Source organism: Pelecanus crispus, chromosome 3 (genome assembly GCF_030463565.1).
Source record: "Pelecanus crispus isolate bPelCri1 chromosome 3, bPelCri1.pri, whole genome shotgun sequence".
Lineage (NCBI taxonomy): Eukaryota > Metazoa > Chordata > Aves > Pelecaniformes > Pelecanidae > Pelecanus > Pelecanus crispus.
Window position 1 is genome coordinate 102,591,230 of NC_134645.1, and position 144,179 is coordinate 102,735,408.

The 144,179-nt window shown below is 38.1% G+C and overlaps 1 protein-coding gene across 3 annotated transcripts; it reads left to right on the forward strand.

Moving 5' to 3' along the window:
* The first annotated feature begins 653 nt into the window (after window positions 1-653).
* On the forward strand, window positions 654-66,136 carry LGSN (lengsin, lens protein with glutamine synthetase domain). 3 transcript variants are annotated; one of them, XM_075708418.1, is made up of 5 exons: window positions 44,031-44,060; window positions 50,800-50,862; window positions 51,984-52,980; window positions 62,537-62,715; window positions 64,937-66,136. In XM_075708418.1, the coding sequence occupies exons 1-5, from the start codon at window positions 44,031-44,033 to the stop codon at window positions 66,134-66,136; spliced, it is 2,469 nt and encodes an 822-aa protein (XP_075564533.1). The 3 variants fall into 3 exon arrangements, with proteins under 3 accessions (XP_075564532.1, XP_075564533.1, XP_009490294.1); XM_075708417.1 differs by lacking the exons at window positions 44,031-44,060; window positions 50,800-50,862 and adding an exon at window positions 654-766 and having other exon boundaries at window positions 51,983-52,980; XM_009492019.1 differs by lacking the exon at window positions 50,800-50,862.
* The last annotated feature ends 78,043 nt before the right edge of the window (window positions 66,137-144,179 follow it).

The following is a 144,179-nucleotide window of genomic DNA, read 5'->3' on the forward strand; positions in this document are numbered from 1 at the left end:
TTTCAGAACAAAGGAGAAGTTTCGAGGCAGGAACATGATAAAAAGTGATGTGTTCATACCCTGAGACAGAGAATGAGAAACAGGATATAAACAAATTATTTTCAATTTAATAGCTGTATCAGCCTCCCACAAAATTTGCAGAACAGAATAGATCCCTTCCTTTTGCAGATGCACTTTAGTTCTAAGTCACAAGTAAAACCAAAACCAGAAAAATAAGTGAATTCAGCAAATATGATCATGTGTGGGCATGCTGTTTTTGCCACTTAGTGCTAAGTTAGCAGTTATCTCATGAGAGGGCAGAAATGCACAGCCGGAGTGAAACCTCTTGCAAGATTCCAGCTAAATCAGTCCTTTTCAGTTTGGGTGCAGTATTGTAAGGTGCCGTTTGAATGAATCTACACCTCAGCAATCCATCAATGTGTAAACACTACAAATGATGATCGTAGCTTTGAAAGAGCAAATTAAAACATTATTTTCTCTGATTTATTTGCTTTTGTAGTGAGAAAGCTGTAATTTAAAAATAATTATTTTATGGTCTGTCTGATTGTGTAGCAGGCGTATTGAAATTAAATATCATTGGGTTAGAATTTGCCCTGCTGAACTGGTAAATACAGTAAATTACAGACAATTAGCTGCTTGCTGATGTCTTTCAGATGCTGATCACCATGGAACATATCCCCAGTGCCATGTCTGCGCAAGCAGTTCCTGCCATCCTCCCACTGCTGCCTACCCATCTGGACTTCAGATTTCATAGGCTCATTTCAGCAGGAAGTAAAGATTTGACATTGATGTCAAATTTACAACTACCTGGTGCCTGAATTACAATGATGCTGTGTGGTAATCTGACTAAAGAAAACTGGCAGAAAGCATGTAGTCACATCTCAGACCATCTAGAATTTTGCAGCTATCAAGAGATTGTCTACTCCCAATACATTTAGCAACTAAAACATGTTAAACAATTAGAAAACAGGCTTGTTTGCTCTGTTCTCATTGAACCTCATGGCTGTGGATTTGTCAGTGTTGTAATCATCTGAACTTGATCTACGTCTTTCCTTGGCAGGGATCTAAAATCCGTTGCTTGTCTGTATCTGGTTTATCATCTGTGCTATCTGAACCACTAGTGGTTGTTTCTACGGAGCTTAATATGCCTCAGAGTCCACATGTCCAGTAATCTGCCTGGCTTCCAAGCAACATTATTTAATAACACTGATGAAAACCAGGGATATTCCACAAAATAATGACTACACTGTTTAAATTCTTCGTAGTAGTCAAGGAGGAAGTACATTCACATACAAAATATGCAGAGAAATTAAAAAGAGCTATACAGCTTAAAAAAAAAAAAAGGAAACAGTTTATTATCAGCATGAAACCTCCGTAGTATTGTTTTTTTTCTGAACTAATTATTAGTTTTCAGTGGTTTCTAAATCTTCCACTACATTCAGGGGGCATCATATAAACAAAAGCATTAGTAATAAAGACGTGAAAGGATCTCTGCTTCTGTTTTTCCCTTTTCCTGCCTACCCCATCACTTCCCTTGGCTATTGAACAGTACAGCACATCCTTATCCATTAGGAAAACACATATTAAATGAATAGGCAAAACTCCAGTTCAGCCTCATCTCTGGAAGTAATCAAGTCCACTAACATGGGGTCCATTGATACTCCCAACACTAACACCTGTCACGTCACTTGTTATTGTCTAGACTGAAGCTCTTCCATGGACTCTAAAAGGAGAAATGGTCTCTGAAATTTTCATTCCCTAGGCTGCTTAAAATTAGACAAGGGCCCTGGTCCTGAAAACTGGTAGATGCCAGGAATAAGTATGATAGTATCAATAATTTTCAGAAAATTACTCTCCAATTAGATTACTGAGGGTTTACAGAAGCACATCCTAAAACCTTGCACACAATGAATGTTTGTCAGTGCAAGCATTGTGATGTACCCCAGTCAACATGACTTGCTAATCAGAGAATCATAGAATTATTTAGGTTGGAAAAAACCTTTGAGATCATCGAGTCCAACCACAAACCTAACACTGTCAAGACCACCACTGCACCCTAAATTCCACATCTACACGTCTTTTAAATACCTCCAAGGATGGTGACTCAACCACTTCCCTGGGTAGCTTGTTCCAATGCTTTCAGTGAAGAAGAGGGCTGCAGTATATTGAGCCAAGGTCCTTTTCATTTAGAGTTTTAATTGTGAATATGGCTTTAGGATGCAATCATCTCATCTCTGGAAATCAGACTGACCCCATCAATTCTAACATATAAAACAACCATCAAATGGCAAGAGCTTCTACACATTGCCAGAGTTGGGACAGCATCAAACAAGTAATTTCATCACTAGCCTGCAACCACTATCCAACCATTGATAAAAAGTCCAGCCATAACTTTTGTTTTAAGATATGCTCACTTTAGAATAGGAGTGAAATTCATACTTCTAATGAAAAAACCAGTTCGATTCTTGTGTCAAAGTATAAGAACAACTCTGTTAGATCAGGACAAGCATCTGTCTAGCTCACTGATCTCTCTCCAACAATGGCTACTAGTAGATACTTTGGGAAAGACAATAAAACAGGGCAGAATGATTCTTCCCATGGTTATACACTTATAACTTTCAGCAATCTGAGACTTGGGTACTTTCAGAATGGAAGTCTTCCATGAATTCTTCCATTAATTTTGTCTAATTGCTTTTTGAGCCCATTTATACTTTTGGCATCCACAACATCCTATGGCAGTAAGTGCTACAATTTCATTATGTGTCACATGAAAAATACTTGCTTTTATTTGTTCTAAACCAGTTGCCTGGTAATTTAATTTTGTTCCACCTTGTCTTTGTGTTATGGGAAATAGTGAATAGTTATTCCCTATTCACCCTCTTTATGCCTTTCACAGTTTCTACATACTTCTTTACAATTTCCCCATATTTATTTATTTTCCATACTGAAGGATCTTAGTTTCTGTGATCTCTCCCCATGTGGAAACATTCCAAATCCCCATTTATCCTTATTTTCCCATTTTGCTGTGTTTCTTTGAGGTAGAATCAGAGTACATTATTTCCATTTGACTCTTTACTGTTTTTGTAATAGTTCTTGTTATTCTATTTTCTGTTTTGATCTCTTTGGAACATTGAAAAGATGTTTTCAGAGAACTTTCCATAAAATCTACTTCCAGGATCACCTCTCTCATGATCATTTGAAATCCAGCATTATGTTTGTCAACTTATGGTTTGTTTGCCTTCACCATGATAGGTATGAATTTGCATTCATGAAGGATGAATTTTGTTTGCCACTCTATCATGCAGATATTCTGTATCATAAGACCTTTCTACAACTTTTCCTTGTCAGTTCCAGTGCTGACTCTTGTAACTCATTTTGTACTGCTTGGAGACTTTTTTTGCCTCCTTAACCAGATCATTTAAGAACATGTTTAACACCATATATCTAAACACAGATACCTGAGGGACTCTGCTGGTACCTTCCTTCTTTGTGAAAAATCTACCATTTCCTAATCTTTATTGATTGTTCTTTGACCAGTTACTAATCCATGAGAGGACTTTCCTTCTTCCTCCCTTGACATTTAACTCTTTTAAAAGAGCCTTTGTCAATGAATCTTTTAAAAAACTTCCTGAAATTCTAAATTCATTGAGGAATTTCAATACTAATTCCTTAAGGTAATTATTGAGCATGATAATAGAAATAATTTATAGTTCTCAATCAGGGGTTAGGATTCAGCCACACTTATGCTGCTGAAAAATCCAGACTTGGCACCTGTCACTGTCTAATCTGTCATGAAGAAAAGCTCAGGGAAGTAGCAGGAGGCTGGTTTTTGAGTCTCTCCAGGCAATGTTTTCAGTTGATCACCTTTCTGTGGTTCCAGTGGAGGACAGTGGGCTAAGCAATACTCCAAGATCCATGTTGGTGATTGACATGGGAGGATGAAAGCTGGAAACTATATTTTTTAAAATCAGGATTCAGGAAGCTAGTGTCTAGAGATCCATAGTAAATACCAGTTTAGAGGACTTGGATATCACTGTAACCAGAGATAAAAGTCAGTATGCATTTCACTGCAAATCTTCACTAATGTCTTGATTGTGAAGACAGAAACAATTTCCTAAGATTGAATAACTTCATGGAAAAGTACCCTATAAAAGGGCTTGGCAAACTGATGAGAAGCTAGGCTGTAATGAGATTTTGATGAATCTCTTCCCATTTTCTTGGACACCAAGACTACAGTTTCTATATTTTATAGTCTTGGCTCCACAAGGTATTTCATTTCCCTAACAGAGACATTTTTCTCTGTAGCCCTCTTTTGGCCTCTTTTTTGCTCCTTAACCTTATAGGGCTAGATATACCAGTGTACATTGATAAGAGTGATCCATTTGGGCTCATGGGATAACAGAGAAGCAGAGATGTCACAAAATGTAAATGTGTATAGTCTTAACTGCAGGAAATAGGAACCAAGTGTATCTCATCTTCAGTGTGTGAAACTTGACAAGTCAAAGAATACCTACATTTAATCAAAGAGGCCGATACAATCTTGCCAAACCTTCTAGTATTTTTCTTTGCAATTTTACTGGCTGATAGCCATTCTTAATTGGAAATAAGACAGAATGTAATCTCTGAGCAACAGACAAAATTTACTATGACCCATCTTTAGAGTAATTGTGGAGACTGAATATTCTTTGTCTGGGAAAAGTTGTCAGAATATTGTGCATGGTATCTGTCAAATATCAGCTGGTTATGAGTAGAAATTTTTATGCTTGGGTGAAAAATACCAAACTGAGGGAAGGTTTATATGGGGAATGGGAATTGGAGATTGCTTCATAAGAGCTGACATCTTAGAAGGACAAAACAGTTTTAAATACCTGTAACTGGCATGTTCTTAAAGGTGTAGTCTGCTAAAACATACATAAATAAAAAATGAGGGTTTCAAGGGGCTGAAATTTGATGTGATTTATAGAAGAAAATACATATGAATAGAAATGTGTAATAAAGCTGCACTGCTTCTTAATCTACCATCCAACATAAAAGAAACATAAATAAGTCTAGATATTTATTCTTCATTAACTCTATTGAGCCTCCAGAGCCTCATTATGGCTGTGTTTTGCCTCTTGGACTTCAGTTATGCACCTAAACTTGGACATATTTGTCATACACACATGATTCAAAGTCTTGTTATGCAAGACAGAAATTCATTACAGGAATAGAGCGGAATTGTTGATTTCAAGTCAACACTGACTTTTGAGATTAGAATAATAAAATAAAAATTCATGAGACACATTCATTAGCTTTTTCCACAGATAAGGGCTTGCTGACAGAGTAGCTTCCTTGTTAAATAAGCTCTCTGACAAATGTAGTCTGTTTCTGTTACCAGAGTAATCCTAATTTATCCAAACTTATTTAATGTTCAGATATTTCACAAATAATGGCAACAAATAATTGGTAAGCTAAAGTGCTTTCTTTGATGCTGCATCCAGTATTTTTCTAGTCACTGTGTTTGGCAACCACAAAATTACTGTTTGGATTTCCTACCAGTTTGCTATTCAACCAGTATTTGGGGCAATTCCCAATTCTGCCCATTCCTTATTCCCTAAACATTTCTGGCCAATATGCACAGAATCTTATTTTTCATATCAGTATAGATGAGAGTGTGCAGATGTTACAGTCACAAGGTATTGTTTCAGCTGCCTGGCTGGAAGACAGACTTACTTATGAAGACTATAGTGAAAGGGGAAGATTAAATTTTATGCTTTCAGTAAAATTTTAATTGAATCAGAATTCACCTAAAATTTATTAAACTTTCAAAATTCACAGCCTTTTGATTTATCAATCTGTAGTCATTTGCATATGTGTGAAGAGCAAGACAGACTCATGAAAACCTAAAGAATCCATGTTATTAAACATTGCATATACATATGGCTTTTCCTGAAATGAGAGTAAAGAAAGAAGAGGGGAAAAAAGGAAGTAAGAGTATAAAGAAACACTAGGAAACAATATAATTTGCTGAAAGCTTCATGCTATCTCAGATGCAGATTCCTGAGCTCACATGTAAAATCCCACATTTAGAAAACCAGCTGAGCCTCCAATTAAAAGCAATTATTGTATCTTGCAGCTACCCCTTGTATTATTATTTTCATGAGGATTATAAAGAAGGGTTATTTCTTTGTGAAAATCTAGACCAAGGGGTAATAACTCAGTTTCATTTCTTAACTTTCAGTGCAGTTTCTGAAAGGATTAGCTGATATAAAAGAACTCACCCAAGATATGTTCTTCCCTTGAGACAACCCATGTTCATTTAAAAAAGGCTTAAGTCCCCAGCCATGCACTACGGAGTGTTGTTTGCCTTTCATTTAGCACAGGCTGCCAGGCTACCTTGCACAGCCTTTGGAGAGGCAGAAAATAGGTATGTATACTGCATTCGGAAGCAAAACAGGAAAAAAAAAATGCTTGATTCATACCAGGGAACAATTTTGGAGACCTGTAAGTATTTACATATATTTTTCCCTCAGAAAAGCATACAGAATTCCCAAAGTTTATACAGAGGAATGTTTTCTAACCCAATTACATGCCCAAGCAGCTCAGCAGTTCACTGTCTGCAGTAATTTGAATCTAAAACTAAGTAACTTTTGCCCTTGTTCTGGTTACTGGTATTTTTGGAGGATGCAAGCTGACCTTAGGGACTCCTAGTTTCCTTAATGTCATCTGACATGCATGATTGTGCTGGCCTGGACTCTAGAGCTACTCCTTTGACCTGCTTATATGTATTTGTGGGACTGATGTCCAGTCACGAGATTTAAACTGTACTTGATTGTCCTCCTGCCAAAAGTAACTATAATAGAGCCTAAGGTGTTAAGGTTCCAAAAGCCTTGCTTTTGACTGGGATTTTCCTCCTGCTGTGAGGAGCAGTGCAGTAAGCTCCCTGCCCTGCAGTAAGATACAGCTGCTATGGATAGATCAGACCCACTTAACATGCGGATGATGTGTAAGGCCAACACATATAGAACACAAGACCATAAAGTAAGTAGAGGTCCCAACAAAAGTAGTCAGAATTACTTTATTTCAGATTTCAGGGCATTTATTATTATTAATATTATCTTATAAGTTGTTACAGGGCTGATGCTATTTAGACTATGTCTAAAAGATGTGCAAATCCCAGAAAAGGGTAATTCCTATCTATTCTGCTGCAGCCTGCTTTTAGCCAAGTGTGGACAGTGGTATGAGTGACAAATCATTCTGGTCATGCCCTTTGTGGAAATAAAGCATTTGGGGAAGGAAAGCAGACCATTTCACTGGGCTGTGAAGACAGAGCACAAGAGAGATCTTCACCCCGTAGTGTAGTAATTAGAGCATGCACTGGGAGGACAGTGACCTGGATTTTGAAATGTTTCAGTGATGAATGTTGATATTGGAGCATCATAAGTAAAATATGTAAAACACCTCTGGATAAGGATCAGTGCTTAGAGTTCTGTTTACTCTCTTGCTCACGCAAAAGACTGTTTTTGCCTACTTCGTCATGTCCCCTCTTGCATTTGTGCTGTGTGGCCAAATTACTTTTATGTTCTTCTGTGTACAATGACAGTTCCAGCAAAAATGATGGCGAGTGTGATTTTTATCCATTTAGTCCCTTGTCCGGTGCTTAAGGTACAAGCCAAAATTATTTGGGCTTAAATTTCCTCAGGTAGTGGAGAGTGCTGAGGTTGCACATCCACCTCACTAAAGGAGATGTGACATCAAACCAATGTTCATGTGTAAAATTTAAAGGACAGCTCTGTGTCCTCAGCCTTAGTTTGTATTTTAAATATAGTCCTCACTGCTGAATTCTTCAAAATGTGGCTTTAAAAACAAATCCTCCAAAGATACGTCTGAGTTTTTGATCTGTGGGGATAGGTGAACTTAACTGCAGGTTTAAGAAAAGCACCAAATCTCCAAAAGAGAGACCAGCCCCCCTTTTTTTTAAGTGATTCCTTTTGGCTGACTTCAGAAAACTTTGTTTTAACACATACGTTGCGGGGGGTGATTCCATTATCTGTATTCCTACCTCTTTCTGTAGGCTATTTTCAAAATCAGGGTATCTAACAGAAGGTTGTGTGGTGACCAGATACTTAAAATAGACATTGTAGTGTTAATTTTTAATAAGTAATTTCTGTACATGTTAAAGTTTTGTGACTAATATATATTTCATCCACAAAATTCACAGATCTGTAGAATTTAAGGGAGTATCTCAGAGATATCTGTCCCCCCAGCTCATCTCAGAAGAGCAGAATATCTACTGTACATGTCACATTCCTTGGCTGCTTCTCTTCAGAAATAGCAGATCTGTATACATTTCCTATTATTACAAGACACTGCCTTAGCCAGTAAGCAGAGGGGACATTGGGTAATGCTAGGTCAGATCCTAGGGCAATTAAGAAAAACATTTTTGTTTTAAGTTCAGTGACAGGAATTCTTATTACGAGAAAATGTTTGATGGCAAAGAAATAAAACAATAATTATATGGGTTGAATTCTACACTGAGCTAAAACAGTATTCCAGAAATATTACTGGAGATAAACAGCCAAAGGGGTTTTCTGATAATTAGGTGTGATTTCCAACTGAAGAATTAAACTAAAATGATGCAGATGCATTTTATGCCTTTTGTTAACATACAGTCTAACTTCTTTTTCTTTTTCCATTTGCTTCTACTACTTATTATATTTATTGTAGTGCCTTGAGCTAAGCTTACTGTGGGCAGAAACTAACTTCTGCTGGGGTAGAAACTGGCTTTCTATTTTGTACTTGTACAGCACCCGCAACATAGAGCTTAAGTGAAACACCTCTAAGGGATAAATAATAATAGTTTAATACAAGGCAAGATAAGAAATTAAGTCCAGTGTTGGAATATATCTAGTACTAAGACATGTAATAGTCTTTCAGAAGGTTTTCAAGATAGATAAAAGAAATGTAACATCAGATAAAACTTTCTAATGTCAGACTTGTACAAAATGTTTTTCATACCACTTATACTGGTATAAACATTGGACTGAAAATGTTTTTTCTTGTAGGAAAGCTGCAATAAAGAAGGACTTGTAATGTGCATTACAGCTGCTTCATGGCAAGATGTGTCAGGGCCCTGAGAGCACCAATTGGCCTTAATGGCCTTGACCAACCTCACCTGGGACCCCCACCCTCTACCCCAGGGCTCCCTGTCCTTCATTCTGTCCTGAAGCCTGAGCTGTGGTGTCTCTGGGATGTGCCTGTCTCTGGGATGGACCTCAGACCTATGCTGTAGGTGGCTGGTCTCCTGGATGGACCTGTCAGGTGTATGTCTGAGCCTGTTTCCAGTCCTATTTCCTTTGCTCCTGACTGAGCTCCCTGGATGGACCCTCAACCTGGATTATCTCTTGCTATGTCTATGGCTGTTGAGGGACCCTGCTACCAGTCCCTGTGGGACTGTGTCCCGCTGACGAGGTGCTGCCTATGCTGGGGTCACCCTTGGCTCCTGGTTTGCCTTCCCATGGTAGTTACCTCCCACTGTGCCTAAGCATGTGTTTCATCTCTGTTTGTAGCTAGAACTGATAATTTCAAGGGGAAATTTTTGCCAGAATTGCAAAATGAAAAAGCAGCTTTGCAGAGAGATAGTAGTCTTCTGCTGGTTTAAAAAAAAAAAAAAAAAAGAAAGAGGGGGCTAGCAAAATAAAAAGGCATTTTTTTACTCACAGAATGCTTAAGCACAACTTTTTATTGACTAATTGTTTGCTTTACATAACTTAATACTGTCATAGTGAAACATTAGATTAAAAAAAAAAAACATGTTTCCAGCTGAAAGGAAATAGAAATAGTAATAAAATGAGCTGAGAGTAGTGTTTGCTGCAGTGTTCAGTATATGCTGTCCAAGGATGTGGCTATGGCAGAAGCATTTATGAACAACTCAATATTCAGGTCTGGATGATGAGGAAAGCTGCTCTAAAGTAATTTCTTTGACCTCCAGAACCAGTGGTGTTTCTTCAGCATCTTGTTTTGCTTTTTGCTAATCAGTTTCTGTATCAATAATGCTGGCTGCTTTGTTCTACTATAAACCCTGGAGTTTCTGGAGTGCACTGTGTCTTTGTGCCTGGCTGTGGGCATGTGTCTGCAGGTGACTTAGAAAATGAACCCCAGCTTTGCACCACTCTTTAATGCCTGGAAGCGAAGCTCCTTTTATCATGTCCTGTCACAGCCCATGAGTATGACCACATGTGCTCCTATTTGCCTTAATAAAAGAAGAAAAAAATCTTTAGAAAGCTTACAGCAAAGGGGGGTGACAGTTTAGCAAAAAAGTATATTCTCTACTGACCTCAGAAAGGTACTCAAAAGACATTCCGATACAAATCTTTTGTCTGCAGAAAACTCAGACTCTGGATGAGGAATGTAAATTAAATAAAAAGCATCAATCAGGCTATGGGGAAACATCCCTTCTGAATCTACCTGTCTCAGCTGAAGCCATTAATGGCCCCAAATGTACCACCTAGTTGTTTATGACTTGGCAGCCAAAAGGCTTGTGCATTTGTTTTCTAAACTACTTTCAGGCAATATCAATGAGATAGTCAGTGACGTGGTGATACAAGACTGCATACCAGCCCAGACACCTTTGCCTGAAGTAAATTGGGGATTGCTCACAGGATTCCTCCAACAGGCAAATGGGAACAACCAACCTGGGACTGCCAATGATTTCAACCACCTACATGAAAGTTCACTGCTGCCTAATTTGTTAGCTTTATAATGCTACCTTTTAGCTTTTGTGTACTTTGTGACCTGAGCTACATTATGTGTGTTTCAGATGTGGTGTAAATATAGTGGAATATGAATGTACTTGATTGTGGGCATTAGCAAATTAGGTGGTGATGAGTAATCTGTACTTTCAGATTCTCACTGAGAACAGTTCTGAAACGCTTACAGCTTAACAGATGTGTCAAGTAGAAAATAAGCTATATCAAAGTGGAATATTAAACAATAATTATCTTACAATTTGATTAAAATAAATTTCAACTGCCACTTGCTCATCCTCCAGGTTTCTCAAAATCACCTCTGAGGTGAAATCTGTGACTCTGTCTACTAATTTAAGATGGCTAAACTGGGAGAACTGGCATTTTTTTACCTCCTTTTTCCTTATGTGTATCTGAATATTTGATATGTATAAATACATATCAGATACACTCTTTTATATACAAAAGTGGACTATTTACTTGCCTCTGTTGTGTGCTACTCATGTTTATAAAGAATAAATTATCAAGACAGATATCAAATCTTCCATACATTTCACTGAAATACCAATGAAAATTTAATCTCATTTATCATCTCTTAAAAATTCTTCCTTCAGTTAAGTTGCATTAATACTTTCTGTTCATGGAAGATATACAACAGTTTAGTGTGCGATCCTACTGATGTCAAAGATGGCATGTGCCGCCATGGGTAGGCAGTATTTGTGATGATGCAGTTGTATTATTTTTAATGACTTTAGAAGCTCCAAGATAATTACGCAGAGAAAAAGAAATTCAGTAAGTTAGCTAAATGCAGTGAATTAGCAAAAATATCAAGTGTAAGGGTCTATCTTTGACTCGATTATTGGATTTGTTTGGCATTTCACATAGAAAGGAAAGATCACATCAGAGCTAAGTAAGTCAGATGGCACTCTTACAAGATGCCATATGCATTCCTGCCAAGGTCAGCAACCTACACAAATTAAGCCCCAAAAAACAAGCTACAAAACTCTAATCAATGTGAAATGACCCTAACAAAAAGACAAATTTTTTGTAAGTTTTTTTTCTGTAGTCTAGCTGAGGATTGATTTGTGTTATAGAATATTTTCCAATGGACAGAAAAAAACACTCTATTGATTTGTTACCACATGCTACTGTTTCCAAATATCTTGGGTGGGTGGTTGTTACTTTGCCGCTACAGCAGGCCTGTCACTGAGCAGCCAATCTCTGGCAATTTTCCATTGTGTTATGTGAGCCAGAGTTGCTTTTGACCTCTGAATAAAAGGTAGAGGTTTCCAAAGATTTAGAAAAGTATTTTCAGCAAGATGGACACTGGGCACAGCTTGGTCACCAACTCTATGCTTTGTTCAATGGCTGAAACTCAGGCATGGAGGGACTCAGAGCAGGTAAGTACATCCCCTTGGGGTTTCCCAGTCCTTAGTTCCCTTTGAAGGAATACCTATCTTTGCTCAGCAGCCTGGCAATTCGAGCACTTGCTCAGGAAATGCAAGACCTTGGCCATCACCCTTGTTCTGGGAGATGCTGAAACCACACCTTCCTTGTCACAGAGTCTGGGGAGCACCTGGTTGCTAGATAATCTACAGTGCAGGTAAAGCTGGACCTCTGTGCAGAAAAGACTGCAAAAAATTCATGGAGCCAGGAAGAGAAAAACTCATGGGGAATGGGGAAATGTCTATTCCCAATACTGTTTGTGCTTTTTATCCCATGTCTCTTAAATGCACAGTATTGCACAGGCAGAGCTCAGATTGGGAACCAGAATGAGAAACACTGTCTCAGAAAGGCTGTAGACATACGTGCCCTCTTGTTTGCCCTCTCAGGCTAGTGCACAGTATAAGGCACCAAATGTGATGTATAGACAAAGGCCTGAGAGTCCTGTTCCAGCTGAGCAGCTGTAACAGTGGTTGCAGGTGAGGGAATCTCAGCAACATGAGAGATCCATTCTGGTCCAGGCATATTCAGTCCCCAAATCCAGACTGTAGGTAGATGGGATTGATTTCAGCCACTACGACTCTAGTCTACTTGAATTTGTCCATGAACTGTTGTATTTCACAAACTATGTGTAATATTGTTGGACCTCATTGAAGCCCATGGGGAAAATGTTGTGAAAACAGATGTTAGAAATGCACTTTATTACAGATATGGGCCTATTAAATTGAAGGACATTAAGTGGTGAAATAAATTATTAAGAAAAATAAAAACTAACAGACAGTTGCAGGCATTCTCTTGGGGACAAATCTATTTTCTGCTCAGCCACAAGCTCAGTAATGGTGAGATATAATCCATTTAATACAGTCTGAAATGTAAAAGCACTCGTACTAGATCATGTTGTATGAACAGTATGCTCTAACACTGCATTCAAAAATAAATATTGCAGTGTTGTACAAGAACCACATACACAAACTTTTCTTCTCTGGGAAAGTTCAGCACCTCTTTGTATAAAGAACTGATTTTATCACCTCAGAAAATTCTTCTAAAGCCAGCCACTGTTGTTAGGATTTTGCAAAAACAGTTATGTTGTGTTTGTCCTCATTAGCAAGCTAAGCGGTGCTCCTCCTTAGCATTCAGAACCAACTCTAACACTTCAGTGAATAGATTAATAATGAAGAGAAAATGGGAGAAGGAAGCTTTCCATGTTTCAGAGATTATTTAGATATGAAAAGATTAATAGCAGTCACTGGGGGATCTGAATGAAGAATCTATCTTCAAAAACTTCCCAGGTGATAATGGCACAAAGAAGTCAAAGCCAGATTTAAATAAAAATTTTGTGGAGTCCTATGGGCAGCTCCAGGTCCTAAGATCCAAGAACCCTCACATTTTAAATTCAGATCTGAATCTTTTACAGTGCAGATGCAGGTTAATGTAGCAACCTTCAGTTTAATGCAGTCAAACCAATCTTGGGAACCATGTTTTTAATATTTTTTTTTAGGTTTTTTTTTTTTTTTTGTCAAACAGAAATTAAGTTTATGCAATTGTATGTTCTGAGGTTACTCTGCATATATGGTGGTTTTCTGATTCCTTCCTAATAACTGGAAAGTCCTGTCTGATTTCTATTACATTTGGCAAAGTGGTAGACATCTCAAAAATAATTAAGCTCCAAGTTTTATGCAAATAAATGAACAGTTAGAGGAGGGGAAGTCTGTTAATTAAAGCCTGGAGCAGAAATTTATACTCTATTAGAATGTGCATGAAAAAGAAGCCTGGAGCCTGGAATGAAAAACTTCATTCGGACAGCACAGTTTATGAAAATCAGCACTTTGAGTCGTCACATCTGGCCAAAGTCAATCAAGTACAAGGCATAAATTTACAGGAAACCAAACTTTATTAGCTTCAGTGTTCAGGGAGAGATTTGTTTTACTTAATAAATAATTTATTCCTTCATTTTTTGCAGTCTGCTATGCCTCTGCTTTTGGCTGGGTTTGGGAGCAGAAATACAGTAACACTGTGAGAAAGGCCAAGGCATTTCTGAGCCAGTCTAAAGTCTGGGCTGTCATGTGAAAAAAAAAAATTGTTATGAGATTTGCAGCCCAGCTCCTAAATCAAATAGGTTTTGATGATAAACATCCGTTATAATGTGTCTTGTTCCAGTCCTTCTTTGGGTTGTTTCTAGATGGCTGTCAGCTTAGTATTCGATATATTAATTCTAATTATCTTGTCTAAGACTCTTCTCTTTCCTTGATCCATTATTTACAAAGAAATCCCTCATTGCTAGGGCTTAAACCACTTTGTTCCTTCTTCACATCTCTGATTGAGAAAAAGCTTTTTCCTGATTGCTATATCAGAATCTCTGCTAACTGTGCAACCATGTGTGAGAGTGTCTATAGGGAAACTATAGATGTGCATATACATTTAGGCTTCATGAAGCAAAATCTATGAAATTATGGAGCTCTTTCCAAATGCCTATGTCCAAGGAAGCCAACATCACTGAAGCCCAACCACAAGATTGATCAAAGTGTAGTTTATGACTGTGTCAGTATTGCAAATGTATGACTGGGTCAGACAAATTTTTTTCTCCTTTCTCCTCTGTTTTTCTGCAATGTACAGTAAATCAAATTTAATGTTTCTAGCATGCAAATGGTAGCCTCAGTAGCTACCATTTAAGCTTATTTGCAGTGGGATTTCCTAAAAGGCTTCCTAGAAAAAAAGGCTCATTGTTTGAAGCCCAATTCATCTTTTGGTTAAGACTGATCAAAATAGTTTATACAGATTTTCATAAGCTTTTTGCTCACACTGTGTATTATTTGGCTTTAGTGATCACAGCTGAAAAGCATGATTTTAATAAAGAAGTTGAATAAGTAGATTAAAGTAAGTTGCAGGGGCTGCCTCATTCCAATGGTAAACAAAGTAAACTAGTTTAATCATGGCAAGCTAGGTTATATATAGCATGTGTTTTATCATTTCATTTGCTTATGGCTTTACATTCATATTTGAAGTAGCCAACATATCACAGATGATAAGGAAGATTACTTTTTAATTACCAGCTGAGCTCCTTGATACGTTTTTACAATTTCTTCTGATGTAGTAAGGAGAGCTGTTGCTGTAAACTGTAATTCTAATTAGCATCCCCCAAACACCCAGGAATCAATAATTTCTTCACAAGCCCCTATAACGAATAACTGAGCTAATCACTTTGGGTATACCCCTTGTGCAAGGACACATCCATGCTCCTGTGAACGCCTGTGCTAACTCCAGATTAATTTTGTTAACTCAACTATTTAGCATCAAGTAAAAGAAGTGGTAGGAAACAGACTGGTAATACTCGTGTCTCAGGCAGTGTGCAATGAGACACATAAGTGCAAGGCTGAACAAGTTCCCAGGCTTGGAACTGGGAGGGAATTTTGCTCAGGGGTGTAGTGGCCATGGACTGCCAAGGATTTGGGAGTTTTTCTAGCTTTGTTAAAATCATGAGGGTGTATTCCACACAATTGCATTCCTGCAAGTGCTGGAGGGAAGGTGCTGGTGACCCTGGCTGCTCTTTGTCCCTGTTGCTGTGGCTTGACTCAGGCCTCCAGCACATTGCTCTCTTTGAGCCACCTTTGCTTCTTGGAAACCTCCAGCACATATAAGATGACAAATGTGAGAGCATTGGTGTGGGCACTGGCAACTTTGATACTGATCAACAATCATACATACCAACTGAACGCCAATGCCATCTTTCTGGGGAAGGAACAGTCAATCTCACTGGCAATTTATACGTAAAGGAACTCTACTGCTTTTCCTGTAGCATTTAAAGCTTCTCCAGGGTATTTCCCTAAAGAAGAGTTTAAAAACATTTGACCCCTGCCCAAAGGTCTGCTTGTGCCACTATTTCTGCAGCCCCAAACGTTTGAAAGCGAGTGACCTCACCTCTCCGAGTCTGAGGTGGAGCAAACAGGTCCCAGTAAAGTAAGATCTGTTTAATTTCACCTCATCATTACAACAACATTTATGCAGAGACAGTGTTGTACTGTGGTACATTCATTTTTTTTTTTTTTTTTAAAAGTGTTTTTCCAGATAAATGACTAATCTCGGAAATCCGCGGGTCGCTTGGGATGCAGGTAACCATGGTTACTTTGTTGCCTAGCGACAGCTGCCTTATGCTGCTGAGCGTGCTCCTGCGCAGGCCACTTCTGCGCAGCACAGCCCCGTTCAGCTGCCACCCCAGACCAGCTCCCTTGACACAGAACAAGTTGTTTTGGGCTTATCCTGCAGTCCAGGAGATTAGAACTGGAGTTGGTGTGTTTATCTGAAAAAAAAAGAAAGAGGGAGGGGGCCAAACTCTGGTCTCTCTTGTAGCAACATAAACCCAGTTGTGGTTTAAGGCACGATCTGACTCAGTGTGTTGCTGTAAATCCTCAGTTGTGCTGTAAGACACAAGTTTGCACAGAAGTTCATTTGGGGCAAAATTTAAGGGTGTTGATTAGTTTCTCAGCCCAGACACGGAACAAGTACTAACAAACTATGGTCTGGCTCCTTTACTGGGTGAAATGCAGCATTACTTCATTTAGAAACAAGTAATGCTCATTTACGTCATTTCAGAAACAGAAAATGCATTTATTTTACAAATAAGGTTTAAAAATACACTTATAAAAAGGTGACAAGTCAGATTCTCCCCATTACATCAATTTAATCTGAGTTAATTGCAAATTAATTAATTTTACTGGACTTAGTGATGAAGGGCTTCTCAAACGCTGCTGTTTTATGCATGCCATGACTCACCAGCATCCAGTCTTAGTAGGCAGAGGCCTGTGGTTGATGTCACAGCCTTGGGCTCTGCGTTTCAGAGCATTTTCTCAGAGCAATGACTTGCAACCACTTTTCACCTGAGCACTTGGGATGGTATTTGTGGTCTAGCTGGATTGCTTACACAAACAGGAGGACAAATTGCTTATGTAAGTCAGGCACTTTTGGTGCAATCTTGTCTGTCTGTAAATAGGGATGCCCTTGTCTTCCTCTTCAGCCTTCCTTCCCCTCTGCAGCACTCAACAAACCCACTGCCTTGCAGTAGGAACGGGCAAAAAAAAAATAGTTTCTATGCTTACAGTCCTCAGTTTGCCCTTCCAAGCAGGTATCTGCTGAATAAGAGCTTTCAGGAGCTTGCTTTCTGGAGTATCGATATGTTTTCTGCCTCTGGTACACACAGATGTGCAGTCCAGTTAATGTGCTTTTGCAGTAAGTTCTTGAAAGCACCATTGTTGTCCTTCGGTTATTTCTTGCTCATGACTTCCTTGAGGTTAGTGCCATGGGTGGTGTCTCGCACTAAATCTTCTGGAGTAATAAACTCAGTCATCTGTAGTGCTAGATCATTAACGTGTTCCTGGGTTTGGGCTGGATCAGCTGAGACTCCTCCCAGAAGTTCTTGGGCACTACTTGGGAGTTAGTACAGAATAGAAGTTATTCCCTCTAGGCAGTTTGAAAGCAGCTACCATGCTTTGGAAAGAAAGAGTGGTCAGCAGTACGGTCATAGGACATTCTGGTCTAGCCAGTTTCAGTATCAGAGAGAAGTTCTGTGCATGTTTAATCTTCTGTAAAGTAGTGTAGTGCTTTAACTGGTTTATTCCAGCAAGTTGCTTACTTGCCACCTCTTGAGCAGGTTCAGCCTGATCACTTTTTGCAGAGATACAGACAAGAATGGAGCTCTCATTCTGCTACATTTCCTGACACCCATTCAGAAAATCAGAAACCTGCAAAAACTGTCGGCAGTTAGGGTGCAGATGTTGGCAGTTAGGGTGCAGATGTTCTTCGACCAATGTCTGTGACGGTGAACAATAATGTTTCAGGGTGCTTTCCCATTTCTACGGGGATGCTAGACTAGAAAGGACCACCTAGATCCACTGAGTGATGTTCATCTGCGTTTATCTGTTAATTCTTGTGCTGTAATTAGATTATTAGCAGCAGGGGGCTTGTAAAGCGCATAGCAAATAGGGTTATGATTCAAGACTGCAAATAAGATCTACATCGAGTTCAGTAAGTAAAGAAATAGCAATGGCCTTAGCCAAGCAAGGGGCTCGTATTGCCCACTGTGGTGCTGGTCTCCTTGAACAATGAGAAAAGAAGGGACTTCTTGCTCACTCGGAATGCTGTCCAGAATCATAGAATCATAGAATGCTTTGGGTAATAGAATAGAATCTTTGTAAGAAGTGCATTTCTCCTTTATTTCTGTGCCTTTTTCAGAGCCTATTGAAACTTTAATTGTTTTTCTTCTTCTTTTTATTTTCCATTGTAATTGCATGTCAGAACTACTCTCAAATTACACCCTTCCTTTCTGTCTGTCTGTATATCCTGTGTCCTATGCTTAGTATTAGAGTTGTATTTTTTCTTTCTACATGCTGTTCCTTGTAAAAGGCTTCCTGGTTGAATATAATTTTTTTTTTTTCTGTGTTAATTTAGGATAGTAGTTCCTCTTGCCCCATTTGCAGCGCACATACTGATGCAACTTCCCCTTGTTTTGTTCCCAGATAAGTATTGCCACAGTACTTTAATAAAATGATGTAGGACTCTGTTTACAAAAGAGTGCTTCTGTGGTATCTTATTGCTTTCACAGGAAGCTTAACAGCTTGCAGAACAGTAAGTGGGAAATGTTTAGTGCAACATTATGCCAACTTGAGGACAAACTGTTCCTCTCAGGAATGTTTTCAGGCTTAAATGAGAGGAAAATCCCCCTTGCAGAATGTGAATTCTTGGAGGGGGCGGGGAGTGACTGCCACTTCTTTGCCTTGCCAGCAGCTCCAGTTCTCAAGCACCTTTCAAGGCTTTTTTAGATCAGCTGTAGCGTACACTCAGCAGCAAGGAGTGACAAAGCTGTGACTGGCTTTTCCAGAGGAGCGAGGATTCCTCTTTCGTGGATGAGGCAGTAAATCTTCCAGCCTGCCTCAGACCACAAACATTGGCTTGTGCCCACAGATGCTGGGAGGATACTGGGGAGATAGACATGAGGCCATGGCAAAGCTATTAATGTGAGTAAGCAAAGACTAACAGCGTAGCGGAAAACAATGTGAGACAGGACAATTCAGAACTTAAGCAGTGATGAGTCAGACTGAAATATGTGGCACTTCAGCCATGGCTGAAGTCACCCATCAGGAAGATAAGTGAATATTATTGAATTAATGATTAGTTTGACTAAACAGTGAAAGGAGCTGAATTTAATACCATTCTCTCTGCTAATCCTCCTAAGTGGTAAAAAATCATTGGCAAGTGGGCTCTGCCCATCAGTGATGTTCTTCATCTCTGGACCTCAACCTCACGTTAAAATATTCTGCTGGCTTTCTGTGGCTGTCAGGTCCTGGATTCATTAAAGGGGAACTGCATGGCCGTTAGCTGTAAGTGGATCCAGGACTTCCAGATGGGTGGCTGAGCTGTACAGTGTGCTAGAGCCTGAAAGCACAAGAAAATTCATTGTGTGCTTTCTATTTTATACCCAATCTTTGGGGCAAGGCAGCACTTGGGTGCTCTAAAGCTGACAGGGTGCTCAGCTGATGCTGTGAATTTACCATGGGGAAAGTACAACGAGCTGCAACTCATGGCTCTCAAAGTCCCAATAGTGCCTGAAGACTTTGTAAAGTCTGAATGAGCGGCAGGCCTGGATGTCCTAGTCTTCCACCTCAGAAATATGGTCTAATAAGGGTGGAAAAGAGGAACAGAAGGAAAAACTCACCAGATGAAACCTGTGATCTGATAAAGAAATAACCATTCTTCACTCTAGTAAGGGATGTCTCCAGTAAATCATAGGAAATACAGTCTGGCCAGGAAGCTTCACAGGAGGTAGAGTAGGGTAACAGCTTCTAGATCACAAGGGCCCTGAATCCACAGAGTTCAGTATGTAGCAAAGACCACTTTTATTTTCATGATAAAGTTCATGATTGTGTTTCAGTGTTTTTCATTAAAAAATAATTTTTCTATGGAACATCCAGATTTTGCAGAAATTGTGTTTGCTATGAAAAACTGTTTTAACAAAATTCCTCCTTCATATATACGCATAGGCTTCAGCTATGTCTGACCAAGGAGCGTTCCCTGGGAGGACCTACAGCCCAGGTTGGGGTGCTGCTGGCGTGCAGAGGGACCATGTTCTGGCCCCAGTGCCCAAGTTGCCTTCAGGTGCAGGCTGGGGGGAGCTGAGGCATTCCCAGGTTTCAACTGGGTAAGGATTTAGATAGGGTCAGCACATGCTTTTAGACCTGCTTGCTGGAAAGTGTCCCACAGCTTAAACAGCCAGAAAGCACCAGTTGGTGACTTGGCCATGAATTGCAAACTTGATAGGCAAATTACCTTTGCAAACCAGCAACAACAGAAGACTTGCTAGAGAAGGTACACTGGCCAGAGATAGGCTGAGAAGATCAATTTACATGACAATAAGAAAGTTCAGAAACAGATATTTCAGTGTTCCAAAAGTTTTACCTTCATGTAGAACTAAATATGTTTATTTTTTCCCATGAAAAAGAACCATTTTTCTGCAGAACACATTAGTCATTCTAGGCTTCAAAACTGACAGGCAAAATTGTTAGGCAGGTGAATTTCAGAGGGCCAGTACGTGAAGAAGTAGTAGGTTTACACAGAAAGGATTTTAGTTTTTCAAACACATAGAAGCATTTTGGGGAAGGAAGAACTAACTAGAAGATCCTCCTTGATACCTCTGGAACTAGACTATGGACATGGCATTTGGCAAGCTTTTGAGGCATTATTTCAAAAGTCCAAAAGATCCTTTAAATCATGTGGAAATCCTTCTTCAAATGGAAATCCTGCCTTAGTAAAGAAAAAGGAAAGAGCATGGATGATATTTGCTGTATATGTAAGAAGATGTACTGAGAAATGTGAAGAAAACATTACATTATGACATACGATCCATTTTTCATGTGGATTTCCAGCATCAATAACTGATTAAAGCTGTTTTTTTTTTTTCCTCAGGTAATTAAATTATGCTGGTATTGAGTGATAGGAAACATCATAATGAGGACAGATGATATGGCCTGTACTTCCCCCTTACATCCTTGGCAGCAGTTACTCTGTATTCATAAAAAGAAAAAGACTGGACTTGAAAATTAAAAACCAGGTTCAAGACCTTCAATACGAGAAAGTAAAGATTAAAAGGACAGTAGCTTTGATTACAGTATTATGCCTCTGTAAGTTGTTAAGTGTCTGAAGCTTTATTAGGCACAAAAATTTCAAAGATGGAGGCATTTCATAATGTTATTTTACTCACTAAAAACTAACAATATGTTTTATTCTCATAGAAAATTAATTTCTAACAATGCTTCTTTCTTTGTGGCAGTTTTGCAATGGCTGCACCAAGTCATGCAACAAAATGAGAACAGGTATGTTAGTAAAATAAAATTTTTTGGTTTGTGTTTTTTTCTTTAGTATCATCTACAAGCAGTATCCATGTTCCTGTGTCCTAGATTCGTTTACACATGACATTAAGACTCCAAAGCAGGACTGCAGGAAGCAACAGGAGTCTGAGAGCAGCAGTAAGTTTTTGTGCTGTGCTGCTTTTTCCTCATTTTTATTAGAAACATTTGTGTGAAAGTTCTACTCCTGGCACTTATTTATCTCCCATGTAGAATTATCATAAACATGTGTGTGAAAATAGTATTTTTCATTACGGTCTACTGCAGTGTCACATACACCTTTATGATGTTCATGGAAAAAGAATTCATTTATGCTGTAGTATTATGGTAGATAGTAACTAGTTAGCAGTAACTAACAGATGTTTTATTGCTCTTCAAAGATGAAAATCATTAAATGAATGCAAAAAAGTGGTGGTGTTATGAATAATTCTCAAAGAATAAAAATCCTGTTTTCATGCAAATGTTTATTTTTATAATAATAAAAATGAGAGCCATAATAAAAGAACCCATTGTAACTACACCATAAAAAGAGAATGCTTTTCTCAAGAAATATTTCCACAAAGCAACACAGGTTCTCCGAAAGAGCTATATTCAGTGCACAGTACTGGATTTGATTCAGGTATAATCAAAACCAGTTACTAATTGTCATTTCTTGAACAGATTAGTTAGAGGTGCCTTTTGTGTGCAGTGGGTTCCCTGTCCCATAAACTAATACAGCAATAAGATAGTATTGGCAATCTGCATCAAGCCACTTCTGATAAAATTCCTGTTTTTAGTGGGGTAAAGGCATTTCAGTAGCATGAAGGGGCTTTTGGACAGGGGGAGTCCCACAGGAATCCACAGCATTGCCTTTTAAATTTTGATATTGCAGCTATTTATTAGCTCCAGGCACAGGATGTGTGGTGAAAGCCATAACAAAGTCTCAGGGCTGTACAGTGAAAAACCTGTTTTCCTAAATATTCATAAAAATTTAATACAAAACCCCATCAACCGAAAGTTTGTATCATAATAAAACTTTGTAAGTCTCAAATATTTCCCATGTTCCATGGTAGCATCAAATCTCCTTGACTGATTAAATAGGTTCACAGGTTAATGACCTCTAAGAAAGCTTTGGTTTTTATCATGTTCCTGGAGTATTTGGTTTCTTTTATGTTCTCACTTTAGGCTTAGTTATGAGACTGGAAAGAGGAGCCGAAATGACTAACATCTGCCTGAAGGCAGCCAAGCACAAACAGCAGGCAAACCGAGAAAAACAGGCTGAAGACATGGACAGACCAGAATAGAAGTAGCCATGACAGATGAGTCACCTAGTTCAATAAAAAGCAAACCTGAGATCAAGACCTTATTAGCTATCCATAGATTAAAACAGAATGAGTAAGCCCCTTCAGAACAATTCAAATCTTTCAGATCTGGTCAGTGGTGTGTTGGAAAAGATGCTTTTAAACAGGCATTAAATGTAAACAGCAAATATCAAAGCTTCTTAAATTGCCAAAAAGAAAACACGATGTTGTGTTTTCAATCCTTGGAGCAATTGACTGGCAGGGAAAGAAACAGTGTTCTTCGAGGGGGTTCATCCTGCCCCTAGAACTTCATTAAAACTATAAACAGAAGAGCTGAAACAGGCTAAGTAAACAAAACTAGAAACAGTTTCTTCTCTTAAAATCCAAATGCAAGTCAGAGTACATTGAGGAAAGAGCTTTGTTTCATTTGTTCTCTGCCGTCCTGCCATTGCCTAGTAACATTTTCAAACAGTGCTGGCTACCACTTGGAATCAGAATTAGTAGGAGGGCTGACTTTCTTCCCTCAAAGAAAATATTGGCTTTTTGGTGAAAAATTGGATGCTGAAGGTCTGAGCCTGACCTCATCAATTTTCAACCTCAAACTTTTATGTTAAAAACTATGTGCTTTTTTATGTGAAATGCTACTTCCATGCCTTGTGGGAACTGCAGCTCAATTGCTCATATCCCATTTTCTTTCATGATTTTCAGTGAAAATGCAACATCTCACATGAAAAATGATCACATTTAGTGTTTAGTAGAAACAATTTTCTTCTGGAAACAAACCAACCAAACACTGAAACTTCCACAAGGCAATGCATGTTGGAGCTCAAGCTTGTGGTGCATGAAAAGAAAAGACTGCCTCTGCTAGCCACTTGCAAAGCTGTGGTAAAGGACACTCAAATTTCACCTCACTTTGATGTTATCAGTTCATATAAACTCACATATATATATAAAAAAAAAAACAATGCCAAAAATATATTTTTGGATGAAGGGTCAAGCTGCACAGAAGCTAGGGATTGCCACACCTACAGTTGCCCCCGAAACCTTAATTTAGCTACAATGGGAATCCATTTTCTACATTAAATGTAAGAGGCAAAAAAAGGGGAAGAATAGGATGTGATTACATAATTAAAGACTGTATTGAAATGTAATTGCACGGGGTTAACAGAATAAAGGTTGCCAGGAAATCATTTATCTGATGTTTCCTAACTTCCAGTGTCAGATCTCCGTTGCTCAGCCTGCATTCCCTGCCAGATGGTCACACACCAGCTGTGGCCCCACAGTTTATGGCTGTGTTAAGGTAGTGTGGTGCCAAGCCAACATATTCAAGCACTCATCTGTGCTTTTTAAGTTGAGCAGACTAAAGCGACTAAAGCAGCTGCTTAGAGTGACTGCTAAAGTGACGCTCCAGCATCTGGACTGAAGCTGCCCAATATCTATGTTGCTAACAGCACAAGCAGAGATTGCTTAGGAGCAGCAGCACCTAAGAAAGTAAATGACAGCGAAAGAACTTGCAACCTGAGTAATATTCTTTTTGTGTATTAGTTTTGAAGTTAATTCCTTAGCTGTTTGTTTGAAAAGATGACGGAAACAACTTCTGTTACGTGACAGTATAAGAATCTCCATCATCAGATTTGAACCCTCAAGCTGTTTTTCACATCACTGATGTCAAAACTTGACAGATCTGACTTTTGGACAATAGGAGTCTGTTACTCGTTCTGGGAATATGAATCCATGTGCTAGTGCTTAGATGCCCTCATGAAGGAGAAAAACAGTGATTCTTCTGTGGAGTGATGGGTAGCTGTGGCCTCCTTTCAAAGCATGGGTGAAGGCATCTTGCTCATTTTAACATATGTTTCCCATTCTGTCGTGTTTTAACCCCAGCCGGCAACTAAGCACCATACAACCACTCACTCACCCTCCCCCCCGCAGTGGGAAGAGGGAGAGAATCAGAAGGGTAAAAGTAAGAAAACTTATGGGTTGAGATAAGAACAGTTTAATGATTGAAATAAAATAAAATATAATAGTAATTATAATTATAATAACAACAATAAAATGAAATGAAAAGGAAAACAACAGAAGGAGAGAAACAAAACCCAGCAAAAACAAGTGATGCTTCTCATTCTTAGGCATGAAAAATGCCCAAGCCTGTAAGATGTGGCTCAGCTCCTTTTCACCAGCATTCAGTGATGACCCCTACCTTACAATATTTATGTGTTTAGTTATTTTAGTATTGCCAAATATCAAAGATTTGGTAGAAAAGATGGTGTGATAAGAACTTCTCAGAGAAGGAGATGCAATACTGTTTTGTAAGACTTGTGGAGCCACAACCAGCAGTGTCTCATTGTTGAAACAACCACAGGAAGGTTACTGCAATAACTAAAAAAGTTATAAGAAAAAGGAGACCTTGAAAACTACAGCTATTTCTCCTAAATTCTTTTACAGATGCTCTGGTGCAGCTGTGCAAAGGACTCCTCGACTCTGTATGGATGCTGAGTCATTCTGATGTCAAATGCCTGAAGCCTGCAGGAAATTGCAGGTTTGCTGTTGCTGAGTCATAGTGGCACGTACATCTTGTTAACTTCAGCTGGCATACAGGAAGGACTAATACAGATCTCTAACTCCTTGCATCTCTCCTTGTCTCTCACAGGTTGGGAGGACTGCAGTCTGCTTTCAGGTGTCCTAGAGAATAATGCTAGGAATACCCTCAGATAATGTTTGTTTCCTGGTTGCTTCCTGAGATCCTAATTAAAATGGAATTCTAGGTGGAGGAGAAATGAATATTATGTAGAATGGGTCATTAATGACCTTTGAAGCTTCTGGTATTTCTATTAAAAGATGCCCTTCCCTGCTTCAATAATGGAAAGAGAAGAAGCAGGGTCAGAACTCTGTGTGTCTGTTACACGTGGTGCTAGCAGCACCACTTATTATGCACCACTGCAGGCACCAGTGAAGACAGCCTTCATTCCCATTATACAATACTGGTTTTAGTTGTTTATACCTTTTAGAAGCACTGAGTTTAAGCCAAAACTTTTCATGCCCTGCCTGTGCCCCTGGCTGGATTCCCTAATATTTCAGCCAAATAAATCTGCTCCTTCAGTGAATGAGCTGAGGAACAAAAGTGCCACTTTGCTCATGTTAGTACTGTGTGATCCTTACTTTGAAATGTTCCAGCACCATCCTACTTTGAAGCAGGGATTTTAAGTTTGGCAGAGGGATAGCTCTCATGTCAAAAATAAGCCTTCCATCATGCCTGTGAAAATCCTCCCAATTTTTTTCAAAGTCTTAATTATTATGTCAATTGCAATTCATACAGGTTCGGGAAAGTTGTGAGAAAGCTGTTACTTCAGGATTTTTAGGTATCTCCTACAGAAACGAGGGATTGTGGCAAATTTCTTTTTTACTTTAAGTTGTTACTTTACCCTTAGCTGACCAGGTGTGTTATGTGTACTTTCCCCACAGAGTAATTATGCTTTAATCAATGACTTTGGGGGAACTCGGAAAAACTTTTCGTGTTCTGGGCCACGCCCACCCCTATACTGGCTTTCTGTATGTAGAAGGGGAAGCGAGATAGAATAGTGCTTGGCTGAGAAAAGAATGAATTGCAGAAAAGGAGTTTGGTGAGATGGGTACTGCAGGGAAGAAAGAGAAGAATAAGGCACAGCAGCGTAACAGAGCCTAAAGACCTCCTGGAGACTGACTGTGGAAAGGGCGGGACCCTATGTGTTACGGTCAGAAATGAGCCTGGGAGAAGAGAACAGGGATGACTGGGTAAAGAGACTAGAACAAACATGCTGGAAATATAGGCTAGGACTAGGAAAAGAAGGAAAGGAGCATAGTACCTTGAAATACGGAAGGAGAGAGAGGTGATGGAAAGAGAGAGGTTACAAGGTTCCTCTTAAATAAGGAATAGCAGGAAAGTTGTTGGATAGTATTTGTCTCTGGAGGTTGGAACTCAAGATGCTGGAGATTCTCCTTTCTCTTGGTATGAACAAATACCTGTGGAAACCTAAAGGGAAAAGTTAGGATTTTTATCTGTAAGTGCAAAGAATCTATTATACCACCTATACACCAGGATATTGAATTAAGTCCACATAGAAAACTTTCATTCTAGCGTAATTTGACTTCTGATTTCCTAACTTTGAAAGTTTTAAAATGGTCATCCTGTATCTTTATAGTGGTTTTGTCTTCTGTGTAGCTTAATAAATTTTTTTTTCTATTACTCCAGCACTGCAATAAGGATCCCAAAGTCAAGCAATTCAGCCAGCATGCTTACATCCTTTGCAAGTAGTTAATTCTTTTTTTACTTTCTTGTCAAGGAGTGATTTGTATATTTTGAATGGTGATTTGTTTTGGTAGGCCTTCCTTATTTGTGTGTTTACACTGGAGAAGGCAAGGCAATGGACACTCATCTTGCATAGTGAAGTTTGCAATGATCCTTAGTTTCTGTATGATATATCTAAAAAAATTCTCTTTTTTCACGAAAAAACATTGATGTATACTGCATGAAGGTATGAATTAATTGTACTGTCATTGTGTTTATTCTGGAGCTTTACCTGATATATTTGCATCATTCCATATACAGTACCCGGTTAGTACTTTCATGTGAAAAGCATCAGGAAAATATGCTGATTGGCATTATTTGTATATTAGTATGTTTTGGGAGGGAGTCAAAGCGGAAGATTTGGTTAGCATGGAGGATAAATAGTGAGATGGAGAGTTTTCTACCTGAAATTCATAGTTATAAATCTAGGCCACATAGGTAGTGACCAATGTTTTTGATGACTAGCAACAATGCTTTTACCTAGCTTCTAAGAAATAATTTATAAATACTACTCTAATTTATAAAAGCAATTGCTGCCCTGACACAAAGTATCATTGACACTCATTTTACCCTATTCTTTCTCTCCTAGAACCAGTAAGGCAGCAACATTCACTCTCCATAGCCCTCCCAACAAGTACCTCCTTGAACCTGCAGATCTTGGGGCAGTGTGTGGTGAGGAGTATTAGGCTCTGGTGCTCCTCTGTGAGCAGGAGCAGGGTTTTTAATGAGAACAGACCTGTCCGGCTTTGGGAACAGTTGTTAGTCTTGAGCAGAAGTTTCTTCTTTCTCTCCTGCATCTCAGAGAATGAGAATGGTCACACTGCAAACACTCATCACACAAATGAGCTGCTTAAGCACCTGTTCCACTCTTTGTGTTAATCCTGTTTCTAGACAGGTGTAGCCCGGCAGCAGCACAGGCACTGTCTCATTATTACAAAGTCAGGTTCCTCTTTGCTGTTTTTGTAATGACTTTTACCTTGGGCTCCTACACCTCGCATCCTTACGCTTGACTAGATCAGCCTGCTATGTGGATCACTGGAAAAAACCTGTCTTCTAGATTACATTGAATCAATAGCAAAGAGGCTGAAGAGCCATAGGAGGCTAGAACATTTTATAGCCTTCTATGTGCTATACCATCTCTACCTTCTTTTCCCCCATTGGACTGCCAACCTAAATGTAAACCAGTATATGAATACGGCCAAGAACAGCTCTTGAATCCTGAGGTTAACTGGGACTGCATGACTCATGCCCTTATGTCTAATTTCTTGTGCCTTCCAAAAATGGGTTTGGCGTATCTAAGCCACTTATTAGCAATGGTCCCTGGCCTGTGCTAAGCCCTGAACTGTGCCAAGGCATTGCTCAATGGAATGCCACCTGGTATGTGGGCATGTACCAAACCCATGTCAGGCTCGCTGGTGGGAGGAAGTGTTGTAATAGTCCACTATTGGCAAGGAAGAGTGATGGGACACAAGTACGCTATTAGAGGGCCTCCCAAACTGATTTCATTATGTGCCTTCAGTCCATTCACCTGTTGTGTGCATGCATGTTTCCATACCATTGGCTGGAGGTCTATCAGGGTATGAATCATCCTCATAGGCTTGATTAAAAGAACAGTAATGACAATATATAAATATATTTGCGTACCCTTGACCCAGTGGTATTTCAATGGATAGGGTAAAAACGCTATGTATGTGTATTATAAGGCATCAGAGACAGCACAATTAACTTCACTCTGTCCAGTTCCTTTCTTATTATAGATAATGGGTATTTAATCAGTGGTTCAACCTTGAGGATGTTTGCTTCAAGTATGACAAGTGATAAATGGCATTTGTGGAATCCACTGATTTTACCTGATTCATGTAGATGTGCAAAACTGCAGCATAATGATGATAAACATCCACTATATTCTCTGCTGAAGTATGTGCTGCTGTATATATTAATTGCTTTTAACTCATATGGTTGTTTTTTATAGCCAAGCCTCTTTTCTACAGTTGCAAATACAGTTCCAGTAACAGTACACTACAGAAAAAGGCTCTGATTCTTTCCTTCTCCTAGGTATGGACAGCATTATTACCTCGGTAAGTGTGTAACATATGCGCAGGTGTGTGGGAGTAAATCTGCTTTCCAGGACTAATGTTGTTTGCTCTATTGAAAACATATCCAGAGCACTTGTAACTTTTATAAATGTCATATATTAGGCAGCTATGTGTTTCCATTCTCCAATTGACTTATTAGGTACTGAAAATCCCATTACATCTGCTCCGTAAAGACACTTACAGACTGTAGGAAGGAACTCAGAAAGGCACTTTAAAGTGACCCGGTAACCCTTGCTGTCTAAAAGTATTTTCAGCAAGATTTTGCTGCAGTTCTTTGAACACTCTTTAACATTGATACCAAAGCTGTTTCCCTGAGAGCAATAGAAAAAGTATACTCTGTTCTTTTGCAATATTTTCTAACTCAGTTGCTGTTGTTTGAGGCAAGCTTTTTTTTAAATAAATAGACTGGTCATCTTTAATTCAGCTCTGAAGTAGCAACATGAGCAAGAAAACAGAGCGACCGTGTCTCGTAATCAGTCCAGTCTTACCTGGGACTGAAATACTACGAAGCATTTAATAACAATTGCATGGCCATTACATGATGTCTTCCCAAGACACAGTTAAGGCTAGGTATTTAAGGTCTTCCATACCTTAACAGGCTTTTTACCTAAATCACCTACCCTGAACCATAACTTCAAACTGTCATAGCTTTTTTTACCTGGACATAAACAGAGTGGGTCATTACTGGGTCAAATCTTAAAGCTTATGAAAAGCCCTCCCACTAGCACCAGCTGTAATAGGATTCAGAGGCTGTTTTTACCTGGTATCTAAAATTGCATATTGGTTCCTCCAGAAATTTTCAAAAAAACTTCATCATCTAACTCTCATTTAAGTCACAGGCTGTTTGGGTCACCTGTCTCTGTGATCACTGATAAATGGCATGAGCTTGCACTGAGGGGAGATTTGGTATTAGAGGATCATGACCAATAAGATGTGTGGATTAAAATTTCAAATAGCATCTACTTGCCTTTAGAAAGTTGACCCTTACTCCTTAGGCCATGCAAAAGAGGTTACTTAAACTGATTGCATAAGCTGTTAGGGTGTTAAACTACAGCTGGAGCAAGGAAATAGAAAGTCACATCCCTTATGGTTCCCGAAATATTTAGACAGTTCCCATCCATCTGTTCCTATCTGTTTGACTGTATTTATTTTTCCAAGTTTGGCAAAACTAAACCCAGAGCTTTCAAGTACAGCTCTTCCAAAAGTTTTCCTCAAGACCGGGAACACTAGTGTCATGAGCCTTGTAAGAATTTCTTTCTAATGAGATTGTTCAGCTGTGGTGGAAGACTAATGGCATGGAAACAGTTGGGACTACAGCCAGCTGGAACACTGTTACCTAAGCATTGAAGTACATCAGAGTGAAAACATTTTGCAGAAATGTGTTTAAGAATATACAAAGTTTTCATTTCTTCAGAGGCAGGGAACCTTTTTATATATTACCACTGGTTTTGGGGTACCACCTAGAGGCACAGGATATCCATGCCCAAGTCCATGCCTTGACATTTAGTGATTTGAGAAGAGGCTCATTTTAATTGAATTTGAAGTTGGTTGCTGTCGCCACTTACCCCCTCCTTCATTCTTTTTCTAAAAGTGTTTTCAAAGTTCTGACTTCATTTTATCACAGAGAGAACCACACTGTGAAATAGTGAGGAATGTTACAAAATGGAATTGGCAACCTCGGTCAACTTTTTTGAGAAATTCTTCCATTAGTAACTGAAGAAGGTAAGGGTCCTGGTAAATTGTCATAACCCAACTAAATAAGTTGAATCATAAGTGGGTTTTAGTTATTCTTCTGGGAACAGAACCTGTTTAGAGATGGAGAGTGCACTGCAGGTTTAATAATAAGCCTAATACAAAGCAAGGTTTACTAGCAAATCCCTCAGCATTTCTGCTTTCCTGCTAGCTATTCCTTGCAGCTTTTCTTCAGTAATGGAGATTTCTTTTATGCTGAAACTAAGTACTTTTTCTTGTCTAAATAATGTAAGATGTTCCTATTGGTTGCAAATCAAGTACCTACTGTATCAAGATATTACATACTCGATTTCAGAATGATTCTTTTCCAGCTTTTTGACATAAACCATAAATCTGTGAGGATGGTGCCACCTAATGTAAATAGAGAACATGACAACAATTTTCTGTTTATTTGACATAGTTAAATTACAAATTGGGACTGAAAGGTTAGGAATTTAGTATTCTTTAATCCCTTCTGCCTAATTATCTGGAAGGCTGTTCTGCCAGAGATTTCTATGGAATGACTGAAAAGGTCTCATTCCTACAAGATTCACTGCTATTCTGGTCTTTTTTCATCAACATGTTTTGAACTATTTTAAGTTCTTAAAACATAAAATACAGAAAATGTTTGACTAAAAATCTCTTAGAGCTGCATGCAGTGCTATGATTCTTCTGGCTTCAACTGGATTCATCTATCACCTGAGAACATTTTCAAACACTGCTGGAGGAGGAGACAGAATAATTTAGTAGATACTCTGCCTGCCGAGAAGAAACAAGGGGAAATGACTCAGAGAAAACCTAATAGAGTAGAAGCTCTCTTGTGTCCTCTGTAACTATGCTCTTTCTACTGGTATTGCTGCAGACTTAGCCATGCCCAGTCATTGGTGTACACCTTTGTGTGCACATAGTGCTGCTGTCATTTGCACCAATGGAGTTGATTCAGATTTTGAGAGTGTGTATTCTGGTTTGCAGCAATTTACCTCTTCTTCTTCATTGTAACTTCAGGTATGGAGTCTCAGCTCTGGCTGAACATGATCACAAATGTGTTTTAAAGAACCTTTTCCATAAGAGGAAAAGGGATTTTAACGTTGTATAAAGGCAAGGAGAGATTAGGTACCTACCTTGAAGAAAGACATTATGGAGACCTACTTTCAAATGTTCTATTTCTTAGGCTATTTTTGGATAATCAGTATGGAAAGTGTGGATCTGATGTAAGCTGAGCTGTTTGATACAGTGCTTTACAAGACACAATGCACTTGTCTTTTAACTTGTGTAAATGCTATATAATTCTTCACCTTTTTCCATGTAATCAAGCAAGCTCATTCAATCATAGTGATTTGGGTAAAGCTGAGTGTCTGTTAACACTTAAGGTGTTTTTTGAACTTGTTTCTAAAATTATGGTAAGGACTCCTGATTAAAAAATATCCCAAGCATAGTTAAGAATAAATAAAGAATAAACATTGTGACTGTGGATGCAGTTTTAATTAACTAGAAAGTCACATCTGCTTTTCACTGATCCTCTTCCTTTTTCTCTCCCCAGGCTCATGTGTGGTGATTGTAGAGAGCTGAATGATGTTTTATTCACACAACCCTCATTAAAGCTATCAAAAACATGCACTTAATTCCCTGAGTTCAACCTTGAAAACACAAAGGTTACTGTTTATCCCTGTATCTAAGAGCATGAGCACTTTTAACTGGCTTAGGAACAACCATTGCTTCATGTGGTAAAAATCCCCTTTACATGAGTAGAATTATACTAAATGTTCAAAATTCTTTGGGTCTTTTGAGCACTTCTTTATAGAAACATGAAGATGGATGAAAAAGCACAATATTTGGACAACTGGAAACAGGACTTACAAGCATCAAAAAATCATTCATTACACAGCTAGCAGATAAAATAGGTGCAGTATCATCTATACATGCAAGTCATTAGATGAAAGGGGTTTTGAGACAACTATGACATTTTTATGTTATTCATTGACCCCACTAATATGCATTGTAAGTAGCTTTTCCCTTCACACAGAAAGAACTAGCATTTTTAATGCTAAACCAGACAATTGGACTGGGGTTTATATTTTCCTTAACATACTCATATCATTCCATAGTTCAGCTGACCCCAGTACAGCAGAGACAGCTGTTGTACCAGACTGTATAATCTAACATAAGGATTTCTTTCCACATACTACACAGAGCATGTCTTCTTCTAGGTCTCTGTCACATTGATTGGTTTGGGACAGAAAACTTCACTTGCATTTGAAGAGTATAACACCCAATAGATTCCCAATTCAGTATAGTTTTTTTTTCCTCTCTTCTGCCTAAGTCATCTTTTTAGACCGATTAATACTCCACACTCCTTTTAGTCTTTAAGAGGCTAAAAATGCTCCTTTTTGGGTATATCTAACTGTGGGACAAGAATGCCTTGCAGACTGCTCATAGTCCTCATTGCTGGGTGTCTCCCGGCTGTGTCGTGACTCCATGTCAGGACAAGAAATGGGTGTATGTCACCATCCAATTTGACCTTGCTTCTCTTGAAAGGAAACTCAGGTGTGTGGGTAGCAAAGGAGCTAAAGCAATGGTGCAGTAAGTAGTTGGGTTCACACTATCTAGGCCAGATCAGGCCAGAGTAGGCTCGTGTCAACTGAGCCACTGAAATCAGTGAGGCAGACCCATTAATATCAGTGGCAAGCTGTGCACGACTGAATCTGGACACCATAAAATAAAAGTCATCACTAAGGCTAGCTTAGCACAGGTTAAGCAAGAAAAAACAAAAAATCAAGACCAAAAAAACCTCCCCTTAAACCACCAAACTCTGAAAGAAACTGTTTCCTCTGGCACTGGCTTGTTTTCAAGGCTTCCTTGAAAACATGAGATAGAAATACACTTTTTAAATGAAAGCGGAGATTCTCAGATTGTCTTGCCCAGGGGCACTGGGGCTCCAAGAAAATGCAAAACCTATTGTGACACTTGTCATAATATTATTGAGTGCTGTTAATAATGTATCTTTACACTGTTCCCTATGGGAATTCAGGAAAACATGACAATTGCTTGATACCATTGATTCTCTATAAGCAAATCAGAACCATATTCTGATTTCAGTGATACCTAGAATAAACTAGATTTTGGAGGTTAATTTTGGTTAAACTCATATAACTAGGCTTACATTTTTGGAGCTGTGGTCAGTTTGCCCCTGTACTCTTATGGCTGGTTTAGTTTTCTTGTCCTAATTAGGAAAGCATTTGAAGACTATATATGTCCAAGTGTGACTAAACCTAGAATGATTTCTTGATTTTTCCCTTGCTTCTCTCAGACCAGAGCTTATGCAGACTAGAAGAGAAAGGCCATTGATGCATGTTTTTCATATTACCATTTAAAATACTGAACTGTTTGGTTTGGAGTGTAGTTACTAGTATCATCCCAACCATTTCAGGGCAATCCTGTAGATATCACTGGGTTCCCATTGGTGCGACTAAGATCACAGTGTAATCCCCTTGGATTGAAAGAATAGCATCCAAAGGGAAGGGACCCCACACCATCTATTCTATTCTAATAGAACTCAAAACCTGCCTGGCAGAAAAGCTAGATAGAAAACAACTTCAACATAAAATATGTCATCTTTGTCAAGGCAGAGATGAAGCCTGGTGCTCCCTCTGTCTAGAAAAGTCTCTCACTAGTTGTCACAATCCGAACTGGACTGTCCGGAGAGGATCGTGGAGGTTCTGTGATTCCCTTGGGCTAAAATAAGGTGAAATGACACCAAACAATCAATTAAACACTTTATTGATGATAAACACCAACCTGAACTTGGAAAGCACAACAATAGGAAACCCAAACCAGGAAAGCACAACAATAAACAATGTGGGTTCTAATCCAAATGCTTATAAGAGGAAAAGGAAGAAAGAGGGGAGAGAGAGAGATATCGCCATCCTTGGATCCTACGATGTCGCTGATAAACGCGGCAGTCCTCTGGCGGTGGGCGCGCCGGCTCCCGGGGTGCGGGGCCTCCGGCTGCACTGGCAGTGGGTGGGGGAGGCCGGTCCAGAGCAGGGGCTGCAGCAGCATGGGGTTCTCCAATGGCAGGGGTGCACGTGTCACTCCTCCAAGTTGTGTCTTTTATAGGCCAGTCCCCGCCTCTAGTCTTGCCCCCTTTGAAGCTTGTTCCAGAATGTTCTACTTCTTCTGCGCAGGCATCACTGTGGGGGGAGGTGGTCACGAGGGGTCTTTTGGGTGGTTGTGAACTCCTTCCTCAAATGAGCTCTGCATGACCTTTGGCCATCAGAGGGCAGAACTGCACATCCTCCTACACACCTCTGTGACAATCGCTATGCAGACCCCAATTTATTATTATGGTGATCTTTATTATTATTTATTATTATGGTGATCTTAACTTGTCTCTTTGCAGATCTTAACTTGACCCACCACAATGTTTGAGATGTTAACTCTTTCAGTCCCTGACACTAGTGATATATAGAATGAAGCTTATATTTCTTCTCTTTATCCGACCCAATGATTTTGTAATCAGTTTACATCAAGTGGAACAATTTTAACAAGGAAGATTAAACACCTTTGTCACCTATTCCTTTAGCAACAGCAGCTGTTGGCCTGATTTAGAACAGGCCAGAACGGAACAGACTAGACTAGACTAGACTGTGTCAGTTGGAAGGGACCTACAATGATTATCTAGTCCAACTGCCTGACCAATTCAGGGCTGACCAAAAGTTAAAGCAAATTATTAAGGGCATTGTCCAAATGCCTCTTAAACACTGACAGGCTTGGGGCATCGACTACCTCTCTAGGAAGCCTGTTCCAGTGTCTGACCACCCTCTCAGTAAAGAAATGCTTCCTGATGTCCAGTCTGAACCTCCCCTGACGCAGCTTTGAAGCGTTTGAACATGATTGTTAAGGGAATTGGTACGGAGGGTGGAACTATGTATTTAAATCCATTCAGGCATGAGTTGAGTTGAAACCATACCTACTCTACCCTAGATAAGTATATTTTATTGAACAAATGAAAAGTACATGCTCCTTTCTGTCTGAACAACACAAATGATCTATTAGGGAAAAGGGAACACATATGAATACAACAAACAAACCAGAGTGTTCTGTGTATGCAAATAGCATAAAGGAGAATTTATTTTCTTAGTGCACAGATTTACTGAGGAGATAGGTAAAAATAAAGAATACTGCAGTTATGGTGCAATAGCAGAAACACATCAAAAGATCTAGGTAATTAAGCTGAAGCTGGGGTCAAGTTTTAATCAGCAGAACTATAAAAGTTTAAAGTAAGTGTAATCACCCAGTACAGAATTTCTTTCCATCTATAAAATGCTAAAAATTGTTCTAGAGGTAATCTTAAAGATAATTTCCCTTAGGTTTGTTTTAAGATTCCAGATATTACCTGAGAAAAACCCTAAAGTCAGCAGATATAAAGATTTTTTTTTAAAAGCAAGTGCATAATGTGGGCAAATATGTACTCCTTTTTTTTGTTTGCCAATTTACAAGTACAAATTAAAGTAGCAGACAATTTCTCCCTATTGATCATATATATATGCACTTTTTGGACAGGCAATTAGAAAATTCAGAACTGGAGAATGACTTGCAGGAATATTGTTAATGGTCTCAGATTACATGCTGAATTTCCTAATCTTCCTATGGTATATGTCATTACTTTAAGCGATTGGCATAATTGCGTACTATGAAACCACTGCTAGTTCCTCAGCAAAAATACTTGATAAGTCGTCTGTCAGGCAGGCTGAAATATTTGCGCACTGCAAGGAGGTTGGATCAGTCTGTTCCTGGTGTACTTGAAGGATGTTTCTCCTTTTACCGCTGTATTGCCATGGAGCAACTCTCGTTGTAATTTTAATGCATTTCAATGGCAGCTTGCAGTCTGCTGTTTGGCTTAATGTGGGAGAATTTGGAAGCTGTACTGGGAGCACATCTAAACTCCCTTCGTAAGTTTAAGTGGAAGGCCAAGGCTGTTAAGCGTCATTTTGCTCCTCTTTCTGCCGCAGGCAAGGCCATACACGTAAGGGTGATCCTGGAAAAATTGAAATGATTGAGGCATGATAGGCATCTTGCTGTGTTTACCTGGAGGGCATGGAAGACATATGAACAAAGGCAAGGGCCATAAGAGGTTGGAGGCCATAGAGGCCATAAGAGGACAATGACTTTTTCCCATCCTTCTGCTAAAATGGGGTTGGTAGGCAAAACATGAAAAGGCTTTTGAAGACCAACTGGATAGGCTTTTGAAGACTGACCCTCCACCTATGGAGGGTGGTAGCAAGTAACAAGAGGTAACAAGAATCAAATCATGATGCAGTGGTCATGGTCCATGCTGACAGCAGAGAGTAACCATCTAGCCTTCTTCCAGCATGGGTTCATGGTCTCCTGTATTAGCATGGTTCTGGAATGAATTATCAAGATTTTACGCAGGATGCAAAGATCTGTAGTTACAGCACCTCGGCCTGTGATATTGCCGTGTTGATAAGCCAAGTAAAACATGTTACTTCTGCCAGGAATTTTCATGGTAAATTATTGTAGAAAATCCCAGCTGCTGCAGAAGATGGTGTGGGTTCTTCTGTTGTGCAGTTTCTGTTGTGCAGCTTCTTCCAGTTCACCTCAGAGAGTGCATCATAGCTAGACAGCATTACAGGGATAGCTGTAAAACTGGAATACTGTTACTAATGCTCACATGATATATTTTGCAGTATTAGGTATTCAAGCATTACCTGGATTTAATTTAATCCAGATTAATTGCTAATTATAGTCTACAGGGCCAGGTGCAACCATAAGGTTCACTGGAAGGAGTATCCTGTGCCTTCCTTGCTGGCCTCTCTCCCCAGACCTCATCACAGGTCTGCCCCAGCATGGGGTAGGTGTGATGAGCTGTGAGGCAGCCTTCCTGCCTGGTGCCATGCTGGAAGAGGCATGGAAAACCATGGACACAATTTTCTAGCTGCTGCACAGCTCTACAGACGTTCACCCACTGCAACATCTGCCTTGTGGCAGAGTGCAACTGCCAGGGAACTGAGCATATATTGCCACTGTGGTGGTGAAGGAGGAGGAGGACGAAGGTGTATTGGGCAGAGCTAGGGAACAAGAATTCTTGTTCTAGCTATGGTCTTATTTTGGTTCTGATTTAATATTCTTCATCATCTGTCTAAAACCCTTAATATTATTCTGTAACTTGTTTTTTTAAAATTCTATTACAGTGGCAGCTGTATGCAGGAGCAAGTGAAGTAGCATATGCTTTGCAAGTAAAAGCTGGCCTATGAGGAAAGACTTTTGGCGCAAGACTCTATTTAATATATGAGGAACAGACTGGCTTCCAGACTGGAAGAGAAATTCTATTTTTGGCGGAGAATGAAAGCAAAAAATAAAGCAATAGGCAAAAGAAACAGTCACTTAATAAGACAGAGGAAGCAATGGAAAGGATGAAAAAGTATTTGATTCCTCTTATTCGGAATGATGCAAACTCACAAGGGCTTGTCTGTTTGTTTGACTCATATATTGACAGATTCTTCATGATCTCCTAATCAGTGGTTCTTTATAATTTGAAAAGGGATTTTAAAATGTCAGTCTAGAAAATAAATCAAATGTGTTGACAAGGGTAAAATAGATAAAAGGTCCCTGCATTTTGTTTGCACATTTGATATATAAAAGACCAAGAACTGGGAAAGGTGTAATAAGGTCTGGCATTTCATTTTAATGCTGAAATTATGGAAAGCATATATTAAGGCATCATTTGAAGCACAAATAGTGCTACAGTTTCAAATAATCAACCTTTTTGACAACTGTAGTTATTATAAAATAGCTGCTTATTACCTGTTCAGAAGATTTCTAATACATGCCATTGATATAAAAATTAACTTCATTAGCTTCTGATACATCTTAAGCCAATTTTTCCGTCCTGTCCTTGTCTGTGAGTACCATTTGTGCCTACATTTTAGCTTAGACGAGTGAGCAGTGCTTCATTGTGGCATGCCTAGCTGCCTAACTGGAGTATAAATCACTGGGCAATAAACAGGGGATACTGAATAAATGCAGTTACACATAGTGAAGGCATACTTGTGAGAATGCTGAAAGAGGAAACTATATGAAGAAATCCTAAAAGAAGACCTAACAGTAAGGACCTACAATAACTGAGTAAGGATCAGTACAACTCCAAGCTCTAATCATTTTTCTATTTTTATATTTTACTAGGTGGCAATATAAACTGGAATTTAACTATCTGAAGTCTTCTGCAAATCTTGGTGCTCAATAATATTTTATGTCAGCTGTGAAGAAATGGTGAAGAAAAAGACACTTTGTGCAAGACAGACTGTTTGTTTAATAATGATGGCAAGGCACAGGGTTAGAGGTAAAACTAGAAATACATCCTGTTGGTGAAAGAACGCATTAGGTTAGATTTTCCTGAAGGGATTTTGATGTTCGAATTTCTCCTTTGGGTTTGTAATGCAGCCTTTAGGTATTAGTACAGAATTTTATAGATTTATGGTAGTGAGGGAGAGACTTAGTGACTATCTCCTTTTGCTGGGCATGTAATTGCTAGCCTTAGAACTGGGGAGCTTAAGGGTCTTTGTTCTCAAAAGCTCCTGAGATAGGTCTGTAAAAAATCCATCTTAGCTTGTATATCCTTACAGAACTGTGTAGTATGGATGTTAGTTGGCACTAGCCAGCTGGCACCAGTTCGGAAATCTCCATGTGTTATACGAATACTGTAAGTCTTTAAAAGGCTTTTTATTTTTAAGGCTTCTGAAATTGGAGGAAACAATTTTCGATTTGAACTGTTTTCTCTATTAACCTTTAGTTACCTACTTTAGCTGTCTTTAAGGAGAGGACTACTTTTGAAGCCAGTCAAGGTGGATAGGTGTCTTTTAGCATGCCTGACAGGATCAGAAACAGGAGTGGCCACATCCCATAAAATTTAGGTGATAAAAAAAAAGTGAAAAAATTATTCTGATAAATTTTCCATGCCTATGAGCAGATGACAGGATGCAATCCTTCCTTCCTCCAACCTAAGAAGCATTAGGCACTACCCAAGACCTATCCCAGATACAAAATCTGTATCCTCTAAAGTTTCTTTTGAACAATTTAGGCATTTCAGGGGACCCACAGAAATTAACAGCTGAAGGTAACCTACACTAGTGAGGAGAAAAAAAAGTTTCCTGGTGGACGCCCTGAGGCCTCATTCTTTGCTGCTTAAAATGATGTTAATTCAGAGTATATAGAAATTTCCCCTTCTGGAAGACCAATTTGAATGGGAGGAGATTACAACCAGTGATAATTTGAAGTTCTTTTTTGGCAAATACATGAAAAAAAAAAACAAACCAACATCAGTAGCTAGAATCAAAAGTAGTTCTAAGCCGCAGCGATGGTGAAATCGTATGTATGGCAGCTCGCCAGCAGAGAGCTCCCCTGAATCGGCAGTTATTTGCTGCACTAGCTGTCATCAGAGAAGCTGTATCTCTTTTTTAGCTGCTGAAGAGCCGCTAATGGGATAATGAGCAGTTTGCACTTTCTCTTTATCACTTATTCATCATAGACAGTGCATACAAAGTATCTGTAGTTAAAGTATTAAGTGATCATTTTTGTGATGTTTGGTCTGTGTCCTATTTCCAAAGTGAAATAGATTTTAGATAGGTTTTTAGATTAGTATTTGATAAACTGTGGCTGAAGCCCAGCATATTTCAATTAAATAATTACGCAAATTCATGAAATCAGTTCAACATTCTGAAAGAAAGGGATCATTTTGTGCAAATCTCTGGAGAACTCCAGAAAACACTCTTATGGGCTGTTCTTCTGAGGCTCCCTTTCCAGTGATGCTACATAGAACATATAGCTGTCAAAATATTAGACTACATAATGCACACCCTTGAGGAACTGGGTTTACTAATAATGATGTTAAATATGTTTTTATAGCCAGTATAAGATGGAAAAAACATTTTTAGCACATTTTAGTTATGCTAATGTTAAGATTGAAACCATCTCAAGGCTTCTTAGCAAGGAAAATGAACTGAATTTTGCTACACCTACCTGATTAAAGACTGGAAAAGGTGCTTCTGTTATCAAGTGGAAAAGGAGGAGGTGAGGGAAGATGGGACAAGCAGCTAAAAGAGGAAGAACCTGAGAGGTAGGTCTGTTCCAGCCCATCTATCTGCCAGGAACAGAGGTCAATGGGATGGGGGTGGTGGTGGTGTGGATGTTTCTTGCAGGTGCTTCCCTGATCAAGCAGTAGCCATTACTCCATACTCTTTGACCCTTTCTTTAGTGGCCAACAGCAAAATCTTCTGCCCACCCTAATTTCCTAGGCCAATTAACTTTGCATCTTGATGCTGGAAGCTGTGGTCTCATTTAACAATGGCCATTCACTCTGGGCACAGGTAAGTATAGTTACAAAAGACTTCTGTACAATTATAAACTTTTCTGTACTTTGTAATACACTTACCTTTAACAGAAATGCCTCTTAAGTGGAATTCAATGATAAATGTAAAACAAACATGGTCTCATTCATTTTATCTTCCCTTCTCTCTGTTGGATACTAACAGAATACTTCCCTCTTTTAGGATGCCTTCCTCTCTGGGCCTTTTTTTTGAGAAAGACTGTATAGAGGTTTATTTTTATGAAGCAATAGTCCCACAGCCATGTGAAAGCAGGTTTTTGCAAAAGCTTATTGACAGAAAATGTCTTTCTGAATCCATATATAAAAGCCAGTTTCTTTATAAAAATCTGGACGTTTCTCATGCAGATACAGCAGATTGGCCTGATTTATCTTATTTGCCAAAGGTGGGAAGATGATGAGTATTACTGAACAAACCATGCTCTTTGCAGTAGTCCGTGTATTGTGGTAGATGTGAAATGGGCTTCCACCAGTTTCTGGATCAGATTCTCAGCTTCCCTGATCAGCGCAGTTCTACTGAAACCAGCAGCCTTTCACAGGCGCATGTTGGCAGAGAACCCTCTCCCTCTCCTATTTCACTCTGTCCAGAAAACAAAACAAAACAACATTGGTTTTAGGAGGTTCTAATAGGCACTTGAGATGGAAATAGCTGATCCTTCCAGTGCTAATGAAAAGATTATTCATTACTAATGGTGTTTGCCAGACAGATGCCTCAAAAACTACACTTTAAAAAGTGCACAAGTTGTTTCTTGTCTTTATGTTCTGTTTAGCAGAACAGAGTAGAATAGAACACAAAGTATGGTAGAGATGTTTTGTACTTGCAAAGATGTAATGAAGTTCATTAAAAATACGTATAAATGAGTCAGATGTGCAATCATAGAATAATTTAGACTGGATAGCATCTGTGGTAGTCACCAGGTTTGATCCGCTACTTAAATCAGGGCCAACTTTGAAGTCATATCAGGTTACTCAGGGCCTTTTACAGTCAAGTTCTGAGTATCTCCAAGAATGTAGATCCCACAGCCTCTCTGGGCAACCTGTGCCAGTGGTTGACCACCCCTGTTGTGAATAATATTTTTCTTGCTCTGACGAATGAGATTTTTAACCTGAAGTATGTCTTTTTCAAAATATGAGCTGGGGTTGTTCAAGCTTGCATTCAAAATGGAAAAAATGGAGAGCCAGAAGGCCTGTTTCTGCCTTGCCTCTGCTTCTCAGACTCTTTGGTCAGAGTAGCCCTGCTCACAATTATTCTCCTCTTGGCACAGCTCGTCACAACATAGACTGACAAGCAATTTTGCCATGGCAAGCTATAGGTCTGTAACACTTGTATGTTCCCTAAAAAAGGGATCTGTGCAATTGTTCTAACTGTTGTGTGACGACAGTCTGAGGGCAACTTTTTTGGAAAAAGTATTCTGCAAGCAAAATCCTGACTTCCATCCTATCTGTCTTGCAGGAGCCCAGTCCTACAGAGTGTGCTGGGTGTTGATTTTTTTAATGTCTGCTTGACAAAATATCAAGTCTTGTAAGTAAGCTTACTTCTTGAACACTAATAAACTTTCAGTTGCCTGCTCTGCTCTGTGACAAGTGGGGCAGTTCAGAACAGGGGCAGTTACAGAAATTGTGCAGATGGAGTCACAAAGTTAGGAGCTGTGGCCTTTCAGTGCCTCCAATATGAGAAAGGATTTTCAGAATCATAGTTTGGGACGTAGGCACCTGTATTTATGAATTTCACTGGAGATGTCTAAGATTTTTGTGAAGTATAGGTCCTAACCCATAGTCATTATTTTGATGGGGTAATTTTAACAAACTCTTTTTTTTTTTCCTTCTTTTAAAAAAAAAGAAGGCTAAATGTAATTCTTAACCTGATGCTTGCTTGAGTTTATTGAGTGACGAGTTGTTGGGAAGGGCTGCTATAAGCACACACGATATGTTCATCCTGTAATGTTATGTCAGCTAAAGGAACTTGAATGAATGAAGTGTCAGGTAAACACAGTCCTTTGAATTCATGTTAAACCTGATAAATAAAAAAGCATAAGAAAGACAAGCTTAACTGTCTAATCTTTGAAATATTTTTACAGTTCTAATACAAAAAAAAGACCCCAATTCTTATACAGCCAGATTCACTGATATTAACAACTTACAACTTACAACACCTAGAATAACAGGCTAGTACTGCATATTGTTCTTGCAGTGTGCTGTGCCTTTCAAATCCCTTCCATGTGCCTCAATAACATACTGTTGTTATAATGCGCAGTATAGATTTTAACTCTAAGGAGCCTAACAATAGCTTCTATTCCAGAACTGAAATGGCTTGTTACAGTACAAAAGCCTTTTGTGGGGAGAAAAGTTGAGCAAAACAGTTTTATACTCAGTTGTCTTTGTTTTCAGGCAGGCAGGCAGCTAGTAATGTGGATTTGTCAGTTTACTACTTTAACACTGTTCCAGAAAGTGGTGCTCTTGGCCATGACACATTGAGGTTGCTCTTTACGGTTCATCATCTGCTTGGCCTTCTGGGAAAAGAACTTTACAGCAATTCTGTTTTAACTAACCTTTATTGTACCTGTTCCTATAAATACGGGATGTCTTGCTATTAGATTTCTACTAGGCCATTTCTAATGGTGACCTGAACTAGAATGAAGTGGACATGAACAAAAAGGAAGATCTTACTCAGCAGGTAAGAGACTGTGAATGATTTCTGAGCAGATACACTGATATAACATACATTTTGCATCCACTTCAAGATTTCAAGTGAGTGAATTGTGGATTGTGTTTAAGGCTCTTCATGCACATATGTTGAGCATGGTCTAATTCTGAAGCAAATGCAGGTCACAGAAAGGCTTCTTGTTTAAGCCGAAAAAACCCATTAGCTTTAGGAAGCAAATCTAACACATTTTAACTTCCTATGTCTTTCATTTATAACTCTATTAAAAGGAACAGAAATAGAGGTCTAAAATATGATCCCATTAATATTTGTGGGGAAACAGATTGGCTTCATTAATGCGAATGAAAGCACTATGATTTGTGGAGCAGAGTCTGATCTGAATTAGAAAGTGACACTCTTGAGTCAGGCTAGTGACCTAAGTGGAGCTGCTCAGTTTCTATATGAGTGCATTTTAAAACAGATTCTGGTCCTGAAGTTATAATATATACTTTCAATAAAGTAAAAAAAAAAAATAATAAAGGTACCTATTATTTTGAGTAGTGTCCAGATGATCTCATTGTGAAAACGTGACATTAAAACATTTCATTAAAAATATTGAGAAAGTTGTAATGTGTCTTGGGAGTGATGCTGCAGGCAGACTTCCTGAGGCTACTAGACGTTTTTACCAAGGTGAACAAATGGATACTTCATATGCCAGAGACGCACCTACTCTGAGTCACTGACTGCCTCCTAGACCATCTTTGTATATGAAATGAGTCATAGAAATTAGACATAAAAGTCTTGTAGATCATTAAGTCCATTCCCTTGCAAATGTCTTCCTGAAGATTAGTCAACTGTTAAATCGATCCTGCTTTTAGATCTCATTTACACTGCTGCAAATTGGAGATGACACCACCAGTGTACTTTTGTGGTCCCAAATCACTGTGAAGTCAGGATCAGCTTCTTCATTTTGAGACTCTATATTACTTTAGGGATTTTTTTTTTTTTTTTTTTTTTTACATAGAGGGGTTGGCATAATCCAAGGGAAAGTATTTGCAAATAACCTTGCCACAAGGACAACTCTGCTGCTTTGAGGCAGCAAGAGAATCAATGACCTTGAGGAGCTCATCTAATAATTGCGTATATAGTATGAAGGCTTTGGATTGGAGTATCGGATAAAGGCAGATGTCAGATGTGAAAATAAGTGATGCAATACTGTGAGCTAAACTCACGTTCATTTTTACATGAAGTATGTTAATAATCTTGAGTATATTTAAAAGTTTCAAAGAAGGAAGGGGACTTTGCTTCCGCTCCTAACATTACCACACATCTTCCTGTGACCTATGGTAAGTTTGTGCTTCAGCTTCTCTAACTGCAAAATAATCACGTACCTAATATTTATGCCACTTGTAGGTCCTTCACTGGGAGGTTTTTGTAGCAGTAAATTACTCTCAAAGAACCACTTCATCAAACAAAGTCACTGAGGGAGAAATTAGTCACAGCAGTATCTTGACAATGTGCTGTGATCTTCATGTCTCTAGCTTACAAGCCACCAGTGTCTGTTTATTGTAGCACACATTGTTCCATCACTGTGCGCAAAAGCCAAAACCCCCCTCTGTGCCTGGAGTTACTCCCTGGAAATGTCTGTGTTGTCCTCTCTACAACTCCATGGGCCAGATTCCCTCCTCGTACAAATCTGTGTAGCTCCAGTGACTCCAGTGAAGCTGCATTAATTCCCAGCAGTAGAAAATTTGTTCCTGTGTCCTCTGCTCCTTCGCTGCCTGGTTACAGGGGGAGCAGCTGGGCTATGCTTTCCATCTGTCAGGGAAAGGGGTAGAGAAAGCACTTGGGCACAGGCATACTTGCTTTATGGGCACTGTTGTCTACAGTCTTAAGTAGCATCCCTTGTTAAGACCTGACTTCTAGTTTTTGAGATTCATTACCACACAAAAAGATTAATTAAACTTGACTGTACCAACCTAGGGGACATATAAAGGGTAACCTGGTAACAGCCAAAGTGTGTCAGAGGAAGTTCCTCAGCATCTACGGTTCCATAGCAATTGAAATTATTTGAGAAACTGTGCTACTTTTGAAAGTAACAATGTGAATAATATCACATGTCAACATAATTTGAACAATATTTTTAGACTGGAAACATTTAATTTCAGTTTTTCAACATTGTTTTATATGATAGAAAAAACCAAAGTCAAACCTAAGTGAAGCAGTTTAATTTTTCATAAATAAAAAAAAAATCAGCCAACCAAACCATACATATTTTTGAGTTTTCTGTTTAGGAGGATTTTTTTGAGTTTCCCATGTTTTTCTAACTCTTAGTTATACCAGATTTTTATGTTCTTTGCAAAACTTATCTTTCATTCTTGAAGAATCTTCAGCAAAGACTCAGGGAGATCATTACAATTTGATCTCTTAACAATCAGTTAAAATAATGGCTAAAATTAGTTAATGATCTGAAACAAAAGAGAAAATGAGAATGTGACTGAGACTCCAGTGCATTTTGCTGCGTGACTGCATCACTTTTTTGGGTAGGCAGTAGCAGGAACATTGGGTTGTCTTGTTGATTAGATAGACAAAAGCACCTGCTAGAGATGCACCTTGCCTCTTTCACCTTTTTTCTGTGATAGAAATCCTTCTGCAGCTATTCATTTACAGTTACTCAGAGCACCTTCTAAACTAACTCCCTTTCTCCCTTTTTTCCTTTCAAATGCTACAGTGTAAGTTTCTTTTTCTCATTTCTCTGTCTCTGTCAATACATTTTTGAGAGAGGTTTATAAAGCCCAGCAGTGTTTGCAGTCTTGTCTGAGGTCATGAAGCGAATAAAAATGGAGAAAAGCAGGAGAAAAATAGAAGGTCCCCTCTGCAGCTCTGAATTTGTTTCATAGAACATTACAGATATATTTTGTCACTTGTAAAATCCTTTTAAGGCAAAAGATCAACAACTACCTTGGATTTTCACCTATGTTTCACACACCAGAAATCTCAGCACTTATTATTCCTCCCAAATGTAACACTACATTTCTAAATGTTCTCAGCTTGCCGATTGACACATTTGCAGAACAACTGCCTTTTCACAGTGTTGTATTTTATGATACAGTTAATGTTCCAATTCAGAGCTTATACAAAGCCTAAAAGTGAACACAAACTGATTAGGAAAAATTGCTTTAGATGTATGTTTTCTGTGTTATCACAAGATACAAAATGGCTATCAGCTGTAGAAGCCTGATGGCATGCCAGAAGAGGCATGTAATTGCGTTAAGTAGAGCGAGCAATTTCACCTGCACTGTGCTCAAATATTTGCTTGCTGATACTCTCTTCTGTTCACTCCTCTTCCTGCCTGCATGGTGCTCTAATATGATGCTGTAATGCACAAGTGTAGCCCTTATGCTCTGTTGATAGTCACAGACATCCAGATTCCTGTGTACCTGAAGTGATACAGTAGGTATCTAGTGAAGACAAGCAAAGCTGTTATTTGTATGAGTTGAGATTGTCCATAATGGGAAATGAAGTCTGATCCATGCCTACTGTTCCTGCCTGTTGTAGGACTTGCACTGGTCTACCTCTACTGAAGCCTTACCAGGTAGAAACTCATGGGCTCAAGTTACGCCAGGGGAGGTTTAGGTTGGATATTAGGAAAAATTTCTTCATGGAAAGAGTGGTCAAGCATTGGAACAGGCTGCCCAGAGAGGTGGTGGAGTCACCATCCCTGGAAGTGTTCAAAAAACGGGTAGACGTGGCACTTCGGGACATGGTTTAGTCTAGTCTACCCTTAATTGGTTTAGTGTGGACTTGGTAATGTTAGGTTAATGGTTGGACTGGATGATCTGAAAGGTCTTTTCCAACCTAAATGATTCTAAATCATTTTGCCTTTACAGGTCTCCTGGGCAAAAACATAGTAAAGGCTAAATAGTTCGTAGCAGCTTAGGGAAATAACATGTAAAAAGAGTAGGAAGCATCCTCTGGACAGCACAAGCTACAAGGGAATTTTACTTCTCCCAAATGCAATCACCTGGCCTGGATGTTAGAGGTCTGTAAAGGATGCCTCAGGGTAATTACTGCGCTCTGTCATGATCTGTGATCTCACCAGTAACTCAGAGCTGAGACGCAGAGCTGTTGAATCATAGAAAGAGAAAACCCCCAATGCAGAGGGGATCAGTGTACCAGCATGAGTTGCAGCTTTGGGGCAAGTCCTGATGGAAATCAGAACTTGGGGAAGTACCAATACCTATCAATGAGGGTTAACGTTAGATACATCTTTTAGAAAGAAAACTGAAATCTCAGATTTGTTGCATAATGTGGGCCACACTGTTTATATTTTGGACCTAATCTTTCTGGCAAGAATATTTGACTCGCCACCCAAGTATTCGCTTGCTAGGAAAGAGAAGCACATTTAGAAATTTTCAAGACCTCTGACTTAGGGTGCCAGTAAATATTTGAAAACAAGCAAACAAAAATTGAATGACACTGAAAGAAATGTTGGCTAAAAGAACTTTCAAGTAGCTCTAGTAGCTCCTGTTACTGTTGCCACACAGCAACAAAAATATAGGAACATTCAGCAATGAAATAAAAAATAATTAGAACTTTTGCCATATTAATGTCATGACTGTTTTGCTTTCCTTTTGGCACAGCAGGACACATGGTTCCATGAGATCAAGTTATGATCTGTATCCAGCTCACTTGCACTGTAACTCTTTAAAGCTGTTATTTTACCCAGTCATCCCTGTCTTCTGTGAACAAAACTTGGGAGAAATAAAAGGTTAAAGAGATAATTCTTAAGTCCTGTCTCCTGAGTGCTCTCCCCTCTGTGCCCAAGTACTAGGCCTTTTCTGATGGTAGACATCACGTGAACTAATAGACAGTAGGGCTGTGTCATAACTCATGCGTGTGACTGTCTTTATTATGAAGGGATGCTGTATTTGTACCTTGCAACAAATCTAGCACTGTTTAATTCACTGCAGAAAATACTGTGAATGATTTCTAAATAAAAGTCCATAAATGTCTGAGTCTATTTAGAAATGAAGAGTCATTCTCATGCACAAAGTCACAGTGTGTCTTGTGCTGAGGATCTTAAGTAATGCATAGGTTGCGGTCTGTAAGAGATTTTTTTTTTATTTGAAGGTAAAAATGATCACTGTTTCTGTTTAAGATCATTGGGTGCAGTATCTCTTTCAGGTCTCTGATCAAAATGCAGTACCAAAGTCCCAATTTCTTTATGGAAAATAAACACTTTGCAGAGTACTATAGCCATATTAATTATTACAGTTCTATTGCAAATGAATGTTTCCATTAACAAATTTACAAGTGGTCAGTCCTTATCCTGCTCATGTCTGTCCAGAAGGAATTTGTTTTAGTAAGGATTATAATGTGGGGATGGTACCTTGTGTTCTTGAAACCATTTAGAATGGCTAATTATGAGAATGGGCAGTTTTCTGATATTTTGCTTTTGATACACAAACTACTCTTTGTCTGATTTCAGTATATAAGTGTTATATGAAAGGATATGTTCATCTTTCCTTCAGTCATTATGCTGAACACTTTTCAGAGATCTACAATAGGGACAACAGGCAAGAATTTAGTCTAACATTAAAATTTGCAATGGTTGTCTTTGAGCACAGAGTGTGGGAATACTTTATAAAGCAGAATTGCAGAAGGTGTTATGATAATGTCATATGGCTTTAAGTTATTCAAAGGAAACAAAAGAATTCTGAAAACTTCATAAAGTAGAAATCAGGATATTTCAATGATGGCAACCTCTGCCACAAAAGATATTTAAGTAAACATTTCTCATAAATTCATTAAAAAATACAATCTTTTTACGATTATAGTTTTCATAGCTGGAACTCACCTTTCTTTCAGAAAAAAAAAAATCTAGAAATTTAACTTGATACCTCTTTTATTTCAAAATTACATGGGTTTTTCCATTTGGTAAACATTGGTTCCTCTACCCATACTGTTTCTCCCCCAGCTCCATTCACTTTCTTTTATTACTAATGGAGATGTTAAAATTCTCTGTTATAATTCTGCACTATAAGTTGGTTTTGCCTGCTTCATTATTCAGGAATGTTCCTTCATTCCATTTACATTTGATAATGATGCAGACCTATAGGAATTAGGCCTTTTCTGCATGGGTGAATGTATAGAGGTATCAGCAATACACCCAGAATTATTTTATGGGGTATTATAGGGCATATTATGAGAATAAACCAAAGCCTCTTGATGAACAAATGTGTTAATTAAAAACGGAGTGCTAAAACTGAGGTAAACAAGGACTTCTGTTGTGAATGAGCCAGTAACTGTATTTGATTGCAAGTGGGCATCACAAGCATGTCACTGTCGCGATATGTGCATGGGAGGTACAGGCAGAGAGTGGCTTGTCCTCCCTATAGAGCTGGCAGCCAGCTGCCTTCCACGCTAACAGCAATGCCCTGTCGAGCTCCCAAAGTCCCTGTAAGTACAGCACGTTGCAGAAATGTAGAGCAAGGGGGAGAGAGGAAGGAAATATTTCTGATCTCTGTGTTAGGAGAGAAGTCATAAGCCTTTTTTGACTAGATAATGATGGAAAATAGCATAATGAGAAAATAGGGAAAATAGGGAGGAATAGAAAAAGGGAGGTGTTAATGACCTTAATGGAGGCCATATAACTGTTTCCTTCCATATGCACATCAGATGCTGCTGCCTTTTCTTCTACGTTCTTTTGTCTGCCAACAGGAATCTCTTTTGCCTTATCCAGACTGGCATTCACTTTGCTTTTGTGCAGATCCCCACTTCTTCTGGAAATTCAGAAATTGGAGAGAGTGCAGATTATTCCTTTGTGGAAAAGGTAAAGAACAGTCTCATTCAGAGCATATCTGTTGGTTTCTCAGTGTTTTTACAGGTGTTAATTCCAGCCCAACCCAAGCAAACCAAGGACTGTTGGTTAAGCTACTGAGTGTTAAATATTTGCTTGAGTAGGTATTCATAAGTAATATAACAATTTGTGATTGGCTATGGAGTGATTTAAATTTTGGTTAAACTGTGTTACGGAGTCTTTTTTAAGACATTATGAGATGGAGAATTCAATACCTACCCTGATAGTTTGTGAAATAATTAATCACTTACAATATTAAACTCTCTGCTATTTTTTAATGTGAATGTATCTGGGTTTGATTTTCTGTCCTTTTCCCTGTCACCATCGGATTAATCACACTTGTAGTAGGATCAAGATACTTAGGAGGGATGAGCTCCAGACACTTCTTGATATTCTTTGGGATAATGCAAACAGATTGATTTTTGTAGCTCCTTTTTGCACCTTCTCCACATGTTTACATCTATTTTAAAATCTGCTCCCAGCACTACAATAATAATGTATATTAGTGTCATATATAAACATAATCTTCTGGTTCTTTCCTGTTTACACATCCAAATATGTGTTTGTCATCTTGACCACTGCCCTGGAAGTTTAGTTATTTGGCCAAATTAGATCTTGGAATTCATTTAAAAGCTGTTTATTTTCAGCTTTCACTCCCCATACGTATAAGGATTGCCAGTGTTCTGTGTTTCAGGCCAATAAATTTCCTTTATAAATACAAATTATTTTAATATGAGCAAGAATATACTTAAATGTAATTATTAAAATACTTTTTTTTTCACTTTTAAAGGGCACATGTTTGACTAAAGATGTCAGTGTAGTTCTTATATTTTAATCTACTAAATCTGCCTAAAAACTATATTATGAAGGCATTTTCACCAATTTTGTTCTAAAACATAAGAAAAAGAATTCTGTGAGAATGTTTTAAATCAAAATAGCAGAATTTGAGGGTCAGTAAGTGTCTACAGAGACCTCCATCAGAAAGAAGTAATGGAAGTGCTACAAAGTAAATGCAGCTGGTGGTAGTACTCCATTGCCGTGTTCTGTTTCATTCATGCATGTTATTTGGTTGTATATTTTATTGCTGGTTACAGAACACATCTGAAAGTGACAATGATGAAGTTGATGGCAACAATATATGTGGTTTCAGAAAGAAAAAGGGAGTCAAAGGTCCTACAAAGCACATTCCTCCTTTAGCAAATGAGAAGATGGAACTGTCCTGCACCTCAAAAATCCCAGACCTTTGTCCCCTTCAAGCAACCACTGGTTGCTCAGAACCACCGTCAGACCAGCCTCTTCAAAACCCAACTAGCTTTCCTACAGTACAAAAGGACAGAGGCGGTCATGACAGTTCCCATACTGGCAGCGACGTGAAAGAAGACATGTCTGGAGAAACACGAGAAATCCAGGAAAATGCTGACACTGGGAAAAGACTAATAAGAAAAATGCACAAGGAAATAGATACGCCAGCTAAAACAGAGCTGCCCATGGGCATGCAACCGGAGAGGAGTGCAGGGAAAGCCGGGTGTGCAGAGGCAGTGCGCAGGGGAGATGGCAGTAAGAAGGCAAAGAGTAAGCAAGAAGAACAGAGTGAGATGGAAGAAAAAGATGTCAAGTTTCATGTGACAAAGGTGGGCTCCCTGGGCGGTACTGTAACCACACAAGGAAGCACTACTCCAGAGTCCTTCACAGGGGCACCTGACATTTCTAAACAAAGTTTGCAAGAATTCAAAAACCTGCTGAGTGAAGGCCCTCTGCCTGATTATGGGCCCCATTACAGTGGCAAAGTGGGTGGCACTTTTTCTCAGAAAAATTTGAAACCCCGGGAGAAAACAGCTGACAAGCAGAGCCGACCCTTTGAGACTTTTAGTCCCCATTTTGGAGAGGAGAATCGAAAGTACCACAGCTTCCACAAGGAAGGAGTGGGGCAGCAGAACAAACCTCTCCTGGTCCTCAGCTCTGCTGGGTCTGATCAGCAACAACCAGCGGGAAGTGACGTGGATCAACTTATTCTGAGACTACCAGCAGCTTCTACTCATGCAGAAAGCACAGCTCCTGAGATTCAGTTTGAATCCTCCACAGGCCATGCTGGTAAGGATATTTAAACATCACCTGCTGTCATGTTAAAGAAAATGTTACTGTTGTTTTGTGGGGTTTTGTTAAGCTGAGAACTTTAGTCAGGCCGAGAGCATGAGAGAATTGACTCCTGTGGTTTCCATGTGATTGGGACAGATCAGAAGTTGTACTCTACACCCATGCTGCTTTTTTTTTTTTTTTTTTAAGGAAGGCATTTATGAAGCCCAGCTGCCTGCCAAAAACTGCCACGCACAAGTGGTCATGTCTTTTTTCTCTAAAACTGAAATATTTTCTCATTTAAACTGAGCTCTGACAACATTTCCCAAAGGTCTGCTAGACACTGCAAAGCTCTGATGGTGTCTGGGCTTCTTAAAATTTCCTTTTTGTTAACATTTCCAGCAGTGGAAATTGCTCCCATGTAGGGATGATGTTTTCAATTATCTGTCCTGTGAGAGGACTGGAATGCAAAAACATCTGATATAAACTATAAAGGAAGAAAAGCAAATGAGGCAGAGAACTTCCACTTATCTTCATGCTGTTCAATAAGTCCATTTTGGAAGTGTTTATAGAGCCAATTAATTGCTACTAATAGGCTGTGGTTTCTTTGAAATTGTAAAGGCTGTACTTCTGGGCTAGCTGGATCAGCAAACTGAAAGCTACTAATAGCTATAATAATGTAATGGACTTGAGCAGTTCATTGTTTTGGTCTATTCCAGGAAGCACACAAACAACAATTTGTTGAATAGATATCAGATTAATAAATTTCCAGGAGCATGAAGCTCAGAACATATTATCAGCTTTTCACGATAGATATCCGACCCTCTGATTTATCTCACTGATACAAGAAATACAAATCTTATCTCTTCATTGATAAAATACCTTGTCCGACATTAACTACGTAATAAAATATAATGGTAGCAATTAAATTTGTACAACAATATTAAGTTATCCTGCTGCTTTTATAGTCCCCTTTCAGATGGGTAGAAATATTGCTATACATACTCTGAAAACAGACAATCTGAATAGATCAGATGTTGTTAGCTACAGCAGGATTTCTCAGTAGACATATTGTGTTACCCAGTTTGAACAAGTCTGAACAAGACATCCATGAACATTATCAGTGCTAACTCAGGGCACTGCATCAGAAATATAAAGCTTTGAAAACATATTTCATGCTCAAACCACCCTCTATTCATGTCTATTAGAATAAAGAGGTTAGAGGATTATTTCTCAGCCTGCGCTGGATGCTGTTCCCTTTCCACATTACATTTTTTTTTTTTTCACATTGCTGAAAGGCTAGTGAAATGCATTGTCAAATTTAGATTACTACTCTTTTCTCATTGTCTGCAAAACCAGCAAATACATTTTAAAATATAGGAATAACTATTCTTTGTCATAACACCATTTACAAGGTACAGAAAACTGATGAGATTAATTGTAGATTCCACAGGGAGATTTCAACCTGATTTTAGCCACTTAAAGTGAAGTGGTTAATCCAAGCTTATTACCCAGTCAGTAGAGAAAGACAGGTATTTTGTCTTCAAAGAGGTATTAGGGGTTGATGAAAAATTGGCCTCTGGAGATGGGCATCCCTTTCCCCTCAATGGGAAAGAAGTCCCAAGGTGATCAGTTTAGATTAATCGCCTAACTCTGAAATGCCTAAAGCTATGTGGGGTTAATCTTACTCCGTATCACTGGCAATAATAATGACTGTAAGAGAACTATAGATGAAAACTAACTTTGAATGGAAGTGGGGGAAAACTATTTTGTCTCATCAGAAACATATCCACAACCAAAACTTTTGGAATCTTATGAGGTTTGGATTCCATTTGGCTTTGGCCAAACACACTATAAGGTTCAGTGTGTGTTTGTACTAGTAAATGGAATGCACAGGAATAGTTTCTACTTAATTAGAAATGTATGTGTTTGAAATTTACTTTTCATTGAATAGATTTAGTAACTTAAGAGAAGAAAGTTTTAGACAACATTCTACAGTCTTTAATGAGACTTTGCATAAACAATATTTCATTGCTGCCAGTGATAATTCATTAAGATTGATAATATAAAAACCTAAATATTTTATTTTTATGACTAAAAAATTATCTTAAATATTTTAGTTACCAAAGCACCTGAACAGAAGTCTTGAATCTAAACATATCTTGACAGAGTAGATCTGAAATACAGCCTCTTGTATTTTGCAATTTTCAAATATTTGACCTTGTTCAAATCAGAAATCTTGATCCAATATTTTTCCAAACATTTGATTTAAAAAAATACATATGAAGAAGGAAATTGTTCTCTTCCTCTCTTTGTTTCTTTAATATGGAATAGAAAATATGGAATTGAAATTATATGACTATACATACATGCATACATATATAATTATCACATAAACAGTGCCCGGTGTATTTACTTAGTCGCTATGTTGAGCACTATGCCTGTTTGGATGCCATGACCAAAGCAGGAATATACCTTATTGTTCTAAAAGTACACAGTTAAGAGACAATCTCTAGAGGTCAGCGGTAGAAAGGCTAAGACATGTAGCTGATCTCTAGTGATTCACTGTGATGCAGAGGATTGAAATTCAGTCATGTTAGTTACGCAATTAACATCTCTCTAAAATAATAAATCCATATATTTTTTCAAAAATTCTGACTGGAAACTGTGGAAATATTACTGCATATGCATTTTGTCCATTGTTTGTCAGCTCTTTTGTAAAATAAGTGCTTGGACATGGGAAAAAAAAAATAATAGAAAAGAGACAGACATGCAAGACTATTTTGGTCAATATGAAAAATACTACTTGTACAGTGTCAGTGAAACTGGAGCTGAAGCTAAAGCTAAAGCTCTTTTAATTTGGTTCATCACCATGGAAAGATAGAAACTGACCCATGTAGCTAAGTAGGCAAATATACTGACTGCACTAACATGAATTTATGAATTTTGTTTACAAAAGTATCTACGTACGATGATGTGCACTTCTGCAAATTAGTATGTAGTCATTAACAGTCAGGTGCTTCTTAAGCTGTTCAGTGCCTGCATTCTTGGGAGACCAAGAGAGAGGCTTCCAAGCAGTAAAAATTCAGATGAAATTTCATGTATATAGCATTATATAACACCTCATAGTATGTACATACACACACACTTGAATGCATGCACCTACTATGTGTATAGTATATATAGCACGTAACATAAGTGTATATTGACCTCTCTGAACTCAGATCTTATCACATGCTGCTCTGCATGCTACTAAGTTAGAGTATATACGCTATGGTAGCCAGAGAGGAAGCCAAAGAAAATACCTTTATTCAAGCAACGTGAAGTTCCCAAGGATCATGATCACCACACTGCTGGGACTCTCTTTGTCACAGGGGGCTGCCAGAGTCAGAGGCTGGAGGTGGCTTCAGCAGCCACCCGCACTGTGTATGGTCAGAGGGACCTGCAGAGCCTGATGCAACCACACAGGCTTAGGAGAAATCTCTCTTCTAGACCTTATGAGACAACAGCCCCTCCAGGTAGGTGCCCTGTAGGTGGGCAACACGCTGGAATCAGGCTGTCAAATTCCCTTTATACATCCTGGTCTGTAGCTGGGGACAAAAAAGTTTGTTCAAATCTTCTTGAGTGCAGACTTGCTGGGCCCCCAGAAACCTGAGCAGCTCCAGGAGCAGGTCCTCTCAACAGGGCTCATCTTCTTGAGCATACATCAAGTGAGACCTTGTAAATATGACCAGGACAAGATCAGGAACTGTAGGAGGGAGAAGGAAATTTCTGAAGAAAGAAAATATGACTTAGCTATAGCTGCCGGCATCAGTAGCTACCTAGTGACTGTTGAAATTTTAAGTGTGCAGAATAAGGAGCTTTGAACGCTCCAAGAATCACACGAAATGTCATGCAGGTGCTGATCCTAAACACGAAGTTCATTTGCTTTGATAAGTTTCTGGTATGCTTACATATTTATTCCCCAGTTAGGGGTCTTGTAGGGGAGCAAAAATAAGAGGTAGGAAACACTTTTTTATGTACTTTACTGTAGAAATCAAATACTTTATTGACCTATCAATAAATTTTTTTGGTGAAAATATTTTTGGGTGAAAAAGAAATGTAAATTATATAAAGTTTTCAATGAAAATGTTTCTGATCACTATTCACATCAATAGTACTATTCAAATGTAACCCAGTACTCATTTCTATTTACCATGTTAAAAATCAGATGGGAATAGAAAAGAGAGGCTTCAAATACGAGCAATAAGGATGATATCTAGCATAGGAAAAGCTGTGCTATGAGGTTTGAGAAATAGAGACTGTTAATGTTTGAAGACAAACGTGAGAACAGTAAGTAACATGTTGTACAAATGAAGTGAAATGGCTGTTCTTAAATGCACAAACCAGAATCCTGTGAAGATGAGCAGACATATTTGAATTAGTATTGACAGGAATTTCCATAGGATTTAAATGGGTGTAGGTGTGTGATTACCCTGTGGGACTCATTGCCAGTGGATATCTTCAGCACAAGGTATCCATTCTTATAAAGGGGGTCAATATTCACATAGATCTTCAGAGCACCCTGTGTTAGATTTCTAAGGATGAAAAAGAAATGAAGACAAATTTGGATATTAACCCTTCTGCTCCTAACCACAAGACCACCTTTTTAGTGAGCAACTGCAAAACCCATTCTCTTTAGACAGATTATTTTGCAAAGAACGCCTTGTCTTTCTTGTTAATAGCTGATACCAAAGACAGCTCTAGCGTGATGAAACACTGCCTTGACTGGCATAGCAATTCCTACGCTTGCAAGGGGTTTTGTTTCCCTATTGCTCTGAGACAGTAACAGGTGCCACAACATGCCACAGAGCACAGAGACGTGTGCTCTGACCCTGCCTGGGACTCAGGTGTGACCAGACCCTGTCTCATGGGGCAGGAGGAGAGTGCGCAGCAGCTGCGTGCCTGCAGGGAGCACATCTGGCACAGCTGAAGACAGAGTGGGAGGAAGAAACTGGAGAAGGACTGACGGAAACACGTCTCCCTCTCCAGTGCATGATTTGTTTGTGGGGTCTACCTGCTGGTGTCTGCTGTTATTGCCTTACGTTACACTGGTAGTCATGTTTCTCAGTAGAGGAGTTTCCAATATTACTACATTTATTAGGTCAGCCTGTTCTTGTCATTGTCAAGTCCCCTGGCTGCATGCAGCACGTTCTTTTCGTTTCATCAGTTTGACTCAGTCACCTCTTATAGAGCTGAGAAATTGTTTGCTTTAGATGCGGTGTGATTTAATAAGGGACCATGGGAAAGGATTTCTTTGAACAAGCAGATAATGACAGATTGATCTGGGATGTGTGCACTTTCTTCTGTCGTGGCACTTTACTGTTGCTGAGAAGATAAAGCTGATGTTAACTATTTGCCCTAACCCAATGTCAGCTGCCCTCAGCAATCTGAATGATTTCAATTTCAATATTAATAATCTAAGAATGGCAGCACTCTTCCACTAGAAATAATAATAATAATGTAATTTGTAGGGTTTTTGGTAATATTTTTAGTTTTGTGTTATTAATCTTTTTTAAATGTGTGAAGATAATTTGTTTATATTTGTAGATATTTTGTACTAATTACAAAAGATACATGAGTAATACTAATCGTTTCTCAGTGGTAACTTAAATGCGAAGTACAGATAGAACCATAGCAAACCAAACATTAAGTGCTTTTCTGTGTACTGCTGACTTGATATAGGTATCCAAGGATCTGTATGTACCCTTCTGCTTTAAGAAAGATGCCCAGTCTGGATTTATATTTGATTTCTAAAATGAAAATCTGAACCAAAATCTGAGCATCTTGTGAAATTTACATACATGTTTCCATAAGTAGATTTTCTGAAATGAAAACAAAGATACCATTACTTCTAGAGGCCCAGGGAGCTAGGGGAACGGTTGTACTCATGAACACAATCCTCCCTCATAAGAATGTAAGACTTTGTAAGATGTAAATCAGCTAGACCTGTCTGACACTTATTTATTAGCTACCTGATCTCCAGTAACTAATATTCTGGATAATGACTGTATGAACTGGGGAAAGACAGAGTACTCGGTTCCCTGCTACACCTTTCCAAACTTTAGTCATCATTGGCTTCATGGGCTTAGTTTGCCAGTGATTTATTTAGCAGCTACTGAGAAAATACATTTTGGGACCTGTACTGGAGAAAAGTAAGTATTGTCAGTAGTTATTCACTAAATATTATTTAAGAAACAAATGCCCTTTTGTATTTCCAAAATCAGTCAGAGATATTGTCATGATGATATTTTTTATCTATCATACAATTTACAGAAACTCATTGTTCCAATGGAAAAGATAATCTGCAAATGATATAAATGATGAACTGCCTCTAAAAAGTGTATGAAAGCTGTGGGACTGTTTCTATTGATTCTAACAGATTCTGGATAAAAGCTATTGTAAATGAATAAATATCTGTCTTTTGACTGGTGGGCTGTCTAGACTGGTATATAGCCTAATTTTAGACTAATACTAGACCAATATATAAGTTTTAGTCTCATCATTTAGAAAGATCTATCATTAATCATAACAAGTCCAACTGGACTTTTTTTAGCCTGGAGAAGAGGAGGCTGAGGGGAGACCTTATCGCTCTCTACAACTACCTGAAAGGAGGTTGTACTGAGGTGGGTGTTGGTCTCTTCTCCCAAGTAGCTAGCGATAGGACGAGAGGAAATGGGCTCAAGCTGCGCCAGGGGAGGTTTAGGCTGGAAATTAGGAAAAATTTCTTTATGGAAAGGGTGGTCAAGCATTGGAACAGGCTGCCCAGAGAGGTGGTGGAGTCACCATCCCTGGAAGTGTTCAAAAAACGGGTAGATGTGGCACTTTGGGACATGGTTTAGTCTAGTCTACCCTTGATTGGTTTAGGTGGGCTTGGTAGTGTAGGTTAATGGTTGGACTGGATGATCTTAAAGGTCTTTTCCAACCTAGACGATTCTATGATTCTATGATTCTATGATTCTATGGAGAAGATAAATTCTTGCTTCTTCAGTTAATAATTTTTGCTTGCTTAATGTTCTTTAAAAACATTACTTTATAGGAATTTTCTGTTAATTTATATTTTTTATATAATCTAATTATGTATTTATGCATTTATTCAAATAACTTTAGCTTGAAGACAACAGATATATATAAAAGTTTGAAAATTACCCACCATTGGTAGATGTTTAAATTAAGTATATTTCTAGCTTTACTTTTTAAATGAATACATACATCTTTAATATGAACGCATATCACATTTGTGTTTTTCTTAGATACTGATTTTATATTATTTATATCTCTTAGAAATACTAATTTAAAGAATTACTTGGGTCAGAGTTAAAGTTGTTCTTTTTCATGAATTATATGTTTTTACCTGAAAAATGTTTGTTCAGTAGATGCAAATTTAACAGGCAACATTTCAGAACTTGTAAGAAATACTTGAAAACTTACATCAAAAGTTGACAATATACTGATGTCAAGGGTTGCCAGTCAAACTTTACTTTGAATAATATGAAGATATAAAAATCTCCATGTGACAGGTGGTAGACAGGAAATGTCTACTGTTTTTGCACAGGAAATTAAACATGTGTAGAATAAGGGATTAAGCACTGCTTTTACAAAGGCAAAAACCTCAGGCTTCTGTCCCTGGAGTTGAAGAAAATGTTACTCGCTGTAATCTGTAGGAAGATTTTCAGAATAAATAGCCACAGCTCATTAGCTGTTAATAAACTTCTAATTTAAGGTCACATTCATAAAGAGGTCAAATCTGCTAAACATCAGTAAACGCTTATGTTGTAAAACAACCTTACGGGATGACTGAAGTGGTATTCAAACAACTATTACTTGGATGACATATGCAAGACAAGGCCAGTTTACATATCCTCCATCCTCACTATTGTGTTTTGTCAGCATCTGTAACAGAGTGAGTGTTACACAAAATATTTAAACAGGACTTCCTTATTTAATGCACATCTTTTAAAGGACGTAGTGCTTTAGTGTTTATAGAAGACAGAGGAAAAAAGCTGTTTTCGTAAGCAGCTTACAGCTGAAGCAGACCAAAGGGAAAGATGTCATGAGGAGAACTGGATGTGACAAAATTTTTTTTTCTTGCTTCTACCTTTTTGATTTTTACTCTGTTTTCCCATAGACTTTTATATTTGCTTACAATTTTGTCCTATGCTTTCACCTGTCATTCCTCAGGGAGCACTGTTAATACTTACCTTCTTCTTATTTCACTGACCTAATGTGTCCTTGTCACCTCCTTGCCATCTGAAGTTGGAGGGTGCTCCAGTAATATTCAAAGGCTCTGAGAAGTCTATGACTGTGGATAAGTTTGCTGCCTTCTCAGGGAATAATCAGGCAGCCTTGTGCTGGGCTAGCTGGAGAGCCTCCTTACAGCCTTGCAGCTGGCAGTCCTACTTGCCCCAAAGGAGAGGTCAAAAAAGATGTGTTTGTGCCTGCTGGCTACTGCTAAAGTAGATATATTCCAGTTTAGGTAGGTTGGTACTGGAGAGATTGGGAGTGCTCCCACCAACCTTTGTAGTGCCTCAGCATGAAGCTTTTAACTTCCACTTGAAGGGTAGTGATGAATGCTTGCTGTTGGTGACCTTCCACACCGTGGATCTGAAAGATCTGCAAAAATTCATCTGATATGATTCTCAGCCTCCTTGGAAGAATGGAGGACTTTCACCCCAGAAATGCAGAAATAAATATTTTTTTTCACATTTTTTCATATCTTAATATCAGCTTTTACCCTTGGTCTAGTTAGTTTATTTTACTAAATGGAAATTAATGCCTTATGTAGTTTAACTTGAATAATAACACTACATAGACACTCAAAATAAAGGCAGGCTGAGAGATCGAGAGGTTTGTGAAAGGAAGTTACTGTGCCCAGCTATCTTCTCCATTACAGAAGTTATACGCAGATGTTACCACTTCCATGTCAAGAATTGTATACAGTTCTACAGCTTCTGTAATACAGTTAAGACAACTCCATTACAGCAAGCACATAAATGCATAAACTTCTCCTAAAAGTCTGCTGCTTGTGGTAGAGAAGACTGCAGAAGATAGAAGACAAGTGCCCTTTTTATCATGTTTCTGTATCCATGCACCTTTCAAAGGCATTGAAGAAATATAGTGCCTGAATTCTATCAGCTTTCAGTGCAAAATAGGTATCCAGTTGTTATCTGTGCTCCTAAACCCACCCAACAAAACAGCTGAGGTATCCCTCAGAAATTCCTGGCTTTACCACATTTCCCTAGTGTTCTCTTACCAACATGAAAAAACATTGAAGTTATAGACCACTCCAAAAAATAAGGGATTTTATACAGGTCCTCAGGGAAAAAAAAGTGTGTTTATTTACAAAAATGTTTTGTGATCCATATCTTTGTTTTTACACTCCATGTCATAGTTTCCCACTATTGCTCTTTTTAGGAAAACAACCTATATTCCAGTGTTCATTATCATATAACATATATTATATATATGTTATATATATATCATACATATAACAAAAAAAATTATGTTTGACGTGAACATTCCTCTTCACTTACAGCGTCCAGCAGAGAGCCTGATGTAAACGGCCTCAGAAGTCCAACTCTCCTTCAGCTGTTCTCTCATATTGAGTTTATTAAGCAGCAGATGGCCAGGGACAACGTACAGTTTGTCAGATTTGAATCAATAGACCTCCATGGTGTGTCAAGATCAAAGAATGTTCCTTCTCGCTTTTTTCATGTAAGTTTTTTTGGTTTCTAGCTGTACCTTTAAGTGTTTTCATGGCCCTGTCCTTAATTTTTTTGTTTCTTCATAGTGCAGAAAAGTCCAACTTAGAACAAATTATCTGTTCCCTCCACTTGTTAATGTTCTTAAAGGATCTGGACTTTTTTCATCACTGCAATCATCTATTCCTCTGTACCCCCAAGTAGTAATCTAATTAAATAAACCTAGTAATTTCTGTTCTTTGAACTTCTAATAAACTCTTTCCTCAGAATTATCTTTTCAGGTTCAATGCATTATAAAGATTTTGTTTTCCTGAACACCTGTAAATTGCAAAAAGAAAAGAGTAAACACTAAAAGAAAGATGACTGAATGAAAATCACTTTAGCTGTAAGAAATTTTATAGTCATCAATCATACAAGAAAAACCATTGGGTTGCATGATGACTTAATAGCAATATTTACCATATTGATGATTCAGGAAATAAGAACCAAATCAGGAAGCAATCCTCATCCTGTTTATCCTTGACCGATCAGCCTTTTCAGTACATTGCTTCTGTGATACTTCATGTGTATAACTACATTATATTTTTGCTCACATATCACCATGAACATTTAAAGCTTTACTAAGTGATCACAAAAAAAGATATGAGCATGGAAAGATGTAGAGCACTTTTGTTTCAAGTTCCTTCTAAAGCATAAACCATGTTTTCGTTACTTCCCTTTTAGATACTGCTAAACTGCAACTGTATCATCTAGATACAATTTGCTGTCTCTGATTGTCATTTGGATTTGATCAAAATAAACTTCCTCTCAGTCATTTTAATTCTTGTGAGGGGTGGTAGGTTAATTGCAACTTCTCTTTCAGTCACTGTGTCAAATTGCAAATATCTAGATCAGCTTGTTCAAAGACGACAGCTTTTGTGTGTACCTTACCATGAACAAATTGGAGATTTGGATGACAGTCTAAACTTCTGGACACTAGAAAAATGTGTATGTGTACACACACGCTTTTTTTTTTTTTTTTTTTTTTTTTTTTTTACTTTTTTTTTGGTGGGGGGTTGGAGGAGGGAGAGGTAGTCCTATAGGGTAATCACCTTCAACACCTTTTCAGTCTCAAATGGACAGCTTAGACATCTTGGAGCAGTATTCGCCATACTGTGCAGTTTTGGTTATGAGTGTCACACAGGGAGAATTGCTACCACTGGACTGCCACCTATTTAAGAGAAGGCAGACTTTATTTGTTTATTTATTTTAAGAGAAGCCACCATAAGTAGTTTGAAGTATTTCAACAATTTTCCATCTGGATAGGCAAAATTTTGTTTTTCCAGCTCTGAGCTTGCTCCTTTTTAGGTTTGTTCTGTTTCCTCTGCTCATTTATATGGTAATCCTTTCCCTTAGAAAAAAAAAAGGTAAGACGCAAACTTGAACCAAATTTTACTTTATAGAACTTGGCATAATGGCAGTTTTCATCAGCTAAAGGTTTGAATGTAAGGTAAGTTGTAAAGGTACTTGTCTGAAGGTAGGTGATCCTTCCTTGGGGTCCTTTCTATATTTCCTTTGTGTAAGCTGAAGCTCTCTGTTCAAATGGAGAAGAAACTGTAATTATAAGTTTATCATGTTTGCTACCTAGAAGGGGAGTACTGAAACACTAGAATAATTTCTCACTTGGAAGTGCTTCCCTGCATTTTACCCCCAAACCTATTAAGTCCAGAAAGTGAGAAAATTCAGTTAAACTTTGCATATGAAAAATGGTGAGGTATGTGTTATGGCATTTAAAAAGAAGTCACAGCCTGAATTCATATCACCATGAGTCTTGTGTGGTCACTTGGATCTGTGTAAAGGAAATGCTCAGAGGATATGAAAGCCTTGTAGAGTAACTGTAGATAGAAGTTTGACTTGCAAAGTTTACAGCTGACTGGTGATGCCCATAATTGTATAAAGACCATGCAAGATAGGTGTTGAACATTTTTTCAGTTCTTTTTGGAAATTTAAAAAATGGTCTTTGGGATACTTGATGCCAGGGTTTTCATACCGATCTTGTAGAATGCTGTTCTGCTTCATAATGACACAGTAACTGGCTGTTGCCCTCCACTTTAGTGATCACTGTATTTTAGTGTTCTTTTAGGAAAAATACTATTGTTCTTACTGAGAATCTGAGTTTTATGTATTTCACATACATAAAAATACTGTTCAGTTCTTTTCTCATTTGGTATTCTGTCATTCTGCTCTGTGTTTAGGAGAAAGCAATCCATGGTGTTGCCATGCCCAGAAGTTATCTTGAGCTGACCCTGAATCCTAAAGATAATGAATTAGATTACATAAATGCAACCAATTTTAATTGTGACATAATCCTGAACCCTGATTTATCAACGTTTCGAATTCTGCCCTGGACTGAACAGACTGCAAGAGTGATATGTGATTCCTTCACCGTGCTGGGCAACCCGCTAATGACCTCACCGAGGCACATTGCCAAGAAACAGCTGAGCCAGCTTCAGGACAATGGCTTTTCTCTACACTCGGCCTTCACTTATGAATTTTGTATTTATGGCATTACTGAGGTTGTAAATTCAAAGACAATATCCTTTCCTGCAGCCACGATACTAAATAACCATGACCAGACTTTCATTCAGGAGCTCATTGAAGGAATGTATTATGCTGGTGCCAATATTGAAAGCTTTTCTTCTTCCAGTGGGCCTGGGCAAATGGAGATCACTTTTCATCCAGCGTTTGGCTTAGATGCTGCTGACAGTGCCTTCACATTTAGAACAGGCATTAAAGAGGTGGCTAAGAAGTATAACTACGTGGTTAGCTTTTTCTCAGAATCGGGATTCTACAATTCAGGGGCTCTGTCACATAGCCTATGGGATTTGAATGGCCAGAAGAATTTGTTTTCTGCTGGTTATGGAGTTGAGGAGCTCTCAGATATTGGAAAAAACTGGTTATCAGGTCTCTTGGCACACACAGCAGCTATCAGCTGCTTGATGGCTCCTACCACCAGCTGCCGTAAGCCTTATTCTAAATACAGTAAAGGATCAAAAGAGACTGTAAACGCAAAATGGGCATATAATGATAACAGCTGTGCCTTTAATGTCAAATGCCATGGTGGAAAAGGCACTCACATAGAGAATAAATTAAGTTCTGCTACAGCAAACCCCTACCTAGTGCTTGCTGCTACTATTGCTGCAGGTCTAGATGGAGTAAAGAGAGGACTTAGGTATGATGATATGCTCCAAGAAGAAAATCACACTGCTGATCTGAAACATTCGTCAGTCCCTCTGAAACTAGAAGATGCTCTTGTTGCACTCGAGAAAGATTCATGCATTAAGGAAGCATTAGGTGAAACTTTTATCCGGTATTTTGTTGCCATGAAACGTTATGAGTTAGAAACTGAAGAAATGGATAGCGAAAGGAATAAATGCCTGGGGTATTTTATTTAGAAGGAGCACTCTTCTGTAGTGATGCTGTGTCAATGCATACTGTGAATGGCTAAGAATCTTGAAATTAGTAAATATATTTTAAAATGTTTTTAATGCTTTGGGATTTTTTTTTTCCTCCTTTGTATAGTACATGGTGATTGCATTTTATTGTCTGTGTACATTCAGGACAGTGCAAAGCTGATATTCATGAAATAACATTAACAGGCTTTTAAAAACCAGTATTTTTTTTCAATTTAAGTGAACAGAACTACTGGTGAAAAGAAGAAAAGACAAGGTGCAATGAAGAAGAGCAACTGTGCAACTGTAATAGGACTGTATAATGTGCAGAAAAGTAGGAATAATGGGGATGGTGCAGGGGACAAGAGAACTGAGGAAGGAGGGGAATTTCCTGTTCAGCATGGTTATGGGATTTCTCCCAGCCTGTACAGTAGCTGAAGGGCTGCTAAACCAGAAGAATCTGAGTTTGATTTAAAACTTAGTCTACAATGATGAACATTGTAGAAAGTGGAGCAAAGGACTGAGGCTGTAGAACCTGAGAGTCAGGAATCAGTATCTTAATGGGCATAAATAAAAAGACAGGAGGGATTATAAAATAACCTATACATCAGGAATTCTGCTGTTGAGTAAAGTTTGCAAGAATTATAGTGGATAAAGATACAAGAAGAAATAAAATGGTGACTTGAAGAGGGAATGGTTCATAGAAAGCCAGGAGTGTCAGGTAAGGGAGAGAAGCAAATCCACCCACCACCCACAGACTGAGACAAGGGAATGCATTTATCATGTTTCCTTAGATTATTTATTTCCTCTTGCTACCTGAGGATAAAGTGATTTCTTCTTTGGAATCACACAAAGTTTTCATAGAATCATAGAATGCTTTGGGTTGGAAGGGACCTTTAGAGGTCATCTAGCCCAACCCCCCTGCAGTGAGCAGGGACAGCTTTAACCAGATCGGGTTGCTCAGAGCCCCAGCCAACCTGACCTTGAATGTTGCCAGGGATGGGGCCTCCACTGCCTCTCTGGGCAACCTGTTCCAGTGCTTCATCACCCTCATTGTAAAAAATTTCTTCCTTATGTCTATTCTTCTTTAGTTTAAATCCATTATTCCTTGTCCTGCTACAACAGGCCTTGCTAAAAAGATTCTCCCCATCCTTCCTGTAGGCCCCCTTTAAGTACTGAAAGGCTGAAATAAGGTCTCCTTGCAGCCTTCTCTTCTCCAGGCTGAACAACCCCAACTCTCTCAGCCTGGCCTCATAGGAGAGGTGCTCCAGCCCTCGGATAATTGTTGTGGCCCTCTTCTGGACCCGCTCTAGCAGGTCCATGTCCTTCTTGTGCTGAGGGCTCCAGAGCTGGATGCAGTACTCCAGGTGGGGTCTCACCAGAGCAGAGTAGAGGGGCAGAATCACCTCCCTCGACCTGCTGGCCACGCTTCTTTTGATGCAGCCCAGGATACGGTTGGCTTTCTGGGCTGCAAGCGCACATTGCTGGCTCATATCCAGCTTTTCATCTACCAGTACCCCCAAGTCCTTCTCCGCAGGGCTGCTCTCAATCCCGTCATGCCCCAGCCTGTATTGGCATTGGGGCTTGCCCCATCCCAGGTGCAGGATCTTGCACTTGGCCTTGATGAACCTCATGAGGTTCACACAAGCCCAACTCTCCAGCTTGTCCAGGTCTCTTTGGATGACATCTCGTCCTTCTGGCGTGTCAATGGCACCACTCAGCTTGGTGTCATTTGCAAACTTGCTGAGGGTGCCCTCAATCCCACTGTCTATGTCATTGATGAGGATGTTAAACAGCACTGGTCCCAGTACGGACCCCTGAGGGTCTCCACTTGTCACTGTTCTCCATGTGGACATTGAGCCGTTGACCATGACCCTCTGGATGCGACCATCCAGCCAATTCCTTATGTTTTAGCATATTGCAATAAAAAAAGGAGATGGTATTATGTCTGTTTTGATAGTTAATGGGTTAATTCAGAGTTGAATGATGTCAAATGAGGAAAAAAAGGGGGGAAAAGCCAAAGAATTAAGAGCTTAAACTGGACTTTATTGGGAAACCTGATGTTATCAAGGATGAGAGGACTGTGAAGGGAGGAACAGAAAGAGTAAGTTAAAACCAGAAAGAACGAGTGAAGATGTGAATTCAGAGACAGGCAAACCATGGCTAAAACAGGGGAATAGAAGAGCCATCCTAAAATCAGAAATAGCAGCTGGTGTAAAGAAAAATAAATTTTTTGGAATGGCAGGGGATGGGTTTTAGATTTGCTCTCTGGTTTTGTTACTGTTGCCACTGTCACCCTTTATTATTAAAGACAACCCTCATTTCATACCCCACCTCCACATTAACAGGGATTTCTAACATTCTTTATCTTGTCACAATATTTTGATCTATGCATAGGAATTTGTGAGTGAAAGTGTTTGGTCATCAGTGGAGTGAAAACAAGATTCAGTCAATGCCTCTGTTAACTTGCAGAACTAGAAGGTGTGAACAGAAATGTGCTAGTTGCCTACTGATGGATCTTCCACTCTTCCCATACGCAGTATTCTACTTGAAATTTAGCACCTGATATGCTAAAACTTTGTGTGATTCCAAAGAAGAAATCACTTTATCCTCAGGTAGCAAGAGGAAATAAATAATCTAAGGAAACATGATAAATGCATTCCCTTGTCTCAGTCTGTGGGTGGTGGGTGGATTTGCTTCTCTCCCTTCCTCACCTGACACATTTTTTTGGGTGACCTAGGTCATGGGACTACTTTCTTCTACTCCAGGCTGATTTGCTTTGGCAGGTCTAGTCTTGTATTTAAGCAGAACTTCCCATTCTGAAAAAAATGCTTCTCTTTTGCTGCCTTAACACTTCTTCAGGGGCTCTGGAAACCTGTCTGCCTTCTCACTTGCCTCCTGTCTTCTTTTTCTGGTTATTTCCCACTCATCTTCATGAGCTCTTGGCAGAAAACACCCATAAAAATACTTTCCTTGCTCAGACAGCTTACTTACCTTACTGATTATTTAGTCCCAACAGTCACACAGGTTAACAGCTATTCCTTGTTCTTCATCTGGCAAAAATTTAATAAAGCACAACACTGCATATACGATGTGTGTTAATGTGATAGGATTTTTGTATGGTAGTAAATACCCCAGCTAAGCAGAACTGTACCATACTGTGTACTATGGAACATGTCTTAAGCTTCTACAAGCATAATGATCTTCGTTTTAAAGTTTATCTAGAAGTTGATCTTGTAATAGAAACAAATTCCCACACTGGACTTTCTAAAATCCATTTTCAGATCTGGTATCTGTTTTTCACAAATTATTCTTTAAAAATAAAGCATATTAAACAAAACATAAGTAAACTCAACCTTCTCAATGAAATACCTCACAAAATGGAGTTACGTTGCTCTATCATTTCTTTTGGGACTTGGAAAGCTACCCTGGCATAACACTGAGCACATTTTAAAGTTTAAATCTCAGAAGATATTTGGGTTCACTTTCTATATTGTACTTCATCTGGACCTGATTATAGGGATGGTAAAATGAATGAAAGTATCAGATAAAAACATGCATTTTTCTCTTCATTTTTTATATATGTTAGTAGGATGCCAAGCTACTTACTATGCCAGTTTTCAAACAAATTTTTGTGTAGGTTTATAAAACCCTTTATGGTTTGTCTTGGATTTATAATTATGTGTCACTGTATACAGTCAGTTTTTAAGAGGTAATATATAATGATCTCCTATAACTGAATTTAATGAGCAGGAAGTTAATTATATATATTATATGTATTCTCCATATTGTTTTCATATCACTACATTGAAGAAATAAAAACATCAGACCTAAACCTTTTGTCATATGCGACCAACTATCTGATTAAATTCAGTTATAGAAAGCCATTATTTACAAACAAAAATCAAATTACTAGAACTGATGTTCTACAGGTTATCTTATAACAAGATAAGATAAATCCACATGTATTTTCTAAGTAGTCCTCAGTGACGTAGGCTCTGAAAAGACAGTGACTATATGATTATATAAAAACATTTCATGTTTCTGGCAAACTAATGCCTTTTTTTTAAAAAAAAAAAAAAAAAAAAAAGAAGGTACAAAACCAGAGCTTGAAGCTAGTGTGTCCTAAATGTTGGTCAATATTTTATTCAACACTGTTCCCTAAATATATTTTAGATAATAAAAATAAAATAATTCCAACTCTGTGGAAAAACACCAAAAATATTTATTTCAAAATAAGCAGTTATGAATTTTTAAAGTTGTGTGCATCCCCAAACAAGTTTTCATTCATATTCTTTAGAAAGGCAACAAGAAAAAGGTAACTACTTCATACTGCTCAATTGAAATCAATTACTATTGACTGCTGTATTGCTAACATTTCATCTTGAAGTGTTGTCTGAAAATACTCTTCACTGTTCTACAGGTCCAAGATCAATGTCTTGAGCATCACTAGTTTGATAATTTAAACTTGTGCAGTGTTATAAATTTAAAAAAAAAAAAAAAAAAAAGAGACATTTGAAATCTGTAGTCTTGCATAAGGTGCTGCTGATTTTCCAGGATACCACGGTCAGATGTTGCAAAGCTTTGTGTAAGAAATTTCTGATATTAATAAAGCATCTTTTAATCTTTTCAGCTTTAAGCAGACTATATATTTATACCTTTGCTGACAAAGTGGTACTACTTTTGACAATGTGCTATGTCATGAATTCTTTTTCTACGCTTGTCCATGCCACGCCTTGGTTCCATAACATGCAGAATTAAGAGGAGCATTGCTATAAACTCCTAAGCCTTTTAACCTACAGTTGCAATGCCAGCATGGTAAAGGCATTATGGTAGTTTTTAATTCAATATATGCAGGTAAACAAACAGTTGCTAGGCTAGCTATGCTTTTTGACCAATACCATTAAAAATCATTAAATAAACATTCCCTCAAAATAGTGAAAGGATTTTTTTTTTACCAGAAAAGTTAGAAAAGCTTTTTATCATTAACAGCAGGGGGTATAGACTTTTATGGAAGAATATTCCATATTGCATAAGTTGTATAGCACATTTAGAATTTGCTTCATTACTGTATACCAACAAATCTTTTTAATGAAAATAGAATATAGATGAGTGCTATGAGTTATTATTCATCAAAACACTGGGATACACTTTCTGTGGGAAAACTCCCACTTCATATTATAAACAAGACTATAAGTTTGATGAGAGAAGGATCGTGAATTTAGGTGATATTTTTCAAAAATAATTTATTAAAAAAAACAACAGTAGATCTGAAACTAGTAGCAAATATGAAGAGAATTCAGTGTATAATTTTAGTGGAACAGCAAATGAAGTAAATTTTACAGAAAGATCTAAAAGGAGAAATGGATAATTATAAATTATTTGCCTGTCAAAATGGAAGAATGTATAGAATGTATAGAATAGGATTTGACAGGGTTCTGTCCTGGAGTCCAGTGGTCATTGTTTTCCCTAATCACCTGGCTAATGAAACAGAGAACAGGCTTACTGTATTCAAAACCACCAAACTTGGGTTTTTTCCCCCACTTATGTTAGAGGACAAGATAAAAATGAAAAATAGGGTTAATAAATCAGAGAAATGTTCTGGAAAAAAAAAAATTGACTTGATCAAGGGTAAGTGCAAGCCACTACTTTGAGATAAGGATGTAAACTGCCTAAGTAAGTGTTTGTTCAGAGAGGAGTCTGGGTTATGTTCCATTTCACTAGCTCAGCAATTTTAAATAAGAAGCAGATCAGGAAATATAAACAAGAGTATAACTTGCAAGAACCAGAAAATTATCCTTTTGCCTAATTAAATTCATCTCAGGATTTGATAATTTGATAATTAAGGTGCCACACATGTAGAATATCTGGAGAAAATCCAGAGGGGATCAGAGCAAACAGTCATAAATCTAGGACCTATTTACTAGGAAGAACTGAATAACTGTATTTAGTTTAGAAAGAGGATATAGGTTATAGGGGTTAATAATCGTTTTCAAACATGTAAAACATGCTGCTAAGTAGAAGAATATAATCTTTTCTTCCTGTCCATTGCAGTTAGAACAGATTAGCAGGCTTGTATCAAGGAATATTTAGACTAGGCAATCTGGAAAACTTCGCAGTGTTAAGGAGAATGAAGCAATGGAATTGTCATTTAGGAAAACTGCGAAGTCTCCAGTACTGGTGATCTTCATTTAATCAAAACGCTTTTAACGGGTACCAGGTGGATGGCTGTGGAAAATGGCAGAGTTTTCATAAAGGACACCAAAGTGTAATTTATTATGTACCAAGATCCTTAGATGCATGGTGTTTATAGGTATAATAAGCTGGTTAATTTTCCTTGTTTGCTGGGATCTCATGTTGCTGTGTGATTGGGGAACAGACTGCTAGACTGTGCTTATAACTGAGCTTATAGGAAAGGAAAATACTTTATCTATTTTATAAGATAAAAATAATAGCTAAATCGCATTATTTTTTAATGGGGGAATTGGGTCAATAATGTGTGTATGCAGGGAAGAAGGTAGACCAGAAGATATGTACTAGCAAAGCAGTCAGAAAAAAACAGTTCACAGTTACGGTTAGATACACCATGTAATGAAATACTAGAAACACAGTGAAAATGTATTGAAACACTATGCTATCATTGCTCAGGTAAAGTTTTGGTTGTGCAATGAACAATGAAGTTGTCTCACACCTTTTTGTTACACATCGTGTCTTGATCTATTTTGAATTTGGAAATGCTGTGCTTCTAAGGGCTTCAGGTTTTGTGAGATACAAAACCAGAATTTGATTTATTAACTTACATTTCTCCAGCACGTCTAGTTGCTGACACCATGTACACAAATATTCAGTCTTTCTTCTTTCAGGCTCCAGCCAGAGGGCAGCAGTGTACTGTGCAACTTTCCTCTGGGATCTCAAACACTCATGCTGTGCTGAAAAATGCCACATTAAAATATACCTATATATTTTATATATGTACTTACAATATTTTAAAAAAGGGTAGTATGACAGCTGAAAGCTAATGCCTATCTTTGTCATTTGTTTAGTTAAGCTTAGTTAACTGTTGAATATACATAGCCTTTTCAGTAAAAGATGCACTATAGGACTCAAAATATCTTCATTCTTAATAACATTACATAAATCTTAGTCTAGTAAAAGGTGTATGTCTGTATTTGTGTGAGTGTGTATGTGTATCATCTTTATGTATTCTTTAACAATATTGCAACAAAAATACAAGTCATTTAATGGCAGTACGCAGCAGTTGTAATTGAATGTACACCGTCACTGGACGTTCATTCATATTTCCATCTTCCTAAAATGCTTTGGGAAGCCTACTTGCTTCTAGGGACTGCCATTTTACCTCTACTGATTCCCTTCCTTTCCAACTCGTTTCTTCCTGTCTGCTGTAGGAAAATCATAAATATATCGTATATCAATGCACCCTACACACACCTATTCCAACCAGCTTTCTATTCCTGAGCAGAAACCTTACTCTACCCAGAATTTTTGGGTGAATTATTGGGTTTTAGCTACACAGTCTAGATACCAGTCAGCACATGGGATAGACATTTTTAAGTAGTTTTGACTATATTTGTGTATATGGCTTTGCTCTGCAAGTCTGCTTCCCCACCTCACATTTTTCATATATTTCTTTACAAAGTTGTAGTGTTCAAGACTTAACAACCCCCTTCCTCCAACCCTTTTGTTGCAATACCTTCATGATTTTTTTTTACAGTAAAGAGCTCAAATATGTTCAAAATTCTTTAAATGCTTCAAACAAAAATTGAACCTACAAGGTTGTTGCAAAGCATTAATTTACCTAGTCTGAAACTCTGCTGTTTTGAAGCATTTTTGTACATCATCTGTGGAAAACAGACAAATGTGGTCCCAGGATATGTCAGTATAAGAAGTAAAGAGGAGAAGAACTATTTACAGGCAATTCCACTAAACATGTATGTTAAGCTTGAACCAGGGGACAAGGATGTGAAGAGGGTTAAGCAGGTGAGAGTGCTCTCTGCAAGCTCTAATTCATCACCTGAGAAAAATCCAGAAAGGCAGCGATCACTAAACCAGCTCCTGGATGGAGAATGATTGGTTGAAGGTGAGAAACCATTTGGATGAGTTTGCAACTACAGAGCAATTTTCTTTGATTGAAGGTATGCAACAACTATTGTTCAATTTAATATGTAATTTAAGAGTGCTTTTTGATTTCTTTGCTGTCACTAAGCTCTCATCATAACAACATAGCACAAATAGTGCTTTCTACCATCTCACACTGGCTATGATATTCCATCCTGGTAAATGTTATGTCCTTAGTTTTTCACTGCTTTTTTTTTTAATTTGACTTATAAAGCTACAGTATACCTGAGATGGATTCTGTTACTGCTTACAGGATTGCAGTTAATACATGACATTGTTATGTGTCTCTTCCATACAGAGTCTACATGGTCTTTCTGTAGAATATGAAGTTGAATTCCAAACTATTGGGCACAGACTCACCCCACCGAATTTTAGGCACTTAACTGGTACACCTCTGTTGGTGTTGTGGTTTAATCCCAGCCAGCAACTAAGCACCACACAGCTGCTCACTCACTCTCTGCCCTGGTGGGATGCGGGAGAGAACAGGAAGGGTAAAAGTGTGAAAACTCATGAGTTGAGGTAAAGACGGTTTAATAGCTAAAGCAAAAGCTGAGTGCACAAGCAAAGCAAAATAGGGAATTCATTCACTACTTCCTATCAGCAGGTAGGCATTCAGCCCATCTCAAGGAAAGCAGGGCTCCATCACACTCCATCCAAGCACTGCTCAACAGTAATGAAAATAGCCCTGTATTATCAACACTGTTTCGAGCACAAATCCAAAACATAGCTCCATACTAGCTACTATGAAGAGAATTAACTCTACCCCTGCCAAAACCAGCACAGTTAGGAGCATAGCTCCCATAGGACCCCAGGTTACCCAGTGGCAAGAGACAGACATCTCCAAAGAGCAACTAAAATATTATATTCTTTTCTGTGCTGCATTGTTTAAGTTCTGTTGTAGTGGCTTTAAAGTTGAGGCTAAGGACAACCTTACTGAGACCTGCTTTCTTATACATCATTCAACAGTGTACTGGGTCTGGCTGGGATGGAGTTAATTTTCTTCATAGCCGCCCATATGGTGCTGTGTTTTGGATTTGTGACTAAAACGGTGTTAGTAATGCAACAGCATTTTAGCCACTGCTGAACAGTGCTTACACAGCATCAAGGTTTGCTCTGTTTCTCACTCTGCCCCACCAGTGAGTAGGCTGGGGTAGACAAGAAGTTGGGAGGGGACAGCTGACCTGAATTGGCCGAAGGAATATCATGTATAATATGATATTGTGCTCAGCAATAAATCTGGGAGGTAGTCTTTCCAAAGAAGCCATTGCTTGGAGACTGGCTGGGCATTGATCTGCTTGTGGAAGGTGATGAGTGATTGCCTTTTCAATACTTTGGGTTTTTCCCCACTTTCTTTCACTTGTTAAACTATCTTTATGTTGACCCACAGCTTTTTCTTGTGTTTGCTCTTCCAGTTGTCTCCCCCATCATGATGGGGGCGGGGGGTGGGGTGAGCCAGTGACTGGGTGGGTGTTTAGTTGCTGGCCACAGTCAACCCACGGTTATTTGAATACTTGTGCCCCTGGCTGAAGACAACCCTAGGTGAAAGACAGTACTTTAGTTAAAAATCTTGGACTTTTTGCAGGGGGAATAATGATGTGTAACATTAGTAATACTAGGATTTTTGTGGAAAAGATGGAAAAGTCTGAGAGTTTTGAAAACTGGGAGATATGAGGCACACATAGTATACCGTCTATGCCTGGGCATCAAATGTCTTGGAGAAAATGATCTTTTTCTGTATGACACCTTATTAGTGCATGGATTAACAGCAAATGTGTTTTAATCCAGTTTCTGTGCTCTGGAGGCTGCTTTTGGTATTTAGATATTCCATTGGCTGCAGATATTCTTTGCCACATGGCAGCATCAGTGGGTTGTTAAAGTCCAGCTTATTCTCCAGCAGGACTCAGTGAGCACATCATTAGAGGGTCACAGTAGAGCTGCACAGTGAAATCTTCTGTGCCCCTTAGTAAATCAGAGCATTTCATAGTGAAGCTACAGTTACAGCTGCACAATACTGGATGTGAGTAAAAAGAGTCTCACAATGAGGTTATACCACAAGGTTCTGTATATTGCACAGCAAATCAATATAAATTTACAACAGAATTACATGCTAAGCTTCTCTATTATACGCTAAATCATGGACATTCACAATAAGGTTCACCTTTAAGCTCCCATGTAATATATGATAAATCACTAAGTTACAGCAAGGCCCATCAAGAACCTTGCTTTATTTGGGCTATTATTATTTTATTGTAGTGATATGGGGGCATCTGTCATTGACAGGTAAAATTAAGGAAAATGGCAAATCACTGACTTTGAGTATGTACATAGAATGTGGCCACCTTTCGCTGATTCAAATTTGTGCTTCCTTTGGGATTCTCATAATACTGCTTGGAAACAGAGTAGCTTTGCGACACACGGGGACATATTAACAAAAGGATTTTAAACATTCAAGGACGGTGAGATGGTCTCTTTGGCATAGGTATTCTGCACATTGCTCCATCACTGCTGACCTGCTGACCTCACTTGACAGCGAGGACGAACGGATTCTGGGGCTCTGTAGGTTACCTTAGCAGCATATGCATTCATTACGTAAAAAGTTGAAAGTAACTTTCAGTTCTCTTTTGGGGATACTTTACCATTCAGTGGAGTCTTCACTAGACACTGGCAAAACAGTTCTGCAAGAAACTCTGTGAAAACATCAGTTACAAACTTACTTTAGTTTTGTTTTGATGAGTAGCTTCAGATCATAGTCACTGGCATTTGCTTTTCATAATACTTTTATTGGAAACTTAGGGGAGTACTCTTAAGGATATATGCTTACAGAAGTGTTTGCACTGTAAGTCTGGTGTGCTGGGGGTTAGAAGGGAAAAGGGAAAATTCATGCAGATGAACAGGCGTCAATAAAACTAGCAGAACAAGAAAGAAAAGCTGATCTTGATCGTGGGAAAGCAAAAGAAAACAAAGAGATCATATGGCTGCTCCAGGCAAAAGGGTTCATCCTTCATCCAACCGAATACCTGGCATGTGACCAACCAGCAGAGAAGTGGGTGGGAAGGACTCATCTAGGGGCAGTTTCCAAGTAGAAGTTATTTTGGAGGTGCTTTACAAAGCTTTGGGAAGTTCAGTATGTTGATGGAGCTTCCCCACTCAGAGCATGTTTTTGACCTTGAAGTACGCACCACCAACAGTGTCAAATGTTGTCATTGCACTAAAATATCAGACACTAGTTATAGAAGCCGCATACAGGCCAACAGTTACTTGGTTTCTCTGGAGTTCCCTTAAGTGTAAATGACAAATTAATCTAACATTTTAAAAAGGGTTTTACTCTAAGCTCTGCAAGAGACACTGTATGCTATAGGACTGGCGTATGATCTATACTGAGTCAACGAAGAGCCAATAAAGGTAAGCACTACAATGGCATCCTGCAGATAGCAGTTATCCGTCTGTTCAGCTGCTGCTTCCGCTGAATCCTGCTGGAGCTGAGAAGCCCAAAGCTTCCTGCCCTGTCCCATGGGTCTTGCCTTGCAGCTGAAACACTGCTTTCATCCCTTTGCCTCTGTGCTTGACTCCAGCAATGACAGTGTAGCTTGTCCTTTGGATCAGGGCCCAGCTAAAGTCACTTATGGTATCAACTGATCTATACATTGTTTAGTTTATTTATTTCTTATGTAGGAGGAAAAGGGATTAATGTATTTTAAAATCTAGAGTCCATACAGGCCATTTCTTGGAGCCTATGGGTAGCCTTCATCATGCCAAGCATTTTGGATGCCAGTAACATCTCTGTATTGTAATTTTTCTTGTTGTACCACTCAAACTAAATGCTCAGTGTCAATTTCAGAAGCAGCTGTGTGGAATGACCGGGGAAATGCCAATGTCATCTTGCATCATTTTCATTAAGTCTTGAGATGCCACAAAGTATCAGTGGATTGGTTTTGTGGATCTGGGTTACCTGCCCGGAAGGAAGTATATATTTGGAAAGTCTGCACTAACCACCTTGATGCTGTAATGAACAGAAATGGATGTTACCACCATCTGCTTCTCTTCATAGCAGGGGAACAGGTCTTTCCATTGATCCCGTGCAGCTCATACTGGTTGTACAAGATATGCTGTCCATTCATGTACCGCCTTGTGCGTCTTCAAAAATGGCAGCACACAAAGAAAAACCTGTTTAGTTTTGTTGAAACCTGTTGAATCATCATGCAATATCTGCCTGGTTTACCTGCTGTTTGAAGCCACAAATCTTGTGAAAAAACAGAGGTCAACTATTGTTCTTCTGTGACAGCAGAGGGTGCTGTGTCTCTCTGGGTGCACTGTGTGAATGTCGTGGTTTAGCCCCAGCCAGCAACTAAGCAGCACGCAGCCGCTTGCTCACTCCCCCTACCCCGATGGGATGGGGGAGAGAATCGGAGGAGTAAGAGTGAGAAAAACTCCTGGGTTGAGATAAGAACAGTTTAATAATTGAAATAAAGTAAAATAGTAATGATAATAATAACAATATAATAATGATAATAATAATAATAATAATACACAAAGCAAGTGATGCACAATGCGATTGCTCACCACCCGCCGACCGATACCCAGACAGTTCCCGAGCAGCGATCGCTGCTCCCTGGCCAACCCCCCCCCCCCCCCCCCCCCCCAGTTCACATACTGAGCATGACGTCATGTGGTATGGAATAGCCCTTTGGCCAGTTTGGATCAACTCTTCTGGCTGTGCCCCCTCCCAGTCTCTTGTGCACCTGGCAGAGCATGGGAAGCTGAAAAGTCCTTGACCAGCATAAGCAGTACTCAGCAACAACTAAACCATCAGTGTGTTATCAACATTCTTCTCCTACTAAATCCAAAACACAGCACTATGCCTGCTGCTAGGAAGAAAATTAACTCTATCCCAGCTGAAACCAGGACAGTGAACTGGAAACCTGTTGCTTCATAAAATCATGAAGTTGTGGAAATTACATTGAAAGAGGTCTTGAAACATTGGCTTATATGTCCCAGGACTGGGGCTGGGGACTGTACTAGCAGACTCATGGCAGAGGTTTATGTCACCTGTATCTAAAAACCTCTGGGAACAAAGATAATCCCAAAGGCAAATCCTTCTAAGATGTTCTGTGTTTCCACACATCCTCAGTGTGGCACTTCCTGAGGCCTCAACTATCAGACACAAATTAGTTTCTGTGAACAATGGCACCTGTATGTCATGTGATAAAATCTCATCTGCATACCCACAAAGGAGCACTGAAGGGCACATGAAGGGGAGCCCAAATAATACCCTGCTCTGGGTCCTCCCAGACCCATCCTAGGAGCCATCAGCCCACCACCAGCCCATCTCCACAATCCCAGAGGACCACAGAGCCCAAAGGCGGGTGGGAACCAAAATTAATCATTCAGAGGAAGGGACACCCTGTCCGGGCCCCCTCAGGGATTGCCCAGGAGTCCATATGGGGTGTATATGTGTGCTCTGTGTGCATGTGCCTACTGGGTATATGTGCTCAACCTTGCTAGTGGTTGGACCTGTAGCATGGAGCTGTGGCAGCCTCACCTCCCTCGGGCTGTTGGATCCAGCACAATATAGTTTCCCCATACATCATACACATAATTTCTTTTAAAAATGAGGTTAGACAGATTATTCTTACAGAGCCACAGAGAGGATAAATGCTCATAAACTCAGAACAAAATAAATAGAAGGAAAATCCGTATAGCTTGCTCCTGTCACATCTTGTCTTATTTTAAGAACAAGAAATATTGAGATAATCAAATTTAAATTTGACCAGGAAACTCCAAACAGCACACATCCAAGTTGACCGTCAAACGTTGTCACCATTTTAATTTTGTCTCATTCATTAGATGACTATTCCAGCAGTTCTGTGCAACCTCCCACCATGTGAAGGTGCCTCTCCAGCAAATTTCACAGTGCAGTGTACAATTTCTGCAGCAGTAAAATGTTTCCCAAAAGCTCCCATGAGATTTATTCGTTAGGTGTGAGATCTAATAGAATGGTGATATAGTTTGGTATTTTGCTATTTTTACTGGCCTGATTTCAGAGATTAAGGGAGAGGACTCACACATTTGATGGCATTCACATTTGTATCCAGCTTATCTGGTGGCTACAAGTGCACCTCCAAGAGTCTTGAAAAGAGAAGACACTTCTATTTTAAACGTTCTTGTGTAATGGAAGAAATTAGTCTGAAGTTTAACTTTGCAGAGTCTCTTGCTGACTTGCAAAACTTAAAGTACTACTAATATCTAAATAGCTTTTTTTAGTAAGGCCAAATTATTCAAGTGAGCCTGTTTGGAACAGAACCATAAAAATATTTTTTCCTACAGCAATGTTACAATGGGAGATGGGAACACGAAGAAATGGATGATTAAGCAGCATAGTACCAAGCCTAAAACAATCATAAAATGTAATTGCCACCTACTAAGAAAGAAAAGTATTTCAAGATTGTTTTTATTCTCATTGATTTCCTTCTGTTTTGCTGGTTCCTTGTCTTGGAAAGAAGAAAAATAAAACTAGTACTTTCTTAGTCTTCTGTTTGTGGATCACTGTGTCTTAAGCATGCATTTTTTTTCCCATGCAAGAATATAACTTTTTAATATTTATGTATTCTCTTATGCCAATCAAAATCAGAGCTATTAATTACCATAATTATAATTAATTATACTGTTAAAAGTTATGTAAAATTAAGGGGGTTTTAAATATCCTCTTTTCATCATACTTGCTTCTCATTTCTTCTTTTAAGAGCCGTTCTGCCAACTGAGTGCATACTAACTGACTGCATTTTTTATCTTTGTTCAGGATTTTGGATGAGTTACTCCCTAGCTATTCCTCTTTACAGCATGCAGGCAGAGATATCTTATAGTTCTGTCTGATGCAAATGCTTTTTCTTTTAAAAAATAGTTTCCTTCACCTGTTATAGTGTAGACACCAACTATGTGTATTTAATTTTAAAAACAGTTTGAACAGACACTATGACTTAGAACTTCAATGTTCAGACTTCAGAAAAAAAAGTAAGATTCTTACAGAAAGCAAATCTCACCTCCAGTGAGATATACGGAATCTTATTTATTTTAGTGCAGTGACCCCAAATAATCACAGCATTCAGTTTCTTGATTTCTTTTAACCTGTTTAAGCTCTAGGCCATTGCCTTGTACAATTTTACTTTTTTAAAGACAGAGGTGAAAAAAAACCCCCACCCTTCTGCTTTTTCAGAATCAATGCATAATTTTGCTGAGTAAATAATAACAATGAAAGCAATTACTAGCTTTAAGAAGATTTATTCTAGCTCATCTGATGCTTTAAACATGATTCCTGACATAGTAGGCTATGGTCTCAGCTTTTTGCCTATCAGACCTTATACTGTGAAAATCGTCTCTGATCTGTGCAAGGGTACTATTTTTTCAGACCCTTTTGTTTCAAAATCCTCTCCTGAATGCCTTCATTTTACATAATACTACCCAACAGTGGGAAGCCTCCTTAGTGTTTGGAGGCTTGCCCCTTGTTTTCCTTACCTTCATTTTACATCAGTTTAAATCCACCTACTTGAGTAGAGCTGCTTTGTACTTACACCTTGGTGAACAGAATTTAACCCAACAGTTCAGCCCTTAATTTAATCTTCATGGATGGTCTACTTAGTTGTTTCCTTCTACACAGCAAACTGAAGACACACAGTCAGATCTTCAGATGAGTCTACTGTAAGGGACGACTGACAGGAAGGACAGGCTTTGGCATACTCACCCTTTATGGTACAGACTCTTGTCTTTTGTGCTGTTGCATCATTGAGGGGTAGCTCTGGATCTCCAGAAACAACACTGAACAAACAAATACCAGCTGTAGTCTTATAAAGTGTTACTGACACACTGATGATGTTAGAGGTGTGATGAGGAGTGATCTTTGTGCTTACTGACAAAGTAGTTTACATTTTCCCCATTAAAAGTCAAGTGAATATGAGTCATTTTATATATATATATATATATATATATATGTCTGTGTTTACAAGAATTAACAGGACAAGAGTCCTTGTTCCTCGATCTTCCAGAATGGGAAAAGGTTAAAACATGTTTTGGTCCCTTTCTGGCAGAGGATGGCCAGGTTGCCATCCCACAGAAACTTAGATGAAACAGGATGAGAGGAAGCTAGTGTACATCAATATGCATCCCAGTAAATGATAACACAGGATGTGGCCTACGCACTGGTGGCTGGGAGATCTCTTGCAATTACTGATTTAGATAAAGCCCTGAAGACCATGTCTATGCCTGGGGGACATCGCTAGCTGTTCCTTCACTAGCATAACCATCTGTCTTAGAGAGAGGGTGGAATCAGATATGCTAGTTTTTCCATATAAATTGCAACTCAGAACTGTGCCAATACAATATATCACCGTCCACATGTAAACCGAGCCTTATTCCTTTCTCCCCCCTCCTCATTGCTGAACTGTTCCCTGTTCAATGGAAGGGGTTCATTCCCTACCATGCGCTGACTCCCCTCTATCAGCCTATTTTAGCGACAGGGACCCCTTGTCTGATCTCCCTTTGGCAGGCTGTTCCTGCTGATTCATTGTTACTGCCCTCTTGGGATTGCCTGGGCTCCCGTAGCGAATTGCATCTTCCCCAGCTGCGGTCTGACTAGGTGAGAGAGAAAGGGCTTATATCTTCTGCTGTACCTTAGATATATGGCCACTGTCTAAAGCCTACATATTGCCTCACTGACTGCAGCACTCTTGAGCATGTAACTTATTTCACCTGTTTGCCTAGGCACTTTATACTGCTCTGCATGACTCATTATTTGTATTGCAGGACTGCCTACAGCAGTAGTCTGCAAATCAGGGATTACAACTGGAAGCAGAGTGATAGTAGGAGATATAAGGGAGTGTTATAAGAAATGCAGTTGTTTTTTACTGTATGTGCAGTTGCGTGACTGGAGGCGAGCAAGAAGAGAAGCTGCAATCATAAACAATTTGGGAATGAAGCCCTGGTCTCTAGTAATGACTAAATCCTAATAGGTAAGGTACAACAGAGATAGCACTTGGAGGCGGAAATATATGGCTTACAATCTATGTAGCAATTTATATAATTTAAAAAGGTGGGGGTGAAATGGTATCCCTTCACCAATATAATGAATAGTCGTATAAAGGTCGGAGAAATAAATGTCAAAAATGTTTCGGCCAGAGACCAGAAGCATTTCACTTCTCTGGGAGCTTCCTAGTGTGGGTTTTCACAATGGTAAAGATAAAATTTGTCTACATGGACACATCATAGTCTGAGCTTCCTTTCAGGAGGCTGATGCATTGCAAAGTGTTAAGTAGCAGTGTTTCAGTAAATCAAATAAATGTCTATTCAGTACCTATGCATTATGCATGGCTACTTCATGTTGTCAACAAAAGGATTCAGGATTTGTAGAGGCTTTTACACTCGTTTTTTTTCCTAATTGAGAAGAAATGATCTGACGGGTTCATTCCTTATTTTCAAAGGGTCCTCATGGTGTAGCCGCAACAATGCTAGTTACAATTCAATTAAATGGCGGTCTATGCAGAATAAATTACTGTTATCTACTTATATTTAGGGTTTTCACATTATCTGTAAAACCTCACCACAGGACAAAAAGGTCTTAGGAATTTGAAATTTTTCATCAAAGTAGGTTTCTAATGTTTCCAGTTTTACAATCCTTCTTCATATTGTAGAGTTTTGACTGTAAAATCATTGAATTGCAAAACTGTGGTAATATTCCTATTTTCATTCTAGCTTTTAGTATTAATTAGTTGCTTATATAACCTCAAGTGTGTGAATACGTATATATTTTTTGGCTTAGGAAGCAAGCTAAATCAACAAGATCTGAATGCATGTACAAATTTAGTAGGACAGGTAAATATTACTATTATTTATTAACAATATTACCATATGTTAGAATTGACATGACTCCTATGGACAACTGTCTTGCACTAAACAGAACAGAGATGTTCCCATCCCCAGCATAACAGCATCTTCATTGTAGTCAATTTTTTTCTGAGCATCCCCTCCCAAGATAGTGCTCTGCTCTCACCAGTCTTCCTCTAACATCCTCTTCAGCTTCAGGCAAAACCAATAATTACTGATAAGACTTGAGTGGTGTACAGCTAAGTACTAAACCAGGCTGCCTCTTCTCATCTCTGCCAGTTACTTGCTCTCTGATCTTCAGCAATTCCTCAGATTGATTGTAGGTAAAATTACATGTTATGAAAACTATAATGTGTATGTCTACTGTTTCAAAATAGATTAGTTTAATTCAAATCTGTGGTTCCATGGGACTCTCAAGATCATTGGTCTAAACAAAGGTCTGCTAAAGCTAATTAAAGACATTAAGGTAAAATTTGCTCTACAGGAAATACTATCTCTACTGAAAAACCTTTCAAAGTGTCTATACTTTGAAAATGCTAGGGAAAAAAATGTAAAAAAATACTGATTTAAGGCTAGGTCCATTCTAGAATCTTTGTATGATATGGTGATACTAGTTCTAGATATTAGTGCTGTAGCTGTGAGAGTATGAAGTCTGGGAGGAGAAGGAATATCTTTGTTAGATAATGTTTTATACTAAAAATAATGATGCATTTCTGAAGATAAAAATTGCCTATTTTTGTAAGCTATGTCAGTTGGTCTAAAAAAATTACTGTATCACCTAAAAAAATCACAATACTTAGCAGTACAGTTTTCTATAATATTTGTAGTTGTAAATCTTAGTGTAAACACAACTATGCTGGTGAAAAAAATGTTTTTGTTAGTGCATTTTAGTTTGTTGGAGTGAAGCCGGATATGTTACACTGCCAAAAGATCTATCTACCTTAGAAATGTCTCTTGTTACAGCTGTACAATAAATCTTTCTCTAATGTCAGCTAAGTCTCTGATCTTTCATTTCCCTTCACTTCTCTCTCCCTTTCCTGAGATTGTCCTGGTTTATTTAGATTTGAGTTGTTCTCATTGCAGTTACACTTCCAAGAATTTTACAGCACCAGTCCTTTGCTGAAATCACAATGCATCAAGGATTTGATGGCTTCTCAAACAAACTTTTTTCTACACTGAAAGCCTTTCTGTGGGAAAGTTAAAAGAAAGTTAGTTAAAATGTTTCAGTAGATCAATGCTGTGGCAGTGCATGAAGTTTCAACTATAGAGGGATTTACAGATCAAAACAAAAAGCCAAACATTGTGCAGAGTTAAACGAGAGTCCTCGGAAGAGAAAGACTTATTTCTCACTCCAGTAAACAAGTTGGCAGCTACATTCAGCACAAGTATAAATTTCTTGCAGGCCTTCAAAAATAGCTCATGTGGCAAACATCTCATTAGTTCATTTGGGAGACCCCAAATATGCATAAACTAGTGCAATGCATGACAATAACAAAGAAATGGTACAACTCCAGCAACACTCCAGCTCCCACATCCTTTAGTCTGACAAATATCTTAAGAAATGAGTGAGTATACTTGCTTAGGAGGGCATAGAGGGACTTCACATGAAATCTCATTGAACTCCTCTTGCTTTTGTGAGGGGATGTGATGACTAGTTTCAACCTTTTTCTCGGATTTAACGAGAAAGGTGATTTTTCCCTCAGGGCATTAAAGGATCCCTTACCTTCACCAAAGTCTTCCCCCTCACCCCACGCCAGGCCTTTTGCCATCCCTTGAGCCCACAGTGAGGGCTGCGTTCTGCTGCCCAACCTTGCTGGGCTCTGGGCTTGGGAACTCACATGCAGATCCTCCTGCTCACACAAGGTTTTGCAGGAGTAGATGGAAGCCTGGGCTGGATTTACAGCCAAGTTTCAAGAGGGAACAATCTTAGCAACAGACATGTCTAAACATATTGCCTTTTGTTTTGCCTATGTAGGTATATCAGAATATATATATCAAAATGATGATAAAGGATGCCATATTAAATTGCCTTAAGAGAAGTAAAAAAAACACTGATTATTTATTATATATTGTATTATTGGCGTAGTTGTGATATTTATGCAAGACGGTGTATGGAGGAGACAAGCAATATCTTTGTAAACAAAACATTCATGACCATATACTAGTAATGCAAGAAAAGAGAGGAAAAAGAGGAAAATAAGACTTTTGGGGTGAAGATTTAGTTTGGTCCAAAACATAAAAAAGTCTGGTTTAGCTCCAGAGAAGAACTTGTGTGACTGAAAAAATGTCCTGGTTTTGTCCAATAATATCAGTTGCTTAAAAACCCCTTGTTTCTCTCTACAGTCCCACCTCACAATTATTTGTTAAGCCCTGTCTTTTGTACAGGGCAAGGAGAGGAAAACAGAAGTATTCCTCTAAAATAATACAGCCAATTGTGCTATTGCTTGAATCCATTTATAGACAGTATAACTACGTTCAAAGTGAAAAGAGAAGGTCTTTATGTTACATTCAAATATGCAAGCAAAAGCACTAAGTAGCTTTTACTCGGGAAGCAGTATGTTCCTTTCCATCCACTAGATAGAGCTAGGGGACTTTATGCATTGGTGCAAAGTTCTTGGCGTGGCATGTTTGTTTCTTCTGCCAGGAGACCTGGTGCTCCTCTGTACAAGCCTGGAAATTTAAATAAATACATTTTCAGAACTGGGCAGCTTTCTGTCTTTGAAAGCTCATTTTATATCATAAGTCGAATCTCATGTTGGGACAGTGAAATAAAAAATAGTATTTTCCTTCTTTTATCCTTTTTAATTTTTATATTTGTAGGATATGGCCTTGGATCCTCTTATTATGCATTTATTATTATGCATTAGCTTTCTTCACATTAATAGATGTATTTCAGCTTGAAATCTTACATCAGACATGCCTTTTTGCTTTACCTGACAAAATGACTAGGAAAACAGGCAATTTAACCATTGAAAAACCTACCTTTTGAAATTTAATGTTTCTCATTGTTAGACTTTATTGCCTTGACAGTGACCTAATATTTTACAAAAATGTGAAACAACATTATGTTCTGAGATTTTGTATTTTTGTAAAATGTGAATTTTGGACCTTATAACAGTGTTGGGTTTTTTTTCCTCATTGTCAATTTTCTTGCTTTCCTTAAGGAAGAATACTATAAGATTCAATTCGGATCAAACTAATGAAGTCCCATAGATATGAATCCAAAAAGTATAGCTTTCTAATGATGCAACCGAGCTAGGAAATAGATTTTTATTGATTTTTTTTTATACTGTCTTATGAAGTTTTTTGAAAAAATACCATTTTCCATTACTTTTTATTGAATTAAATAGAATGCTTCAAACAGCTCTATTTTGAAATTGGCTCTCATATTCGACAGTGCTTTACCTAAAGTTACTACACTTGCAAAGGAAAAGACTGGCACAATAGACTTGTGATTAGGCAATCCATCTCTCCGAGGGAGGGCTGAGCCTGCAGGAGGCAGATGGAGGTGATGCTCTGTCTGCAGCCAGCTGGCCTGCTCTTTGGCTCGTACTTAACAAAGCTTGCAACAAGGCCATGAGAGCAACTAGGGACAGAGAGAACAAAATGTAGACATTTGAGGGAAAATGACCAGTGGAATGCTTGGGGAAATGGAGTATTCCCATTTTCCTATATTTGTTTCTTTCCCCCCCCCCCCCTCCTTTAAATTTATTGCTTGTGTTCTATAGAGGAACTACCTTCAGATGTCCGAGTGGGGGAGGATGGACAGGGTAGGCATAAGAAGACAAGAGGGCTAAGCCCTTTTTCTATGGATAAGAAGAGGGGGAAAAAAGGAATAGATAAGAAACTTTGCCCCTGAGAAAAAGTACTGAGTGATTAAGGAATCCAGGTTCACTCTGCAGAACTCCATCATCTTACGTTTGAGATTTTTCTCTTCCCTGACTTCTGAACTGGTTAGCTCTGGTTATCCTGCTTGCTCTAGGGATGATGCTTCTGTAAACAAGCTTGGCAGGCTTTAAAGGGAGAGTTACAGCACATGGAGTGTAAAATATTGAGGAAGACAAAAGCAGATTCTAAATTAGGATGGATTTCCATCTCTTTCCAATCTCTGCAGCAAAGAGAGGAAATGAACATTTCATGTTTCCCATGGTAGGTTCTGCACATTGTACACTATTTCTGATGATCATAGAAGAAAAGTTCATGTGACTGCTACATAGTAGAAGTGTGGTCTCTCACTGATAAAAAGAGAGAGCTTAATTCTGTTGTTCCATGAGAAGACAGATGTTTTCAAAATGATTCAAGTACAGTCTCCCTCCTTGCATGTGATAAACTGGGAGACAGAGCAAAGATAACAAGAATTGGCCACTCAAGTTTATGTTCTCAGGTCAGTGTCTCTCATATTTAAATATTTGCTAGAATCAGACTAAAGAGGTTGTCAGAAAAGTTGAATCTCGCATACGGTTCTGTCCCTGGTGATATCACATTATGCTTTCAACCCAGGGACTGCAGGTACTGCCTTGTCAGTGACTTTATTCACTAAAATACACCTAGGAACTCCAAGGCAGGAATGGATCAAATTGCAATTCATGTTAGCATTACACAAATACTTTTTTTCCATTCCTCCAGAAGGTTTTCCAGTGCAAAATTCCTTTACAGCTTTCTTAGCAAAATCCTTTGCTTGAAAGAACCATGTGTACAAACACGCGCGTGCGCGCACACACACACACACATTAACTTCTGATATATAGCAGAAATCGCTTGAACCAAAAAGCATAGTATTTAGCATAGTGCTAAGTATTTCAGTCGCTAACCTTCAGACTGTGCAGGTAGAACAGTGATTCAGGGTTTCTGCCTAAGGAAATTTATGTCAGGTCTTTTATATCCTGCTAATGCATGTCCTTTTCATATGAGATGAGCAATAGTTTCCCTTGTCGATTTACTGATGTAACATACCCTTCTAAGAGCCAATGCGTATTTATCTGTGTTTTGGTTCTCAAAGATATTTCATGAATGTTCTAACTGCAGACTGAATTGCTACTGTCAAGATTAGAGACATTAATCCCCTTGCCCAGTGGCTGAGATGGAGATGCTCCTTTCGGTGAATGAGTTCAGTATTTATTTGTATCATTTCCATCCAGCTTCTTCACAGGCTTAGCCCAGAATCCGATGCTACCAATCCTAGCAAGTCTCAGTGATCCTACTGAACACACAAACTCTTTCTGCTGGTCCTAATTTCTCCATGTCTAGCCAGACATAAAAGACTTAGATGATTTGTTTTGAATGAGAAAAGTGGTACCGATGTCCTGTCAGGCTTACCATTACAGAGACTAGCTGGAAATTTGACTTTCATTTATTTTCTTTTATAAAAGTTCAAATATGCCTTCAGGTATTTTTCCATGTTTTTCCAATTTTCTGATTTGGGGATCATTATAAAGACCCAGTTTATTAAATTGTGTAACTCAGAAGACATTCTTGTGTATCTGTGGAAGAAAGCAGAAGTGAAAAGAGTATTAACTGGACATATAGCATATTTTATTTCTCCAAGCTCTTTTCTCAAGCTGAAGAACATTTTTTCATCTCTTTGTCTCTTCTTCAGCTCTACTTTCCCTTAGATCTAAACTAATTTTCAGTTCTCTTAAAAAGAAACAGTATGGGAATCAATAGCTCCCAGAATTCAGCTGGAGCTATTTTGAGTAGTTCCTTTTCTCCATTGAACTAATTCTATTCTCCTGGGCATCAGAGAAGTTGAAGCATGTGGCTGGACTGTGTCAGTCTTGGTCCTTCTTGTATGAAGTGGACATCAGTCATATCATCTTACCTTAGAGGTACACGGTGTGGGTGTCTACCTCTAACCTAGTTGTCCTGGTTCCTAGTCCTTCTTGATTTTGATGCATCTGACTTGTTACAGATTTCACGTTCAGGATTAGATGAATTGCACTCTAGCATACTTATTTTCTCTTCATTCACTGTAAAGAGATCCCCCAAGGTCTAGCTCAAATTCAGACATTCATATCATAGGCATCTTCATTTGGACAAATTAATCCTGATCATCTAATCTACCTGTATATTTTATGTGGGTGTGATAAGAATAATGCTATTACACTCAGTTGCAGAAAGCAATATGTAAAAACTCTGCCAGTATTATTTCAGCTCCAGCAATCTCTATTTAGCACTCGTTCATTACTGAATTATCCAGTACACATGTAAGATACCATAACTTTCCCTATAAAGCCAAATGTATTCAGACTGGAGACCTGATATTTGGATCAATAATGGCAATCCAAATAAAAAGTGTGTTTCTTTTTAAATTATACATGTCCTGTTAAATTATACTCTTCTGAGCATTGCTGGAAAAATGTCAGACAAGACATTAACAAGACAATAAGGCTCAAAATCACCCTATTTTCCAAAACCTCAAGTTTTCAGCTGGGAAAGGCACTCCAGGGCACTTTTCTTCATTAGGCTATGACCAACAAATTATCCTTAATATTTATAATGATTTGCAGCATCATACAACTGATTGATCTTCAGCAAAGAGTGCTTTGGTTTGCTTATGCATGTCTTTTCTGTGGTAGTTCGTGAAAGATAAATATGTCTAGGCTTTTGCAGAAAGTGAAAGTGTTAATGTGTAGAAATGTGCCAGAAAAGGTATTTTTATCTTCCACCATATCTTCTTTCAATTTTTTTTAATACTTTACACACTGGTAAACACAGATTTAAAGATCTGTATTTATGTTAAATGTCTAGAACATGAAACAAACTGCCAAAATGTAATGTGGAATTTAACTTTTTTTTTCTTAAAACAAAAACTGATGAAGGTATCCAAATAACCATGCAATATGCAAGTTGCTGTTAAGACTTACCTAATTAAAGTCACAGTGTTCATAACATCACCATAGCATAGGTATTGGATTCCCTATTAAAGTTACCACAATTTGTGCTCACCTTATTTTAGCTCTGTTTTCTTATGTGCTTGGGAAAAAATAGTCCAGTTACCTCTGTCATTCCAGAATGCTTAAGTATGGCTCAATGAATCATTATAAATATGCAATATTTCACCCATGAAGCATGAGTATAATGTTTCTCTCACAAGTATGAAAGATGCGTTACAGGTTTTGAAGGTCTTTTTTTTAAGGTGACTGAAATGTACACTTCACAGAGATGACCTGTTTTATTTGTTCTGTCAGGATTCATTGCAATTTTTTAATTCAAACAAGTGAACTTTCAGAGCTTGGCATTTTGTTGTGCTTGGGTGAAGCAAAGATGAGGTAGGCAGATGATGCAGAGGGTGGGCTGATGGCAATGTCTGTTAGGATTTATGCTTTCCAAGTGTTCGAACATCATTGGCATAAAATGGACAGTAAATTAACTGTCCACATTTATTAAGACAAAGAGAAAGTGTTTGGAAAGTGACACCTTCCAAAGGTGCAACATTCTGCTCCTGAATATGCGAATACAGACCAGCTCAGGACTGTGGTATTCAGCTGGAAATCCTTCTGTGGCCTATGCATAAAAGGAAAGTAAGTACAACTTATTCTTTTAAAATTCCATGAAAATATTTTTCCTTTTCACTTTCCCTGTGTTTTTCATTCCAAGAAGATACAAAGTGAGACATGATCTGTACTGTGTTGTGGGTGAGCCAACAATAGCCAGCGCTATGAATAATGAATCAAAAGCCTTAGAAGAACTCACTTCAGTGGCTGGCTTGGGTGCAAACAGAACAGAGTGCTGTAGGATTCAGGAAGATTAATGTCAGCTTTTTCTTCCGACCAAAACTATTTCTCATTCAATGCGTATATTTTATACCTTCTTGTCCTGGTTTCAGCTGGGATAGAGTTGATTTTCTTCCCAGTAGCAGGCATAGTGCTGTGTTTTGGATTTAGGATGAGAATAATGCTGATAACATACTGCTGGTTTAGTTGTTGCTAAGTACTGCCTATGCTGGTCAAGGACTTTTCAGCTTCCCATGCTCTGCCAGGTGCACAAGAAACTGGGAGGGGGCACAGCCAGGACAGCTGACCCAAACTGGCCAAAGGGCTATTCCATACCATATGGCATCATGCTCAGTATATAAACTGGGTGAGTTGGCTGGGGGGCGGCAATCGCTGCTCAGGAAGTGGCTGGGCATCAATCAGCAGGTGATGAGCAATTGCATTGTGCATCACTTGCTTTGTGTATTCTTTTATTGTTGTTATTATTACTATTACTTTCCCTTCCTCTGCTCTCCTTTTAAACTGCCTTTATCTCAACCCACGGGTTTTACTTTTTCTTTTCTGATTCTCTCCCCCATCCCACTGGGGAGGGGGAGGGGGAGCAAGCAGCTGTGTGGTGCTTAAGCTGCCGACTGGGGTTAAACCACAACACTTCTATTCCTGAGTAATTCTAGGACACCAGTTTCCAGATACACACTTTACAGTGTAGCAAGTATACACCAATGCAGCGATATGTAATATTAGTATTACATATTAAAATAGCATTTGCTTTGTTATTAATTTCTGTTATACTAAAATTCTGCTAATAGTTATATTTTTTTTTAATTATTTCTTTCGTGATGTATGTTTCTTTTATTTGCTACATTGCTAATTCCAGGAAGGAGTGGGATTTGTTGACTTTTGCATAGCTCAGGGTTTTTTCAAGCTTTTTCTACTTGCTGGTCATTAAGGGCTTTGCAGTGCAATTACAGATAATTTCAAGTATTTTACATGCATATGGTGGCATCTACCACATATGAATTTCCTTCCTTTCCTTTTCCTTTTTTGTAACCATTTTTGTGTGGGTCTTGCAAGCAGTTTAAAAGTTTCAGAGAATAAATTGATATGTTTGTTTTAAATAATTGATTCATTGATTAAATTACAAAATATGTTAAATTATTTGAAATTATATAATACTATTTCTATTGATATGGAAATATAATCAAAATCAAAATTATAATCAATTTTGATTAAACCATACTTCCTGCTGGCTTTGAGAAAAGACATTTGCACAATTCTTTACTTTTCTGATATTGATGTGCACATCTGGATTTGAGAAAATTAAGAGAAGAAAAGATTTCTTTGAATAGTGCTTCTAAAACTCTCATTTACAAAACCTTTGTTGAACATCCTGGTGATATTCCAATGTCGTCTTCTTATTTGATGGGACAGTAAAGTCAGTATGCATTATGAGCATCATATATTTCATGAAATCCAGTTTGATTTTCTGGCATGATTCTATCTTCATATCTTATCTGACTTTACCCTAAACTGTCTCTTAATATTTTTGGTAGGTGAGCTGGGAAGAGATGAGAAGGGAGTAGTGCTGTTATGTCTACCTGTGACAGGTTAATTATTTTCATCAGTATCTAAATAAACCACACAGATGATGATAACACATTCCAGGTAAATGCAGTTCCCTGTAAAACATTAGCGTTTAGGGAGAGGTAAATCCCCAGGACATCAAAGAAACTGAGTATGGTTGCTATGTATCAAAAAATCTCTGAACTTGAAATATTCTGGAAAAACTTGAAGGAATTCAGAGAGAAATGTAGCTTGCTGAAGAAAGAGAAACACAGAAGAGCCATCTTTAACTACAGAACCTGTAGGGAAGCAGAAGACTGGAAGCATGAGCAAGACGTCTGTAATCTGGAGGAGGAAACTGGAGTATTCCTTGGTCTGGTGTTTAAAAACAATACTCGAGAATGGTGTGATACTTTTTCTATTATTAGTTAACACTGCAAGCTGGATTAAAACTCTCCTCACAGGAGTACTGAGGACAAGGCAGATTTCTTGATAAATTTGAGCTTGATAAACTCTGAAAATGATTATGTAGCATAGTTGTCTGCAATGGCAAGGAACTGAATCAGAGAATTAAGGAGGTCTTTTTCCATCTTATGCTCCTTAATAAGCAGATGCACTAGAAAAATAAAAATATACAATTTCAGATGGCTGCAAAGTTTCTTTCTTAACAAGATCAGTTCTAACCTAAGATGTGTTGGAATCCTCTTCAACAGTGGTTTCCAAAAGCAGGTCTACTTACAACACAAAGAAAAACTCTGCCTTCCCAGACCTAATTTTATATTGCACACATAGTTCTGTTCCCATGCAGGGCATGACAGTGCATAACACATTTATCATTTATTATAATATATATTATAACACATTTATTATAACTGTATGAGGTTCAACAAGGCCAAGTGTTGGGTCCTGCACTTCGGTCACAACAACCCCATGCAACGCTACAGGCTTGGGGAAGAGTGGCTGTTGGAAAGCTTCCTGGCCTAAAAGGACCTGGGGATGTTGGTTGACAGCCAGCTGAACATGAGCCAGCAGTGTGCCCAGGTGGCCAAGAAGGCCAACAGCATCCTGGCATGTATCAGGAATAGTGTGGCCAGCAGGAGCAGGGAAGTGATTGTCCCCCTGTACCCCGCACTGGTGAGGCCGCACCTGGAATACTGTGTTCAGTTTTGGGCCCCTCAATACAAGAAAGACATTGAGGTGCTGAGCGTGTCCAGAGAAAAGCAATGAAGCTGGTGAAAGGTCTAGAGCACAGGCCTTATGAGGAGTGGCTGAGGGAACTGGGATTGTTTAGCGTGAAGAAGAGGAGGCTGAGGGGAGACCTTATCGCTCTCTACAACGACCTGAAAGGAGGCTGTAGTGAGGTGGGTGTCAGTCTCTTCTCCCAAGTAACGAGTGACAGGATGAGAGGAAATGACATCAAGCTGCTCCAGGAGAGGTTTAGATTGGATATTGGTAGTAGTCAAGCATTGGAAGAGGCTGCCCAGAGAGGTGGTGGAGTCACTGTCCCTGGAGGTGTTCAAAAAACATGTAGACATGGCACTTTGGGACATTGTTTAGTGGACATGGTGATGTTGGGTTGATGGTTGGAATGATGAGGCCCTTTCCAATCTTTTCCTAGTTTTTACTTTCATTAAAAAATAATCCAGCCACCAAGCCAGGAAACATGAAACTGCCACTCTACCCTTAATTGGTTTAGTGGTGGACTTGGTAATGTCAGGTTAATGGTTGGACTGGATGATCTTAGAGGTCTTTTCCAACCTAAACGATTCTATGATTCTATGATTAGAATTGTCCATATTATTTATCACACTATCAGAGGAGCTATGTGATATGGGTGATGTGATGGTCTACATAGTTCAGAAAAGAGCAGATTTAAAGAGTGGAGTTGGTTCTAGTTAGTCTCAAGAAGGGATTTCCCAAAGGGCTTTTCTCAGCCTGCTCACCACTGTGTGTTCCTGCTGCGCATTTCAGCCAGCATCACTTGCGTGGCTTTGTGGTCAGCCAACTCTGTTCATTCTGCTAAGAAATAATGCAGAAAAAAATATTTTTCAGTAGGACCTGTGGGATGTAGCCATGTGCCTGATCACATAAGCACTTGTGCTGACACAAGAAAAAGACTGGGAACTTGTAGCCAACAGCAGGTTGAGATTCAGTTGGCTTTAACTAGCTTAAGCTTTCTCCAGAACAGCCAACCAACCTTAAAGGGACAAATTTTATAGACATAGTACTTTATTATTATTATTATGCTTTATTTTCACCTTTCTCTTGCTACCAAGGTGCTGAATCAGATTGTGGCATCTTTGTATTGAATTTACCAGGGTGTCTGCTGATATGCCACAGAGGATATTGCCCATAGCGCCAATAAAATTGACATTTATTCAGACTTCCTTCAATGGGAGCTACATTTGGATTCATCAACAGTTGTAATGCATTTAAATAATAACAATAAACTTGACCTTGAAATGCCATTTCCTCTTTTTACTTTTTTTCCACTTTAATCTGGATACAAATCTCAGATGAAGGGCTAGAGGGAGGAAGCTATGAATATATCTCATATGTATGAATATGTTAACAATTCTATAATTCTTACTCTGTAGGATATAGTATTGTAGAATTCAGATGTCAAAATCCAACAAAACTGATTATTTAGCTCAGCCATTAGCCAGAAGTATTAAAATTGCATGCAGAAACCCCTTTACAGGAGATTTTTTGGTCCAGTTGTGCATTTTCCAGTTCTTTGGATTTTTAAGTTAAAGTACAATTAAACACCCAAATATTTTCTCATCTGAATGTAACCAGAATGACAAACCTTTTGATCTTGCTCTGTCACTAATTAATTAATTATAATATTCTAGATTATAAGGAAAGATGGCATTTATAACTGAGATTTTCAGCACATCAAGCAATGAACAGGTCTTTTACCTAGGGATGAAGAGCAACAGAACTAAACTGGCATGGAAAAAAATCTTAATTGCAGACACATTTTTTTTCCTATGACTGACTGTCAAAACCAACTTGTGTCCAAAATAAAAGCAAATATTTTTATTAATTATTTGGTAGAAAGGTTGTATGTTAATGCTTTAAAAAATTCTCAAGTTGAGTATTTCTTTTGCATTTGTTAAAGACTAAGTTTATGAAATTAAATTACTTCTAAACTCAATTCCTTATATATCTGTAGGATACTCTGGGTTGCACTTGCCGACAGATACATAGAAAAGAAACAAAACTAATTCATGTTTGTTTCTGATATCTTCAGATTTAAAATATTACCTCAGTTACAGAGACAGTCTCATTTCTGGTTTCATTTTTTTGTATGATGAAGTAATCCCAGAAAATGTTTTGTTCTTCCTTCAAGCATTCCTCTTAAAGCTTACTGTAAAATAGAAAAATGTTTTGAGAGACAAGGTCTAATAACCTATTAACTAAAAAATTGCCCCACAATCTCTATTTAGGATCCGTGATGTCTGTAGGGATCTCTCTGTTTCTGTGTTTTGGAAGCACTGGGAAGTTTTGTTGGTTAACATGAAACTTTGTTCTATTAGGAATGATTCAGGGCAGAAGTTTTCCATACAATTTTGGATCTAGTATTTCATTTTCTAAAATTCAGTTAGCTTTCTTGGCTTTTTTATTCTTCTACCTGATAAATATTCAGATAGTTTTTCATATACATTTGATTTCTGAGTGAAAAACATGGTTCACATTTTCCTTCTAAGAAATCTCTCTGTTGGCCTGACTCTGTGCCCTGCTGTAGGAGTGGTTTGTCCCTAGAGTAAACTGAAGATTTTGCTGTAATACCCTCTCTTCAGTTTAAACTGGTTATTCTACGTTGTGTTTATGATTGCATATACTTGTTGCATTTGATAACCAAACTTGTCTGTGAGTGTTTGAAATCATACTCGGCAACAAAGCACCGACATTCAAAACTAGTAACTGAAATCCATTCTGTCCTTATGGAAGCCAAAATAGTCACAAAGTTTTTAGCTTCTTTATAACGTGACAGCGAATAACAGGTGGAAAATATGGTATTTCAAAAATTGAAAAAATAGTAGCTACTAAGCATATGGAGTCTTGCTGTTTGCAAAACACGCTGTATGATTTTCTCAAATTGTTCTCCCTAGCAGTGGTGTTATAATGAGACGTTCTGTGTTCTAGAGATTTATACCCTCCATATTCCACTATTTTTAACCTTGCCACTGCTGAACCATTTCAGCTAAGAGCCTTTATTTATTTATGGATGTGTGGTCCTGTATCCTCCTCTGTGGGACTCAGGCCTCTGAATCAGTGTAGCGATAGATCATATGTGTCACAGGGCAAAACTACTCAACTCATGTGGTTTAAATCAAATCAGGATCAAAGTGGTTTATTGATTTATTAATGATACAGTTAACTGGCAATCAGTGAACTATACATTCAGGATCGATACTGGCAACACAACAGATAAACCACAATCCCAGACGCTTAAAAGATGTTAATATAGCCTTACAAATTTCCAAAAACCCTTCTGTAACTAATGTGCCTCCCATACTTACATGCAGCCTTGAACCCTCTGGCAGTTGAGGTACCCCTCCCTCCCCTCTGTGTGGGTACAGGTCCCCCAGGTGGTCCCCTGCTTGGGGCCATGATAGGTGCCTCACATGGTCCCATGTGCATACTGAGGAGGGGTGCCCCCACACCACCCCTGTGCCACAGGCTGGATACAGGGTGCTCCTGCACCCCACGGGGAGCTGCTGGGCCTGGCCCAGGCAGGGATGGGGATGCAGCATGGCGATGCCTGGTAGTGCCCAACCAGGATCACTAATCCTTGTCCAGCTCCATGGCCTCTCCCAACACCTTCTATAAATTTCTGTTTCTTTTACACTGCTTTTCAGGCAGTTTCAATAGTTTCTTTCTAATTCATGGTTACTGTTTAATCTGATTAATGGTTGTCCTGGAGTTCCTCCTTAACATTATCAATTTGGGACAAAGGCTTTCTCAGACGGGTTTGGCTGTCCCATCACCCACAGTTACACACTCACATACTGTATTGGGTTGTACGTGTCAAGGTGTTGGTAGCAGGGGGGCTGGTTAGTGAACTCCCTGTCTTACCTCCTCCACAAGCTTTTTCATCTTACTTACTCCCCCTGTCCTGTTGAGGAGGGGGAGTGTATCGGTCATATCTATGTACAATAACATATTGGACACATTTATTTCTGACATGCTTGGCCATTTATACCTTCTCTAAGGTTCTTGGCTATTTTAAAAAATTAAATCTTTTGTATTTTGAAAAACAAATACATCTGCAGTTGACATAGTGGGGAAAAAAACCATCTGCTGATGTCTACTTCTCTGGACTATGACCATGCTAATTGGCTTATTATTCATAGAGACTGGAGAAATTTTATTACATAGTATAAAGGCATCATACACGTATATCACACACACACACACACACACAGAGAACATAATAGATGTTTTACAAATTTTATTACCTATTTTAAATAGGTGTTTTACAAAATTTTGCGTTTAAGAGGTGAGGCCTGAATACTCTTCCCTTGTACCTTTACATTTGAGTCTGTAACTTGATATATATTTCATTTTCTTTGGATTTGGACTTGTGTGTGCAGTGTGTTTTGTAGATACTGATTCTGAGAAGCAATTAATAGACATGATTCTCCTGTGAAAAGTAAAGGTATTAAGATGGAAGGTGAACTGCAAGGAAGCATACAGTTGGTCTTGAATGAACACTTAGTTGATCTGAGAAAGAGCAGGGAGATTAGCTGCTGATCTGTTTGTGTGTTTGTGGAGGCAGGTGTGAAAGAAAAAGGAAGAACATAGGTTTTCATGTTTTGCATGTCCAGCTTTGCTACCAGTCAGACATAAGACACTTCCTTTTCACTGCTTTTTAAACAAATTACATTTCCCTATTATCCACTACTACAACTACCAAAGTTGCTTGTGTTAGAGGGAAGTGAGACACATCTATCGAACACTAGGGTACAAATCTGAACGCAGGCTGCATGTGGTTTATCTGTGAAATGGAAATCAGGTGACTGTGTGTTCTGTTCTATACAATTTTCAAACAATATAAAAACTTCTGAAAGAATATTTTCATTTGAAGAACTGGAAGAAAAGTTGGAAAGACAATAAGCTATATGATTTAATTGAGAGTCTGCCTCAATTTTTAAATAGAATGATTGACAAAGGAATCACGTTGAAAGAGGGATCTTTGTTATTAATGCAGTCTTAAAAGAAAAAAATCAGCTAAATTTAGCTAATTGCTAAATTTACATGTGTTTTGTGCAAAGGGTGTTAAAAAAATCACATACATGATTCTTCTGGTTGGTATTTGGACTCTACATTTTACAGTTTAATAGACTATAATGAATATTTCCCAGAATTTTATAGAGGGCTGAGATGTGATTAGAAATGTCTCTTGATTGACACAGGAAAATTGTCTGATTTGGGGAAAAAAACACTAAGGAAAAGCTTCTGATTAGTTACTAGGGATCTAAAGGGGAGGAAATTTGAGCACTATCTCCTTAAAGACATTTACTTCCAGTAGTTGCACCAAATGTGAGGGTTTTCCCTGGATCAAGGGCTCATTCCCAGGTTATCCAGAGCTGACAAAATTTCTGCTAGTGATCAGAATTGCTAAGTCTTCTCAAACCTAGACAGATTTATCCTTGCTCTTTGGTTTAAGCTATGGCCTTACCTACTTCTCAGTCTTTTCCAAATCCCTGCTGAGGCCTGCTGTGTCCTTTGGCCTCTGGATCACTCATTCCAGAGGCCTGGGAAAGCTCGGAGTGCCACTGTGAAAATAACAAGCTCCTTTTTCTTAGCTGATGGTAGAAGGCAGTCAAAAAGTCCCCGTAGGCTAGGGAAATAAATCAAAGGGCTTCACCTGGAAACCAGAGCTTTTATTTAGCCGCAGCACTTAGCACATTTTATCATTTTAAAAACACATATCCTATTTTAATTTAAAAAGGTAGATTGTCATTACTAGCCAGAACATTTGTCATTGCAGACTTTCTTTGAGTTAACTGAGAAAAAGTGTGTGTGCGTACAAACACATCACACTGTGGCACAATTTTCCAACTGACGGGAAAAGTTGTATGGTCCCATTAGCACCAGTAAATAAAAAAGTGGCTCTATATTCCTGTAAAGACATACTTTGCAGCCACAGAAGTACTGCAATGCAAACAACAAGTACTTTTCCACCAGTTGAAAAAAACGTGTTACAAGAAATAAAATGGCCAGCGACATTATGTTCTGAGGCCATAAAAGCAGGTGTAACTTATTAAAATCCACTGCCTAATTGCACCATCTGTGTTACTGTGACATTCTCAAAGCAAATATAAGAGCAAATATTGCATGGATTCATTGATATGTGAACAGACATGTTTAGTAATCTGTGGTGCCATTTTGACTTTGCAGAGACAGTGGGCACAACTGCAGTATTGTAATTCCAGGAAAACTCCCACCAAAATCCTCTCTGATCAGAACTGCAGAGTTGGGTCAATATTGATGTTTCTAGCCCAGCAGACCAATGAAGTTAATGTTGTTTGTCTGACTGTATCCCATAAAACTCATTACAGAGCCATCTAAAGAAACTCCAGGCTTTTATTTTAATAGTGTCTTTATAACTGATTCAGAATCAGTTCTTACATATGATGTATTTTCAGGCCTCATTTTTGTGTGGAATAATAATAATAACAATAATAATAATAATAAAGAAGAAATGTATTAGGAAAAGAATATTAAAAATATTTCCTGTAGGAGCAGATATTATCAACAGATGATCAAAGTAAAATATGAAAATATAAATTGAAGAATAAGATACATTGAAGAGCAAGACATATTCCAGGATATAACTTAGCACAGGCTGTATACAGCTGTGAGGTCCATGAAGATGCAGCAAAGCTTCCAAATCTGCCACCTCAGCAACTCTCAGATAAGGTGCTTTTGCCTATGCAGGAAGCATCAGGCGAGACCTGGAGTTACTCTTTTCCTTTTTCTTCTCCTTTCTTTCCAGTCAAACGAATAAAAGCAGACTGCACTCTGCACAATACTGGAGTGAGCAGGGTTGTACTGCTAGAAAAATACACTGCTTATGTAAAAACTTATTCCTTTTGTAAATGAAAGAGTTTCAATGGAATTACAACAGGACCAAATGTGTCCCTGGCTATTTAGAGCTGTCATAGCACAAGGCTTTAAACTTTTTAAAAATATCACTTTGTAGGGTCTGAAGGTCAGGCAGGGCTACACAGGATCAATTTGTAGCAAGAACTGTGGAAGGTTTTTGATGAAATTGGTGTGAAATAGAGCACACTGACAAAAGAGGAAACGGCGCTCTTTCCCTAATGATAGCATTGGATTTTGAAATTAAGCACAGCAGGTAGAGAGAGATCCCACACAGATTTCAAAAGAGGATGCATGTCCTGGTACTAACACACACTTCAAAGTGCCATGGGGTTGAAAAATCACTATGTTTAACAATAACTTTAACTTAACATAGACAAAGCTACTAGGAAGCACGGCTATCAATGCCAAGCTGCTATGCAGTGTTTAACAAACCTGAAGCATACAAACATCAGTAATCATACCTCTGTATTTTCATCTAGTTGTTGTCAGTACGAAGGGTCCTCTATTTCGCTGATACACATCCACCAGAGTAGGACTCTCGTTTAGATTAAAAATGAGGGCTCTCATTTAAACTACCTTTTTAAATTAGCAGACTTCAATTTCTGACTTAAATTTTAAAGAAAAATCAGAAACAAGCCCAAACAAACCCTTCGAAAGTTATGAGGAAATGTTAGACCTTCCACATTGCTGGTGCTGCCTTAGCTGAAGACCAGTTTTGCCCCTAGCCAAAGAGTAGCAGGAAGACAGGCCATCATCATGCCTTTGATTGCCCTTCTTTTTCATTGGAAAAGTTGTATCTTTCTGCATGCCCAAATCCTTTTCTTAAATAGTATGATAAATTGAATTCTGTTTAGTTTTATATAAGAAAATCATAGAATCATAGAATCATTTAGGTTGGAAAAGACCTTTAAGATCATCCAGTCCAACTATTAACCTGCACTACCAAATCCACACTAAACCAATTAAGGGTAGACTAGACTAAACCATGTCCTGAAGTGCCACATCTACCAAAGTGGCCAGTTCTCTACCAAGACAGAACAGTTTATGGTGATGGACAAGGATAATGAAAAAGAAGATCATGCACATAAATCATTGTTGTTAGGGGTTAAATAGGATGTGTAATGACCTGTGTAGATATTAGAAATGTTAGTTGATGCTGTGTGTGTCAAGCTGCTTGATCCTTGCAGACACAAACACTCAGGTTTAGAAAAATATTAATTATCACTAAAGATTTAAGACACAGAAATTCTAATGGAAGTTCAAAATGTGAGTTTGTATAAACTAGAAATAAATCTTAAAAATGTACTTGAGTATTTGTCAGAAGAAAATGCAGATGTATGAAAAGCAAAAAGGGCTCCTTTGAGTTTGTTTTACCACAATTGAAAGCAGGAGAAGGATGCCAGGAGAAATTGGATTGCTATTTATTCATGATGCTTTTTTGTTGTTTGTGGAAAACACATGAAAGAAAGTAAGAAAATGAAAGTAGTTTGCAGTGAGTAGGAGGAAAGGAAAAAATAAACATAGAAATAAATGTAAGCATAATTTTCAAACAAATTGAATAAACATAGTTTTTCACACTGAAAGGGAAGATATAATGGGAAAACTGATCTTTTAAATCCTTTTGTTCTGTACATATGATCTTCACACTAGATTAGTTTCCAAACTACCCATTCTGCCATCCTCCATTTTTAGGAATCTATTTAGAAATCTGATATTCTGAATGAAAAAAATAGGGATGATTCTTTTGATTTTTGGTCTAAATAACCATATATTACCTCTCCAGCAAGAGTTAAAATTGTGCTTATTTATTCTGTTTGCATCTGAAATGCTACAATAAATTGCATTTGCTGGGACACCTGTGTTTTTTCCCAAAGGGATATCAGAGAAGCAGCTCATAGTGTTGTTACATAGTTCAGGACAAACACCTGGACGTATAACCTATAGTGTTATTAGGCCAAAAACAACTGAAAAAAACCCTGGGGATGTAGTTAGGTTTCTGATGAAAGAATTTGACGATATGTTGAAGTTTCAGATTAGCTAGAGGACAGCAGTGCAGTCAGCCTATGAAGAAAAAGCTTTTTGCTAATGGTGTTCCCACAGCATTATCAACATCTCCTTTTGCTCCTTCAGTGCCTGAGCTTGTTCAACAGTCCTCTGCGCAGGCCAATGGGAAAGTTGCCAATTTTCTGAATAAAAGGATTTGTTCCTGAAGTAATTTGAAAGGCCGACAGGCGGTGAACGACTGAAGCTACATTTTTTTTTCTTTGCAAAACAGCATTTAAGTAATGTCAGCAAAGGTCAGTTGCTGGAATTAAGTCAGTTAAATGCTTTAAATATTTTTTAATCTTCTACTCATAATGCCATGTGCTGGCATGATTATGCTATAAAATGTCAGTGTGGGTATTGTTAAATATATTGTAGAGAACAAAATCTGCCACCCACTCACACATGGTCTGGAACCAAGTATCCACTCTTCCTGTCAATCAATCTATAGGAAATATGAATTTTGCAGATGGTGTGTGCTTTTACATTATGTTCATTGAAACGTTCTGGAATTCAAAGGTGTTTGAAATCTGGGACCACTTCTTGTTTTTACTTGTTTTTATTTTTTTCTGGCTTTCCCTTCCATAGATCAGGTTGGCAGAATAATTTTTTTGCATTTACAGATAAATGAATTATTTTCTGTATACAAATATATCTCGGAAGACAATTATTCAGTTTGCTTGCTAGGCTAAGTAGAAGGACAGTGTTAGAATATAATTTTTATTGTGACTAAAAAACGGGATAGTATTCAGGAAATTTAAATAGATTTTATTATAAAGAGTAAAATTCACTCCTTGTTCAGAGTGACATAAGGAGTCTCTTTATGACAATGTTGTTAGGGAATCAAAATACTCATAAAAATACCCTTAAAGGTATGCCCTGTTCTCAGAACCAGCTTTGACTTACTGAGAATTATGAATGTTTCTCAGAACTCAGGATATTTTCTCTTTAGTCAGTGCTTTGAGTGAGTTTATCAAGTAACATTGAGCTCATATTGTTATTATCCACTTTGAACAAAGGAACAAGTTGGATGGTGTACATGTACATTTATCTCTGTGCACCAGACATTCGCTGTACTGATTGTCCCTAGGAAGCATAAAGCAACTGTTGTTCTGTTTGTGCATAAGGAAGAATCACAATTTTATAAAGAGTTCTTGGACTGCACATGGACAGTGCACATGCCCGGGAGAGGCAGGTTACTGCCAGTGCTCTGCCTGCCTCACCGCTTCAGTGCTTCTGGGGGAAATATCTCAGGCACCATGCAGGTATAGCAGTGCAGCACTGAGCACCTCTTACCATTTCAGTCTCAGTTGATAGAAAAGATTGGTTTGAGGAGGAGTAAAGGGTGGTTGCTCCAATGCCTACAAATGTTTGAACCAATCAGTGTTGATACATTAAGCCAATTACATTGACCAAAACATTTTTGGTGTTGTGTATAAGCCTCATCTGCCTGAATGTAACTGCCTACTGTTTCTTCTTATACCCTTAAATCATGCTCTATGAGGATGAACTGTATTTTCATGGGTCTGTACCATGCCTAATATTATGATGGTTTTATCTCATGTGCTCCAAACTATCATAATATTTTGATTCTGTAAATCTGGTATCCCATGCAGATGTCCATGAACGCTGCTGCAGTTCTGTTCTTCAGTGTAGAAGCTGGGCATGAGTAAGCTTTGTGTACCACCTGCAAGTCAGGATCTGCAATACAGGGACATGGTGCTTAACTGGGGTGGTGACCTACGTTTCAAATGTATAGACCCCAAACACTCAATATTTAAACATGCAAAGTTAATTTCAACTCAGAAAAGCCTGGATCACCAACATGAAAGATGTACTTGACTCGACTAGTCAGTTGGTTTTATTTCCTCTTCTTCTTATCTATATGTTGTCTCCTTAGCAGGATATTCCTAAGCCAGTGACTGGGTCATCTTTCCTTTTCTTTGTCTACACATTTGAGATTATACATATACTTTACATATGTATGTTTATATGTATCCATAAAAACCTTAAATTCAAGAATGGTGTGGTAGATGGAAATGATCTCACCTGCTTTAAATATTTAATTATAACTTTTTCTTAAAAAAGAAAAATATGGGTCTTGAAAGAGTTATTCATCTAGCCTAAGGCAGTGGATTTAGAGTAAGACATACTGCCTTCAAGAAATGACTGTTTCTTTCCAGTGTTTATAGAGAGAGCCTAGGAGAGTAGCCTAAACTTCAGATGCCTAGTGTTGGGGCAAATGCTGTTTTGGACAAAAAAGATGCATACTTACTTGCAAGAACTTATTTAACAATGACTTACACCTTGGTTTCACATCACAAAGGGTCTCACACTTGTATTATGCTATCCTCTTGGTGTGCCTCCATGATCTGGTGTGCAGCATGACCTTACAAACAATTTTCTGGCACCATAAAGGGAGTGCGTGAGACTGACTGAGACGTGGGAAGAAGTGGCAGGAGACAAGGGAGGCTGAAATACTTCAAGCTAATGTTTTCTCTGAATAATTTGTATCATGAAACTATAGCCCAGGGCCAAACAATTAGCATGAAACAGCTTTCATTATCATCAGTATTATGAAATGCTGCTGAGATTTACTTCAAGAAATGCAAGAAGAAACACTAAGTTTAAATGAAACAAAAAGTTACCGAAAAATATTCATACTAAGAATGTTTCTTTTTTCATATCTGATGAAGGAATTCTGAAAATGCATGTTGCTAAAAATAATGGGATAATTTTATTTCTAATATTTTCAAATTTGCCTTTTCTTCATTCTTCCCATAACAAAGCCTGGGAAACTTGTAAAAGCTAGGGAGAAAAATAGATGTCACTTACATTTTTTTCTTTCTTTTTCTGTGAAAAAAAAATTCAAACAATGTATAATAAGTTTAAATAATTGTCATATTCTTTCTAACTTCTATACTTTTCCAGTAAAAGTAGGACAAAAAGTGAGACAATGAAAAAAATCAAACATTTAAAATTATGTATTCCAAAGCAAATGAAGCATGGAATTTTCTAAATTGATTTTTCTCTTGAGTAATTAAAAGGTGAAACGTTTAAAATTAAATTAAAACTTCTAATTTTCCTCTACCTGTTTTCTTTATCTCTCATTTTCTGATGAATTACATTATTTAGGATCTCACCATGGTTAACACCAAGCAGACTGGCACTTAGCGCAGACTTGCACAAGGTCACATTATGTTAGGCCATATATATGATTTAGGAAAAAACACTCACTAGTCCCAAGACACTTAGCCTAAACAGAAAAAACAGAAAAGCAGTGAGAAAGGCCCTATTCAGATGCCCCATGTGACCTTAGGAAGGTCATTTTAACCTCTCCATAACTCAGTTCCTTACTTGCTTAATATGGAGAAATTACTTCCATCTTTAACTGAGATGTAGAGAGGGTAAGCATATTATAGTTTAGATTTTTTCAGAGACTACAGTGATGACAGCCTAATAAGGATTTATCATGTAAACAGATAGGTCAGTAGCTGAACCATGGGTCTTGAAGCTTTCTATCTATTGACTACTTCATTTCTTGTTAATTTATGTTTCAAACATCTTTATTAAAGCTTCCTTTTCATATGAAGCTTGATTTGAAGTAGGTCTTTTTCTAGGGACAAAACATTTACTCTTATCATGCTCAGGTGGAGAACGATGTAAAAATAATGTAAAAAAACCCCAGATGCCTTCCGCTTTAAGACTAACATCTTTTACCTTAGCATGTTTCAAAGGGGACAGTAACAAGTATATTTGCCATGTCCTGCAGAGCTCTGCACACAGTCATCCACTTTCCCAAATAATATTCAAATTAGTTTCAAGCCTTGCAATTACATTTTCCCCTGAAGTAAAGTAATGGCATTTTTATCTTAATTCTACTTTCACATCTATAAAAGTAGCATTACTTCATGCTGTATCCTTCACATTAGACCTTGGGATGTGAGAAAATTATGTAAGTCCAGAGTTACCATTGAGGAAATGTACTTTGCTGCATCACACAGTTCAATTTAGATTAGGAGAATGAAAATAGTTTTTGCAGAAATGAAGAGAGGAATCTAGTTTTAAGAGTTAACACACTAAATGAAAATTGTATGCAGTATGGACATACAATTCTGAAACATCTGTAAAGATGTTTTAAATGCAATCACAGATTCTCATGTCTTCTGTTTGCATATTTGCAATGTATTATCAGATCTTTAGCTTAACTCCTGACTTGTAACTGGACGTATAGAAAGTGGTACTGTCAGAATTGCCAAGTTTTCAGCAGGCCCTGTTGGTTTCAGTGGAAACTGCTTAATGGTCAATCTTTTGAAAAGCAGATCAGTGATGCTCCAGTTCTGCCTATGGTCGACTTGGAAACTCCGCCTGAGTTCAGTAACCCCCTGTGGGATTTAGGAGTTAGGACAGAGGTCTAGACCTTCAGCATATATATATTTCAGATCTGGACATCTGTAACCCTTCTTTGAAAACCTTGACCTATGGATTTGTTCAGCTTCTGAAGGAATGAGATAGATGTCACACTGAATTCCTCTATATTCAGTCACATCTCATTATCTGATGTGACCTCTGGTGTTATCATTTCATGACAGGTAAAATCAGTGTCTTCCTCTTGGGACAAAATGTCAAAAGAGTACTATTTCCCAAGATTTTTTTTTTTTTTTAATATTGGATTCTTTCCTCATCATATTCTTGACAATGTGTATATTATGTCTTTACAGGGAGAAAAAATCAATAGCTAAAAATGTATCATAACATTCAATAACAACAGTAATAACTGTAGCAGAACCAATGCCAGAAGCCCTGCAAGGTTCCTTTGAAAGTCTACATCTGCAGACCTCTTTACCTCAGATATTTTGTCCAGCATTTCTATTTTAATTGCAGTTTGATTAAACTTTTATACCTAATTCTGCAATACACAGAGATGTAAATAACTATAGTAGTCTCTATTTTCAAAAAAATATTTACTGTATTGGGCCTTTACACTTCTCCCAGGAAAATTTGTAAAAATCAACAGATGAGACGGAAAATAATTCTCTTATAAAAGTAGCAAAGAAGCAGCAAAGAGAAAGAATAACATTGGCTGGTCATACCGACATGCAATGAAACAAGAGAACTGATTGAACCAGCCAGCTGAAGAATCCCATGAAAAAAGTAGGTGCATATGAATGTTGACGAGAATAATTTAGGATAGACAGTTAACAGTGGTGAATAACAGATCTTCCAGCACATGCTTTTTTAGAGGTTTTCAGAAACTATTACTTTGTCTCAATGAATGCCACCAACACTGGTCCAAGGCTTAGATGCAAAGTAACTAATTACTGTCTCCACAATAACAGAAGTTGCAATCCTTATACTGCAATTTTAAAGGCAAACTCATTTTTATTCATTATTTTGTTTCCAACATTCCTAGACTTGTAAGCGTGGCTATAATGTACCAAATATATTTGCAAGAACTTGCAATTGCAGTCACTCATCACCAGAGCCTGGAATGAGGTTCCTCTCAAGCAGCCTGCTAAATATATTTTCTTCTCATGTGCTGACTTTGTCCAGAAACAAACAAGAATAACTAGGAGAACAGATAGCGAATGGTGATGAGAGAATGTATCGTTAGGAAATGACTTGGAAAAGCACTGGTTTAGGAACTTATTCCATCCTAATGTGTCATATCGCCTTGGGTAGAAGAAGTCTGGACAAGTCTGAGAAGATGTTGCGTAGTAATGATCTGTGTGTAATGGGTGTGATGAGGGTGTAAAGTGAGGGGAGAAAGTTTACTGGTGATTTGGAATTATTCAGGGTAACAAGACAAGGGCAGTTTGTGAAGAATTGCAAAAGACTTTATGAAATATTATGATTAGGCTATCAAATAAGAGATGGAATTCAGTTTTATGTAAAGTAATGCATTTGGTCAAAATGCATTTGCGACGACTATTACCACTTGGGGGGAGATCTGAGGTTCTATTTTGTAGTTCCCTGAAAGCATCAGCTCAGTACTTAGTAGCCATCTGACAAAATCCAGAGTTAAGAATTGTAGGGAAAAGAATAGAATACAAACCAGAAAATATCATTATGCCGCTGGAATACATTTTTTAGTTCCCCCACACCCCACCCATGGTGTGCAGTTTGCATCTCCTCATTCTAATAAGGATATATTAGAACTAAAAAAGATTCAGGGAAAGGTGATGGGAATGATCAGAAGTAGGAAACGGTGTCTGTGTGAGGCAAAATTGACGCAATAAGTCTGCTGCAGCCCAGCCAGAGCTGGTGCAGGGGGATCATGACAGATCTGTGGCATGACAGGAGACAGGGAGAGTACGGTTAGAAACGGTTCATTACTTCGGTCAGTAGGAGAACAAGGGCATTGCAGTGGGTATTACTCCCATGGCAATCCGTTCCAAGGGACTTTGTGGAAACAAAAATTTTACATGGATTTAAAGGTTACTGGACAACTTCTTGGAAGAGACATCAGATGAGGAGAACTAAATAACAATCTATATCAGTCTCAGGAATCCCCCTGAGCATAAAACAGGAAAAGCCTGAGTGTATTCATGGGAGATATGATAAATGCTTGCTCTGTTTTTTGCTTTTCCTTAGACTTGTGTTCATGGCCACTGGTGGGGATAGGATAATGATGGGTCATTTTTCTCATCCAGTATAGACATTTGTAGGTGGCCAGAATGTGATGTCATGCTGTAAATCTTATTTCTGCAAGCAATATTTCTTATCACAGTTGCAGAAAATGGAAGTGATATTTGAATATGGCCAGGTTTTCTTTATTCTCTGAGACTATTAGTGTGTTTGTTTACATTTCATAGGCAGATGACATTTTTGAAGAAATTCCATTCAAATAGAAAAAGAAATTATTTATTTAAGGTGCTGTTCAAGCACCTGAAAAGTAAAGCATTTTAAGTGGAAGTGAATTTTCACATCTTTGAATAACAAAATCCGCAAATGTTTCCAAAATGTGCACTGAAAAAAAATTTGGACCTGTAAACCATCACTCCAGACCAAAGGACAATCTTGTAAATACTTGTGCAAAGTGCTTTTACTTCCTTGCCTCTCTGATTTTAACTCAGCTTTGGTTATTTCTGATGCATAAATAAATGGATGTGTTTATACATCATGTATTACTGCATATAAAGATATTACTACTCATAGTACAAGCAAACAAAAATGAAGTGCGACCTGCAGTTGCAACATGTTTAATTCATGAAACTCACCGATTTATTTTAAACAAGAGGTGTGTCCTATTAAAGAATGTAAAATGAATTCTATCAGTAAACTACTTAAAGTCCTACATTTGACATCTGTGATATTACTTTTGGGGCATAAAAATACAAAGAAAAACATCAAGTCAGATACTTGAAGTATATTCCTTTAATTTCTTGTTGCCTAGAACATCTGTCTTCTACCACAAGCTGAGTTATATACCCTCTGTTTCCATAGCACGTCATTTAAATATGAGTCAGAAAAAGAACACTGCTTGGAAACTTTAAACATAACTTTGCCATATGCTGTCCGATTACAGCATCTTCTTTGTTCTCAGCTCAGTGAACTCACTGAGCAAGAGTTTATTGGCAGGCTACCAGATCACTAGCAATTTCATTTGTTTAGCAATATTTATAATTTTAATTATTTACATGCACTACACTTGAACTGCCAGAGGTATTTAGACTTCTAAATGGGGCCCAGAAGGATCATTTTGATAACACTCAGATGATTAGCCGAACAAAGGCTCTTTTTCCCTTAATTAGTTGCAGGCACAGAGTGTGATAAAGTCCCTTTACAAGCTTGTCACTGAGTTGGGTATAAGTGATGTAGCAATATTACACAAATTAGCTGGACACCCCCCCCCCCAACAGTTTTTTTTCTTTCTTTTCTTAATAGAGTGTCTTATTAACATACCCTACCTAAGCATAGAAGCAAAGACCATTTAAAAACAAACACTGCTTAGGAAGCTGGGCACACCACAGAATGAATCTGGTAGGTGACACCTTTGCAGCTATGTTGTCTCCTGGTTTTACTTCACATCAATTTAATTATTTGCTTTATATAAAAATCTCTGGTGAGACTAGCACTGCACATGCCTAAGAATAAGCCTTCCTTGGTGGTTTGCCAAAGCAGCTATGAATGATTAGTCTGCTCTGGCTGAGAAATCTGAGTGACATGCAAGCATGTCCTATGCCTTCATGTCCATGGCCAGAGTAACTGTTCATCAGTAGAACTGAATGAAATATTTAGGCCAAAATTTATTTTCCTGTGGTGATTGTTGCAGATTCAGCAACACTGACTGAAGTGCTTTCCAGACATGTTAGTTTCATCAGTGTCTTTCATCTAATTAACAAAACTGGCATAAATTTACTCCTCTGCAATGGGATGGGAAGATGGTTTTAGCAACACCCTCCTAGACAAACCAGCAAACAGTCTTGCTGGTATGGTCCTCCCTCACGTGCAGATTTTATATGATTGCAGTCTTCAAATTAGCTGGTTAGTTTTATGGCTGGTTTGACATAAGCCTTTTTCCTTCCTTATAATAATTTCATTGTTACCTCAGGACTCTCCAATCTTCATTGTACCCATTTCTGATTTTATACTTGGGTGGCAAGCTCTTTCAAATAAATACTGAAAAAAATACACAGTGTCTAACAGAAATGGATCCCGATGCCTTTGTAGCATTGCTGCAGTACAGACAAAACACGATTAACAGAAATACATGATTGGGGTGTTAATGCAGGTGAATCAAAATAGCTTTTGAGTGGAGTGTAGAATAGCCAGCCGCTGTTGACTAATGTGGGTGTGGTAATTGAAGGCACAATGAACTGGAGGATGTGATCAAGTTTTCTTCACATGGGTGCTAATTTCTGCCTCAGAAAAAAGTCCAGGTGCTTAGTGGTAAAGTCCTCACTGAAGCACAGAAAAATACCTTACAGACAGTGCAGACTATGTGTAGTTGGAGGCCTCCAGGAGAGTCTGTCTGCCCAAGTGAGTGGGACTGAAACCTCTCCTGCAGCCCTGCAGGGGTACCCGTCCCCTCTCCAGCTTTCATATGGAAGTCTTACAGCAGGGGCAAGGATTTACCTCCATGTCTATGTGGGGTGGGAAAGTAGCACTGAATGCCACTGACTCTCGTAGCCTGTCTGTGTACTGGCGGGTGCTAACAGCAGTGAGTTCGTCTAGTGTTATGGTATGGTGCATATATTGCAGAAATTATCATCATGGAGGCAAATTCACTTTTACTATGGAAAAGAATTTTTGAAAAAAGTACATTTTTAGATTAAATCATGTGTTGAACCACCTCCCAGCAGAGACTGGCTTAATAGAAACAACATTATGCAAAATTATACCTAAATTTGTCTCTTAAAATAAGATAAATTATTTTTCTTTTAATTTTTAGTCTCAGATTTGTTGCATACTGTTCTAAATATACTGGAGGGTGCAAGGGAAAATAATAATAAAATCAGTGAGAGTTTATTCAAGGATATAAAGTAAGGGTTCCTGGAAAATGGAAGTGTTGTTTTTTGGTTTGGGTTTTTTTTTTTTAATATGCAGTCATAATAATCAGTTACAGTTAGCTGATGCGATATGTTACAAAGTAGGAAAGGTGTACCTAATGATATTTGTGAGGTTTATACAGCCAAGTTGATAATCACAGTATTCCTAATGTTTTCATGCAACCAGGACACATTTCCTTCTTTCTTTTCAGCAAGCATAATTCAAACATTATTTTTCTGTTTTTTTTTATGCAATTCTCTTGCCCAGACTGATAGACTGTAGTCTTTTCAAATTTAATATCAAAATCATCTGTTGGATTTATTTCCCATTTGCTCTTGTTCATTAAGGTTATGGTTGACCTTTTTGAAGACTGAAAGAAATGCTGTTTCAGCCACAGCCTCATGAATAATGCTCTGGGTTTACACACTAGTAATTCAGTTAGCTCCTTGAAAAGCAGAGATTAATAATCATGAGAACCTGGAACGTTTTCTGTGAGTTAATTGGTGTTTTAACACTGCATAATGCAATAATATAAATGAATGGAAAGAAAGGAGATATAGCTCAACAGCCTTGCTAACATCTCCAGAAACAATGTTTTCTTTTCATCTTCAGCCTGAAATCCAGCCAAAAGTTGTAAACCAAAACTACAACATAATGATGCTGTAATGGTGCAGTGTTTCTTATTTAATAGCTAGGCAAAATTTCAGTGTTCTCTGAATAAATAACAGTGCTGTAGTACTCCGACAAGTGATAGATCTTGAGGTGCCTGTTAGAACCCTGGCCCATCACCACTTGCAGCTGACAAATATTTTAATGATGTGAACAAGAGGAGGAAACACATCCTCAGATGTTTTGTCACAACCCCTTGCAGGGCTGGGAGTGCAGTGGGAGGTGGCCACCACAAACTGCTCCCTGGTAGCAAGTCAGGGGTGCTCAGAGCGTTCCCAGTCCCTGCACATCTCAGCTGCCATGGGGACAGCACAGGGAGTGGACAAGGTGCCCAGCTCCCAAAACAGTCAGGTCTCTGTGAGGTTGCAAACAGAAGTCAGTGTCTTTATTGGTGTCATATCTGCCTCACAGAAAAACGCTGGTGTTGGCCCTGGGTGTTTTCACCACCGTGCCACAGGGCCGTCCCTTGGGCTACGAGGCCAGCTACCTGCCATTTTAGATACCCAACCACACACAAATGTCACGAACCCCTCATCTATCTGGGACACCTTCTGTATAGGGGAATTTTAACCAGTGAAGTTCATTAGATGCTGGTATCTATTTGTTGAGCTGTGCAAAAGCAACCAGGTCTTGATGGTTAAGTTACCTGGCAGCTAATTCAGATTTAAGCTTCATGGGAAACACAAGGTAAGTATTCTTCTTCCAGTCCTATCTGCTCTACTGTTTGTGCTGCCTGCTCTAATATTTGTGGTACTGAAGTCAGGATGCCAGTGAGGTACATAGTGGTAATAAATCACTCATTCCTTCCCAACAAAGGTCTCATTTTATCAGCTGGAGACCTGGATTCAGGATTTCTCACCCTGGTTAAATTTTAAAACTCAGGTCTCCCATTTCCGTAAGAGTGCTTAAGCTACCAGGATGCAGGATATTTTAAAATAAGACCTTCAATTTTTGTCTGTGTCTCAGAAAAGCTACAGAGGAAGGAAACAGAGTAAGTGCTCCCCAGACTTACCTTTCGCGATTACTCACAGTTGTGAAATTTGAGTGGAAACAGGCACTTCCTAGTTAGAAAGATTCTTTTGTTGCTGGTAATAACTGGAGTGAACTTAGACTCTTTCCTGAGGATCATAGCCATGCTGCATGAAGAGGCAATGGGGACGTAACATATTGGTTGATAATGATGAGGCTGAAGTATAAAAGCAATATTAATGGGTTACAATGGTGTTCTGGGTGGGCTTGAAATTCCAGCTTCTTTCTCCTGATATTCATTAGATCAGTGACTACAGTGAATTATTTTCCGAGAGAAGCCCAAACTCTCAAAATGCTGATTTTCAAATCTTGTATTGATAAAAACACTTCATGTTCGCAAACTCGAAGTTTTAACAAGATTTAAGATATTTTACCCAAAGATGTCTTCATTTTAGTTCCCACTTGATCAGAAAAGAGAAAAATGTTCTGATTAAAATAGAAATTTTGTTTAAAAAATTAATTTTGATCCAAAACCAGGCTGCTTTAAAATAGTCCACAGAAAACAGTGTTAAGTATCTAGATACCTAGTATTTCATCTACATGATCTAATCTTTAAAGAAGTGTATTCTGCTCTCATTTCTGTTGACTAAGTCAAATATGAGTGACTTAATATTAATTTCAAAGGTGATCCAAGTAGTTTGCAAGTACATTAATATTGTCTTTGCCCTTGAGTACATGACCCATGTGGCAATTTTGTGGAGGAAATACAAACCTGTGGATTTTTTATGGTTTTTATATTTGCTTGCTCATCCTTCTAATAAAACTAAACAAACACATTATCAATCTGATATACTACAGTTTCAGAGAGCTAATTAAAAGTGGCACAGGGCGATGATCATAACTGTGACAATCAAAGTCACAAAATTGAATCAATAAATCAATGCATTCAAATGATCAAACCACCAATTAATACAGCAGGTAATCAAGTCAAATTGCTCTGTGTTACTCTTGCATTAGAAAATTTAAAAGAGGAGTCACTTAACACTCATTTTAACAATCAACCAGTGCAATTAATTGACCTAGTCAGACAGGAATGAAGAGGTTCATTTTATATTTGTATGCTTGCTTTGAGGACAGACACTCAACAGTGTCTCAGTTCATCTTAGGAAAGAGCACCCTCTGGAGCGCTTGCCTTTATGGCCTCAACTTCACAATTCCTTGTATCTAGCTACAGGAGCAAGTTCTTTTTTGCCCCTATTCCCCACGTAACACAGATTCATCATCAGAAGTCTGGAACTTGGAGAGCATGCAATGTAATTTAAATTAATAGCGGATTGATATGACTTTTTCATCTTATATTCCTTTAGGTTACTTGGTAGAGAATAACACATAGTTTAAGAGACAATGTCACTTCTAGAGAAGATCCTTGCATTTCCAAGATCACATGGTGTTGCTTTATTTGAGGTATTTATAACCTTAGAGTCAAACAGTTGGATTGATGCATTTAGGACAGGCAACGTGGTCCAATATTTTCAGAATGGGCAGTCTTTGGGCCCAAAGTAATTGTGGGGTTGTTCTTAAATAATTATGCATCATTAATGATCTGAAAGCTGGAGTGTAGGTAGATGTTTTTCTAAGAACACAAACACAGGTTGTAATTGAGATGCATGCCTAGAAGTTTAATTATGGTCTTTTATCTTATGTAAGGTCTAGTTCAGTAATTAACCAGCTTCTTAAAAACCATGCAAAAAATCTAACCTGTTTATATCCTCCACTACTCTTTCTTCTATAAAAATCATTTTCCTAAATAATGGAACCAAAATGAAAAAGTTTAGAATGTTTTAATGATTTTTAATCTAGAAAAAAAGTAAGAAGCTGTTATTACATTTTGTTACAGTAAATAACATTCATAATTAACACCCTTGTTTTCCCCCAAATCAGTGCAGAACTAGGTCCTGTCCATCATATGTTACATATATTTTCTGACCCACTTACATACAAATATGTAAAATTACTTCATTTATTGAGAAATTAATCCCTATTTCCCATTACTGAAAGGCATGATTAGAGGGAGGTTCTTATTTAAATAAGTAGGAAGAAATCTGGTTTCTTCCTATTTAGTCTGCAGCTCTTTTAGGATGTGCTTAGCTGCAAAAAATTATATTCCTTATATCTTTGCAGACATTGGAAAGAATGTGTGCTTACTTAAAAAAACAAGGAATGTAAGTGTATTAGTATTGAATATGAGGCCCACAGAACCCAAACAAACCGATGGACAGAAATTCCAATTAGAAGGCATAGTCCTAGAGGAGATGGAGCAACCTATTTAGCAGGCAGAAATTATGTCGATCATTTTCATAGCTTCCATGCACTGTGGGATTTTTCAAGTTTACTATTTGGCCACAGACACTGGCATTTGGGCAAAGGGCTTTACTTTCCCATGTTGAGTTTTGGATGCTTTGGTATCCAAAAGTATCATATGCATATGCAGCTGTTAAGAGTATTACTTTTGCTACCAATGCTCTCGTGGAAGTTCTTAAAGAGAACATCAAGGATCTTTGTGAAAAATTAGGTGTTATCTCTGATCTGATGAATGATTCCTAGCACTGAGTTCAAAGTCAAGAAGATCTGCAGTCAATGCAAGCAGTAGATGATGCAAAGTGCGTTTAGTAGCAGTGTTCCCTGAGCAGCCAGAATAATTCCAACTTTGCTACCATCGCATTGCTTTCCTGGCATGGGGGTAATCTTGGATTTCAGGCTCAGGAAATTTCTGGTCCCCATTCCAATGAATCACCTTAGTCCATAGGTCAGGGTAGCCTGCCTTAAACCACTCCATTTGCACATGAAATGGTATAATTTGTTGGGCTTTGTGTCCCACTCACAGACAGTGGTTCTGCAAGTAAGTAGGTTTTTTTCTTTACTTTCTAACATAATCCCTAATGGAGCAGAGTTACAGAAAAGCTCTCTTCCTTTTCAGGAAATATTTACCTAATCTTCTGGTTGCAGGTATTGCAAAAGCACTCCTACTGATTTTAGCCAAATAGTATGACTAGAAAAAAAGGTTGCCTCTGTTATATGAATGTCTTGGAGCAAAAAATCATCATTTCTCTTAGGATTATTAGTCACTTCTGAACACTTGATCACATATCTTTGTATAATAACAGTAATCTATGCTCTCAACTCAACCGCTCTCAATATTTTAACAGGGAGAAAGAATGCATGGTTCTATTCACAGCTGAATGCTAGGTCTATAAATTGTTTAAGTCTGAACTGTTATAAACATTATAGTAACAAAACACTAAATCCTTTTTGGATGTTGCAGCAATGTAGATTAGAATTCTTCTGATAATATTTCACACATCCCATAGCCATCTATATGCTAATGTTTCCAACAAATTATCAGATGTTATTCTACACAACCTTTTTTCCATAAATGACCTGTCATAGTCATAATGGCATCTGCATTTTGTGACAGTTTTTATTTTATCTAGCAAAACTGCAGGTCCATAAAGAAACTAATTATATAGTTTCACGGTTGATAATATGGTTTCTAGTTTTATAACTAGCAATATGCAAACTTATTCAGTATAAAAAAATTATCTCTAAACTCAAGGGATTTTCAGAGAGCTGGACCAGTTTTATAAATGACAGAAAAGATTTCATAGTTGTTACTCTAAGGCATCACTTTTTTTATCTCTTCTGACCATCTCTGAATAAAGTTTGTTCTTACATTCCACATTTTTGTTCAGTATTTCTGTTTCACACTACATTTTCTTTCTAAGCTTATACTGCAAAACCAAAAAACAACTAGAACTTTGGCCCTGCTCTTCTCATATCCAGAACAAAGACAAATATTTCAAGGCCCCCCAAATGCATCCAAGAATTATTACATCTAACAAAATCAAAAGGACTGTCCTGGTCTGGAAAGGAGCAGGAAGCAATACCAGTTATTGGGTGAGCGTGAGCTGTAAGGTCCTTCTGACCCCTTTGTGTCACTATCAGATGCCGGTCAAACACAACAGCTCAAAGCCAAGTGGCTCCTTTCTCAAAGGAGCAATAATACAGTTCAAGATGCACATTCTGTGCTGCAGCTTCTCTGTTTCTCAGGCAAGGTAACGTGATATGCATAACAAGGTACCTGCATTTCTTTCATTCTGGGTAGTGTCAGTGTCTGATTACACTGATAAAAACTATCATAGGCAGAAAAAAACATTTTTATTCACATGGAAGTTCATAGGATATAAACATTCCTATGTATGCATATTTCCCTTTAATCCTTCCTTGTTAAATTTTAACAGATTACTTTAAACCAGATAATTCTATCTCTGGCTGGAAGAGACAGAGTGCTTGGAGCATGCTGCTTCCTTCCAAGGATTTCTGCTGATTCCTGATGAACCTTCAGCCTCTTTACCCTTAGTAAACTTTACTATTGAGCCCCAGAGCCTCCTGGGTAGAATAATCTTTGTCAGCTGTATCTTGGAGTATTCCCTTGTTAGTAGCTCTTCTCCATCTGTCTTTAAGATGTTGAAATATCTGTGTCAATCTTCTTTCTTTACTACTCTTTCATTTCCTATTGACTCCTTTGCTATAGCACTCTTTGGATATAAGATCATCCAAAATACTGTGATAGACCTGGCTTGATTTTTATCTGTTAAGGATTGAATTTTGCTTATTCAGGACAAAGAATAAAAATAAGAATGAGAGTAGGTCAATTTACAGTTAACTAGCAGTCTTTACTTGTGATAATATTGTTTGGTAACTCAAGATATGTGAAGTATTTGTAAGCATGACACACTGATTTCCCACATGCTTCTCAGCAATGCAGTATGTGAATAATTAACTTAGAGTTTCCAGGTTCAGGAGAATTCATAGTTCTGTAGCAATCCTGCGCATGTTAACAACTGATTTTACAGATACAGATCTTCTGAACATTCCTCTTCCTGACAGTTTGCACAACCCCCAAGCCTGCCTTTGTAATTTTATTGTTACATCCTCCATTCTCTGCTGAGGGACCAAGATCCAGGATCACTTTTATCTGAGTGGGTGATTATGGGTTTTGATGCTTAAATGTTGGGATAGCACATAAAAAATACTCCTTGGTAGGAATTTAGCACTTTGCAACACTATTAATTTTCTTTCAAAGATGCTTGCTGGACCACCAATAGCATATAAAATATGAAGCACAATACCACCTACTTAGGGCCTCCAGCTGTTACAACAATGCAGATACAAGCATTGAGTTGCACAGAACTGAAAGTCTTTTTTTTTTTTTTTTCTTTTTAATCAAAGTAGATACCAGGTTTGTAATCACTAGTTGTTATCATTCTATTCCCCAGCTAAGGACTATGCAATAACTAGACTATGCTAACCCTATTCCATGGAAAGTTTGTAAGCTTGTTTCTAAGTTTGTATCACCTTACTGATTTGGCGGTTAGTCCTTGTGCTAAATTCTACTCTGATTGTCAGATTTGTGCAGTCATAGCCTCTTTGATGATTACCTCATAGCTCACAGGCTGGCCAGACACTTTCTTCGTTTTTACTATCTATTATGAAACTCATGGATGAAACTTGTGTCTCCATATAATTGAGGCATAAAACAACTCATTGGTCTATTCTTACTCTTTAACTAGGTCTGAGATTTCAGCACCTGGTCAATACATACAATGCATATTCTAGAGCCTTTTGAACAAAGAACGTCAATAAAATCAGCCTCGTTGCAGTAATTCACAAATGTATTCTCCTTCCTTTCTTAAAATGAAAACTTCCTAAATTTATCAATGATTTTGTGTTTCAGAGGTTTACCCTGAGCTTTGTCATGCAAGCTAACTTGTTTCTATTGTGTCTTGGGGAGTAGTTTGAGCAAAACAGCTCTCATCTTGCACTATTTAATTTTGTTTTCTTTTCTACTCATCCCTGAAAGGAACTGTCAGAAGCCATTTCCACAGAAAAAAACCAGTCTGTCTTTACTTCCCTTCAATACACTGATACAGTACATAAACCTATCCAAATTAAACCAACTTAATAGGAATCTGTGGGAACAAAACTATGTTTTTGAAATATCTGTTCTAAGTTTAAATATGAAAATATTTTGTGCATAGCAATCCATATATTTAGTAATTCTTTTTCCAGATTATTTTGAAAACTAAGTGATAGTCTTGGGGAAAACAGAACAAAACAAAACAAAACAAAACAAAACAACAAAACAAAAACACAGCAAGAGGGGAAGAATAAGTCTCTGTTATAGTCAGGAAGCAAGTGAATCACCTAACAATGCAAAGGTGACTGCATCTATGTCAGCTGAAATCAGACAAAAATATTTAAGGTCATACTTAAAAATGTCATCACACATAATATCATTGTTTGATGGATTATTTAAATGAGGAGAGAAAAGGAGCAGTGAGATGGAAGGATAAGACAACGTGAAAGAAACTGAGTGTGAAGTAAAAGAACCGATGGATAAAAGACAGAGAAAAAAAAGAAAACAACAAAACCCCTAAAATGGAAAACCAATTACAGATAAAGATGTAACAGGAGACAAAAGGACAGAAGTGTAATGTACTTGGAACTGAATATAAATACGATGGGACATACAACATGATAGAAATTCTCTTTTTTATATTCCTTTCATTTGAATGGTGCATGTAATTAGTTTTCCCTTTTTGAGATAAGAGTTTGAATGTTCTACCTGTATTTCCGAGTAATGATTATAGTTTTGTGTTACTTTAAGACTCTTCCAACTCACACTAACTTCAAACATTTCCTTATTTTTAATACATCTAAGACTTTTTTTTTTTTTCAGGATCTTTAAAACTTGCATCAGATCACAATCCAGTTATCCCAATATCCCATCTTCTACAACAGCCACTTGAACCTGAAAGTGAGGGAAATAAAAGAGCAGGACCAGCCTCTGCTTGCTATATTCTGGTTTCCAAGCCTAGAGATTCCTGAGTCAGGGGTTGTATCTACCTATCTGTGTTTAAGAGCGATAGACAGATTCATCTTATCCTTTTGGCATCAGTAACATCTTGTAGCAACGAATTTCATGATTTAAAGCCACATTGTATGAAAACAATACTTTTTATTGTAAAGCTACTCTCTCCCCTTTAATTCTTGAGTTATGATTAGTGAACAATCACTCCCTAGTCATTTATCCATGAACTTCATGATTTTGTATACCTTTATAACATTCCCCCTCATATGTCTATTTCCAAGCTAGACATTTTATCTAGGGTTTTCTCTAGTTTGGAGAAAAGGAGGCTGAGGGGCAACCTCTTTGCTCTCTACAGCTTCCTGAGGAGGAAGGTGCTAATCTCCTCTCCCTGGCTTCCAGTGACAGGACGCATGGGAATGGTTCAAAACTGCATCAGGGGAGGTTCAGACTAGATATTAGGAAACATTTATTTACCAAGAGGGTAGTCAAACACTGGAACAGGCTTCCTAGAGAGGTGGTCAATGCCCCATGCCTGTCAGTGTTTGAGGCATGTGGACAATGCCTGTAACAATATATTTTAAGTTTTGGTCAACCCTGAACTGGTCAGGCAGTTGGACTAGATGATCATTGTAGGTCCCTTACAACTGAAATATTCTTGGCTAGTCTAGTCTATTCTTTCTGACCTTATCCAATCCTTTACATTAAGTAACTCTTACTTTAACTGGACTTCATGCAAAAGTTTGCTTCTCCATCCATAACTTCATTATATCTGGCTTCCCTCTTGGTTCACATTTTACATTCACTTCTTTCATCATTAAACTCCAGGGTGATTGGTTCTTTTTTGATATCTGCTCCTCTTACAAACAGTGATTTACTCTTCTATCTAACATCCACTTCTCCATTTCTTATTACTGTCTGGTTTCATTCCATCTCCAGATGCTCTGACATGGATCAAATGTTAATACCTTTCAGGCAATGACATCACAGCAAAGCCATTCCTGTAGTTCAATCATAGCCCAAACCAGCTCGCTCTCTTTCAGAAATGCCTTGTACCAGCCTCCAAGCTCACTTCCTTCAAACTCACCAACCCAGTGTTGGCAAACAGCTAGGAAGGGACAGTAGTTTTTTCAGTGGAGGAAGGACACTGGTGTAATCGCACAGGGATCTGTGTAACAGCATGTCCTTTAATAGCCTTAGAAAAGGGGTTGGAAGACTTCACTGATGATGCAAAATTACCCAGTGATACAAATGTGTACTGACCTAGAAAAGTTACAGAGGATCTCTGACAGTAAGCGAAAAAATTCAATATCAATAAACATAAAGTATGCAGACAGGAAAAGTAACCTGAACTTTGCACAAAAAATGATGGGCTTTGAATTAACTTTACCAACCAGGAAGAAGACCCTGAACGTCTAACAACTTTTTGAAAATGTTACGTTAGTCAATTGTCATTAAATGCCAGGCTACCTCTTGTAGGGCTGGCTGTGGCAGGGATACTCGCTACAGAAGACTGCAGTATTTTGGCAATCTGAGCCCTTTTTAAAGTTGCCCCACTTCCCTTCAAAGCCTGTTTTCTGTTTTTGGTGAAAGGAAGATGGTTGAAATTCCTTTGGATTTGCCCTTCTTTCTCTTCCACACAGTCCATGGACCAATGTGTAGGACACTACAGGTTGTTAAGTTCTCATTTTTTTGTCAATTTTTGAACCATTACTGTCTGAAGTTTTCCCCCAAAAGACTCTGTGTCATGATCTTCCTGCTTCTCCTGCTATACACCCCATACCTTTTCTCCTCTTTGGATGGAACCCTAAGTTTCTTTTGTCTTAGAATTTATTAATCATCTTTCCTCCTTCCCAGATCCTGGATGTCTGCTAATTATTCAGAGGTCTGAGAAGGTACAAAAGCCTTTGAATGTTTTTGCAGACCAAACATTAAGATAGGAATTATGGTTTACTGAGTGCAAAACTACATCAGTGTGCAAATGTTAGTCAAAACATCTGCCCAACGAGAACTGCAATGTGAACCATTTGTTTCCATCAGTAGAAATACAAAGGCAGTGAACAGATTTTCTCTCTTCTGCTCTTGTATTTTTACAGTATTACAGTTTCAGGAGGAGTAGCCATCCTGCCTATGTACATAGACATAGCTGATAAGAAGCTGAGGGAGAGACTGTGGTGGCTTGGTTCAGGACTTCTTTTACTAGGGTGAATAGAAGTTGCATTGATGCAGTGGAGAACAGAATTTTGAATTCCAGAATGTCTTGTTAAGCTTAAGATTTCTGTTTGCATTTAATTAAGTTTAATCAAAGGTTATGATTTTTGTTCTGCTTGTATCTCTATTAGTCTCAAATTCTTGCTTCTGCATTATACATATGTAATGATTCTAGTTATTGGCCTCTCTGTGTCAGCTGAAGAAAAACACTGAAGAATACATGGTTTGAAGCTGTTCTTAATTTATGACTCTCCACATTTTCTAGAAACCTTGTATGTATTTACTGGGCTTTATATACTACATCAAGATGTATAATCTGTCCTGGAATGTGGTTTAGTAGAGCAGTTATTCAAACACACAGGATGAGCGGACAGTTCAGCCTGGGTAAATAACAACTCAGAAAAGGTGAAGCTACTTTCTATCAAAATATTAAGTGTATACACACAATATTCCAGTATGTACTGTTGTGTCATGGTACCATCAGGCTCATATCTACACCACCAAATGATCAGGCTTGAAATGCAACACTGACTGGTAATAGGACTTAGATGTCTTGCAGGATAAAATACAGCTCAGAAATTACTTATCTGTTTTTTTTATTCTTTGAAATGTACATGGAGCAAAATTCGAATCATCCAGTTAAATTACACCAAGGATTATTTTAGCCCTCCATTAGCTGCCACTGCAAAAGTATTTTGCAAGCTTTTTTAACGCTTTAAGCTAGTGGATATTTAGAATGTCACATAACCATAAAAAGAATCATTTTGCATTCTCACACAGGCAAAACTCCCATTAAAGTCTATTGGCATTTTGCCCAAATTGGCTTGTCAGATCAGACATAGAGCTGCTAACAGACCGTGAAGCCTGTCAGTATGCATGCCATTCCCATTGCAGAGCAACTGATATTGTTTAAATTCCACTTATATTGTTAAAGATAAAGATAGACATTTAATCTAGGAATTAAAGATAGCTTCAGTCTGATCAATATTCACATTACACTCACAAAACACCCATTTCAGAAAAGCAGCATATCTAAAAATAAGGAAATACTTCTGTTCCTATCAAAACATGTACAGCCTGTGCTGAACTGAGGCCAAAGAATACTTTGAGATCCTCAAAAGATGCTACAGAAAACAAATACATACACATATCCCCAAATGAGTGCTGAAGTTCTATTTTTTCCCTAACCTCTGGCTCAATAGAAAATTATTTTACAGTTCCTCTCTCAATACCAGCACTTGGAAATTTTCTTTTGCTGGGCTTTCAATGGTTGGGTTTATTCCCGAGAGAGAACTCAGTAGTTAAAAGTACATAACAAGTTCAGTCAGACCTTGTATATATACAGCATATATATACTTCTCTCTTTCCTTGAAAGAAGTAGACTAGGCTACAATTTTCTTTTTAGACATAATCAACAAAAGTCTGCTGAAAAAGTTATTTAATTTGGAGCAATCAACTGTCACCCCAAAGTCTTACAACACATTTATAATATTGTAACCTCACTCCAATGAAAAATGCTATATATTTTATAAACAGAATAAAAACCATCTCACATAGATGGTGATTCTCTTCTACATCAACCAGAGTCAGGAAAGAGAGAAAGAAATGGGAATTTGGCTGAAAAATCTCAAATAAATAAGAAGAGCTTTAAAATTCTGACATCAGGCTTCAGACATCTTTCAAGCATCAGATTAATGTTTATTCTTGTGATAAGAAAATAAATAAAATATATTCTTGTTACAATGATCTCTTGCTGAAAAGCTTGACTGAAGTACCAGATCATGGAAAATGCACAGTACAGAAATTAGAACTGGCTAGGTTATAAAACAAATCATAGTATTCAAAGTCGACACAACTGTCTCCTGTAGATGCTAGTAATTAAATTTCTTTTATCTGGTGGAAGAAGTGCTGCCAGCTTCCTATAATGAACTCAACATCACCTCAAAGCTTTTAAATCTTAGCACTTTTACAGTCATGCATCAAAGCTGAAATTATAGATCTTGTGCATTTTATGATAGAAGCGAACACTGTGCATACATGATTGGACATCAGAGGAGCCCTATCTGTAGGGCAGCTCCCAAAAAGAAAACATTCTTAAAAGAAAATGTACTTGATGTATTAGCAATTATGAATTAAATCACAGCAAAATAAGTTGTACAAAAGTGTGTAATGAACAAATGGCTAGAAGTCAAGATATTTTTTTTTTTTTTTTAAAAAGAGTCTCAGAACAGAATTTAAGCTTTTATGCATGGGATTAAAAATTTCACTTTCTTGCTTCCCTAAGCATCATCCACTCACTCAAGCAAGACAGTACAGTGTAGCCCCTGTGACAGCCACATTCACTGTAAGAAGTCTGGAAACTGTTTGACCTGGCATCAAACTGGGATTCTCATGACTTCCATGCTTTCAAAGCTCAGCTCCTCAACAGAAAATCCTGAGACACTCCATAGAAATAGTTCAGTTTTTCAGTCCTGTATAGAGGAAGATCTGGGGTCCCAGATTTAAGAGCAACCCATAGAGAAAGTTGTCCTATAGATTTTTACTCTGCAAATGGAGATTCCCAACCAGTTCAGTGCGTGTGACAAAAGGAAACAGGGAAGTCTCTGATGGGAACCGTTAACTATTTGTCAGAAAGGTGGAGAAGCTGAAACACTTCCGCAAAATGTTCATCTTTGGTGAAACAACATACATAAGCTCTTCCTAAATAGCTCTATAGTAGCTCAAACAGGTTACTTCATCCCTGTGGAAATTTAACAAGCACCTGTTTAATAGGCCACACCATGTAACTTATGTAAACATGAACTTATGATGAAAAAAAATAAGGGTTGATTGGCACTTGTACTTATGATCATGCCTACATATGAAGGAAAACAAAACAAAAAGTTATATTTAGTCTAACTCTAAACTGAAAAAAAAGAGGTGGGACAGACCAAAGAAAAAATACTTTTGTTTTATTCACAGTTCTGTCATAAAAACACCTGCTTATCCTCACCCAGAGCCCATCTGTGGCACAACTTGAACCTTTCTGACTTTTGGATATTTTCTCTTTGAGACTCATGTGGAAGTCTGGCTGATGGATGATTAGACCAGCTGCTAACTTACTTCAACTTATTTCCACTGATCTTTTTCCTGCTCCACAGTCCAGCTCTTCTAAATGTTCAACACAGTAGTATTTTGGTCTATGCAGCCCATTTCTTTTTCTTTTCCAGAATTCCTTTGCAAAAGGAAAAGGTTATTACTTGCACTTAATTTAAATAGGTAAATAATGTATTCAGCAATAACTTGGCCAGCTGAATGAGCAATAGACAGCAATTCTCGCCTCAGCTTGAAGCATTCCCAGTTAAATTGGGAGGCCACCCTACCAAATTGTGGCTGTCCTTCATCATTGTCAAAGCACTCTCATCTGTGTTTCCAGCCTGGTGGGGAATCTCACTGATCACCTGTCTTGGAGTTTAAGAAAGATTTCCTTCAAGGTCCTGGGTGGTTTATTTGGTCTTCTAAGGGGAGCCAGAATAAGAATTTTAGGAGGCTGAAAATGTCATATCTTATCTGTCATTGGCTGCTTGACTCCTACCTTCAAGGTGTATTTTCATATCTCTGCTTCCTGTTCTGCAGAGAGGGAATGAATGAGAAACTATACCTATGCACTTTTTAACTCCTCAGTAACTGCAGGTGGAATAAACATATACAGATCTCTTGTCGCAGAATCAGTAAATAGCAGCTGTTATTTATCTTTTTACTCATGTTTACCTTTATTTATCTAAGTTTTCCCCAAAATGTGTTTTATGTCTTTTTTTTATTGTTGTTTTGGCTATTCTCCAGTTCTAAAATCACTGCAGTGTAAAATACCAGTATCTACCTTTTTTCCATGTGAGTGAGCCTCTTTGAAAAGCATTTGAAAACCAGGAAGCCATACAGATATATAGTGATGGTGAAGGTGGGATGAGAATAAAGAGGGATTTGGGTACCAGTGTAGCATCTTCCCTGGCAGGGGGGGTAATGTATCCCTCAACAAGCTGTGTTAATGGGAGAATTGTAGAGCCCTGGGTTCTCCTGCCTCCAACAAACCTCTCATAAAATTACAGGCTTAGTACTGCAGTCGCAATAAGGTCTCCTTGCAGCCTTCTCTTCTCCAGGCTGAACAACCCCAACTCCCTCAGCCTGTCCTCATAGGAGAGGTGCTCCAGCCCTCAGATCATTTTGGTGGCCCTCTTCTGGACCCGCTCCAACAGGTCCATGACCTTCTTGTGCTGAGGGCCCCAGAGCTGGACGCAGTACTCCAGGTGAGGTCTCACCAGAGCAGAGTAGAGGGGCAGAATCACCTCCCTCAACCTGCTGGCCACGCTTCTTTTGATGCAGCCCAGGATACGGTTGGCTTTCTGGGCTGCAAGTGCACATTGCTGGCTCATATCCAGCTTTTCATCTACCAGTACCTCCAAGTCCTTCTCCGCAGGGCTGCTCTCAATCCCTTCATCCCCCAGCCTGTACTGGTACTGGGGGTTGCCCCATCCCAGGTGCAGGACCTTGCACTTGGCCTTGTTGAACCTCATGAGGTTCACACAGGCCCACCTCTCCAGCTTGTCCAGGTCTCTTTGGATGACATCTCGTCCTTCTGGCGTGTCAACTGCACCACTCAGCTTGGTGTCATCTGCAAACTTGCTGAGGGTACACTCGATCCCACTGTCTATGTCATTGATGAAGATGTTGAACAGCACCGGTCCCAGTATGGACCCCTGAGGGACCCACTTGTCACCGGTCTCCATGTGGACTTCGAGGCATTGACCACACCCCTCTGGATGCGACCATCCAGCCAATCCTTAACATCAGATCAACTATCTTTAAGTGTCTTTGTCATTGAAATATCCAAATAAAGCTAATTTCTCTCTAACTGCTTTCCTGAGAAATTCTGCCTCTGCAGTGACCTTGTTTATCACAATATTTCTCCAACATTTGTTTTACCTTGTCTCATATATACTTATTTACAGTATTCTACCCACAATAATCAAGGGTGTTACTCAATTTGCAGCTTTTTTTTCCCTCATATAAAGGGTTAGTAAGAAAGAAAGAAAGATAGATAGAGAATACAGTATATGACTGTCCATTTAAGCGAAATAGAGTCTAATAGATACATAATACGGTATTACTTTGAGTATATTCAGACCCAAAGAAATAGCTATTTCCTTACAATTAAGACTCCAAACAATGAGATAAACTAAACTGTGAATTCCAAGCAATTGGAAAATTCACCCTAACACACAACAGAAAATAAAGTGTGTATCACAGTGACTCTTTACTTTGCATCTGCAGCTTATGCATCTATTCTTTGGTCTCTCGCTCTGTGTTTAGCAAGAACTTGCCTGTCCTGGTTTCAGCTGGGATAGTTAATTTTCTTCCCAGTAGCTGGTATACTGTTGTGTTTTGGATTTAGGATGAGAGTATTATTGATAATACACTGATGTTTTAGGTGTTGCTAGGTAGTGCTTACACTAGTCAAGGACTTTCCAACTTCCCATGCTCTGCCAGGTGCACAAGAAGCTGGGAGGGGGCACTGCCAGGACAGCTGACCCAAACTGGCCAAAGGGCTATTCCATACCATATGGCGTCATGCTCAGTATATAAGCTGGGGGTGGGAGGTGGGGTGGGGGGGGTATTGGCTGGGAGGCAGCGATCACTTCTTGGGGACTGGCTGGACGTCAGTCAGCAATTGCATTGTACATCACTTATTCTGTATATTATTTTATCATTATTATTATTATTACTTTATCTTTCTCTGCTGTCCTGTTAAACTACCTTTATCTCAACCCACAGGTTTTACTTTTTTTTTCTGATTCTCTCCCCCATCCCACTGGGTGGGGGGAGGGGGAGTGAGTGGCTGTGTGGTGCTTAGTTGCTGACTGGGGTTAAACCACGACATTGCCTTAGTGTTTTGTAGCAGTCAGGTGGTCTGTTGGCCTAACAGACCTGAGCATGGATCAATAACAAGCCCCCTCTTTTCAGTTTGACTCTCTTAATGGGAATACATTTACTTTTTTTAAGGTGCTGCTCTAGCACCTAAAATTACATGGATGTTTTTGTTCCATTGGTTTGAGTTGTTGAAACTAGGTGGTAATGAGACAAACACAGACTGCGGATTCAACTAGCTTTAGTCTTTGGTCCTTCAGTGATCTGGCAGAGGAAGAAAATTGGTTTCAAAAATCAAACATTCCAGGCTGTATGTCGATTAACATGAAAAATGTGCAGTCATATTAGAGACAAGCCTGCTCAGAATCTTTTGTTTTCTTTTCAAGTATGTAGCATGTTGTATTTTTAATTTCCCTTTTAAACCCAAGTTCTTTTCATTGATTTTCAGGCTTTCTAATCTGATAAGTTTAGCAAGTTGCATTTTTGGAATGCATACATACTCTGATACGTATATACAGACTCCTTTGACATCAGTGACAGGTGCTATACATGACCTGCTGGCAAGTTTACAGTCCTTAGGCATTTTTAACAGCTCTCACTATTTAGATTTAAAGTAAGATTTAAACCCACAATTTTAGGCTGACCATTTGTCTATGACATTAATTGCTTCACTGTAGTTATGCTATTCTTCCCTTTGTAGATCTCACTGTCATATTGTACTATCTTTCGGATTTTTCATTTCTTCTTTTCTTCTACCTGTCATTTACTATTATTGCTACCAAAGGAAGTTCACAAAATTGATGTAATTGCTATTTTCCTTTTGAGTTAGTTAACCCTAATGAGACATTAATTTTCCTCATTAATATGGTACATGAGACATTTCCTAGCAATGGGGGTTATGTTTCACAGATAGAGATAAACCAAGTTTTCACTTTGTAGTATAAATCATTCCAACAGGGTAAAACATTCAGTGTTCTTTTTTCCACAGTGAGAAGCAGACTAGTAGACATTATTTTTTTTCTTTGCAGAAACTGAGTGATTCATGTACACTTGAACAGGTGCATTGACATTTTGTGGCTAGTCAGGATTTGCCTCCTTTGCCCTTAGGGAAGTCCACTACTCCTCTCTGAATTACAATTCTGTCATTCTGGTAAGAAACTTCCCAGTGATAGATTTTAACTGTCCAGAGGGTCCTAGGTTAGAAGATTTTGTATTTCAAACATAGGTGGTTTCCCACAATGAAGTATATGAGCAAAAGATTCATGCTGTTTTCTTCTCCTAAGCGTACAAAAATGTGTTACCAGTCTTCCACCCTCTTCTTAATGCATTATATTTAACAGATTTTTTCCAGTAATTTGCTAAACTGTAAGTGGTTAGGAAAGGATCTGTAGGCAGCTATTCTAGGTGCCCTACAACTCCAGGGAAACTTTAGAGAAGGGGAAGCATGGGAAATTTTATCAGTCCTCCATCAACATTAGGCAAAGAGCTGTGTCTTCTTATGTCATCTGACACAATCACATATAGACAGTCATAGAAGCATAGAACAGTTTGGGTTGGAAGGGACCTTTAAAGTTCCCCATTCCCTTTTCAGTGGTGATCATGCCTGACCATGTAGCCTCTCTAAAAGGTGACCACAGAGCCCCCAGCTCCAGGCCAGTACTAAAGGTACATGGCTTTCCTTTCGTTGGTTCCTCTAACCTTAGTGGGATATGTTAATATTTCCCTTTCTTCTTATATCAGTTGGATACTCAAGGCGGTAATCAACACAAATTAAGGAAGGACTGAATTACACATTTTCTCTGAGATGAGGTGTTGCCAGGTGGTTACTCTGGGCAGTATAGCTATTGCTAAACTTCAGCACCTCAAAGAGCCATCTTATACACACACTGCTTTGAATGCATCTCAACTGAAAGGGAGAATTTATACCAGTTTTCATGTTGCATGATTTGGCCATAGCATTTTTTAATCAGACCTGGGACATTGACATTGAAATTTATTACCTCAAGTGGGTTTTTGAAGGAGGGTCCTGCTCTCCTTCAGTTATGAATGAAGCCAAGGGAGACAGACTAGTTAAGTTAGGTGTCTGAAGTCTGGTGGTATATATACTCGGCTTTATAGTTCTAGACACATGGACTGGTCAATAGCAGACCTTTGATTATTTAGTTTGCTACATTTAAGACTTCCTTCTTTCTCAAGCACCTTTCTGTCTCTCATCTTGTGCTGATATTGGCAAGAATATATTATGAAACATCCTTGGGGAATACACTGTAATGTCTAACTTTCAGGTCATGTGACATCATAATAGAAATAATTTCAACAGCAGAATTCAGAAGTTTTAATGATTGGTACTCCTTTCAAGTACTCCTTTCAAGTTTTCATTATCCATCACATTTATTTTTTCACATTGATTAAGAGATCTCAGGTCTGGCTTACTACAGCATCTTTTTATTTTCCTGAGATAAAAGTGCTTTCCCCACCCCCCAGCCCCCCCCAAGAGTGTCTCGTTAGACATTGACTACTTTTGGGTAGTTCAGGAGTAATCAAATTTATTTGACAACGTTGCTGAGGCGTTGCTCAGCACATTAGGAGGCAATCTCTGTTTAGCTGCACCAAATCTAACTGAGGTTCATTATATTCAGTATTAATCTAATTGTAAAATTTTGTCCCTGGAACCCATGAATCTTTGAGTTTTCAGGGAAAGTTTCTGTTGTGTGACACAAAGTGGAAATGGCAAGTCTGAAGAGAAATTCATAGAGTTCTTGATATTTTTATCCCTCCATCTAACATAGTGCCATACCATGGAAATTGTTTGCACTCTGTGCATGTGAATCAATTTCTTTCATAAAACAAAGGGAATAACTGTTTTCCATTAGAGGCAAGAAAAGGGAACATGGATAACAAGCTAGATATCCCTTAGGATGAAGACTGATTGAATTTCCATATGAAAGTCAAAAAGGATGTTTCATACAGAAACACAGCTATGGTGCCAGCTGAGGTCTGTTACCCTCACTAGTGTGTATACGATGAATGGCAGTATATGCAGGCTGAGCCTGGACGCATCAACACCATGCTACTTCCTAACATGAATGGTGCATTGTTAATAGAAGCCTATGCACACAAAGTATTTTCCCATCTCTATTTCTTAGTTTGTTTCTACACAGAGGATTTCAGCATGCCTCTTTTCTCCCTGTACAAATCTTTATTTGCTTGAACAAATAAATCAACTTTTCAGATTTATCATTAAGCTTGACCCTATTTTTGCTTCTGACTACATTTTCTGTAGTTCCATGAGAACTGCAATGTTAACCTGCTTTCAAAGCACTGACATACAAAAGTAATAAGTAATAATACACCACACTGTCCATCAGATAGAGAAGTCTATGTGATATATATTTAAAATGGGCAATACGTACCAGGGAAAGTTCTTGTCTGAGGAAAGATTTCTCAGTATGGTTCACTACTCTTAACAAAGGTGTATTTTCTGTTTACAGAAAGTGTTAAAGATTTTCAACTAAAAATATAGACCTTATGTTCCCTACCCATCGGTCCCTCCTATTTCAGAATATAGGTAGCTGAAAGCTTAGATTTGAATTGCATGTCACTTTACCACTTTTCTCTTTGTTTATCTGTTCACAGGGACAATGGATCAGCATACTTTGCCAGCTAATAAAGATTAGACCCAAATTCATGTTCTGAGATGTCAGTTTTCTACATCTTTTAGAATGAACGTTAACAAAACATTCTACAAATACACTACACTGATATCACATGCTTTTCAACATTTGAATAGCCATCCCTGGACAAATGCATGATCTCATTAGGAAAAATGCAAAAACATGCAGGTCAGTGGGACTAAGTTAAATGAGAAAACTTTACTTTTAAATGAGAGTTTATCAACTGAATTTGCAAATAAATAGCCAGTGAAGAAGGGACTGTATTACATTTGTAGGAGAATTCATTGTGAATGAAGGACATGCCTCATTTGGTTATTCACTACAGGTACGTCCCATTATGCCATGTGCATATTTATTTGAGTTTCTGTAGTTTGTTCATCATGCACAGGTGAAGTAACAAGCACTCGTCCACCTACATGCTTGAGTAGACTGGTCTCCATAATTACCTTTGTGTCTTGCTTTTGGCATCCTGCTACCTCCTACTGACAACTTTACCAGGTACACAGGTAGCTGGGCAGGTGGAGGGGTAGACTCTACGTGCACAGGGACGCCACTGAATGGGTTTAAGTTCAAGCTTCCACTGAATAGCTGCTAGAGTGACTAGGAAAAATGTTCATTCTTTCAGTAATTTACAGCCTATCTCACAAATACTGTAAAATATTACAGATGTATTTTCCAAGAAAACTCTGGAAATCATATGTGTCCAGCCAGTTTTTGCTGCAGGGACTGATTAATCTCAAAATCAGAGGTTTCAGCAAGTTACACAAATCCTGATTTTAATAATGTTATTATTTAACACAGTTTTGCTCTTAGGCAGTATTATAAGTGATAAGGTCTCAACCCAACCCTATTCTTAATAATTATATATCCAAATGTGACAAACTTCAGAAGTTCAAATGACTGTGTGGGGTATACTATTACCTTACAGTAGAAACCCTATGATTATAATGATGACAGCTAAAAGTATACAGGAAGTGAGTGTTGTATTAGCTGAATCTTTACAGAGCTGCGCATAGTGAATTCAATAAATATTCAAAAATTCTTTTCGTATACATTTTTCAAAAGACCGTTCATAGAATTATAATACCTGAGGACAAATAGTTTTAAAAATGTCAAGCTTTCACTGTATCAGTGATGCTAGAGAGTAACACATTGCTTTCATGTATTCATTTACTGTCTTCTTCCTTTATTTCAGACACCTACAAATATTTTAGAGTTACTAGTTTAGTATTTTATCATTTGGTTTTGGAAGTTCTCATTAAGGCAAGTCCTGACTTCAAATAGTTTTTCCATTTAATCAAAAACAAGTTAGCACCATGTCAGGAAGTGTGTATTTGCATAAGCAGTGGGTTCTATTCATTGTTCATTCTTTTCATTTCATACATTAAAGCTTCTCTTTCAAGTGGCATTAGTACAAATAATTTTTCCAAGGGCTTCTAAAGATTTCCTTTTAATGTATGTTTGTATTTGTTCTTTCCCTTTTACAGCTGGTGTACCCTCACACACATTTGTCCCTCATTTTACTAAGCCACAAAAATTGTCATATACATATCATTAAAACACAAAAATGTTAGTGGCTTTATCATACTGGTTAATCTATAACCCTGGAGTTTATTATACAATAAGGTGACAAGAAGAAATGTTACAAACGTATGTATCTGGAACATGGGCTTGGACAATACAGAATATACACATGCCAAACCAGTAAGTACCAGTGGTGGGGTAACATTTATAATTCAAACTGCCCCATATAAAATTAAAAAAGACCCAACAAATAAACAAAAAACCATTAAAATCAGTTTTCAAGTGAAATCATGACTCTGTGGCTGAACATTTCATAACCTCATGTCACAAGTTCAAATAGACATCTCTGTTTACTATGTCATTAAACTTTTTGTGCATCTCTGATTCCAACAGCTGCAAGGAATCCAACATTAGGCTGGGATGTGGTATTTGGCAACAAAAAAAGTCATCAAGAATTTGAGTGAAGTTGAATGTTTATCAAATTCTAGGAAATTTTCCTGATAGGAAATGGAGAAGATTAAGCCTTCTGAATATAATCTTCTTTATTATTTAATAGAAAATATTCAAAAGGATAACTATAGATAATCATGTTTAAAATGAATCATCTTATGTTTGGCATTAATAGAAAATACATAAACAGAAAACTTATCCGAAATGAAAGAAAAAACCTGCTGTATGTTTTTATGAAATTAATTTACAAAGTTTAACACAGTTTAATAGTTATTATATATATTTTTGATTCTCAAGTGTTACTCAGCTCATGTTTAGAGAAAGCATAGCAAATCCCAGTACTCTTAATAACATCCAAGAAACAACAAGACCATACATAAGGATATAAATTTAAATTCATAGCCCTTTTTGGCAAATAACTTAAAATGTTGTTTAGCTAAATGAAAAGAGAGCAGCAAAATCTTGTACATATGTGTAACTGTCACAACAGTTTGCCAATGCTCAATCCGTTTTGCCAGAAACTTTACCTTTGCTGTCCTAGCAATGAATTTACATCAGCTTCATCTGAAGATGTGACTGTCTCAGAAAGATATATGACACAGACTTATCGTTTTCTCACAGGCCAAAATGCTGGGCTATCTTTTCTGTTTATTAAGTAATGGTTCTTTCCAGGTAAGCACAGGAACTAGAGTTATTGATTTTGCTACTCTTTTCTCACAGGAAATTAAAGGCTTTATCTAAAGTACATAAATCTCAGGTGGGTAAGATAATTAATGTATTCTGAGCACACTTTAGAAATGCATGCCTACTAAGGTAAAGAGGTCAAATCTTTTTGAAAGGCTAGCCAAATTTATACAGTTTAATGTGCTGCTGGCAGCTATAAAAACCTGGCAAATCACAATTACATACAAGTATTTTTGAAGCTAGAAAAATCAAATAAGGTGCATCTGTCCCAGAAAAAGGTTGTATTTTGTACATATATCAGTAAAATTAATGAGTACCTTCAAGCATTCAATCGCAAAGTTATCAGATATCATAATACAGAGATGATATTAGCATACCAGAATTGTTTCAGCAATAATGTAGTTTACAATTCAGCAATCACAGAATTGGTTTCGGTTGCAGAAGCACTCTTTCACTCCCTGAAAACATGATAGGATTAGTTTAGATATCTCTAAACAAACCTGAAAAGAATAACATCTTTCCTAGACCCAAAATCTGTTGGGATGGTGAAACCACACTTTTCCCAATAGTTTTATTTAATCTGATTGCCCTTTCTATAGATTAAGTCTATTACTATTTTTTCTTTCTCTGTTGTTTAGGGAGATAATTGATCCTAGTTCACTTCATTACATCACCTTATGTGTTTGTAGACAGTTCTGTCTCCATTCATCCATCTTTTTACCAGACTGAACAGTCCTGTTCTATTAACTTTTCTTCATAGGTTCTAGTTTCTGAGCTTTTATTTTTTTTTATTATTCTCATCTAACCCATCTCCTGTTTGACAATGCCTGATTTAAAATGTGGCTTTCATACTGAATACATTGCTCCAAAAGAAAAGAAATATGGCAGAATACCAAAGCAAGTTTTTACTTAAGACACTCTATCTAGGTAAAGACTTAGCAGATAATGTATTCATTGAGGTAAGCTCCCGTTTCAGCTTACAGGCCATGCACGGACAAACTGATCATTATATAATCTTTTCTTGTTCTCACTTTATCCTTCCATTTTTGATGAGTGATAATGTCCAGAACAGCTTGCTTTTCAGGGGAAGCCCAGCACTGCTTTTTTAGAATGAGCGCATTTGTCTATATTTGTAATCCATTCATCATCTGGATTTAAAATATCTTGAATACATTCAACTTCAGCAATACAATGGAACCGATTCAGCTGAAGGAATATAACTGCATAGAACTGGAGTTTCTAATTTAAATTTTGCATATAAAAGTCTGCTGTTTGCAGCCATTAATATCTATATGAACTTTCATATTGTAGATTTGCAACGGTTTTCCCTGTTTGTAAGGAAAGAAATTTTACAAGATCTCATTCAAATGGAATCCTTAAGATAAATGTTTTTGGGCTTTGCTAGGTGCCCAGCATTACAAACGGTAGATTCTGAGTGCAAACAAAATTAAGCACAGAACTGTACCTGCTAAAATGTTATTGATCACATGGCTATATTTTCTTTTTTTTTTTTTTTTCATCTAAATCCTACATTTCTTACATTGTAATCTGTGCTTGCTTTTTATTTTGTGTAGGAAAAAAACCTATTATCATTACCACACAAGTACATCAACACAGTAAAAACAAAAGAAAAATTTTTTTTCTAATATTCACTTTAATGATAACATGATTATGCTTTTTCTTGTTATTTTTTTGAGCAACTCCCATCCTATGTCTTAATGGAGATCATATTTGTATGTGCAACAGCCCAATGCTTTACTGATATTGAAGCACAATAAACGTCTACTCTTTATGAGTTTCATTCTTAGCATTCTTAAATATTCTTAATAAAATTCTGGGACAGAATGAACTGCACGCTTATGAGCAACACCTTGACATTTTGTTGTCAGATGATCAATTTAAACATCAAGCAACCTTTCAATCTACAAAGTGTATGCATTATTGCAAAAGTGTCAGATTGTTTGTTTACTGGGCTAGACGCTGTGAAGTGTTGTCTCTTTTCCCCTCAAAGGTCAGTTTGAAATTTCTTTCATTTTCTGAAAAAAATCTATGAGCTTTTCATAAAGTGGTGGTCTTGTTTTTATCTTTCCTTCTCAGATCAACAGAAAATGGCATCTGTAATGCCACCTGAGACACATCAATCTATACTCATGGCAGATATATCATCTGTGAAACTAGTTCAAGAAAACTGTCAGGTCTCATTGGGAAAATTAAGCTTTCTATTAGGGGAATGAATCATAGATGACAAACACTGAATGATAGGTTGGAAGAAGTTAATTATTTGTGAACTGCATCTCAGCTTCAAGTTCCTTCTCACTTCATAATTATAGTAACCAGTTCTTATCACTCCTGTAACTTATGTACATATTTGCTCGTAAAAATCTGTTGCATTGTTCCAGATTTAGGAAGACACACCACAGGAAATTATTCAAGATATTACTGTTATTCAGATAAGAGGAGAATAAATTATAATTCTCAAGCCTTCATTTAACAAAAACAAATAAAGAAGTCTTATAACTGACTATTTGTCTGATTAGGTTCTACTGTTTTTCTCACCGTACTTGTGTTAGAAGATGCTTCTTATGGCAGGGATGGCTAACCTTTCACAGACTGAGATCCAGGAAATGAAAATGTGCAATCTCAGAAACAAATAGGTTTAAAAATAAAATAACTGAATTTAGTACTCCATTGATTTTCTTTTTAATTGTAATTACTGGTACAACCATATCATATTTCAGTAATATTTTCATATAAGTATATTTTCTGTATATTATTGTTATTTTGTTTTTCAGTAGAGGGAGTAATTATATGTTGTTAGAAGAAACTACAACACTAACATGGGTGAAAATTATACCACCTTACCACTGTAATGTAGAAGACCTTAGTATGGCCCTAAGAAGGGAAATATTCCATTTCATCATGTCATTCTAGGAATGGGACTAACAAAAATCTCAGTTCACAATTGTTCACCCCTCCTTATCTATTCTCCTTTCATGCCAGCACAGTAGCATACTTCTTGGCCCAGTACTTTGCCATTCTTCCCTGTTCTTTTCCTATATACTACCCTTCTTCATTTCCCTCTTTTTTTTTTTTCTACAAAAACCAGACTAGCCACTGTCTCACATCACAATTTACATTCAGAGGAAGCCAGAAGGAAATCTCAGAAGCCTCTGGTGGAAGCTAAAATGCACATGCTGTTGTGTTTATTACTAAAGAATTGAGACTTTTGTGTGTGAACTCCAATACGGACTAAAAGGTGTCTCTCGACATACCTGGAAAGGTTATTTCAGTAGTTTCAAATATGTTTTTATGCCTGGTAACCAGCTGGCTCCATGCATACTCTTAAAGAACATTCATTTAAACCCTGACATTACACAGGATGCTGCTGAAAAAACTGACTCTGAATCTGCTGTAAAAACATACTGATAATTAGATCTTGATTTTGACAAAAGGTGACTTCCACTGACAGCACCCTTGATTCTTTTGTTCTTTTACTGTTTCCACAACTAAAGGAAAACACTGCCTATCCTGTTGTAATGCTGATGTATTGATGGAAATGACTTAAATCAGCCCCTGTGCTCTTAAGAACAAATTTTATTATAGACTCCTTCAGAAAAAAACAGACTCAGAAAGTAAGAAAAAAAATAGGAACTTGGAGCTAAATTACAGTATGGTGAAAGAGGTAATGATGAGTAGCTACAAGATAGCCAGGGAAGCTGAGGCAAGAACAGCCTGGAGTGACAGTCACTTCAGAACTGATTGGTCAAAGTGTGAAGATTAATTACAACAGAACGGCTCCTTTTGCCAAAGGATGAGATTAGAGGGAATAACCTCTGAAGTGTTGGGCCTGAATTTCTAATGTATTCTTACTGCAAGTATTTTTTGGTGGCTCAGAGTAATACTTAACTGATCAGTTGCAAACAGATACATAGATAAATTCTGCTCCAATATACAGACATACCACTAACATGGTGAAGCTATCTTTGAGAATCAAAGACATGTTAAATTACATTTGACTATCTCATTAGCTGTCTGCAGAACATGTATTTACATTCCAAATATCTGAAATGCTGTAAACAGTCAGAATTCTCTTTTAATAATTAAGCTGTCAAAGGAGCATTTGTTCCATTACAGAAGTAGAGAATTTACTGCAAAAATCCTCTGATACATTTGTACTGGCATAGTAGGAAATTAAGGGTGTGAATGACATGTAAATATTTAAGAATAACAGCATTATAAACAGATATCTTAATAAACAGACACATATGTACATACACATGTATATATACAGTAAGAGAGAGACAGCACGATAAGATATGTTAAAAAACATGCTTAAAAGCCCCCTTTGTTTAAAAAATGTTACAGGCAAGAACGATGACTCTTTGCACAGTTTTGATACTGTCCTCCTTCTGTATTTGCCCACAATCACAGCCTTTCACCACTGAATCTTAGCTCATTGAGTTGATAGGTAACTTTTAATTGTTTTTTTTCTTCTTTCCAACTGATGTAAATCCTTTGGCTTAATTTAATAATAGGGCCAGATGTCCACTCAGCCGCTCTCTCAGTCCCCTCCTCAAAGGGACAGGGGGCAGGAAATAAGATGAAAAACCTCATGGACTGAGAAAGACAGGGAGATCACTTACCAGTTACTGTCATGGGCAAAATGGGCTTGACTTGATGAAAAATTAGCTTAATTTACTGGCAATTAAAATAGATTTGGAGAGCAAGAAACGAAGACAAAAATTAAAATAACATCTTTCTGTTCCCCCTGATGCCTTTCCCAGGATGAACTCCACTTCCTCATTCCTGACTCCTCTACATCTCCCCTGCAAGCAACACAGGGGGATGGGGAACCAGGGTTGTGGTCAGTCCACCACAGCTTGCTCCTCTCTGATGCTCCTTCCTCCTCACACTTTTCCCATGCTCCGGTGTAGGTCCTTCCCATGGGTTGCTGTCCTTCATGAAATGCTCCAGCATTCATGGGCTGCAGGGGAATCTCTGCTCCCACACCTGCCACACCTCCTCCCTTCCCTCTGCTCTCACCTTGGTGTCTGCAGGGCTGTTTCTCATGCTTTTTTTCCTCACTCCTCTCTGCCAGGCAGTGTTTTGCCTTTTCTTACATATGCTTTCTGAGAGGTGCCACCGTCTTAGCCGAGGGGCTCAGCTGTGCTGTGTGGTGGGTCTGTTGGAGCAGGCTGGATATCTGACCATGTGAGCAATACAAACCTGTACACATTTCACCTGTGGGCTACAGATTTGGCCCAACAACAAGAGCTTCTGCTAGATGAGCCCACGGCATGAGCGGAGACTGTGCTGGAGCTGTGTGTCGCATGGAGCTCCTACTGGAGGTGGATGAAACACACTTTCTCCAATGGATTCACAAAAGTTGTTGATAGCAGGGAGTAAACAACAATTTTTGAGGTCTGGTCAGGCTTTTGAAACTTATCTGACTGGGGTTTTTTTTGTCTGTCACTTCCATTATTAAGCACCCTATACGTCCTGGTTTTGGAAGTGGAGTGAAACATGAAAAACCTCAACTGTTTAATCCAAAACAAACTAGCAGCTATCTTGCATCAGGGTCTTATAAAAAAATGTGGGTGGCAACCATTGCCAACAATTGGCTTCAGTTCAGCTTTGACCTACAATAAACATAATAAGTTATAAAAAATAATATGATAGATAGATGTCATTATTATGTACAGCTAGAAATTGTCCCTGGCAGAAACAATTTCTTCCACAACTGGCAAATAGAGTTAAATGAATCCGTAGAAATTATACAGGAAATAGAATAGCTATAAAAATCCTTAAGATTTTGCTGAGATCACATTCAGAGCAGATATAGAAAAGCCTAGACTGCTTTTTAGTAGTCTTAAAAATAAACATTTGAATGTATAAGATGATTTTTAATATTCATACTAATGAAAAATGCACCAAAGACTTAGGTTTAGCTACCAGCTTTGTAGATATAATTAGGTTCAGAAAAGGTTATGCTTTTGCAACGTCCAGAAATGTCTGAACACAGAAAGATGATATTGCTAGCTGGATAGGTTAGAACGATTAATTAAAAATCCTCTTTTACTGCTATTATTCGATACTTTTTGTTACAGTTTCTTCAAATGGAAGTCACAAAACTGTTTTCAGACAAGAAACTTAAGTAAATGAATTAGGAGCTTTTTAACAAGTACCACTTTTTGTATCACACTTCAACCCAAACTGGCATGGGAATCTCAAATTTATTGTTGTCTAAAAAGACATCTAGTAAGCTTTTGATTTGTGTAAGTAATATAATTCAGTCCCAGGGAACCATTTTTATGCTCCCACTCACTCTTTTCTTCACAACAGTTCAGTGGGTAAAGCAGTCACCCATGAGGTAAAGAACTGCTTTTATTTTTGAGAAGAAATAAAGCTACTGCCTCCTGACTCATGGCACATGTTGCAAACAGGCCCCTCACTGTGAAAGAGCCACTTGTGCTCCTGATGCAGCAGTTCACCCTGGCCAAGGCATGCACATGGAAAACAGACTGAGCTCCACTCCTTGCCTCAGTGAACATTTCTGTCTAAAGTTATATTCCATCTAATTTATACGTAATGCTATTAGGCAGATCATTTGAGACTGAGATGGAAGTCTGGCCTTCTCAAGAAAGTACACAAGTAGCTGCATTTACCCCTCTTGCTCTCTTTCTGGCCAAAAACATTCTTCAAGCTTTTCTGTGAAATGTTGAGTGGGATGGACAAGTCTACGACAGTAACAGAAGCTGGGATTTTGATGGGAAACTTAATGTTTCAGAGCTTCTTCAGGACATATGATTGCTAGGAATTAAGGCGAGCTCTGTCAGGCTCCAAAAATCAGAATTTATACCAAGGTCAAGTTCTGGACCTTTTTGCAATGAGCTCACTAGATTTGAGAGCGGATATGATTTTAAGATGTTTAAAATTAAATGTGTGTAAGCCATCTTGATAATAAAAAGGGCTTTAAAATGACTGACATATGAAAGATGGGAATTTAATCCTCTTAGTACCACAGATGACTGTCTTATTTAACTGATACTTTAAATGATGGGAATCCATTGCTATTAGCAAAAACTAAAACATACATTAAAAAGGTTGCCCAACTCACTCATTTTCTACTCAGTCCTTATGTCATTTTTCAGCAGCTCAATGGAAAAGCAGGAAAACTTGAAGAATGAGCTCAGTCTGGTTTAAGCCACCATCCACATTGTAAGCCTTTTATCTCTGCTGACTGAGACCTAACACTGTCTATCTGATTCACTTGTTAAATGATCTCTACTCATCCACCCAGCAGGTGATGTTGGTTTTGCCCTCTTAGAAGTGAGCTGATGTGATTTTGAGAGTAATCTCCAAATTTGAACTGATGGGAGAAATAAAAAATTATAAGATACAACCATTGGAAGTTTTATGCCCCCACAAAGGAGCTCTTTGTCATTGGCTTTCAATAGATTTCCAAAAGTTCTGCAAAAGTAGAAGAAAGAAAGACAACGTTGTGACAGCTCAAAAAGGAAGGAAAAAATTACTGTGCTAATTGTAAACAGTATTGGCATGACATTGAGTCTGAGCTGAGATGGGGTTTGATTAATTAACAGTTAAAGTAGGATAATGAAATAAACACCAATTAACAGGACTATAAGGAAATAGAATTATTATACTGAAAAAACAAGCTTCTAATTATTTGCAAGGTGGCTGGAAAAAGTAATAGGGTTGCTGAATCTGGCTTACACTTCTGCAAGGTATGTAGCAAGATCTACATTGAGATGTGCTTCTTATGGTGTCCTGGAAGAATGGGCTCTTGGCTATGCATAGTTTACTGTTTTTTGTCAGCGGACTGGAAGAACAAATTTGAACCACTTAGTAAGCTTGAGGCAAAAAACCTTTTGGATACAAAGGAAGAGGCATTCTGAGCAAAAGTCAAGTGTGTATATTTCATATTGAGAGCAGAGTGATTACTGCTGGAACATAGAGAGGGTACAGCATCTATAGTGCAGAAAGGACGTTGAGAAATTGGCTGGGTTCAGAGAAGAACCTTGAGAATGATGGAGGGATAGAAAAGCATGGCTCTCACTGAAATAGACAGCTCAAACAAT

What these genes read in the sequence shown, in the direction of transcription:
- LGSN (XM_075708417.1), top strand. Translation starts at nt 654, where the DNA reads ATGCTGATCACCATGGAACATATCCCCAGTGCCATGTCTGCGCAAGCA. An exon ending in TTTCATAGGCTCATTTCAGC is followed by an intron (nt 767 to 51,982) that starts AGGAAGTAAAGA and finishes TTGCTGGTTACA; the next exon opens with GAACACATCTGAAAGTGACA. An exon ending in ATCCTCCACAGGCCATGCTG is followed by an intron (nt 52,981 to 62,536) that starts GTAAGGATATTT and finishes CTTCACTTACAG; the next exon opens with CGTCCAGCAGAGAGCCTGAT.